Source organism: Mobula hypostoma, chromosome 1 (genome assembly GCF_963921235.1).
Source record: "Mobula hypostoma chromosome 1, sMobHyp1.1, whole genome shotgun sequence".
NCBI lineage: Eukaryota > Metazoa > Chordata > Chondrichthyes > Myliobatiformes > Myliobatidae > Mobula > Mobula hypostoma.
The window spans coordinates 217,275,019-217,396,914 of record NC_086097.1 but is presented as its reverse complement, the minus strand read 5'-3'; the positions used below and the strand labels follow the sequence as shown (position 1 = coordinate 217,396,914).

General features: G+C 40.7%; 1 protein-coding gene across 5 annotated transcripts; it reads left to right on the top strand.

Annotated features, from left to right (window-relative positions):
* Positions 1-359: 359 nt before the first annotated feature.
* mybl1 (v-myb avian myeloblastosis viral oncogene homolog-like 1) lies at positions 360-63,879 on the top strand. Of its 5 annotated transcripts, XM_063064455.1 has the most exons (17): positions 360-600; positions 9,047-9,152; positions 9,476-9,550; positions 12,774-12,866; positions 22,302-22,522; positions 26,173-26,359; positions 26,477-26,545; positions 27,147-27,251; positions 38,884-38,970; positions 39,055-39,126; positions 44,908-45,282; positions 48,051-48,193; positions 49,559-49,673; positions 51,193-51,309; positions 51,449-51,556; positions 53,376-53,525; positions 60,964-63,879. In XM_063064455.1, the coding sequence occupies exons 1-17, from the start codon at positions 581-583 to the stop codon at positions 61,087-61,089; spliced, it is 2,169 nt and encodes a 722-aa protein (XP_062920525.1). In that variant the 5' UTR covers positions 360-580; the 3' UTR covers positions 61,090-63,879. The 5 variants fall into 5 exon arrangements, with proteins under 5 accessions (XP_062920525.1, XP_062920516.1, XP_062920541.1 ...); XM_063064446.1 differs by having other exon boundaries at positions 9,479-9,550; positions 38,884-39,126; XM_063064471.1 differs by lacking the exon at positions 27,147-27,251.
* Positions 63,880-121,896: the final 58,017 nt, after the last annotated feature.

Sequence of the window (121,896 nt, the reverse complement as noted above, 5' to 3'; positions counted from 1 at the left end):
AAGGAATGAGCGGTCGACGTTGCGGTGGAAACCTTGCATTGAGAACGTATTCAATTTATTGAAAAACTTGCCCAAGCGCCGAGGACTATACGGGCAGCAGCCCACAAGATGGCACTGCTGCCGATCATTTCGCGCCCCGACAAATGAAAGTGTGCCAAGGCGCGAGTGGAACTACAATGACCAAGATGCACCGCGGCCGCAGCGCCGCTCGGTACCGCCTCCCGCCATTTACGCTCCAGTTCCTGCGAACACCCGCCCACCCGGCTGGTTTCAAGCCTATGAACGGCCGGGACGCGTGCGCACATTCAAATGCTGTTGGCGAATGTTTGAGAGGGAGGCTGGCGCGAGATTTGGCGGGACATAGAAACGGAGCCGGAGAGTGAGAGTGTCTACGGGGAGGGCTGGCGGAGACACGGCGCCCGGGAATATGTTGACTCCACTCTTGGCACTGAGTCAGCAAGCAGTGACCCTTGGCCAGCTGGTGTCCAGCGCCACAGCGAAGTGATTATTAAGCGCCGACTTCGCCGGAGACCCGGCGTGAGTGACTGTAGGTACCGGGGAGAAGTGCTCACTGACAGTGATGGCCAAGCGAGCTCGGAGGTGAGTGCGTAGCCGGCGGCTTCTCTGTGATCGGGGAGGAGTCCCTACTCCTACACCCACCGTCTCCTCTTCATTTTTATGCCAAAGGAGTTGCGCCTGCTGCCAGCTGTCTTCGGCAAGTTTTAGTGACGCTGCGACGTCTGCACAGTCAGGAAAAAAAACACAGGATTGTTTTTTGATTCTTATACCTGCTGTATTTTTTATTGCCAAAGGGGATTTTGCATTCAAAACAAATCGTTCAAGGACGCTAACCTTTGCCAGGAAAACCGCTGAAGTCAAAGGGCACTAGGTGTAACGCGCCAATTTGGTTAAATGTACTTCTGTAAACACTTTAATCTGTCACCCATATGTCCTTGTACATAAGAGTTTGCCACATCATGCATGACTGGGCGTGCTGTATTACATCGTTTTGAAACCGATCAGCGGACTCCGCCAAAGTAAAATCAGGGAGAGCTGCCATTCTTCAGGGTTAGTTGAAATTGTTTCAGTTTTTAGCTTTCTGGTATATAGTCGGGTTGAACGATCGGACGTTTGCGACAAAATTAGATTAGTGGATTGGAATGAGACCAAGAGCAACTAGATGGACCATTTCCCAAGAGAAATCTCGGTGCATCCCTCTTCAAATATATTTTTGAAGTTCGTTGTTTTAATAAACAACAGTTAAGTGGGATACAGTATTGTAAAATAAGTCGCAGAAATTCCATCTATTTTGATTCGCGGATGTTTGTTATCCCTCCTAAGTGATTAACTGTCCTCAGTCAAAGTTATTTATGTGAACAGTTTATACGAAATTCGCCCCAGCCCCTTCTCCATATATCCAAAGTACATAATCAATATCTGAATAGGTATGGAAACAATTGATTTTCAAAGAAATCCTTGCAAAGTTATCTTCCAAAAAGTTCATATTTTTTAACGATGAATAATCTTTTTGTTTTGTTACTAAGATGGCAATGTGATCACATGATTTTTGGTTTAAGGTTCGCTGAATTAAAATTATTTGTGCGTAATTGGCACCAAACTGTAAAGTGAGGAATCTTAAGAATTTGCCTTAAATCCACTGATTGTTTATTAAATTAAACATTAAATTATACAGTTTTTACAAGAAATAACTTTAGAACAAGGTGATCATAGTGTTGCTTAACCATAGTGATTAGGGTTTTGCTGGTTAGTTCAACAATCAAATGTTTGAAAGGAAGTAGTTGTTCTTGAACCTGATATTGGACTTAAGATACCTCCTGTCTGTTGGTAGTTCTGAAAAAAAAATGGCGTGGCATGGGGATCTTTGAAAGTCGGTACTTTCTTGAGGGAGCATCTTCTGTAGACACTGTCAGTGATAGTGAGTGATGTGCCTGTGATCACATTAGGCAGTGTCCACTATTCTGTAGCTTCTTACGTTTCTGTGCGTTCAAATTGCCATGCCGGATCATGATGCAACCTGTCGGTATACTTTGTATTTTTTTTCTCTCAGTGTTGCTTTTTATGTTTACTCTGATAATATCACTTATTTTAAAACCATGTATAGAATTAAATATTTGCACTTTGTGAGCAATAGTTCTGGAGGTTCATCTTGATGGTGTAAAATGTCCGAAAAGTTGGTGTGTGGCATAAATGTCAAGCACCTTTCAAGTACCAAATTGCGCTCTACTATTAAAATCAAAAGCCGGTGTAATAACATATGTTTTCAAACTAGTTTTAAAGCTCATTGCTAAAACAGCTTGCTGGATGAACAGGTTCTGTAAGTTAATTTGATCTATCAAAGCTTCGTATTAAAATTCTATTTTTTTGCACATTTTTTGAAAAGTGAATGTCTATGTATACTAATCAAATATATTCATAAATTATATTAAGTCAGATGGCTTGTGTTATATTTTGTAACTCCAAGACACAAAACCATTGAAAGAAAAACACGGACCTGGGGATAAATAGTGTAAGTCGTTTCTTTTGTGAGGTGCGCAGTTATGATGTGGTAATGACATATGAAATTCGTGTACTTTCACATATGAATTATATAAACAAGAACGAATATTTAATCAAACAATATTTACAATATTACTCATGTTACTGAAATGTTAAATACATACACTCCTCCTTGCTTAGCTTGATTTTGAAAAAGTTCCTGGTTATCCACACCAGTAACAATGATGTCATCCAGGTAACGCTGAGTAGGCAACCTTGGAGCACATGGTCCATAGCTTTCTGCCAGAGTGCAGGTACAGAGGCTACTCCAAAAATCAGCCGATTATAGTGGCTTTGTGAGTATTTATCATGGGAAATGCTTCCATCTCCATCTATAGGTAGGCCTCAGCTAGTTACACTTTGCTGTAGTGTTTTTATCTATATAGATTTACAAGGATATTCTCTTTCCTGGACAGAGGGTATTGATCTACTTTCAGTACTGTGTTGATGGTGCCCTTAAAATCATCACAGATCCTGACAGACCCATTTTTCTAGGTTCCTGGGACTACTGTTGTTGCCCATGGGCTCCACTCAGCCTTGGAAAAAGTTCTTTTAACATCCATGTGATCTAGCTCACTGGCTACCTTATTATAGATCATACAAGGAACTGGACAGGTTTTGTAAATCTTGAGTGTGGCATTTTCATTGAAAACTATTTTACCCTTAATATATTTGAGTTTTGCAATGTCATTTTTGAACATTGCTGTGGCATTACTTTTATTAAATTGACTTTCACTTAACTATTGCAGGAGATGTGGGATGGATCTTCAATCAAGTCGTAGTTGTCTCAGTTAATCATGACCCCACAATACTGGCCTTTTTGTTTAATCACATACAAGCCCAATGTGGCCTGTTAGTTGTTATATTTCACCGTTACATTGTCATTCCCACAAGAGTTATATTTTCTCCGGTATAAGTTCTTAGTTGGATATCTGCAGGCTTCTGTTCAGTATCTTTGAAATGTCATTAAAATTCATTTTGTGGAAGGACTGAAATTGCTGAGCCAGGGTCTAATTCCATTTTAATTAATTTGCTGTTCTCTTCTCGTGTAAGCCGAATTGCTTGTCTATTGTTAGTTTTCGCATTGTAAATCTCTTACTCAGTACTGTGTCACTCCTACCATTATCAAAATTTTCATCAACAGCATGCAGATTGTTGCTCTTTTTGAAACTGCAACTTGGCTTTTTAGATTTTTCTCTTCCGTATGCAATCCAATTTTTTTTTTCTAACCAGTATGCTCTTTGTATGTGCCCTACTTCGTTGCATTTTCTGCAAGTTTTGACTTTAAACCTGCATTGATCTGGTGTATGTGAGCCCCCACTACAATGGCAACACAGTTTGTTCTGCCAGGCCAGTTTCTGTTTGGATGTTGCAATTTTGTTCACTTTCATTGCTGAATGCAACTCAATTTCGTCTCTGCTGGTTCCATTGATACAGCAATTTCAACTGTTCTTTTAAATGTGAGTTGAGCTTCAGTTAGGAGCCATTTTTGAATGTTTTCTTGTAAGATTCCACCAACTTAGAACTACCTAGGCTTTACCCATAGCCCTCTGTTCTTCTAAGCTCCATGTAGCCATCCAGGAGTCTCTTAGAAGACCCTTTCGTTTCCGCTTCCACCACTCCTCCGGCAGTCCATTCCACGCACTCACCACTCTCTGCGTTTTTTAAAAAAACTTACCGCTGACATCTCCTCTGTGCCTACTTCCAAGCACCTTAAAACTATGCCCTCTCATGCTAACCATTTCAGCCCTAGGGAAAAGTCTCTGACTATCCACACAATCAATGCCTGTCATCATCTTGTACACCTTTGTCAAGTCACCTCTCATCCTCCATCGTTCCAAGGAGAAAAGGCCGAGTTCACTCAACCTATTTTCATAAGGCATGCTCCCCAATCCAGGCAACATCCTTGTAAATCTGTAAAGCTTTCCGTAGCTTCTTTCGATCATAAGCAGTAGATCTCCTCCCTCACCTCCCCACTTCCCACCCCCATACCAGGGTGCGGTACATCTGTAGAATTTTTCAAGTGTTTTAAGTGACAAACCAAAGCTCAAACTCCTAATGAAGTATAACCGCTGTTTTGCCTTCTTATTGATATATTGGGACCAGGTTAGGTCCTTGGAGATCTTGACACCCAGGAACTTGAAATTGCTTACTCTCTCCACTTCTGATACCTCTATGCGGATTTATTTGTGATCCCTAGGCTTGCCCTTCCTGAAGTCCACAAACAGCTCTTTGGTCTTACTGAAGTCGAGTGCAAGGTTCTTGCTGTGACATCAGTTAGCTAGCTGGCAAATTTATAGATGGCATTTGAGCTATATCTAGCCACACAATCATCGGTATAGAGAGAGTGGAGCAGTGGGCTAAGCACACATCCCTGAGGTGCGTCAGTGTTGATCGTCAATGAGGAGGAGATATTATTACCAATTTGCACAGATTGTGATTTTCCGGTTAGGATGAAGAAGCTCCAATTGAAGAAGGAGATACAGGGGCCCAGGTTCTGTAGCTTATTGATCAGGATTGTAGAAATGGTGCTGAACGCTGAACTGTAGTCAATGAATAGCATCCTGACATGGCTGTTTGTATTGTCCAGGTGATCTAGAGCTGTGTGAAGAGCAATTGAAATTCTGTTTACCACAGACCTATTGTTATGATAGGCAAGTTGTTGTTATAGTGGTTAAGATGGCATATGGGATACTTGTCTTTAATAGCCAGGGAACAGAATGTAAAAGAAAAGTTTTACATGGTGATAGTTTATGAAACATTAGTTGGATTACTGCCAGGGCACAGTGCATAGTTCTGGTTATCACATTATAAGAAAGATGGATGTGATTGCAGTGGAGGTTCACCAGGGTGTTTCCTGGTGTGGAGCATTCAGGTATGAGATGGAACTGGATAGGCTTCTTTTTCCTTAGAGTTGATGGGGCTGACAGAGGCCTCTCTTACTGTTCCTTCTCTGTGTTCTCTGCTGCTCTCCGACTCTTCAACCATGTGCTCATCTGGTCCTGCCACGATGTACTCCTTCCCCTCCCTTCATTCTGGCTTCTTCCCCCTTCCTTTCCAGTCCTGATAAAGGAACCCAGTCTGAAACATTGACTGTTTCTTCCTCTCCATTGATACACTCTAACCTGCAGAGTTCCTCCAGCATTTTGTGTGTGTTATTCTATATAACTAAAGTGACCAGGTTTGATGTCAGGTAAAGGTGACTTAAAGAAGTTTGGCAGTAGGGGGTGGGGGGATTTTTCAACCAGAAGGTTGTGAAATATGGAAAGTTAATCACTGATGTATGAAGAACATATGCTGTAATTGTTATTTGGAAGAAATGCAGTTGTGTTTTAAATCACTTTGTTCCACTTTCCTTTGCCCATTTTCACTATTCCATTTTCCACAGGCTGTGGAAGATGAAGAAGTGAATTGATGAGAGAAATGGGGAAAGTTCAGTAAATGATTATAGAGGGATGGCTACTGTCATGGGCAGTGTGCAGTTGGAACCAGGTTATGATTATTTATAGTATGATTACATCTGTCCATCGGTGATAATTAAGTAGGAAATTGTCAGGATTCGCTGATTTGCTTTTCAAGCGATCTATAATCTGTTTAAGGTTGTTACAGATTGGGAATAGACTTCTTTTGGTTCATTGGATTGTGACTGTATTGAACTCATTAAAGGAAGTTTGTTTTTATTTGTAATATGAATTCAAATATCTTCAGTATTTCTGGGTGTGTCTCTTGAGTGCTGTGGATCAACTTATTTCCTTAACCTCTTTTTAGATTTCAATGATACTAGGATAATAATCATGAGGGTGCTTTATGTGCTCTGCTCTTATATAAATTATCAGTGTATTTGACTTAAACCTCTCAGTCATAAATCTAGGGAATATATAAACTAAGAGCTGTCTGGTAGTCTTTCAGTTTCAACCTCTTTGCCCATCTACATCTCTTAAATTTTACAAAGATGCATTTTTTTGTGTATGATGGCTGAGATATTCTTATAAATAATCATGAGGATTGGAAACTGAATTTGTCAATATTGTTATCGGAATCATTTTAGTTGCTATAATCGGAGGAGTTCTCATTCCTAATGTTTTCAACCTTTGTATCTGTTGTCAATTTATTCCCCCTTGATTATTCCCTTTTGATGTTTTAATTTTGTTTCATTTTAATTTACTTTTGGTTTTAAATCACTCATAGACTGCTGTACTTAATTGGGGGTCTTGAGTGTATTAAATAGAACAATCTGTTTAGCAGATGAGAGAACATTTGCATCTGTCAACAGGATTAGTGTCCTGCCTGAGCAGCAAAGCAAGAGGAATTTTAAAATTGAAAAGGTGAGTTGTGCTTATAAAAATTAAAACAGTAGGTCCCTGACTACTTTAATCAGGAAGTCAACAGGGCTCCTATTAAAGTCAGCTTGACTGCTAAGAGCAGAGCTTCAGTATGGAAAGTGACCTCTTTGGAAGGATCATCTGCAACTCAGTTTCAATTAACTTGATACTAATGAGAAATTTATGGACCATTGGACATTGTTGTTGCTTCTTGCAGACTTTCTGATAACCTGAGTTGCAGGTATTGAACGTTATTTTAGTCTCCTGGAGAGCTTCTTAAAAATTTAGAAATACTGAGCTTTAATAGGCCATTCCAATAGTGGAATCCTGCACAGTGCGGTGAGCCCTGCCCACAGCAACACTGATTAACTACAGTACTAAATGTACTATGTGCAAAGTGGAAGAACTGCAGATCATTCTGCAATCTCAGAACTAATGGATCAGATCAAACCTATGCAATGCCTCTTCAAGCCATTTAAGAACTGATACGTAATGTACCAAAGAGCCTCTCAATACAATTACCCATGGTCATACGAATGATGGTGCAAGCTGTACAGGCTAAATGGCTTGCCCTTCTCCTACTTTCTGTGCAACTGTATCTTCATTGATGGGAAGGTTCAGTGAATGTCAAATGTAGTGAATCTTCAATCATACATGAAGCAGAAGATTATCCAGGCCCACTCCTGAAATTACAACAAAACCTAATAACTACTTGTCCACAACACTAAATCCAAATTAGCTTGAAAATGCATTAAAAAAAAATGCAACTTAATAATTGTACTCATTTCTTTTCTCCCTTTACTATGCTTCCATCACTGAAGGTGATGGCAAATTTCATCATCGGGACTACCTTTGCTCTGAGGCACCTCAAGATATAGTTCACATTTTCTAGGATAGTTTTAGGAGATGATATGATGTGGGAATAGGTTGGAAGGGAGGCTTTTTTCCCCCATATGTTTATTGTAAACCCATTTCTCTTGTATGTTTCATTTAATAAATCACTGGCTCGGAGCTTAGCATGGACAGTCCTCAGCTTGACATATGGTTGGGTTGGCCTTAGTTTTAGACAGGAAGTGGAAGCTGTACAGTTTCCAATTTGCCCTGCTGAGGTGCTCTCATCCATTGGAAATCTTGTTGGCTGTGAGGTGCAATATTGATCTTTAATAATAACTGCTTAAGTTAATGAGAAAAGACTGGGCATTTCAATGATGTAGTTCACTAGGAATGATTGAAAAGATACGATCCAGAAGTTGCTCATTTGAGAAAGATTATATAGGAATGAATTGTACTATAGCATATGCTAGTTTGGCCTAAAATGGTGAAGAAACTTTGTTTTTACATGCCTCTCATAATTCCATCACTTTTTCTACTCAGCTTTCAGTGATCTAAATTAAGCATTATAGTTAACAGGAAAGTAAGGTTGAAGTACATGTTCTCCCCATGTTTAAAATGCTCATGATTACGTATGTGCATTTGGGGGACTGGCAGGATGAGTTTTCTGATTGCCACTGGGTTGCAGGCATCCTCTGCCATGTGGAAGCTCAGTTCTGGCACAAGGTTGAGACCACAGTACAGTACAAGTTTTATTTTCGTATAGCATGTATGAAACAGTTCAATCGTTTATTCCATTCAGAATACAGGCATTAATATGGATAATAGTTGGGTTGGCCACATTTCTGGCTTTGGAACTGTTTGGATTACAAATAGTTCTCGGGAACAGAACCTTGTCATAACCTGGGGAGGAACTCTACATAATAAGATTAGCTGGTAGTTTGAATTACGAGTAGATTATATGCGTTACTTGTTTTGTTGGGTTTTTTTTCTGTTTGAATTTTGCATGCCTAAAGGGTTAACCTCATATTGGCAATTTTCTTGTGGATTAATTAAAGCACAATGGTATTGCTGACTTGAAATATTTGTAAATGGATGACAATTTCTATTTATACTTGGTTTGTAATTGGACTTCGACAAAAAAATACTGAGCTTGCTCTGTATAAGGACATCTTCAAAATTCTTTTTTTTTTCCTGATGTACTTTCACTTCAAATGTTCTGAGGAGAGGAGGCAAAACTAAGTAAAATGGGTTTCTATTCAACACTTTTATCGTAAATTGTGCTAATTGATTTCAAGGTATAAAATAATATATCAACATCTGTCTTTTGGAAACAGTGAAGATGATGATGATGAACATCTGTTCCAAGATCGTGATTATGTCATCCCTCAACAGAAAGGTACAAAGAAGCTCTGTAAGAAAGTTAAATGGATACCTGATGAGGTAAATCTGTATATCCTAATAGAATGTGTGCATGGCTTTTTGATTTGTAACTTGTAAATTTAGTACTACATATTAAGCTCATATTATTCATTTATCATCAACTCACTACAGGAATTAATTTTATTATGAATCTAATTTGACTGCAGTGTTAAACTGTTGAAAGACTAAAGGTGTAACCTGGTTCCTGTTTGAATTATAATGTTTATCCCATTTTACAGATGCTTTTGCTGGATTTTTAAACAAATCTTGATTGCGCTAGTTTCTACCATAATCACTGTAGCTTTCATCTACTAATTGGAATTTTATTTTTACCTTGTGTTAAGCAGGATGAGAAGTTAAAGAAGTTGGTAGAAGAACATGGAACAGAAGATTGGAATTTCATTGCTAGTCATTTTCATGTAAGTGATTTTCCTCTGGAGTTGTGAGGCACCAGCTCGACTATTTATATTACTATGCAGCTGATGTGTGTTTTGTGAACTGATGTAAAAGATTAGGGATCTGGTTAAGTATTTCATGGGTGAAGGTATTTGGGGATTGGTGAGGGATAAGAAATTTTAATCAGAAGGAGGATCTGGGGCAATGTTTATTGGAATAAAAAGATATCTTTGCTTGCAATGCTTGGCATTTTAGAGTTTGGTTTTATTAAGGCTGCTGCACCTATGACCTCCTGAACAAACAAATTTTGCATCTGGAAGGCAAAAATAGATACAGTGCCTTGAAAAAGTATTCAGCCCCACAAATATTTTCATATTTTCACTGTCTCAGTTTCTGAATGTAAAGTATATTGAAGTAGGAATTTTTGAGTTAATCGACAAAAACACTGCATCATGGTCAAAACAAAAAACAAATTCCAAAATCCAAAAAAAACCAAAATTGTGAGGTTGAAAACGAATTTTGTAATTCCTTTATAATTACTATGCAAACTTTCCTTGGGCACAATATATTATTACCTTATTAACTCACCCAATTTGTTGATGTAGAAAATTGGAGGATTACATGTTTTCAATGAATACATAAGAGTAAATGCCCCCTCTCTCTGTTCAACAGTATGATAGATTTCCAACAGACCAAACCAAAATGAAGACAAAAGATAGAAATTATAATAGAGAAGCACAAATCTGGGGAAAGGTATAGGACTATCTCAAGGGCGATGAGCATATCTTGGAGCTCAGTGCAGTCCATTGTGAAAAGGTGGGGAAAAAATATGAAGCCACATTCACACTGCCTAGGTCAGGCCATCCCTCTAATCTTAGTTGCTGGAGAAGATTGGCATTTGTAAGGGAGGCTACTGTGATGCCAACAACAGAAGTCAGTGGTTGCAACTGGAGATAAAGTTCATGGCTTTCTCAGGCAGGGGTTCACATACTTTTTTATGCCATGAACCACTACCATTAAGCAAGGGGTCCATAGACCCCAGGTTAAGGACCCCTTCTTTAAGGCTTTGTACTAAAAGGGTTTTTATGGAGGAATGGCAAGGAAGAAGCCCTAGCCAAAAGAAAAGAAAGACATTGCAAAGTGTTGCTTAGAAGATACTGTAAAGATGTAGAAGGTCTTGTGGTCAGAAGAGACAAAAGCGAACTTTTTGGCCTCAACACTAAGTGGCATAAATCTAATACTGTGCATCAGCCAGGTTACACCAGAGCTACTGTAAAGTATGGTGGAGGTAGCAGCATGCTATGGGGATGCTTTTCAGCAGCACGACCTAGAAATCTGGTCAAGATTGATGGGAAGATGAATGCTGCTAAATATCAAGTGAAGTTTATTGTCATTTAACTGTATACATGTGTACCAGTAAACGAGACGGCTCTCCAGACCAGGGTGTAAAGCACAGTAGTACACACAGCATTTGTAATACAATAACTTGGGAAAGTAAGAATTAAAAACTGCAAATGAATTAGATAATAGATAAACAAAGTAAAGTGCATAAATTAAAATTTGTCAAGCACAGTACAAGTTATCCGGTGATACTTTGAATGTGGTGCAGCAGGGAGCTCAGAAGCCTAATGGTCTCAGGGAAGAAGCTGTTTCCTATTCTGACTGTTCTTGTGTTTATGCCACAGAGTCTCCTGCCTGATGGTAGAATGTTAAAGAGGATGCTGGATGGATGGATGGGTGGGATCCTTGATAATGCTAAGGGCCCTGTGCATGCAGCGCTTCTGATAAATGTTCCCAATGGATGACCCTATAATTCTCTTGGCTGTTTTTAGGGACTTTCAGTTCAATTTCTGCTGCTCCCATTCCAGATGGAGATGCGGCTTGTCAGGATGCTCTCAATGGTGCTCCTGTAAAATTCAGTTAATTTGTGGGGGTTGATACCTAACTTGCCTCAATCTCCTCAGGAAGTGGAGGTGCTGCTGGGCCGCCTTATTCAAGGAGATCAGGTGAGGCTTGTCTGTGATCTGAACTGCCAGGAACTTGGTGCACTTAACTTTTCTACAGAGGACCCATATATGTGCAGAGGGAGATAGTTCTTCTGCACCTTCCTAAAGTCCACAATCATTTCCTTGGTCTTCTCCCCTTTCAGACTTGCATTGTTGTTTTCACACCAGGCCACCAGCTGCTCCACTTTCTCTCTGTACTCGGACGTATCATCGTTGTTGATCAGGCCAACCACTGTTGTGTCATCTGCAAGTATGATTTGAGCTGAATCCTGTGACACAGTCACGTGTCAGCATTGTGCGCAGCAGCGGCTGAACACACAGCCCTGGAGAATGTCTGTCCTCAGCATAATAGGAGAGATCCTGAATAAAAACTTACTAGCCTCTGCCAGAAAGCTTAAACTGAGGAGGAAACTCATATTTCAGCAGGGCACCAACCCAAAGCACACTGCCAGAGCAACTGTTGAGTGACTTCAAATCAAGTCACTTGATGTCCTCAAGTGGCTCAGCCAGAGTCCAGACCTTAACCCGAATGAACATCTCTGGCAAGACCTCGTGATTGCTGTTCACCATCGCTTCCAACTAACTTGGTACAGCTTAAATAATTTTGGAATGGGCAAATCTTGCTCCAACACGTTGTGCAAAGCTAATGGAGAGGTATCCAAAAAGACTACTGGCTGTAATAGCTGGTTCAACTAAGTAATGAGCAAAAGGGGATGAATACTTTTGAACTGCTGACATTTCAGTTTTTTAATTTTTACTTTTTCTTGCTTTACAATTTTGCCCTATTTTGTGTGTGTGTGTGTGTGTGGGGGGGGGGGTGAGTGCAGCATGTAATCCACAAGTAAAAACTTCAGTTAAATTGAGTTTAGTAACGCTCAGTAATACTCACTTATGTGAATAAAGGGTTGGGTGCTGAATAATTTTACAAATCACTGTATTAGCCATACAGGCAGTGTAACATCTACATCATTGGTTGGAATGACAGTGTTTGTTGCTTGCATTTATCCAGAATGGTGGTACACCTGGCTGGAAGTTATTGTGTGCATCTCTTAAGGGCATACGTCCTGCTTTAGCCCTTATATTTTCCAATTCAGGTGGTAACTAAACGGAAGATCCTCTTTTGTGCTATTAAATCCTTTGATTCTTTATTGAACTTATTTACAGATATAATCCTGAAAACTTGATTTGATTAATGAAACTACCTTTACCTATCTAATCAAGAATTTGTAAAATATTATAGAACCGAACAGATGTGCAATGTCAGCATCGATGGCAGAAAGTTTTGAATCCAGAATTAATAAAAGGACCATGGACCAAAGAAGAAGATCAAAAGGTAAGAAGAATTTAAACCTGAATTATCAGTCAACAATCAGGATGATAATGTGGTAAACTGGATCAGCAAATTTGTGGATTACACCAAAACTGAGGGTGTAGTGGACAATGATGAAGACTATCAAAGCTTGCAGTGGCATATGGACCAGCTAGAAAAATGGATTGAAAAATGGCAAATGGAATTTAATAGAACATAGAACATAGAATAGAACAGCACAGTACAGGCCCTTTGGCCTACATTGTTGAGCCGACCCTCAAACCCTGCCTCCCATATAAGCCCCCACCTTAGATTCCTCCATATACCTGTCTAGTAGTCTCTTAAACTTCACTAGTGTATCTGCCTCCACCACTGACTCAGGCAGTGTATTCCACGCACCAACCACTCTGAGTAAAAAACCTTCCTCTAATATCCCTCTTGAACTTCCCAACCCTTACCTTAAAGCCATGTCCTCTTGTATTGAGCAGTGGTGCCCTGGGGAAGAGGTGCTGGCTATCCACTCTATCCCTCTTATTATCTTGTACACCTCTATCATGTCTCCTCTCATCCTCCTCCTCTCCAAAGAGTAAAGCCCTAGCTCCCTTAATCTCTGATCATAATGCATACTTTCTAAACCAAGCAGCATCCTGGTAAATCTCCTCTGTACCCTTTCCAATGCTTCCACATCCTTCCTATAATGAGGTGACCAGAACTGGACACAATACTCCAAGTGTGGCCTAACCAGAGTTTTATAGAGCTGCATCATTACACCGCGACTCTTAAACTCTATCCCTCGACTTATGAAAGCTAACACCCCATAAGCTTTCTTAACTACCCTATCCACCTGTGAGGCAACTTTCAGGGATCTGTGGACATGTACCCCGAGATCCCTCTGCTCCTTCACACTACCAAGTATCCTGCCATTTACTTTGTACTCTGCCTTGGAGTTTGTCCTTCTAAAGTGTACCACCTCACACTTCTCTGGGTTGAACTCCATCTGCCACTTCTCAGCCCACTTCTGCATCCTATCAATGTCTCTCTGCAATCTTTGACAATCCTCTACACTATCTACAACACGACCAACCTTTGTGTCATCTGCAAACTTGCCAACCCACCCTTCTACCCCCACATCCAGGTTGTTAATAAAAATCACGAAAAGTAGAGGTCCCAGAACAAATCCTTGTGGGACACCACTAGTCACAATCCTCCAATCTGAATGTACACCCTCCACCACCACCCTCTGCCTTCTGCAGGCAAGCCAATTCTGAATCCACCTGGCCAAACTTCCCTGGATCCCATGCCTTCTAACTTTCTGAATAAGCCTACCGTGTGGAACCTTGTCAAATGCCTTACTAAAATCCATATAGATCACATCCACTGCACTACCCTCATCTATATGCCTGGTCACCTCCTCAAAGAACTCTATCAGGCTTGTAGACAGAGTGAGGTGTTGTACTTTGGGAGGACCAGCCAGGGTAGATCTTGGGTGGTAAGTGGCAGGGCACTGAGGATTGCAGTAGAACAGAGGAATTTAGAAATACAGATCCATACTTTGAAAGTGGTGTCACTGTTTTTGGAACGTTGGCCTTCGCAAGTCAATGTATTGAGTTCAGGAGCTGGGATGTTATGTTGAAATTGCATAACAAGTTGGTGATGCATAATTTGGAGTATTATAACAATTTTGGTCATCAATTTACAAGGATGTCACCGGGACTTGAGGACCTGAGTTATAAAGTTGAATAGCTTAGGACTCTCTTCCCTAGAACATAGAAGATTGAGGGGAGATTTGATAGAGGTATACAAAATTATGAGGGGTATAGATATGGTAAATGCAAGCAAATTTTTTTCACTGACATTGGGTGAGTCTACAACTAGAGGTCATGAAGGGTGAAAGGTGAAATATTTAAGGGGAACATAAGGAACTTCTTCACTCTGAGGGTGGAGGGACTGTAGAATGACCTGCCAGTGCAAATGGTGGTGCAGGGTCAATTTCAACAGTTAAGAGAAATTTGGGTAGGTATATGGATGGGTATGGAAAGTGCAGGTGGATGGGTCTAGGCAAATTAATGGTTTGGCACAGACTAGATAGGCCGAAGGGCCTATTTCTATGATGTAGTGTTCTATGACTCTATGAAACTACCATAGGTATATCATAGTTTATCAGACCAGTCAATTTGTTTCAATCTCAAATCTTTTGTACATATTTTGCCATAAGACATAGAGGCAGAATTAGGCCATTCAGCACATCACATCTGCTCTGCCATTCAATCATGGTTGATTTGTTTTCCCTCTCATCTCCGTCGTCCTGTCTCCTCCGTGTAACCTTTGATGCCCATACTAATCAAACTAATCAAGAATCTATCAACCTTTACTTTAAATGTATCCAGTGACCTGCCCTCTGCTGCTGTCTGTGGTAACGAATTCCACAGATTCATCACCTTTTGGCTATATAAATTCTCTCTCATCTCTGTAAGAGGACGTTATTCCATTCTGAGGGTGTACCCTCTGGTCCTAAACAGTCTTGCTATTGGAAACGCCCTCTCCATGTCTGCTTTTCAATATTTGATTGGTAGCAGTGAGATGCTTCCTCATTCTTCTAAATTCCAGTGAGTACACACTCCATGTTCCACATACATTAACCCTTTCATTCCAAGGATCAAACTCATGAACCTCTTCTGTACCATCTCCAACACTTCCTTTCTTAGATATGGGCACAAAACTGCTCTCAATACTCCATATGCAGCCTGGCCAATGCCTTATAAAGCTTCAGCATTACATTCTCGTTTTTATATTTTAGTCCTGAAATGAATGCTAACAATGCATTTGCCTTCCTTATTACAGACTTGATATGCAAATGAACCCTTAGGGAATTGTGCACTAGGACTCCCAATTCCCTTTGCATCTCCAATTTCTGAATTCCCCTCCATGTACAAAATTATCTATGTCTTTTTCCTTCTACCAAAGTGCATAACCATACAATTCCCTGCACTGTATTTAATCTGTTCTTCCTTTCACCATTCTCCTAATCTTTCCATGTCCTTCTACAGATACTGCTGCTTCCTGAGCATTACCTGCCCCTCCACCTGTCTTTGTATCATCTGCAAGCTTGGCCACAAGCCATCAATTTTGTCATCTAGATCATTAATGTATAATGTGAAAAGCAGCAAACTCAATACCGAACAACAGGAATTCTGCAGATGCTGGAAATTCAAGCAACACACATCAAAGTTGCTGGTGAACGCAGCAGGCCAAGCAGCATCTATAGGAAGAGGCGCAGTCGACGTTTCAGGCCGAGATCCTGACGAAGGGTCTCGGCCTGAAACGTCGACTGCGCCTCTTCCTATAGATGCTGCTTGGCCTGAAACTCAATACCGACCCCTGTGGAACACCATTGCTATTGGCAGCCAGCCAGAAAAGGCTCCATTTATTCCCACTCTGCTTTCTGCCTATCAGCCAATCTTGTGTCCATGCTAGTATCTTTGCTGTAATACCATGGGCTCTTGTTTAGCAGTAGGTTTTGTACAACATCCACTGACACTCTTCTTGTCTATCCTGCCTGTTACTTACTCAAAGAATTTCAACATGCTTGTAAGGCAAGATTTCATCTTAAGGAAGCCATGCTGACTTTGGCCTATTTTATCATGTGCCAAAGTGGTCTATAATTTCTTGTCTTTTGCCTCCTTCTGTGTAAAAGTGGACCCATGCCTATCTTTTTAAAAACGATGTCTCTTCTTTCCGGAAGAAGTTTTAAATATGTGAAGAAAAATATACACTTAATATATTAATACTGTAGAGATCTTTCAATAATGTATCCCTGATTTCCGTATTTTTGACTAGACATACAGGTCGACACCATGTTATTTTTTATGTAAAGTTTCTAAGGGTAAATGTTACAATTTTTCATTATTATTGCAAGCTATCACTATAAAAGATAGAGGTTATTCCTTCCCTGGGAAAGAATATGCAAGCCATTTGTTCTTTTGTGCAGCTAAATTTATAGCTACATAGAGCTGTAGCTCTATCCTGTATATCATGATTGCACTGGGAAAGCAGGGCTCATTAGTGCAATGTTGTTCTCTTTGGAGTGTGACCTAGCAATTGGAAGTGGTAGAACCTACTTGGGTTTGGATAGGAAGTGTATTGTAACACAGTTAAGTTTGAAACCGGTCTGAGTGCTTTGCTGGTAAGTCTTGGCAATTTATCCCTGTAGGAAGATTTTTTTTGTAATATTGCTGTATGTACTTTGTTTCTGTTCAATATTTTGTGTTTTGTCCTTGTCCAGATTAATAGCATGTTTGAGAATGTTATGTTTATAGAAATGATTGGATATGGGGGAAAAAGAATAATCACTTGCATTCCTGTTGAGTTTAGATTGTTTTTTTTAATCTAATTATACATAATTGGATACGTGGCTCTGGATTCTGTCTGTAATAATAGGGTTGAAAGAAACTAATCGATGTTCATCTTTGTTACATTGTTGCAGATCAGGTATTTTCAGGATTGTGTGCATGTGTATTTCATTGTGGAGTTTCTGAAGCTGCTGCTTCTGTCTCTGCTATTTTGTATCCTACACTTCCACATTTCAGGGAAAAGAAATAAACCAAAGAGAATATCAAATACTGACAAAGCAGATTTACTGTGAAATACTCTGAAAATATCATGCACAGTTATGAGCTGTGAGTGAATTCTTAATGGTTTTCTAAGTTACAATCACTGTAAACTGCCTGGCCATAAACAAGCTTTTCTTGGTGGTCTACAAATTCTGTAGGATAAATGTTCCAAGATATAGTATTTTATTTTCTCTCTCAATTTAAGCTTCCATCTTAATTGTGTGTATTTTCAAATGTTGATTTAATAGTATGAAATGTTTTTGTATTATAATAGCTGTTAATGAAAAATTTTCAATGTGATTGGCAGCTCAGTCAGCATGTTGACATTAGTATTGTTGAATAGCAGAGGTCTTCTTAATTAATATCTGCAGTAACTTTGTTAGAAAAAAGATTCCAAAATCTTTTTGATTCAATTTTCTTCAAGGTCAGTGATGAGTCTTGTCTGTTTGCTGTCAATAGTAAAATTCAGACTGGTTAAATTGAGCTGGATTCAGCTTGCTGTCTGCAGTGGCTGTTTGCTTGTACTGACCTGGTCTGTATCTAGAGCAGGGGTCCCCAACCTTTTCTGCACCGCGGACCGGCCGACTTGGTGGGGGGGGGGGGTTAATCACGACCAGAATATAGGTGATAAGTCAACTATAAGTCACTTACAAGTGGCTAATAGTCATAGTCATGCTTTATTGATCCCGGGGGAAATTGGAAATATAGTCAATTTTGTTTTTAAAAAGGTTTATCTAACGAATTTAATATTAAACACACAGCGCATATTTTCCTCGCGTGAATATAGTGATAAGTCAATAGCATCATAACATTTTAAGTAATGTTTGGATATTAAACACACAGCGCATATTTTCCTCGTATGAACATATAAAATCATTGCAACACACCAATATCGCTGAATCAGTGGGAGCCCTGGGCTTGTTTTCCTGCAACAAGACAGACCCATCGAGGGGTGATGGGAGACAGCGATACTCGAAGGAGGTTCCTTATGTCCGGTCTATTCCGCAATTTAGTTTTTGTTGCATTCATGACAGAAAACCCCACTTCACAGAGATATGATGTTGGAAATGGAGGCAACGTTTTCAGTGCTTTTGTGGCTATCTCAGGATATTCAGCCTTGACTTTGATCCAGAATGCCGGCAGAGATCTTATGTCAAACATACTTTTCAGCCCACCGTCATTAGCAAACTCGAGGAATTGATCTTCTTCCCATGCTGACATGGATGATTCACTAGGGACATTCACAAATGGGTCACAGACCCATTCCTTTGCACGTCTTGGGTCATTTGCGGTTGGAAAGTAATGCTCGAATTCTGTCGACAGCGAAGATAGGTGATCGCGCACCAGCTGTGAGAAAGATGGTGCAGCCTCAGTCTCTCCCAAAATCCCAGCTAATGTTGGGAATATGTCAAATATGCCCCTGTCCACTCGCCGTCCCCACAGTTCCAGTTTGGCTTTGAGAGCAGACACTTTATCTGCCAACTTGAAGACAGGTGTCATTCTCCCCTGAGGTGACAAATTGAGTTCATTGAGCAAGTTGAAGATGTCACACAGATAAGCGAGTTTTGCTATCCACTCCTCGTCACTGAAGTGTGCTGCCAGTAGTGACTTTTTTCCTGAAAGAAATCTCTGTAGCTGCTCTCTTAACTCAAAAACCCTGGTTAGGGCTCTCCCCCTAGATAGCCACCTGACTTCAGTGTGTTTGAGAAGGCGTTTGTGCTCTGCATCCATTTCCTCGCAAAGATGCTCAAACAGACATGAGTTAAGGGGTTTTGCTTTGGTGTGATTGATAAATTCAACAACGTCACTCAATATGCTGTTAAGATCAGGTGATATTTTTTGGCTAGCCAGCATTTTCCTGTGTATGACACAGTGTGTAGGCTGGCATTCAGGAGCAACCTCTTTGACTTGGGTAGTGAAACCAGACAGCCGACCAGTCAAAGCTGCAGCCCAGTCTGTGCATATTCCAGCACAGAATGACCAGTCCAGTTTGCCTGACATGTAGTCATTCAAAGACTTGAGTAGTTCTGCCCCAGTTATGTTAGTTGGCAGCGGCAGTGCACACAACGTATCCTCGTGCATGTCGTCTTGAGATATATCGCACATAGTGTTGCCTTGTTGTCGACATCGGTAGACTCGCCGACCTGGATAGCATACCACGGTGACTCGTTAAGCCATTCCAACAGCTGTGCTTCGATGTCCTCCGTTGTATCATTGATTCTCCTTGAAACTGTGGTAGCTGAAAGAGAAACCTGTGCCATCTTGTTAGTTGCAGCTTCTCCCAACAGTTCACGGCACATGTCTTTGGCAGCAGACAGAATCAATTCTTCACCAACAGTGAAAGGCTTCTTGGCCTTACCAATACGGCTAGCCACTAAGTACGATGCTCTCAGGGCAGCAGCATTTGTGGAGGTGGTGACTCTTGTCATGTGTGACGCCAAGCAGAGGTACCGGACGGATGATGCTAATGAGAGAGATAAGAAAGACAATGGAGAAACATTCAAAATGCTAATAAGAGAGAAGAGAGGGATTAACGGGAAAGAAACACAATTCAGATATTGACAGACCGGTTGCTTTGAACCTGAACTGTTTGAAGTTTGATGGACAGGTGATACCCCAGCAGGGGGATAAAAGGAGCAGGTTTGCTAAGGCACGAGACACACCACGAGACCCTGGAAAGAGCAGTGTGCCCCCACAAGTGGGTGAGAGTTTGGAGGACTGGTTCGCAGGAACCGACCAGAGGCTCACAGGGTGTAAAGGTACGATCGGTGGAACCTGGGGTGTGTGTTCGCCCTTGCCTGGGTGCCGGGTTCTGCCCGAAACCAACTGCGAAGACATCAAAAGGTCTGCCTGAAACCAAATTGCATATCTATCTCTCTCTCTCTCTCTCTCTGTCTCTCTGTCTTCCTCCTCCCCCCCCCAACGGTACGACAACAGCGATTACCGCGAACTGCACTAAACTGAACTGAACTCTGCTTCACTTAAGACTGATCATTTTACCCCTAGACTGCGATAGAGCTTGGTTGATTCCTATTACCCTAGTTCTGTGCATATGTGTGTATTATCATTGCCAACCTGTTACATTTATATCCTTACGATTAGTGTACTGTATTACTTATTTTTTAATAAAACTTTATTAGTTCCTAGTAATCCAGACTCCAACGAGCGTTCCATTTCTGCTGGTTTGGCAACCCAGTTACAGGGTGCGTAACACTCTCAGCACTTGCTTCTGTCCCGCTTGCTCACATTTTTTCCGCTCAAAAAACTCGACGGGTTTGTCTTTAAGTGCAGGGTGCTTGGACTCAAGGTGCCAAAGCAGTTTTGAGGCCTTCATTGCCTCATTAGACAGCTTGTCTCCACATATCACACACGGGCTTGGAGCGTGTGAGTCACCGTTTGCAATAAAGCCAAATTTTATGTATAACTTGTCGTAGTTTCTGTTGAAGGAAGCTTTTTTTTTTGCAGTCTTGACCTCAGCTGTCTCTGCGTTATCATCACCATTAGGCCTTTTATGTCCCCTACCACCTCTTCCAAAGAAACTCTCAAGCGACATTTGTTTTTTTACTCATTGAGTAGTTGTAGGTTAATGACCGACTGATGACCTCGCGTGCGTTCAAGTTCAACAGTGGGCGTGACAGGGAATGAGGAAAGGTGCAGCTGACTCATATCGTTTCATATTGCCAAATCATATCGTTTCCTCGCGGCCCGGTAGCACGTGCTTTGTGGCCCGGTGGTTGGGGACCACTGTTCTAGAGGACAGGCTGGTGACTTCTGCCCAGAGGCAAGATGTGGGTTGTGACCAGGCCTCTGATGGCATACCATTGAGACCTAGAACCAAAATACCATAACTGGAGCTAAGGGGTGAAGACTTAATTTCATTTTAAAATATCCCTAGAAGCTAGAAACACTTTAAGCAAAATTATGAATTTTTTTTTTAAATAATTAAGTAATCAAACTGCTTGAAAAATTGAGAATAGAGTTAATGAAGCAAATTAAAACATTTAAAGTAACCAGAAATAGTAAGAATATTCTTCATTAAAACGATGGACTGAAATAACCTTTACCAATCTTTCACGGGACAGCTGCATTGGATCCCCCAGAATAATGCCTTGAGAATCTTGGCATGTCCAATCTTCATGGCAAGGCCTGCTCTAGTCTGCACCTATCTAGCTCAGCTGAAAGTTGGCAATTCCCTTAAGTTCTGATGTATACATCAGCAGTTAGCATTCAATATGATCTATGTGGCAATGCTGATCCAGATGTGTATGTTTTAAGGATAAATTTAAGCTTTTGAGAAACTATTTGCATGGAATTTCCATTTAAAATTTTGAAATAACACAGAATTTAACTTGTCTTGTTTTGTGAACTGGAGAGGAAATCACATAGAAACATACGAGTAATTCATGTTAATTGATCATTTGACTAAGTAAATGAGAAGCTAGACCATATAGATAAGGTATTCTCTCATTCCCATGAGACGACTAGTTTTAGCTGCATTGGTAGATATTTGAATTGAGGATAGGTTTCTGAAAGTAAATTTTTCATAATTTACTCACCTAAGCTTATAAGAAAAGAATATGTATTTGTGTAAGAGGATACCAACATTTATAGGCTGTACCTCGGGAGAATTAATGCATTAAGGATGGAAGAAATTTGAGGATGATGAAAAAGAAAATATTCCATATATCACAAAATCTAAGTGAAAATTTACATAAGATCTCCTGTTTGGGATTATCAGATAATTTTTCTTTTGCTAATCAGGCTAATTTTATTTCAAACAGTACAATGTATGGAATTGGATACTTGTGGTATAATATTTCAACTTTACTTTTGTTCTGCCTTATCACAGGTAATTGAATTAGTGCAGAAATATGGTCCAAAAAGATGGTCACTAATTGCTAAATACCTAAAAGGCAGGATTGGAAAACAGTGTCGGGAAAGGTGGCACAATCATTTAAATCCTGAAGTCAAGAAGTCTTCTTGGACAGAAGAAGAAGATAAAATAATATATGAGGCACATAAGCGTCTTGGAAATCGTTGGGCAGAGATAGCAAAATTGCTTCCTGGAAGGTATGTTAAGCGACATATTGCAAAGTAAACAACAGGAATTCTGCAGATGCTGGAAATTCAAGCAACACACATCAAAGTTGCTGGTGAACGCAGCAGGCCAGGCAGCATCTCTAGAAAGAGGTACAGTCGACGTTTCAGGCCGAGACCCTTCGTCTTGCTGACATTGAGTAAGAGCTTGTTGTGGCACCATTCAGCCAGGTTTTCAATCTTCCTCCTACATGCTGATCTGTCACCACCTTTGATCCAGCCCTATTCTAACCAATATAAGGGAAGCTGATGTTCCATCCACCCCACTCAGCAATATCAAATCTCCAGGTTCTCCAATCAATCTTTATAACTGTAGTCCGTTACCCCAGGAGCTATTCTTGTAAGTCTTTTCTTGATCCTCTCTCGTGTGCATGTTCTTTCTGCAAAATGGCAATCAGAATTTACACCACACTCAGTTGAGGCCAGGCCAGTATTTTATAATATTTATAGAACGTAGAATAGTACAGCACAGTACAGGCCCTTCGGCCCACAATGTTGTGCCGACCCTCAAAGCCTGCCTCCCATATAACCCCCCCCCTTAAATTCCTCCATATACCTGTCTAGTAGTCTCCTAAATTTCACTAGTGTATCTGCCTCCACCACTGACTCAGGCAGTGCATTCCACGCACCAACCACTCTGAGTAAAAAAACTTCCTCTAATATCCCCCTTGAACTTCCCACCCCTTACCTTAAAGCCATGTCCTCTTGTATTGAGCAGTGGTGCCCTGGGGAAGAGGTGCAGGCTATCTGCTCTATCTATTCCTCTTAATATCTTGTACACCGCTATCATGTCTCCTCTCATCCTCCTTCTCTCCAAAGAGTAAAGCTCCAGCTCCCTTAATCTCTGATCATAATGCATACTCTCGAAACCAGGCAGCATCCTGGTAAGTCTCCTCTGTACCCTTTCCAATGCTTCCACATCCTTCCTATAGTGAGGTGATCAGAACTGGACACAATATTCCAAGTGTGGCCTAACCAGAGTTTTACAGAGCTGCATCATTACCTCGCGACTGTTGAACTCTGTCCCTCAACTTATGAAGGCTAACACTCCATAAGCTTTATTAACTACCTTATCTACCTGTGAGGCAACTTTCAGGGATCTGTGGACATGTACCCCCAGATTCCTCTGCTCCTCCACACTACCAAGTATCCTGCCATTTCCTGCGTCCGGTGCTCCCGATGTGGCCTTTTATATATTGGCGAGACCCGACGCAGACTGGGAGATCGTTTCGCTGAATACCTACGCTCTGTCCGCCAGAGAAAGCAGGATCTCCCAGTGAACGCACATTTTAATTCCACATCCCATTCCCATTCTGACATGTCTATCCACGATCTCCTCTACTGTAAAGATGAAACCACACTCAGGTTGGAGGAACAACACCTTATATTCCGTCTGGGTAGCCTCCAACCTGATGGCATGAACATCGACTTCTCTGACTTCCGCTAAGGCCCCACCTCCCCCTCGTACCCTATCTGTTACTCATTTTTATGCACACATTCTTTCTCTCACTCTCCTTTTTGTCCCTCTGAATATACCCGTTGCCCAACCTCTGGGTCCCCCCCGCCCCTTGTCTTTCTTCCCGGACCTCCTGTCCCAAGATCCTCTCGTATCCCCTTTTGCCTATCACCTGTCCAGCTCTTGGCTCTATCCCTCCCCCTCCTGTCTTCTCCTATCATTTTGGGTCTCCCCCTCCCCCTCCAACTTTCAAACCCCTTACTCACTCTTCCTTCAGTTAGTCCTGATGAAGGGTCTCGGCCTGAAACATCGACTGCACCTCTTCCTACAGATGCTGCTTGGCCTGCTGCGTTCACCAGCAACTTTGATGTGTGTATCCTGCCATTTACTTTGTTCTCTGCCTTGGAGTTTGTCCTTTCAAAGTGTACCACCTCACACTTCTCTGGGTTGAACCCATCTGCCACTTCTTAGCCCACTTCTGCATCATTTCAATGTCTCTCTCTGTAATCTTCGACAATCCTCTACACTATCCACAACACCACCAACCTTTGTGTCGTCTGCAAACTTGCCAACCCACCCTTCTACCCCCACATCCAGGTTGTTAATAAATTTGAGCATAATTTCCCTGCTTTTATTAAGAATGGCACAGAAAATAAAGTTCAAAATTATATATGCTTTAATTACTGCTTTCTCATCCTGCCATCTTGCATCCAGTGATACTGGCACCCATATTCTTCAGATTTTTCTGCTCCTCTTCTTTATTAGAACAGTATCCTTTATTTTATATTGTTTCCTCATTCTTATCAAAATGAGAAACCTTACATTTCTTTTTATTAACCTTTTATCTGCAATGCATTTTCCACCAACCTCTCATCATCCTGCTGCAGCCTATCAATAACTTCCTTGAAGTTCAAAATATGGCCAAGTGTTGTCATCTGAAACTTTAGAAATAGTATTTTGCACCTCCAAGTTTAGGTCAATAATATGGATCAATGAAAAAACATAGCCAGCATAATTCCCTTAAGGAACATCATTGTTTATTTTCTTCCACTCCAAAAAAAAACTGTTCACTGTAATTCCACACAAATTGCTAGGGGAACTCAGCAGGCCAGGCAGCACCCATGGAAAAGAGTAAGCAGTTGACGTTTCAGGCTGAGACCCTTCATCAGGATTGGTTCTCTTGCTCACTGTAATTATCTAGTTTCTGTTACTTAGCTATTTTCATGTTAATTCGATCAATGTTCCTTTTATGTCTTGCTTTTCAGTTTAATAAGTCTATTTTGTAATACTTTATCAAAAATCTCCTAGAAGTCTATGTATGTCACGTGTTCTGAGTTGATCCATTTTTCTCTAGGTAACTATTAATACTTATAAAAGTTTTCCCACTACTGAGCTTAAGCTGACTGGCTTATCCTTGTGACCTTGTTCATAAAAGGGAGTAATATTTGCTGCTTTCCAGTCCTGTAACTCCAGCCTTTATCCAAGGAGCAAGTTTATGTGCAATGTTCTTCATTTTCTCCTGTACCTCACTCAAATTCCTAGGATACACCCCACCTGGTCTGACTGACTTGCCTACTTTTTCAACTAACTTTTCTAATGCCTCCATGCTATCACTTTTTAACCTCCCTCATTTCTTGGCTATCTCTTCCTTCATCATTATTTTGAAGCACCTTGCTGAAGACAGATGGAAAGTACTTATTTAGTGCCCTGATCATTCCCATTTTTATCCTTTAATAGGCACCACTCATCCTTTTATTGTTTATATTCTTATAGCATAGAGCTCTTAGTTCTACAGTAATATTGGAAATCTGTTATAGATTCTAATTATACCTATAGTACACTTGTGTTGCTAACTTTATTAGATTTCACCCCTACTATTGCAATCTTCACCATCCTTTAAATGTTAGGGTAATATGAATATGGATAGAAAAAAAAAATGTTTTAACGGAACAGTTTGAATTAAATTCTATCAATACCTATGTTTAAATGGATGTATTTTAAGCTGTTGTTCATAATAAAACAATTTGATATGAATACTAGAAATTGTTCTATGAAAAGCAATGTTCTTATCCAAGTATCTAGTATTTTGTCTGCTTCTGTGAATAATAATGTACAGAGCTTTAAGTTTATTTTTAATGCAAATATCTCTCAAATTAAATTTGTATAGAACAGATAATTCAATCAAGAACCACTGGAATTCCACAATGAAAAGGAAGGTTGAGCAAGAAGGATATCTTCAAGAGGCATCCAAGTGTGATCTGCTTCCAAGTATGCAGCAGCAGAAAGTACCACCTCGGACTCCTCTAAACCCAGTGCAGTTCCAGAATCAGCTTTTCATTCCTGTGTCTACTCAAGTAAAATATGCACTTTTTCTTGAGTAATTCATGTGCAGCAGCTTTATTGATGCTGAGTTTTGAATAGACGTTTTAATAATTATGAAATAAAATTGAGTTATCTTATTTTTTTTAAAGGGCCTGAGACATACATACTTGGCTTCAGAAGCACCTTGCATAGATAATTCCACAACAGGATTAACACAAGTAAGAACAATATTTTCTTTTGAATTAATTTACTACTTGTCAGTAAACATACAGTACTAGCCAGACATTTTTAATATCTTGCCAGGTTTCGGATGAGATACTATTGAAAGGTTTCTGGCATTTTTATGTGATGTTACTCTGCTTTACCTATTTTCTGCTTGGGTTATCCATGATACAACATATGTCTGAATCCAGATACAGGCATTATTTTGAAAATAATTGTGACAACTTCTCATTCAACTTTATTTCAAATTATATTCCATCAATATACAGAACATCCAGCCTCTTAGATTTGTGATCCACTTCAAAGCTTTTGCTCCTTTACATTGCAGTTTAGCACTTAATCTGTTTTTAAAAATACAGTAAAAGCAGAAAAACATTTTACTGGCCCATTCATTTGATGCTTTCACTTCATGATTCATTAATCCTGTTAAAGGATTATATTTTTTCACAATGCCAAATTTTAAAAGTTTGTAGCATTGATAACCTTGTAAGTTTATGCACTTGAATGAAAGAGTGAACAACATATCTTCATCTCTTTGTCTGTCACTCCATTTTTGTTCTTTCTCTCTTTTTTTCTCTTGTTACATGTTCATTTCAGCAACCACATATTGATGATGATCCTGATAAAGAGAAAAGAATAAAGGAACTTGAACTACTCTTAATGTCAGCAGAGAATGAAGTCAGAAGGAAACGAGTAGGAGCTGTAAGGATTCTGTGCACTCACCCTTTAGAATTGCTTAGCCTTTTCATCTTGGACTTGTTCTTTTATCCATGCTTTTTTCTTATTTTAGCTTTAGTTGTGTTTCCACTAACCTAGATAATTAAATTTTATTGCAAATTAATATCATTTGAGCAATGGCAGTTTTGTTTTGATGCAGTTAAAGCTATTTGTTTTAATAGGATTGTCCTTTGGAATTTTTGATTTGTGTTTATTTTTGAGCTGCTTTGATTGGATACCTTAATGTGTTTTACAAGTTTAATTGCTTATTTCAGCTGAAGAAAGTGTACATATTTTAAAAGTCAATTATATATTTTAATCACATGGTGCTTTTATGCATTGCTAAAAACAAATTTCTTCGGGGTGGGCTGGGGGCTATGCCCAAGTTGAGCACACTACAGATTTTGAGGATAAGGAAATTTGTCCTGAGCCTCTAAATTTAATCTGGGTCAAAGAATTGGATGGGACCAAGGCAGGGGTGGTTACTGTTGCAGCTGTGATGTAAGAAATAATTCAAAATGTGTGATCCAAATTCTGACATGTGACCAAAATGAGAAAAAGATAATTTTGCACTTTGATCATAAAATCAGAGACCATCTATTTACATGTACAGTGTCGTTAGGCAACCAAACATTTTGGGAACAGTTAATTAACTGTTGATGGAGGTTTTGCACAGAATAAATCACAACAGAATGTAACTTCAACTGACTACTGAAATAGCAAATTTAGTCAGCTTGGGAAAATTTTGCTTACTATTTTGTGCTCTTAATCCTTGTGGAGGTTTCTGGGAGCTTTCAGTAGTGAATATTTGATTTTTTTTCTCCGTAGTGTTTAGCTCCGATGAAAAGCTTGAGTTATCATGCTTGTCTAATCTGATTTGAATACTTTTACTGAGAAGGATTGGGGGTTTTGCAATGATGTCATTTATCTGGATTTTCAGAATGAATTTAATAAAATGTCTACGTTAAAGGTTTATAGAAGTTGAAGCCCACAGAATAAGGGTCGCTGAGTTTAAAAAAATCAGGATGGGACCAGAAAATTTGAAGTCTTGATAAATACAGTATTTTTACCAAACTGGTGATGGACAATATGCAGTATTATCTGAGAGTTGGTATTTTTAACCTATTTATCTATCTTGTCTATTTTTATCTTTTTATTTCTGGAGCTGCTTTTGTCAGTCTTTTAATCAGGTAGAAGTTATCGCATACTTAAGACTAAATAGATATTTGGAGAATTAAGTATTATGGTGAAAGAGCAGGTGGGTGGCACTGAGTCCACAGGCAGATCAGCCATTATCTTATTTAATGGTAGAGCAGGCTTGACAGCCAGATGGCCACCTCTTGCTCCGAATTCTTGTTTTCTCACAGCCAATAGTACGGTATTCGGAATTCTTTGCATAGTCTATCTGGACTATCCCATGTTTTGACTTTGTCTTTTTCGTGTGTGTGTGTATATAAGACATAGGAGCAGAATTTGGCCGTTTGGCCCATCAAGTCTGCTGTACCATTTCTGATTTATTATCCCTCTCAACCCCATCTTCGTGCCTTCTCAACATAACCTTTAATACCCTGACTAACCAAGAACCTATCAACCTCTGCTTAAAATGTACTCCATTTGGCCTCCACAGCTGTTCTTGGCAATAAACTCTACAGGTTCGCCATCCTCTGGCTAAATGAGTGTTCCTGTATTTGAGACTGTGCTCTTTGGTCCTAGATTTCTAGGCCTTTAAACATTCAATAGGTTTCAATGAGATGAGTCTACATGAGGATTGGAGTTCCATATGCTTTATTAATCGCTTTCTCAGCTAACTCAAGCACTGTAGAAGATTTGTGTATATTTCCATCTTAGTTTCTTTCATTCTGCAGCTATTTTAAAATTGTACCATTTAGTCTATATTACTTTGTTCTCTGCAAAAATATGCCACTTGCACTTCAGTGCATTAAACATCCTTGGTGCATGTTTGCTAATTCCACCAGCCAATGTAATTGAAGTCTTTCTTCTACCATTCTTTTCACTGGTTATTTCTAAGCTTTGTCATCTGTAAGTTTGGAAACTGTTTACAGCAAGCATGTCTGTAGTCCTTAATATATATAGTAATAAATTAAACTTGCTTAAAGCACAAAGCTGACTTATGTTTTTAGCACTGAGGAGAATAGGAGCAGACTTTGTACATTGGAGGAATGAACAGATATAAATTCTCATACATTGAAGTGAGAAGTGACAAGAAGAACAAAAGAAGCTAATAGGGACTAAATGTTACAACTGTAACTTGGCTGCAAAGTGGAAAGATTGAGATGTAAACAATCAGTGGCCACTTTACCAGGCTCCTTTACAGGAGGTATCTAATAAAGTGGCTACTGAGTACATTTGGATAGAGCATTTGGTAAAATATGGTAACCAGATTTGGAAGCAATATTCCAGTTGTAGCTCAAAACTGTTTCTATAAAAGATTCAAAATGCTTTGATGGTCTTTAATTGAAATTCAAGACCATCAAAGCATTTTGAATCTTTTATAGAAACAGTTTTGAGCTACAACTGGAATATTGCTTCCAGATCTGGTTACCATATTTTAGAAAGGCTATGAAGAGAAGCTAGGATAATTCCAGGAATGAGAGATTTCAGTTATAAGGATACTTGGAGAAGCTGGTTTTGTTCTCTTTTGACAGGTGGATTGAAAAAGTGTGTTCAGGATTGTGACCTGCTAAATAGGATAAACTACTTCCCTTCAGTAGAGGGACGAGATTCAAATTAGTAAAAATTTCAGGGGTGACATTTGGGTGGAAAACTAGTGTGTCTCCAGTTAAGATATAGGAAGAAGACCGCAGATGCTGGGATTGGGTAAAGAGACAAACTGCTGAAGGAATTCAGTGGGGGGGGGGTGATGGCACACAGGGCCTTTTTGGGTTAAGGCTCTACATCGGGACGTTGGAGAGGACAGATAGGCATTATGAAGAAGAGGGGGGTAGTGGTAAAATAGGGACCCATATGTTATGGGAGGGGTGAAGGATGATAGACTGATGCCAGATGAGGAAGGTGTGGAGGGGGAAGTAGAGGCAAGTGAGTTGTACGTGGAAGCAGATGTTTTTTCTAAAAACATAAAGAAGGCAAGTTGAGGCTGCACAAAGTATTTTCTTAAGTTTTGCTTGCCCTGTGGTGGAAACATCTCTCCATGTCCGCTTGTTACAGGCCTTGCAGTTTCTGGTAGGTGTCATTGAAATCCCCCTTCATCCTTCTGAACTCCACCAGGTCCAGGCTCAGAGGCATCAAGTGCTCCTGATGTTAAGCCTTTCATTCCTGGGATTATTCTTGTGAACTTGGCTTATTTTGTGCATTGAATCTTAATGGAGCAAACAAAAGTCTAATTTCTTTTCTTTTTCACCTAATGTAACTTCATAAGTTTATTCCCTCTCAATTGCTTATCCAGTAGTTTTTTTTTGAAGGCACTGACCACCTTCTAGCAGAGAATTCCAAATCATAACTTCCGTAATGTTATTTAAAAGAAAACCTATAATCCTCCTTTATCTTTTGTTTAACCTATGTTTAACAAAAGAGCTAGGAATCCATGGAGGGTGAAGCATTAGTTGAATTCTCACCTCGCATCTTCTGTTCACAGATGCTGCTGGATCAGGTGATTATTTCCAGCATTGTTCAATGCTTAATTCAGATTTACAGCATTGGTTTTTGGATAATTTTCTACAGTAACTCAATCCTTGAACGGTATTCTACCACTCTCCACTGTAAAAATAAAACTTACCTGGGACTTTGGTTATTTTAGACTGACAGATTTTCCAGGTTATTGAATATTATTTTATTCATTCTCCAAAACACTTTTAATGTGTGTTTGGAGAAGATGTTATAAGGCAACATTTTGGGGAAGCTAATAAATTTAAGGAAAACAGGGGAGATAAAACTATGTAGATTTCAAGGGAAGACTGAACCAGATAGGTTTAAAAGAAGCACAGGAGCTGGGGGCCCAATAAGTTTCCAAGGAGTGCAGGAATTGGTGCTCCAGTGAGTATTCAGGGAGCATGGGAACTAGTGCTCCAATACGTAGTTGGGGAACACAGAAACAGAAAAGGTTTCTGCATTCCAATGTGTGTCAGGGAGTGTGGGAATTGGAGACCCTACAAAGAGAAATTAGTCTGGTGACCCAGGATCTGAAACAGCAGAATTTCCTAATGGTTATCAGAGTTTTACCGCAGAAAGAAGAGATGTCTCCTGCCTATCTTTTGTAAGCCATTCTTGATCATAAATAACAAAGAAATGAGAAGGAGAAAAAGAGTGCTCTTTTGCTTATAAGTGCAATTAAAATTGCATTAACTTGTATTTAAGTGCATCACATCCCTAATTTTGAGTTTTTAGAAAAACGAAATTAAAGGACTGGAGGGAAAGTGTAGGGAAGTTATGAAGGAGTATCAGGTTGTGTGCAATGATGACTCTGATTCTTTGCCTCCTTTTGGAATCACCGGTGTCTCTTGGTTATGCAGCTAAAACAACTTCATATGCTATCATTTGAATATAATAACAAAATGCAGAGCAAGTCAGGTGATGCATGTTTCAAACATTCATAGGAGTTAAGAAGACATAGCATTTGTGCTACTAAATGTACCCCAAGTGAGACTAAGGAAATCACTAGGAATTTGGTGCTGCTTAAAAATTTATTTTGTTGTACGGCTCAACTTTGTCAAACACTTGTGGTAATTATTGATCCCATATATTTGGTAGCAGCATCCAGGCATACTGTTATGTTGAGACTCACACACATAATATTGTTTGCTCAGAAGTGAAATGCTTAGCATTACACAAAATAGTTTACAGAAAGTCAGACTGGAGAAATTAATACTTTATAATCAATATATTTGAAGACTAGAATTATAGTAGTGAAGTACATAAATAAACAAATTAGGAACAAGTGTAGGCTACTTAGCCTCTTCAAGCTTGTGATGTCATTTATGAGGTAATGGCTGATATTAAGGTGACCTCAACTCCTCTCTACACACAGTAATCTTTCACCCTGTTGCTTTTCAATTATCTGTCTATCTCTGCTTTAAAAATAGTCATTGACTCTGCCTCCAAATAAGACCATAAGATATAGGAGCAGAATTAGGTCATTTGGCACATCGAGCCCGCTCTGCCATTTCACCATGGCTGATCCAATTTTCTTCTCAGCCCCAATCTTTTCCCTTCTCACCATATCACTTCATGCCCTGACCAAACAAGAATCTATCAACCTCTCCCTTAAATGTACATAAAGACTTTGCCTCCACAGCTACCTGTGCAACAAATTCCACACATTCATCACTCTGGCGAAAGGAATTCCTCCATCTCTGTTCTAAAAGGACACCCCTCTACACTGAGGCTGTGTCCTCTGGTCTTAGACTCTCCCACCATAGGAAATATCCACTCCTCATCTACTTTATCAAGGCCTTTCACCATTCAATTTGTTTCAATGAGGTCACCCTTGGAATTCTAGTGAATACAGGCCTGGTGTCATCAAATGCTTTTCATGTGACAAGCCATTCAATTCTGGAATCATTTTTATGAACCTCCTTTGAACCCTCTCCAGTTTCAACACATTCTTTCTAAGGTAAAACTGCTCATAATACTCTGAGTGAGGACTCATCAGTGCTTTATAAAGTCTCAACATTACATCCTTGCTTTTAAATTCTCGTCCTCTTGAAATGAATGCTAACATTGCATTTGCCTTCCTCACCACAGACTCAACCTGCAAATTAACCTTCAGGATATCCTGCACGAGGACTCGCAAGTCCCTTTGTGCCTCTCTTTCATTTGCTCAACCAAGGTGCATGACCAGACACTTCTCGACACTGTATTCCACCTGCCAATTCTTTGCCCATTCTTCTAATCTGTCTAAGTCCTTCTGTAGCCTCTCTACTTCCTCAAAAATACCTGCCCCTCCACCTATCTTCGTATCATCTGCAAACTTTGCAGCAAAGCCATCAATTCCATCATCGAAATTAAATGACATGTAACATGAAAAGTATTGGTCCCAACACAGAACCCTGTGGAACGCCATTATTCACTGGCAGCCGACCAGGAAAGGCTCCCTTTATTCTCACTCTTTGCCTCCTGCCAATCAGCTACTGCTTCATCCATGCTAGAATCTTTCCTTTAATACCATGGGATTGTAACTTAAGGAACCTCATGTGTGGCAACTTGTTAAAGGGCTTCTGAAAATCCAAGTACACAAATTCAGCTGTTTCTCCTTTCTCTATCCTGCTTATTATTTCTTCAAAGAACTCCAAAAGATTTGTCAGGCAAGATTTTCCCTTGAGGAAACCATGCTGTCTACAGCCTATTTTATCATGTGCTTCCAAGTACCCTGAGACCTCATCCTTAATAATCGACTCCAACTCAATCACTGAGGTCAGACTAACTGGCCTATAGTTTCCTTTCTTCTGCTTCTCTCCCTTCTTGAAGAGTGGAGTGATATTTTTAATTTTCTAGTTTTCCAGACATTCCAGAATCTAGTGATTCTTGAAAGATTATTTCTAATGCCTCCGTATTCTCTTCAGCCACCTCTTTCAGAACCCTGGAGTGTACACCATCTGGTTCACATGAATTGTCTACCTTCAGACCTTAGTTTCCCAAGAACCTTCTCTAGTAATGTTAACTTTACACACTTCATGACCCCTGACACCTAGAACTTTCACCATACTGCTATTGTCTTCCACAGTGAAGAGTGATGCAAAATATGTCTGCCATTTCGTTATCCCCCATTCCTACCTTTTCAGCATTGTTTTCTGATGGTCTGATATCAACTCGTGCCTCTCTTTTTTACATTTTAAGTATCTGAAGAAACTTTTGGTATCCTCTTTACCATTATTGGGTAGCTTACTTTTGTAGCCCATCTTTACCTTCTTAATAATGTTTTTAGTTGCCTTCTGTTGGTTTCTAAAAGCTTCCCAATCCTCTAACTTGTCACTAATTCTTGCTCTATTATATGCTCTCTTTGTCTTTTATGTTGGCTCTGACTTCTCTTGTTAGCCACGGTTCTGTCAGCTTTCCTTTAGAGTATTTCTTCCTCTTTGATATGTATATAATCCTGTGTCTTCCAAATTGCTTCCAGAAATTCCAGCCATTGCTGCTCTGCTGTCATCCCTGCCAGCGTTCTTTTCTATTCAATTTTGGCCAGCTCCTCCCTCATGCCTCTATAATTCTCTTTACTGCACTGTAATGCTGATATATCTGACTTTAGCTTATCCTTCTCAAATTTCAAGGTGAATTTGATCATATTATGATCACTTTCCCCTAAGGGTTCTTTTCCCTTAAGCTCTCTAATTAATTCTGGTTCACTGCACAACAACACCCAATCTAGAATAGCTGATCTCCTAGTCGGCTCAAGCACAAGCTGATCTAAAAGGCCATCTGGAAGGCTGTCTAGAAATTCATCCTGGAACCCAGCACCAACTTCATTTTCCCAATTTAGCTGCATATTGAAATCCCCCATGACTAATATAACATTGCCCTTTTAGCATGCATTTTCTTTCTCTCATTGTAATTTATAGATCACATTCTTACTTCTGTTTGTGGGTCCATGTACAACTTGCATCAGCGTCTCTTTACCCTTGCAGTTCCTTACCTCTATCCACAGTGATTCAACACTTTCCAACCCTATGTCACCTCTTTCTAATAATTTGATTTCATTTTTTACCAACAGAGTAACACTGCCTCCTCTGCCTTCCTGCCTGTCCTTTCGATACAATGTGAATCCTTGGACATTGAGCTCCCAGCTATAATCTTATTTCAACCATGATTCAGTGATGCATACAACATCATACCTGCCAATCTGCAACTGTGCTACAAGTTCATTTATCTTATTCAGCATATAGTGCACATTCAAATATAATACCTTCAGTCCTGTATTCGCCCTTTTTAATTTTGTCTGCTTTTTATGTTGCAACTCATCCTGTTTGCTGCAATTTTGCCCTATCAACAGCCTCTTTTCACTACACATTGCCTCTGTAAACCGGCTGCCTCATCTTCAGCACTATCCTATGTCTTTCCTACAATATTTCTTGCATTGAAATATACCCAGCTCAGGACATTAGTCACACCATGCTCAACCTTTTGGTTCCTAACTTTGTCTGAGGTTTTACCAACATCTGCCTCCACAACCTCTCCACTAACTGTTCTGGCATTCTGGCTCCCAACCCCCTGCAACTGTAGTTTAGTTAAACCCCACCATGCAGCATTAGCAAACCTTCCCGTTAGAATATTAGTCCTCCCCAGTGCAGGTGCAAACCGTCCCTTCTGTACAGGTCTTACCTTCCCTGGAAGAGAGCCCGATGATGCAGAAATCTTGTGCCCTTCCTCCTACACCAACTCCTTAGCCAAGTATTAAACTGTATAATCTTCCTAGTTCCATATGCCTTTGTGAAAGAGAATTTCAAAGACTGAGGGAAATTTTGCTTCATTTCTGTCTTAAATGGGTGACCCTTTTTTTTTTTAAACCATTATCCCTGCTTAGTCATAGAGCACTGCAGCACAGCAACAAACCATTTGGCTCTTTTATGTGCCGAACTATTATTTTGCCAAGTCCTTTCCACCTGGATCATAGCCCTTCGTAACCTCCTGTTCACGTACTTATCTCTTAAATGTTGAAATCAAACCCGCATCCACCACTTTTGCTGGCAGCTTGTTCCACACTCTCATCACCCTCTGAATGAAGAAGTTCCCTCTCATGTTCCCCTCAACATTCACACTTAACCCATGACTGCTAGTTCTAGTCTCAGCCAACGTCAGTGGAAAATGCCTGCTTACTCTATCTATGCTTTTAATAATTTTGTATATTTCTATCAAATCTCTTCTCATTCTCTAAGCTCCAGGGAATAAAGTTCTAACCCTTTTTTCAACCTTTCCTTATAACTCCCATTCCGGGTAACATCATTGTAAATTTTGTCTGTCCTCTTTCAATGTTATTCCTGCCTTTCCTGTATGTTGGTGACCAGAACCGCACACAGTATTCTAAATTAGGCCTCACCAACATCTTGTACAACTTCAACAAGCATCACAACTGCTGTACTCAGTACTTTGATCGATGAAAGCCAATGTGCCAAAAGTTCTGTTTGCCACCCTGTCTACCTGTGACATCACTTTCAAGGAACTATGGATCTGCATTCCCAGATCCTTCTGTTCTACTGCACTACCCTTCACTGTGTAAGTCCTATCGTGGACTGTCCTCCCAAAGTGCAACACCTCACACTTAAATTCCATCCTGCCATTTTTCAGCCCACTTTCCCGGCTGGTCCTGTCCCTGCTGCAAGCTTTCATCGTCTTCCTTGCTGTCCATTACATCCCCACATTGATTGTCCACTCCACATTTTCCCTTTCATGGCCCACAGGATCTTTTCTGTCTCAATGATCCCTTCTTGTATATTCTTTGGAACTCCTGTGGATTCAACCTTTCCTCATGTCTACCCACTTCTGAATTGTTTTCAATGCCTTAAGTTGGCCAATACTGTACACAGTACTGCATATCTGATCTTTAAATGCTTTATATAGCAAGTATAGCTTTCTCCATCTTTAGTTTCTCATTCCCTCTATGGTTAATAATAACATTTATGTTAGTTTTCCTACTTCCTGTGTCAGCATACTTTTTACCTTTTGCACATCATGCCACAAAGCACTTGGATCCTTGTTGCATCCTGGGACTGTGCAGTCTCTCACCACTTAGATAATCTTTATTATTTTACTGCCAAATTGTTAATTTCACATTTTTACCAAATATATTCCCTTGGTCATTTCTTTGTCCATTCACTTAATCTTATCTCTTTCTTGCTTTATGGCCTCTTCACAACTTTCTTTCCAACCTGCCACTCCTACCACTAAATTTCCTACCTGCCTTTGTATACTGTTAACTTAAATTACAAGTTCTTGGAGCTGTACATGTTGTAGAATGGCCATAACAGTAGCATTCAAAAGTATAAAAGCCTCAATTTTTTCAGTAATGAAACTTAAGTTATAAATATTGAGTATTTAAGTTATTAATTGCTCTATTGAGTTAGACAGGCAATACTGTTTAATGAACACACAAGAAAGTTGCTGGTGAACGCAGCAGGCCAAGCAGCATCTCTAGGAAGAGGTACAGTCGACGTTTCGTGCCGAGACCCTTCGTCAAGACTAACTGAAAGAAGAGCTAGTAAGAGATTTGAAAGTGGGAGGGGGAGGGGTGATCTGAAATGATAGTAGAAGACAGGAAGTGGGGGGATGGAGCCAAGAGCTGGACAGTTGATTGGCAAAAGGGGTATGAGAGGATCATGGGACAGGAGGCCTAGGGGGAAAGAAAAGGGGAGGAGGGGAACCCAGAGGATGGGCAAGGCGTATAGTGAGAGGGACAGAAGGAGAAAAAGGAGAGAGAGAAAAAGAATGTGTGTGTATATAGATAAATAATGGATGGGGTACAAGGGGGAGGTGGGGCATTAGCAGGAATTAGAGAAGTCAATGTTCATGCCATCAGGTTGGAGGCTACCCAGACAGAATATAAGGTGTTGTTCCTCCAACCTGAGTGTGGCTTCATCTTTACAGTAGAGGAGGCCGTGGATAGACACATCAGAATGGGACTGGGGCGTGGAATTACAATGTGTGGCCACTGGGAGATCCTGCTTTCTCTGGCGGACAGAGCGTAGGTATTCAGCGAAACGATCTCCCAGTCTGCGTCAGGTCTCGCCAATATATAGAAGGCTACATTGGGAGCACCGGACGCAGTATACCACCTCAGATGACTCACAGGTGAAGTGTCGCCTCACCTGGAAGGACTCAAACTTCCACTAACGAACATTGACTTCTCAAACTTCCGCCTATGCCTCACCTCCCCCTCGTACCCCATCCGTTATTTATTTATATACACATTCTTTTTCTCCCTCTGTCCCTCTCACTATACCCCTTGCCCATCTTCTGGGTTCCCCCTTCCCCACCTCCCCCTTTTCCTTCTCTCTGGGCCTCCTGTCCCATGATCCTCTCATATCTCTTTTGCCAATCAACTGTCCAGCTCTTGGCTCCATCCCTCCCCCTCCTGCCTTCTATCATTTTGGATCTCCCCTCCCCCTCCCACTTTCAAATCTCTTACTATCTCTTCTTTCAGTTAGGGTCTCAGCCCAAAACGTTGACTGTACCTCTTCCCAGAGATGCTGCCTGGCCTGCTGCATTCACCAGCAACTTTTTTGTGGGTTGCTTGAAATTCCAGCATCTGCAGATTTCCTGGTGTTTACTGTTTAATGAAAATAGTTTATGACAACAATTGTTCAGAAATTAAAACATTTGGTTTCAACTGTGGCATTCAGCCTCATTTGCAGGAAATTTATTTGCAGTGTCACTGAATATTAGAACCAAAAAATTATAGATTTTAAATATAAATCTAGGTGTAAATCTAGGATTTATAGAAAGTCTAAAGGATCTAGACTTTAAATATAAATTTAGGATTTGTATTGTTCAATACTTTTTAATCAATTGTGGACTTTGATACCTAGTCTTTTAAATTTCTTTGTAATAGAATGCATTGGATCATTTCTTCAACCAACACTAGAAAAAAATTATAACTTTTATTGCCGTCATATTTATTTTGGATTAAGTCTCTTTTTTTGTACACTGTTTTTAGTCTCAAGACACTGCTGACTTCATCTGGTCAAGAAGTCTTTTTGGTGATGAAAGTTTATCCAGTACCTTGAGTAGCTTGGAAGATAAGGCAAGTGAAATTTGTACGAAGGAGTCTCTTCAGGGAGCAAGCACACCAGTACACCAGACTTGTCTCAACTGTTTCCTTTCACAGGAGGAGAGTTCAGTCCTTGGCACATTGCAGTCGATTCCTGATTTTAGTAAGACATTTGAGCTCATTGAAACTGTAAGTTTCTCATTTGCTATCATTAAGTGTGGTAATCTAATACCTAGTTGGTTAACGTGTAACTGAATATAGCACTCGGCAATAGTATGCAGATTAATGATGTTTTATACAGTCAGTGGCCACTTTATTAGGTACACCTCATTAATCCAAATATCTAATCAACCAATCATTTTGCAGCAACTGAGTGCGTAAAAGCACGCAGACATAGACAAAGGGTTCAGTTGTTATTCAGACCAAATGTTAAAATGGAGAAGAAATGTGATATAAGTGACTTTGACCATGAAATGATTGTTGGTGCTAGGTGGATGGCTTGAGTATCTCAAAACTGCTGATCTCCTGGGATTTTCACTCACAGCAATCTCTAGAATTTACAGAGAATAGTGTGAAAAACAAAAAAAAAATCAAGTGAAGGACAGTTCTGTGAGCAAAAATGTCTTGTTAATGATAGAGATTAGGAGAGCATGGCCAGACTGGTTCATGCTGACAGAAAGGTGACAGTAACTCAAGTGACCACATGTTGAAGTGGATGGGCTACAGCAGTGGAAAACCACACAGTCTTCCATTCCTGCATCTAATAAAGTGGCCATTGTGTATGTTGTGTGCTTAAAAATAGCACGTGTATTATTTGTATGTACTGTAGCAAAAATTTAATTTAAAATGTTTTTTTTTGTTTTGAGGTAGGTTTTTTTTTTTGCTTTTATTACCCTTGAATTTTGAAACCTAATTTCCATAATATGCCCTTAACACCAGAGATGTGGTTTTAGTCTTGACATTGAGAGCGATCCGTATGGAGTTAGTATATTCTCCCTGAGACCATGTGGTTTTCCAATGGGTTTTTTGATATTTTTTCCCTCATCTCAAAGGGATGCAGGCTGGTGGTTTAACTGCCCACTTTAAATTGCTCCTTGGGAATGAAGACTCTGGAGGAGTTGATACGAATATAAGGAGAATAAAAGGCAGGGGATTCGTGTAGAATTAGTGTAAATGAATGGCTGTTGGTCAATATCAACTCAGTGGGCTGGAAAGCTTGTTTTTATGCTGTGGGTCTCTGTGACTCAATGAGGCAATAATTGGGTTAAATTAAAAATGGTGCCCTAAACCCAGTTCAAAGTGCAAAGCAAATTTATTATCAAAGTACATGTATGAGACCAAAGACATGGGAGCAGAATTAGGCCATTTGGCCCATTGAATCGACTCCTTCATTCAATCATGGCTGATCCTTTTTTTCCCTCCTCAGCCTTATTCCCCGGCTTCTCCCCATATCCTTTGATGCCATGTCCCATCAAGAACCTGTCAAGCTCTGCCTTAAATATACCCAATGACCTGGCCTCCACAGCTGCCTATAGTAATAAATTTCACAAATTCACCACCCTCTGGCTAAAGAAATTTCTCCACTTCTGTTTTAAATTCTCGGCTCTCTTTCCTGAGGCTGTGCCCTCTTATCCTAGACGCCTCCTTTATGGGAAACATCCTTTCCACATCTACTGTCTAGGCCTTTCAACATTCAAAAGGTTTCAAAGAGATCCCACCCCCATACTTCTAAATTCCACAGACCCAGGACCATCAAACATTCCTGTATGGTGACCCTTTCAATTCCAGGATCATCCTTGTCAACCTCCTCTGAACCCTCCCCAATGCCAGTACATCTTTTCTTAGATGAGGAGCCCAAAACTGTTCACAATATTTAAAGGGAGGCCTCATCAGTGCCTTATAAATCCTCAGCATCACATTCCACGCCCTCACCACCCTCTGCGATTATATAAAAAAAAACTTGCCCCTGACATCTCCTCTGTACCTACTTCCAAGCACCGTAAACCTGTGCCGTCTCGTGTTAGCCATTTCAGCCCTGGGAAAAAGCCTCTTGACTATCCACACAATCAATGCCTCTCATTATCTTGTACACCTAATTTTGCTATTTGCTGTGCCCAATCTCCTGCAAATAGGGAGAATGTTTTTAACTATCACCTGGGCAAGGGTTTTCTTCATTCAACATTTATTAACTGCTGTGCATGACAACTAGAAGGAGCAGCAAGTATAGCCAAAGAGGTATTATTAAGGCAGTAGCAACTACCTTTGAGTGAAGAACGGAAGTGTGATGATGACTATAATCATGGCCTCAACAAACAAATACTACCTGATCTTGAATGACGAGCGACTGAACCTTTTTGACCAACCTCCCATGCAGGGCCTTGTCAGGTGTCTTGCTCAAGTGCATGTAGACAATATTCACTGCCTTGCATTCATCAACTTTCCTGGTAACTTCCTTGAAAAACTTTATAAGATTGGTTAGCGTCAATCTACCACGCACAAAGCCATGCTGACTATCCCTAATCAGTCCTTGTCAATCCAAATACTCATATATCTGGTCCCTTGGAATATCTTCCAATAACTTTCTCCCTACTGATGTCAGGCTCACCAGCCTATAATTTCCTTATTTATTCTTAGAGTTTTCTTAAACAGCAGAACACCATCAGCTATCCTCCAGTTGTCTGGTACCTCACCTGTTACTAAGAATAATTTAAATATCTCTGCTAGGGCCCCTGCAATTTCTGCACTTGCCCTCCATAGGGTCTGAGGGAACACCTTATCAGGCCCAGAAAATTTATCCACACCAGCACAGCAAACGCCATCTCCTCTGTTTAGAGTCCATAAAGTTGATGCTGCTTTGCCTCACTTCTATAGAATCTATGTCCTTCTCCCGAGTAAATACAGATGCAAAAAATCCATTTAAGATCTCACCCATCTCTTTTGGCTCCATGTATAGAGTACCATTCTGATCTTCCAGAGGATCAATTTATTCCCTGCAATCCTTTTGACTTTAACATAGCTGTAGAATCCCTTGGGGTTCTCCTTCACTTTACCTGCCAGAGCAACCTTGTGCCTTATTTTAGCCCTCCTGATTTCTTTCTTAAGTGTTCTCAGCTTCAGCAGCTTCTCTGGAAAAGAGTACCGTCGATGTTTCTGGCCAAGAAAAAGTGCGGAGGAGTAGATTTAAAAGGTGGGGGGGAGGGGAGAGAGAAACACAAGATGATAAGTGAAACCTGAAGGGGGAGGGTTGAAGTAAAGAACCTGGAATTTGATAGGTGAAAGAGACAGAAGGCTGTTGAAGAAAGAAAAGGGAGGAGCACCAGAGGGAGTCGATGAGGTGAGAGAGGGAAAAGGGGATGGGAAATGGTGGAGGAGAGTGAGGTGTGGGAGGCATTACTGGAAGTTTGAGACATCAGTGTTCACGCCATCAGGTTGGATGCTACCGAAACGGAATATAAGGTGTTGTTTCTCCAACCTAAGTGTGGCCTCATCATGACAGTGGAGGAAGCCATGGATAGACGTATTGGAATGGGAACGAGAAGTGGAATTAAAATGAGTGGCCACTGGGAGTTCCCACTTTTTCTGGCGGAATGAGTGTAGGTGCTCGGCAAAGTGGTCTCCCAATCTATGTCAGGTTCACTGATATACAGGAGGCCATACCAGGAGCACCAGATACAATATGACCCCAACAGACTCAGCTAAGTGCCGCCTCACCTGGAAGTACCGTTTATGGCCCTGAATGGTAGTGAGGGAGGAGGAGTAGGGGCAGGTGTAGCTTGCAAGGATAAATGGCAGGAGGGAGGTCAGTGGGGAAGGACGAATTGACAAGGGAGTCGCGTAGGGATCGATCCCTGCAGAAAGTGGAGGGGTGAGAAAGATGTTTGGTGGTGGGATCCCATTGGAGATGGCGGACGTAATCTTGTTTGTGATTCTCTTTTGTTCCTGCCTACAGCTGTTATGCACCTTTTTGTTTTCTTAACCAGGGCCTTAATATCTGTTGAAAACCAAGGTTCCCTAAACCTATTTTCCTTGTCTTTTATTTTGACAGGCACATACAAGCTTTGTACTCTTAGAATTTCACTTTTGAAGGCCTCTCTTTTACCAAATACACATTTGCAAAAAAAAAAAATAGCCTGTTCCAATCCATATTTGCCAGATCCTTCCTGATACCATCAAAACCGGCATTTCTCCAATTTAGAATCTCATCCGAGGACCAGACCTATCTTTTTCCATATTTACTTTGGAAGCTATTGGCATTATGATCACTGGATGCAAAGTGTTCCCCTACACAAACTTCTGTCACCTGCCCTGTCTCATTCTTTAATAGCAGATCAAGTATTATGCACTCTCTTGTTGGAATTTCTATGTACTGATTAAGGAAACTTTCCTGAACACATTTGGCAAACTCTATCCCATCTAGTTCTTTTATAGTATGGGAGACCCAGTCAATATGTGGAAAGTTAAAATCACCTTCTATAACAATCTTGTCTTTCTTGTAATATTTTTCTCTACAAATTTGTTGCTGTAAAGCCCATGGACCGTTGGGTGGTCTTTAAAATAGCCCCATTAACGTGGTCATACCTTTCTTATTCCTCAGTTCCATCCATAAAACCTCGCTAGACAAATTCTCCAGACTGAATACTACTGTGACATTTTCCCTGACTAGTGACGCCAATCCGCCCTCCCCCCACTCCAACAAATCCTTCTTGACCTGTCACGTCCAAAACAATGGAACCCCAGAATACTGAGCTGCCAGTCCTGCCCCTCCTGCAACCAAGTCTCACTAAAGGCTACAGTATATAATTCTATGTGTTGATCCATGCCCTGAACTCATCTGCCTTTCCTACTTCTACAGTGAAATATGCACAGTTCAGACCATTAGTTGCACCATGTTCAACCTTTTGATTCCTGACTTTGAAGTTTTAACATCTGTCTCCACAACCTCTCCATTATCTGTTCTGGCAGTGTGATTCCTATCCCCTGCAACTCTAGTTTAAACCCTAATGAAATGGAATAAAAATTACCTTGACGATAGGAAATAAAGGGTGATGGATACTTCGACTGGATACCTGTGACTAATGGTGTGCCCCAGGGTTGAACCTCATTCATTATTTATGTAAATGATTTGGATATGAAAATATATGGCATGATTAGCATGTTTTGTTTAGATCTTGTTGATAGTGAAGCAGGTTACAACGAATTACAAACAGTTTTAACCAGTTAGGGAGATGGACTGAGGAATAGGCAGGGTATTGATGAGTATTGTGAAACAGGGATAAGTAACACAAAAAATTCTGGAGGAATTCTGCAGGTCTGGAGGCATCTATGGAAATGAATAGATAGTCAACATTTCGGGCTGAGATCCTTCTTCAAGACTGAGGAGAAAGGGGAAGATGCCAGAATAAAAAGGTTGGGGAGGGGAAGGAGGCTAGCTGGAAAGAGAAAGATGAAGCCAGATGGGTGTGAAAGGTCAGGGGTTGGCAAAAGAGGAGTCTGATGGGAGAGGAGGGTGGACCATAGGAGAAAGGGAAGGAAACTGAGCATACAGAAATATTTTAACTGCAGATACATTATTCTTAAAAGAACTAGTGCTTTCTACTTGCATTTCCTTTATTGTGTTATTGTATGAATATTACCTTCCTAGCTTTGAATTTAGGCTTTCTGGTTTTATCAGAGGAGATAGGTTTTATCTCTTCAACATGTAGAACAAAACCACTGGAACCATAACAATAGAATATGATGACAGGCACATACAAGTTTTGTACACTCATCCATCTAGTTGTATTCAAACTGCAACAGCCTTTTTGTTTTCATTTCTCATCTGAAGTAGATTTTTAGAATGCAAGATTCAAGATTCATTTCATTTAAGTTTTTTTTATGATCTCAATATTGGCTCCAAATGTAACTTAAAATTGTGCACTCTGCTTTTAGGTTTTGTGGTTTGAGTTTAAATTAATTTCATTTGTTTTCTAGGATTCTGTAGTTTGGAATGAACTAACTAACTTCGACCTTTCTGAAGTTGACGAAAAAACACCTCCTAAACAGACTCCTGTTAAATTTGAACGTTTGCAGCACAAAGGTGGAATAGGTTATCGCTTTGATGGCCATGCCATTTCAGATCTGAGCAGAACTACCTGCAGTAATAGCAGTGGGCATGGTGAGCTCATTCCTATAACATCTCCTGTTGTTGCTAAGTTCAGCACACCGCCAACCATTTTAAGAAGGAAAAGAAGATTGCGTCTTGGTCCATCTCCATCCAGTGACTGCAACAGTCTTTCTTTCATGGATAACAGCACTACAAGTCCAAAAAGTACTCCAGTTAAAGTACTGCCATTTTCACCTTCCCAGGTAGAACTTGCAGAACCTTTGAAATATGTGTTTTATATTAATTCAGTCTTCATTATCTGTTGATTTGCTACCTGTGATTCCTCATATTTGAGTGGTTGGCCCCATGCCCACCATTTCCTTTTTGAAACGTGTTTACAGTAAATATTTATGATCTAGAATCCCTGAACTTATTCTAAAGTTCTGAAAATCTGCCAATGTGACAATTATCGCTAACAATAGCCCAACACATTATTAATTAACTTCTGTTAGATATCACATAGCAGTATAATATTTTTTTTAATGAACCGGCAAGTGTTGGAAACGGGCCAGGTATGTTTAAAATGAGCATGGGAAGAAGCATCATTGAGTATCAGGACCTCTGAACAATGGAATAGCAGATTACCTGAGTTTTACTGCTTGTGTATGTACATGATGAGTGACCTATCATTCTGTACAAATATGGTGATGAATTTCCAGAGTACATGTCAAGTGGCTGCCTAATGTGCACTGTACCTAAGGAAAGCAGTTTGTGTTTATACAGCTGCACCTTATAATCTCAAAACCTATCACAACTTGTACATTTCAGTCTCTTCAATGAAAGTGATTTGTTAGCTTGTGTGCTTTTATGTCTATGTTTTAATGTGTTTATTGATAAGTGTTAATACTTTTAGAACATTGAGCATTTTTATCTTTATTTGGGGAGTAGACTTGGTACAAGGGAGAGGGACTTGTTTTTTGTTATTTGCAGGAGTCCATGCCTCGATCTCAAGGTGGATAAAGAGGACTTGTTTAACACTTTTGTAGTTTAGGAAAAATGTGAAAAGTTGACGAGTCTACTTTAAAACTGCTAAGACTATTTCTAAGATCTATAAAACCATTAGCCAGTTATGTATAACCAACTTCCCACATGTACTTACGAGTACACCAATGATGTTTAGATTCATTTAAAATAAAATGGGGTCCGAGTTGTGAGGGCAGGAGTTCAAGAATGAGATACAGTAGGTATGGCTTATAAAGATTAAACATACTTAATGATCCAAGAAATAGCAGCACTCATATGCCATGCTTTGCCTTTTAATAAGATCACCTCTGATTGAGCCATTGCTTTTAATTCCATCTTTCTGCCTAATTCCCATAATTATTGATTCCTTTATGATTCAAAAATTACTGATCTGTCTTTTACAGCCTTGAATATACACTCAGCGGCCACTTTATTCGGTACACCTGAACTCCTGCTCATTAATGCAAATATATAATCAGTCAATCATTTGGCAACAACTCAATGCATCAAAGCATGCAGACATAGTCAAGAGGTTCAGTTGTTCAGACCAAACATCAGAATGGGGAAGAAATGTAATCTTTATCAAGAAAAGTCACTTTGGCTGTGGAATGATTCTTGGTGCCAGATGGGATGGTTTGAGTATCTTAGAAACTGCTGATTTTCTGGGATTTTCACACATAATGAGCTCCATAGGTTACAGAGAATGGTGCAATAAACAAAAAACATCAAATGTTTTTGATGTTTGTTCTGTGGGCAAAAATGCTTTGTTAATGATAGAGGTCAAAGGAGAATGGCCAGATTGGTTCAGGGTGACAGTAGCTCAAATAACCATGTGTTATAACAGTGAGCAGAAGAGCATTTTTGAATGCACAACACGTCAAACCTTGATGTGGATGGGCTGCGGTACAGAAGACCACAAACATACGCTCAGTGGCCACTTTATTAGGTACAAGAGATAAAGTGGCCACTGAGTGTACGTTTTTAACAACTTTATCCACATCTTTCTGACTTAGAGAATTCTGGATTCGTAATACTTTGAGAGGTTGTGCTGCTTGTCCTGTCTTAACGAAAAGTACTTTTTTATCTTTATATTTGGATGAGGGGTGGAGGAGTCACCCAGTTCTTTATTCCTCCACCAAGTGAATCATCCTCATGGCATCTAACCTATGAAGCCCACTCAGAATCTTGTATTTATCATCCAGATGTGTAGAAGGCCATTCAGCCATCAATCCTCTTCCTCTGAGTTTCTCAGTAAACTATTTTACTCACAAACCTGTTAACAACCTCTTGAATTTTTTCCTCTGCTACCCACTAGAAGCAATTTACAATAGCCAATTAACTCACAGGCACAACCTAGCAATGTGAAAGGAAACTGGAGTACCTGGGATAACCTATACACTCAGAGGGGGAAATGTAAACTTCATACTGGTATTGTTGAAGCTGGGTTAAATTCAGGTTGCTTGAAGTTGTGAAGTAGCAGCACTGCCTACTATGTTACAATGCCATTCCTGTTCTTATAAATTCTTAGGGATCATGAGCCCAGTGTACTCAGGACTTCCTTGGTTGGGGAATATTTTCAATGAAGGAATTTGATTGTAGTCTTTAATACTACAAGAAGGAGATAAGTGAAGTGACCTTAACTGGGGGAAAAAAATAAAGTAATACAGAAAAAGTAAATAAAGTTCCTGAACATTTCAAACTACATTTCTCAGAATGTGTAGGGATGAAAGATAGATAGAAAACAAAATAGACTGGCGTTTTGCCAATAAACTTTGCAATAGGAGCTGTTGTGGTAAAATTAATTTATATGATCTTTTATCTTTTTCGGATGTTGGTTGAATGTTTGTGTACTATTAGCATTATATCTTATTTACAGTAGCTTCATTTTTCTTATTGGTTACTATTAGCTTGTTGAAGTATTTTATAATAAACATAATCATCTGTACATTCTGAAAGATTACTACAATTTAACTATTCTTCATTCATATTCTATTTCCCCTGCACCCAGTTTTTTAATATCTGTTCTGGTAACGATCACCTGAACATTGATAATGCAGCACTTACTTCGACTCCAGTCTGTGGGCAGAAAGTTCTAGTTACAACTCCACTGCGAAAAGACCAAACACCTAGAGTTCAAAAAGAAAACGTAGGGTGAGTAGTTTTATTATTCCTCTAACACACTATTGAATCATTTTACATTTTCTTATGTTTTTAATCTTTGGCAAGTGGATCCAAATTCAGATCATGACAAACTTAATGGTAAATGTAACAATTCTCTCTTTCTTGTTTCTGGCACCTTACATCCTACTTTTGGCTGCAGAGTGAGAAAACTAGCGTTCCCTTCTGAATTATCATGTGATTTGATTTGAGATCACAAATGCTTATGTACATCCTTAAAACTGACTGCCTTGTATCTCTGTGTACTCCCTCAATAAATAAATTGTCAGTTTGTTTGTGGTTACTCACAGGCTTTCTGCCATATTTAAATGTTGATATGGTGCCCCATTCTCCTATGTCCACTTTTCACTATATCAGTAACAATAAGGAATGCTATGTCATTTTTGTGGTCTACATGGAGCAGTCTATAACTTGGTTTCTCCCTGTTGCCTTCCTTAAAGAAAAGAACAACATTGGCTATTCTTCAATTTTCTGGAACCTCATCAAAAGATTCGATCAAAGATCTTTGTCAAGGCCCCAGTAATCATTTGCCTACTTCATTATCCTGAGATAGATTAAAATACCTTGACAGAATGTTTAAGTCTTTACAACCAGGATGAGGTACCAGATAATTGGAGGACAGCTAATAAGGAAGGGCAACAGGGTTCTGGGTAATCACAGGTCAATTAATCTAACGCCAGTGGTAAGGGTGTGATGATAAAAAATTTGAGGGATGGGTTTAATATTTACATGGAAAGGTTGGGGTTGATCAAAGATTATCAACATAGCATTGTAAGGTACCGATTTAACTTGAATTTTGTGAAGAGATAACAGATGTATTAATAAGGGCAATGCAGCTGATATAATCTACACAAAGTGAGTATTGGTCATGGATTGGTCCAGAAGATTAGAACGGGTGGGATCCCAGGCAAGTTGGCAAATTTGTTTCAAAATTGGCTGGTAATGCAATGGATTGTGATAGAGCATTGTTTCTGGTGAGATCAGTTGAGCTCTGAATCAATATATTTAGGGTATTTTGATCTTGGCTGATTTTACTAGGCTAGGTTGAATCAACACATTCATTACTAGCAAATATTCTAATGTATTTGTGGTTCCCAAACTTGTCAACAAATGAGGTATCCAAAGATTCATTGAAATTACGTTCAGCTGCATATATCTATCTTTAAATATTTCCCTTTTGAATAGTTGGCGACCCAAGAGCAGCTCACTCTCAATTTCATTGGCTCAATGAATAATTTCCATTTATATATTGCAATTTGGTCCTTTCATTAGAAACTGTTCATTTTGTTTTTCATTTCTTTTGCTGTATTTTCATAAAATAACATCTGTATTTTGTAGTTTCAGGACCCCCACAATAAGACGAACGGTTTTAGACAGCACTCCGAGGACACCTACCCCTTTCAAGAATGCACTTGCTGCCCAAGAAAAGAAATATGGGCCTCTTAGAATGGTGGTAAGAGTAGTATTGTAGTAATATGTTATGATTTAGTTCTGATTAGCATATATCTGCTTATCTTAGTTTTTTGCATGATCCATATATTGTTCTGTTCTGCTATTTTGATGCCCCCTTTAAAAGTTGGTTTAGTGTTCACTGGAATGTGCAGTGATACTGTCCAGCAACAAAAAGAAACTTAACAGTAGCAGCCAAGCAATCCTGCTGAGTTGTGGTACTTAAATCTACTGGAGTTTGCCTTGAGCGGAAAAATTAAATTTTAAAAGGCGGTCTGCAGCAAATAAGCTTTTTGTTATTTGCTTTCTGATTTATTTATCATTCTTTCAGGCGTTATCATTGTTACACATGGTATATTAGTTTTGTGTTGATAATTTAACAATCTCAGGTATTTAAAATATTTTGCCTTTTGATTTGTATTTTTGCAGCTACTACTGATAAAATAGTTAAAATTTGAAAGACTCCTAATTATGAAGCAAAAGCAAAATACTCAGATGTTGGAAATCTGAAATGCAAATGAGTATTGCAATTGTGAAGAGAGAAAACACTTTAATATTTGCAATCAATGATCTTTCATCGGGAATTCAGAAGTTAAAGATAAATTAAGTTTTAAGATGCAGGGAATGTTAGGGTGGGAGGAAAAGAAGGGTGTCCGGAGTAGAAGGCTGGAGAGATTCAACAATAAAAGATTTGACAGTACAAGTTAAGATTGCTGGAAATGTGAAATGATACTGTATTATGTACACATTTCAAACTGCTGCCTCACAGCTCCAACGACTCGGATTCAATCCTCATCTCCAGTGCAGTCTGTGTGGAATTTTTATATTCTCACTGTCACTGTCTGGGTTTCAGTGCTCCACTTTCCTCCCACATCCCAGCCAGGTAATGTGTCATAGTAAAACAAAAAGATTGCCCCAGTTGTTTAGGTGAGTGGTAGAATCTGGGGAGGGCTAACTTAATGGGAATGAGGGGAGAATAAGATTAAGTGCTGGTAGTCGGTGCAGATTCATAGAGCCAAAGAGCCCCATATGCTGTATCTCTTGACTGAAGGAAACTACTGATTATCTAAAATTGTGAAGGTAGATCAAATGGGTGCTTTGTCAGTAGACAGAAAGTTACTTGTCAAATTTATGTGAGATTGGTTGGTGTCAAAGTGAGGTGGAAAATTTTAAATGGCAGATAGCTGGAAACTCGGTTGGGGGTGCGGGGGGCTTGGTTCCAGACTGAACAAAAGTCTCTTTAAAGTCAGGTTGAATTTATTGTCAAATTATGCTTAAAAGTTTTTATCTCTAATATTTCCCAACTTTGATAAATAATTGCTGACCTGAAACAACTGTTTCTTTCTTGATAAAAGGTACTTAACTGAAGGTTTACTTGCACTAATTTGTAAAGAAACCATTGAATTTTAACATCTAGAGGACATTTTACAAATGTGATTCGATACTAATATTAAAATATGACCAGCTTAAAACAATACCATGTGTTTAAGTAAAACTAAGGAATTACTCCATTGACTACCTAGCCTCAATCACTTGCACATTTAGAAGAGGATATTCGTGAGGTCTTGAAGAAGGAGACTGGGGCTGACATATTACTTGGAGAAGGAATGGATCCATTTTTCAAAGTCTGTGAACAAGAGGTAGTATTATAGCTTCTCACTTCTGCCTTGATGATCTGTAAACAAAATAAAAACTGATTTCTAATTTTCATCTTTACTCCTTTACTTTACTTTCCTCTGCTTTGGACTCCCCCCCCCCCCCCCCAAAAAAAAATCACAGCATACGACTCCTCTCAAGAAAGTACGAAAATCTCTTGCTTTAGATACTTGGAACAAGGATGACTTTGGTACGCAAAGGTTCACACAGACCTTTGTTTCAGATGTAGAGGTGAGTGTGTCATTTCTAGAAACTTGGCAATGTAGGAAAGTTAATTATAAATATCAGAGTGATCTAGTATTAGTACCTACTTCACTAGAAGATGTAACTTGTCATTCATTTTCATTATTCAACAAGATAGTTTTTGACTCTAGATTCCAAAAGGCTGATGAATAGTTTCTTTAGAATCTGAGTTCCGTTTAGTTGTATTAGCATTAACCTTCATACTATGTGCCACTGTGGGATATATGTATGAACCAATGAGAATGGATATTAACAATGTTCCGATTAAATTTTGTTATTGGAATATATGTTGCATTTAAAATGATTTATTTCTAGTAATCTATTTTCTAGTCTTGCTCTCAAGTGCTCATCCAGCTACAATTTGCTGTTTCTATTCTTGAGCTGAGCTACCAGTAGATGAACCTCTTGCATGAATGATGGTTTCAGTGGTAAATGATGGTTTCAGTGGTTATGGCCATGGAAGTGAAAAGTCTTAAGGAACTTAAAATAATGTTACATATGGAAGCTGTTGATTTGGGTTTGGAGACCATTGTGTGGATTGAGAGTAGTCTGCTCGGTCCCCTGACCCTGCTCTGCCTTTTACTAAAATGGTGACTGATACAGGTGTAGCCTCATCTTTTCCTGCCCATCTCCGATCCAATTTGAATCACTTGCTTTTTCAGAAGCTGTCTTAAAAATATTCAGAGGCGAAGTGTCACCTCAGCTGGAAGGACTGTCTGGGGGCGTGAATGGTGGTAAGGGAGGAAGTGTAAGGGCATGTGTAGCACTTGTTCCGCTTACAAGGATAAGTGCCAGGAGAGAGATCAGTGGCAGGCGACACTTCACCTGTGAGTCGGTTGGGGTGATATACTGCGTCTGGTGCTCCCGGTGCAGCCTTCTATATATTGACGAGACCCGACGCAGACTGGGAGATTGTTTTGCTGAACACCTACACTCTGTCCACCAGAGAAAGCAGGATCTCCCAGTGGCCACACATTTTAATTCCACATCCCATTCCCATTCTGATATGTCTATCCACGGCCTCCTCTACTGTCAAGATGAAGCCACAGTCAGGTTGGAGGAACAACACCTTATATTCCGTCTAGATAGCCTTCAACCTGACGGTATGAACATTGACTTCCCTAACTTCCGCTAATGCCCCACCTCCCCCTTGTACCCCATCCGTTATTTATTTATATACACACATTCTTTCTCTCTCTCTCTCTCTCTCTCCTTTTTTCCCCTTTGTCCCCCTGACTATACCCCTTGCCCATCCTCCGGGTTTTTCTCCCCCCTCCCCCTTTTCCTTCTCCCTGGGCCTCCTGTCCCATGATCCTCTCATATCCCTTTTGCCAATCACCTGTCCAGCTCTTGGCTCCATCCCTCCCCTTCCTGTCTTCTCCTATCATTTTGGATCTCCCCCTCCCCCTCCCACTTTCAAATCTCTTACTAGCTCTTCTTTCAGTTAGTCCTGACAAAGGGTCTCGGCCGGAAACGTCGACTGTACCTCTTCCTAGAGATGCTGCCTGGCCTGCTGCGTTCACCAGCAACTTTGATGTGTATTGCTTGAATTTCCAGCATCTGCAGAATTCCTCATGTTTGCGTTAGTTTGGTCAAAATTGTGTTCTGAAGAAAAGTTTTTTTTTAAGATGCTTGTTTTCCACAAGGAGGTAAAGTGAGTGGGCTAGGAATAGGCTTGTTTACTGGTAGCCACCTTAAGTAATTTGTTAAAACTTAGAACCTTGCATGCTCCTCATTTGGAAGTACAGTAAATGTGGAAATCAGAAAAATAATTGACTTGGAAAAACAAATTACCTCTCCTTTACAGTCTGAAAACCAGTTGAACACTTCATTACTGAAAACACTTTTACCAGAAAAATCAGACATCACCACAAGTACTTGGAGCAGAAATGTTATCTTGTCTGAAATAAAGCAGCAAAATACTTCAAAAACTGTCCGATTTGAGATACCTTTGCAGGTAAGCTTGTGGCGTTGTTTATAATGTGCATTCATTAATTTTAAAAATGCTACTTCATTTAACATCTTTCACAAAGCAATCAAAACCAAAAATCTTTTGATTTGGGAAATTTTAGTTTTAGTCAAAAGAATTTAGTCTTTAGTCTTGTAATTCCCTTGAAAATTTTGTTTATAATTGGTACCTATAACCTTGTATGAAAGGGCAAATCAGAAATACAATAGGGCCTTTTAAGAGAGTCCTGGATACATGGTACAGAGTACATGGAGCTTAGAAAAATAGAGGGCTATGGGTAACCCGAGATAATTTCTAAAGTAAGTGCATGTTCGGCACAGCATTGTGGGCCGAAGAGTCTGTATTGTGCTGTAGGTTTTCTATGTATCTACATAACTTGTTTGGTAGCAAACCCTTCTGGAGAATCTACAAATATAATTTGTACTACTTGGGCTGCTTTCAGGAACTTGAGCAATGTCTAGTTAGATCTGAAAATATAAAAAATATTGCTCAGCTGGGACAAACAATGTTTTCTTAAAGTTCCCGGACCTGAGGAAAGCTGCATCAACATTAATACTGATAAAATCTAAGAGGGTAGGACAAACAGCGTGAGGAAAGGTGCCAACATTTAATTCAAAGGATAAATTCAACTGGAAGCTATTTATTTTCTTTCATGCAAATTTTGAAGCCTTGAAGTTATGTTCACAAGCTATTTGATACAACCCACTAATAACATAGTAATAATACTAGTTGTATTAGTTGCCTTCAATCAAAAATGCAAATATTTCCCTATTAGTGACTGAATGGAGGGCAAGAAGAGATTCATTTTGGATTGAATAGGGCCATTCCCCATGTCCAGAATCAGATTTAATATCACTGACATATAGAATATGAAATGTGTTCTTTTGTGGCAGCAGTATAGTGAAAAGACATAAAATTATTTTAAGTTACAAAAATAGTGTTGAAAGAGTAACGAGGTAGTGTTAATGGAATATCCAGAAATCTGATGGCAAAGGCGAAGAGCAGCACACACAAAATGCTGGAGGAACTCAGCAGGCCAGGCAGCATCTTGGAAAAGAGTATAGTCAACATTTTGGGCCAAAATGTTGTTATTGCATCACCATTCAACCAGTTGATCTATCTCACTCCTGTATGCCTCTTCACTGCATTCTGAGATTCTACCATAATAATGGTGTCTTTGGCAAATTTATTAAAGGTGTTTGAGCTGTACTTCGCTGTACAATCATGAGTGCAGAGAGAGCAGATCAGTTGGCTAAGCACACATCCTTGAGCTGTGCCTTTGTCGGTGAGATGTTACCAATCTGCACTGACTGTGGTCTCATGTTTGAAGTAATCTTCAGTTGAGTCATCTTGGGAAGTTTTTTTTGAAGTGATCCTGAACTTGGCACCTGCTGAGCTTCCATCAGCCAAGCAGATTTTGCCTTAAAAATGCTGGCTAGGTTTGTAGCCAAACTCTAAGTGAATTTCTAGTGTTTCTGTTTATAAAGAAAATCAAACAAGAAATTGATCTTTTGTTGGCTCTCTGTCTGTCCCTGTGAGTATTGATCACTGAAAGTGTTCACCTCCTTGCGTATATTCACTTTCAATGAAAATGAAAGGCTAAATCCACCATACCCATGATTTGTAGTTCACTTGAATAAAAATTTTCTGAGGAAAGGATGTATCATATGGCGAATACTCAGGTATAACTGTCATGCAAGTGCTGTATTTGTGGGACCTGCTTCTTTCTATATTAACAAGGTGATTGCCTTATTAGTGATATGACCCATTCTGCTAAATTAGAGAAATAGGGTCACCTTTAAACTGCTATGTATTAATGTACTAAACCAGATACAAGACCAAGTTCTGGACTGCCTGTGAATAATATAATGAATCACTTTTTTGTTTAAATGATCAGGATCTTGATATGAGACAGAAAATTGTTAGTTTAATCTTGCAAGTCAAATAACATTGGTATACTTGATCTTTGCTGTAAATTTCTAAGGTGATTTTTGAAAATTGATTATAAATTATCACTGCACTTTTGTTTTATTAGCCTCCCAGAAATATCGGGAACTTTACAGTTTCACTGTGTGACAGCAATCATGGAGTTACTCCCTCCGATGTAGATAAAACAAAACAAATACCCAAAGGAGTTACAAAAGTTGCATAGGATAGCAATTGTTAAATATCAAACATATTAAATGTTGTTGCAGCTTCTATGGAAGAAAATTTGTAAATTTTCCACTAGATTGCGAGTACAAGTCATACCAATGTTTCATAATGTATGGGACAGAATGAACTCTAGATCTATGTATCTTTTTTTTTAAATCTAAGGTACTTCAAGTATAAATAATGGATTAGAAAATAAAACAGAATTTCAAGTTTGACTGTGGAAGCAACAAATTTGTGCTGATAATTAATTGGAAACATTAACAGTAGGTCAGGTCAAAGCCACAGTACTTTGGAGTAGCTCTAATCAATAGAAACAGTGCATTGGAAATAACTGCACTCACATTCTGGAAATTGGAAGCTGAGGTGAAAGGTAGAACAAGAAATTTGAAGATCTGGCCTATGATGAATGATGTGATCATATTTAATTAGAACAAATCTCTAACAGCTGGACTCTAGCTCTAATGAAGAAGTTCATACCATTATAAAAATGCACAGCTCAGAAGAGGGCCATTCAATTATGTCCATGCTGGCCAAAAAGATGTTTTATCTGTAGGTGCCATATATCTATTTTCTATCTGTCTGTATTGTATTTTGTGCTGTGTGTTTATTATGGGCAATTTGTCACCTGGGTTGGGCCATGGCCGAAGCAACTGAGTATAGTCATGTATACTCTTTGTCCTAGTTAACCAGTTTAGTTGAGAAGGCTTGAGTCGGGCGAGTTTTGTTTTGTTGACTGCTAATGGGAACACATTTTTTGTTAATAAGCTTATTTTGCTAATTTAGTTCCATTAGATTTTTATCGCTATAAGATCGTTCATCTTTGGTTTCGTAATAAAGAATCAAACTTTTTTCGACTTGGAACTCAGTTATTTTGGGAGCATGTGTCAACTCCCGTACTCAGTCTCTCAGCACTTTGGTTTGTTTTTAAGTAACTGCTACATTATCCTTGGTATCCTTTTAATAAGTCTCTTCAGCACCTTTTGCCTTTCTGTCCTCCTGAATACCTGCCTGGAAATGAGTACCATATTCCAGCTGAGATTTAATCACTATTTCATCTAGCTTTTGTGAACATACATTTGTGAAACCAAAGATTCCATTTACTGTTTCTCTGTTCTTCTCAGCATCCTGCTATCTTCAGACTTCTGTACATAAATTGCAGTCTATACCCATTTGACAGTCATTTTTCTTTGCCTTGTCCTTTCTAACAAAAAGAATTTCCTTATATTTATGGGCATTTGCTATGGATGCAAGTGTCATAAGAGGTTTCTCCTGATGCCTTCACTGTTATACCCCCTTATCACTTCAGAATTAGGTTCATTAACACTGACCCATATCGTGAAATGTGTAATTTTGTGGCAGCAGTAGAATGCAGGACATAAAAATTCCTGTAAGTTACAAAAATAAATAAATTGTGTGAAAAAGAGGAATCGCTAGGTAGTGTTCATAGATCATTCATAAATATGATGGCAGACCCTGGAGAGACTTGTTCTGGAGCTGCTCCGGCCTATGGTCAGGCCACACTTAGATCCCCTCCAGTTCGCCTACCAGCCCTGACTAGGAGTTGAGGATGCCATCGTCTACCTGCTGAACCGTGTCTACGCCCACCTGGACAAGCCAGCGAACACTGTGAGGGTCATGTTTTTTGACTTCTCCAGTGCGTTCAACACCATCCGCCCTGCTCTGCTGGGAGAGAAGCTGACAGTGATGCAGGTGGGTGCTTCCCTGGTATCATGGATTCTTGATTACCTGACTGGCAGATCACAGTACGTGTGCTTGCAACACTGTGTGTCCGACAGAGTGATCAGCAGCACTGGGGCTCCACAGGGGACTGTCTTGTCTCCCTTTCTCTTCACCATTTACACCTCGGACTTCAACTACTGCACAGAGTCTTGTCATCTTCAGAAGTTTTCGGATGACTCTGCCATAGTTAGATGCATCAGCAAGGGAGATGAGGCTGAGTACAAGGCTACGGTAGGAAACTTTGTCGCATGGTGTGAGCAGAATTATCTGCAGTTTAATGTGAAAAAGACTAAGGAGCTGATGGTAGACCTGAGGAGTGCTAAGGTACCGGTGAACCCTGTTTCCATCCAGGGGGTCAGTGTGGACATGGTGGAGGATTACAAATACTTGGGGATACAAATTGATAATAGACTGGACTGGTCAAAGAGCACTGAAGCTGTCTACAAGAAGGGTCAGAGCCGTCTCTATTTCCTGAGGAGACTGAGGTCCTTTAACATCTGCCGGACGATGCTGAGGATGTTCTACGAGTCTGTGGTGGCCAGTGCTATCATGTTTGCTGTTGTGTGCTGGGGCAGCAGGCTGAGGGTAGCAGACACCAACAGAATCAACAAACTCATTCGTAAGGCCAGTGATGTTGTGGGGATGGAACTGGACTCTCTCACGGTGGTGTCTGAAAAGAGGATGCTGTCTAAGTTGCATGCCATCTTGGTCAATGTCTTCCATCCACTACATAACGTACTGGGTGGGCACAGGAGCACATTCGGCCAGAGACTCATTCCACCGAGATGCAGCACAGAGCGTCATAGGAAGTCATTCCTGCCTGTGGTCGTCAAACTTTACAACTCCTCCCTTGGAGGGTCAGACACCCTGAGCCAATAGGCTAGTCCTGGACTTATTTCATAATTTACTGGCATAATTTACATAATACTATTTAACTATTTATGGTTCTATTGCTATTTATTATTTATGGTGCAACTGTAATTATGAGAGAAAACTGGCAGGGAACATAAATACTGACTGTAAAAGCTTTTATAGATATGTAAAAAGGAAAAGACTGGTAAAGGCAAATGTAGGTCCCCTACAGACAGAAACAGGTGAATTGATTATGGGGAGCAAAGACATGGCAGACCAATTGAATAATTACTTTGGTTCTGTCTTCACTAAGGAGGACATAAATAATCTTCCAGAAATAGTAGGGGGACTGAGGGTCCAGTGAGACAGAGGAACTGAGCGAAATACATGTTAGTAGGGAAGTGGTGTTGGGTAAATTGAAGGAATTAAAGGCAGATAAATCCCCAGGGCCAGATGGTCTGCATCCCAGAGTGCTTAAGGAAGTAGCCCAAGAAATAGTGGATGCATTAGTGATAATTTTTCAAAACTCGTTAGATTCTGGACTAGTTCCTGAGGATTGGAGGGTGGCTAATGTAACCCCACTTTTTAAAAAAGGAGGGAGAGAGAAACCGGGGAATTATAGACCGGTTAGCCTAACGTCGGTGGTGGGGAAACTGCTGGAGTCAGTTATCAAAGATGTGATAACAGCACAGTTGGAAAGCGGTGAAATCATCGGACAAAGTCAGCATGGATTTGTGAAAGGAAAATCATGTCTGACGAATCTCATAGAATTTTTTGAGGATGTAACTAGTAGAGTGGATAGGGGAGAACCAGTGGATGTGGTATATTTGGATTTTCAAAAGGCTTTTGACAAGGTCCCACACAGGAGATTAGTGTGCAAACTTAAAGCACACGGTATTGGGGGTAAGGTATTGATGTGGATAGAGAATTGGTTAGCAGACAGGAAGCAAAGAGTGGGAATAAACGGGACCTTTTCAGAATGGCAGGCAGTGACTAGTGGGGTACCGCAAGGCTCAGTGCTGGGACCCCAGTTGTTTACAATATATATTAATGACCTGGATGAGGGAATTAAATGCAGCATCTCCAAGTTTGCGGATGACACGAAGCTGGGCGGCAGTGTTAGCTGTGAGGAGGATGCTAAGAAGATGCAGGGTGACTTGGATAGGTTGGGTGAGTGGGCAAATTCATGGCAGATGCAATTTAATGTGGATAAATGTGAAGTTATCCACTTTGGTGGCAAAAATAGGAAAACAGATTATTATCTGAATGGTGGCCGATTAGGAAAAGGGAAGGTGCAACGAGACCTGGGTGTCATTATACACCAGTCATTGAAAGTGGGCATGCAGGTACAGCAGGCGGTGAAAAAGGCGAATGGTATGTTGGCATTTATAGCGAGAGGATTCGAGTACAGGAGCAGGGAGGTACTACTGCAGTTGTACAAGGCCTTGGTGAGACCACACCTGGAGTATTGTGTGCAGTTTTGGTCCCCTAATGTGAGGAAAGACATCCTTGCCATAGAGGGAGTACAAAGAAGGTTCACCAGATTGATTCCTGGGATGGCAGGACTTTCATATGAAGAAAGACTGGATGAACTGGGCTTGTACTCGTTGGAATTTAGAAGATTGAGGGGGGATCTGATTGAAACGTATAAAATCCTAAGGGGATTGGACAGGCTAGATGCAGGAAGATTGTTCCCGATGTTGGGGAAGTCCAGAACAAGAGGTCACAGTTTGAGGATAAAGGGGAAGCCTTTTAGGACCGAGATTAGGAAAAAATTCTTCACACAGAGAGTGGTGAATCTGTGGAATTCTCTGCCACAGGAAACAGTTGAGGCCAGTTCATTGGCTATATTTAAGAGGGAGTTAGATATGGCCCTTGTGGCTATGGGGATCAGGGGGTATGGTGGGAAGGCTGGTGCAGGGTTCTGAGTTGGATGATCAGCCATGATCATAATAAATGGCAGTGCAGGCTCGAAGGGCCGAATGGCCTACTCCTGCACCTATTTTCTATGTTTCTATGTTTTCTATGTAATGAAAACCAATTTCCCCCGGGATCAATAAAGTATGACTATGACTATGACTATGACCAAGAGGGAAAGAAGCAGTCCCTGAAATGTTGCATTTGGGTCTTCAGGCTCCTGTAACCCCTCCATGATGCTAGTAATGAGAAGAAAACTTATCCTGGATGGAAAGGATCCTTAATGATGCTGCCACCTTCTTGAGCACTGTTTTTTGATGATGTCATTGATGGTGGGGAGAATTGTGCCCATGATGGAGCTGACTGAATTTACAACCCTTTGCAGCCTCTTGCACTCACAACATTCTGTTCTTGGTAATTTCGTGCCCCATCTTAATTCATTGTATTTTCTTGAATCCATGCAAACCTATATTCTTTCTCATTTTCTTATGATATAGGACACCATTTAGCCCGTGTTGGCTCTCATAGTAAGCTGATCAATCCCATTCCCCCACTTGCATATTGTAACCTTCTCTGTCATGTACCCAGCGATACCATCCTGATTCTCCTACAGCAGGGTAATTTACAGTAATCAAATTCAGTATGTTTTAAAATTATAGATACTGTCAGGAAGCTTTGGATTGCTTTTCAAGACCCTGTAGGTCACTGATGTCATTTTATAGAAGTTTTCTATAACTTGTTTTCTGTTTTGTATTATACACAGATGACCAGTGAATGGGAAGCAGTTGCTTGTGGAAAGACGGAGGATCAGCTAATAATGACTGAACAAGCTCGGAGGTATCTTAATGCCTATAATGGCAGCAGCACTAGCAGGGCACTGATCCTGTAGCTGGCCATTGCTTAAGGAGCCAATAAATATACACTAAAACTGAGAGCTGATGATTTATGTCATAAGCTTAGCTCCTGATCTACCTAGATGTGATTTTTCTGGAGGGTTGAATCTCTTTAATATTCTGATACGTAATAGACAAACTTAACCAAAACTAAAAGCTGCTTTTGCTAAGTGTAATATGTGCTAATAAGATAGCTTTTATTTAAAATATATGAAACACATGGATGGAGAGGCAGAAACAAGTACTGTCTGAGTTGCACTCTTTTGTCTTTGATATGCTGTAAAAAGAACAGACTAAATGCTTTTGATGGATATTATGGGTAATTGTCACATAGTTGTATTTTTAACCCAGTCCATAATTGTTAACTAAACACTGACACATTAGGATTGGCTGCTTGGAATCAAGCTTGAAAATTTAAAGCAGCTAATATCAGATATGTGACAATTGACAAAACCAAGATAACTTCATACTGTATGGTATGCTTTATTGTGAACATATGTCAATATGATCAAATAAGTGTGTTAAGCACAAAGCTGTGTTTTTATAATGTAAGTAAGAAGATGAAGTTTTTTTATTCCACAATATTGAAATACCAGTATTTAACACAAATCTCTGAAATGTGAGATGGTGTTTTGAATGTATTGTAGAAGCAGGGAAAAGTTGTAAATTGAGAGGAAAGGGTACATTTTCTTTAAATTATTTTCAGCTCTAATGCTTAATAGTATTTATGTGTGAATATCGAGAGCCTAGAAGCCGCTGTTAATTCCTGTTGATCAGAAGTGATGATAGTTATGTCACACATTCCGAAATATGCATATCTTTTTAAATATTTAGATACTTTATCAGAAAACCTTAACTTATAACCTTTAAGTCTACTAGCAATTGGGAGCAGGAGTGTGTGTTCATTTTCAGTCATCTCCATATTCTATGATTTACAAGCAGAAGGGAGAAACATTTCCTAATCTCCTTTTGTACAGAATAGCACCCCTGTTTTGAACTGCTTCTTTCCTTATCACTATATTTTCTGAAAGAAAATAGGTGAAGAAACTGAATGAGAACTGCACACTCACTTATAACCTAAGCTATCTACCGTAACCTAAGCTATCTGTAAATACAGACGAATTAATCCATTTCCTCTTCCAAATCTAGTTAATCTCACAAACCTATAATACTTTGCACTTAAATGTCTAACCAGTAATGGATATGCATGTGTTTGCTTTAAGTTATAAATTGATTAAATAATATGTTAGTCCTGTAGTCCTCATTTTAAAGCAAGTTATCACATGCAAATCCATTATTAGTCAGTTGCACCTTAAGATCACAAATCACAATTATTATTTTTTCATGTATTTCCAAATGTATTCTGTAAACAAATGTTCTATTCAACATGGTAAGCATTAACATCACAGTTACAATCCATTTTTGTGAAAAGTGATAGTTTTGGAAGTGGGTAAAAATCAAGGAAATGTCTGTCATTTTTATTTTTAATGACATTACATCTGACTGATATCATTTTCATAGCATTATGACATCGGTCATTCTGGTTACTTTTATAAGTAGTGTGGGGAGCAAACTTTTGCAGCAACTTTGGAGCAGTAGGAAAATTACGTACATTGTGATACAACTTTAAGCTGATTGAGTTTATGCGACCTATTAGCAGTTTAATTTGATTTTGGTTATTTCATGCAAACTTGAGTAGACAAATCTATTTAGTATCTGGGGTTAAGTTCTCAACAAATTTGTTCCTATTACCTTGTCTTGTTATTTATGTTTCAAGCTATAACATCTATCTTTATACACTAAAACTTCCTCAAGTCAACTTACACCAAATCGGAGGGGAATAAACATTGCCCTATGGTCTTTTTTTTAATATAAATCAATTTGTTTACTTTCTAGATATGTTGTTTACTTTGTAAAAGTATCTCAAGTTGAAATTAAATTGTGTGAGTCTCAGAATGTGGAAGAATTATTTCCCTGATTTAAAATGATCCATTGTTTCATGCACAGGCAAAACATTGGGTTAAAGTTGCCTGAACTTAGATATTTGCACTAAATATGTGTTTACTTTTCCTTCTCCCCCTTAGAAAGATTTTAATTAGATGGATCTACAGAACATGGAGTGTATGTGGAGATGTAGCACTGATGTATTTAGGGGGAAAAAGCAAAATAGTACATGATTATTAAATAGCAATAAAATTTAGACACTCTTTCCTCTCCTGAATTGTACTGCTATGCACAATAGCAGGATATGCTTGCTGCTATTGAGAGATGGAAAAGGGAGCATCTGATGCACTGTGTATAGAATGTACATAGTTTGTATGATGGAAACAGTGATTCTGTAACATTTAACAACTATTCTATGTGTGAAGGTTCTATCTTGCATGCTGTGTTCACTAAGCACATATTAATTGGACACTTTTTGAAAAGTTGTGTTTTTGTTTTCATTTTGTCTTTTTTTTAAGGTGGTTTTGTTTCTGCAGGATTGAAGTTTTGAATGTCATGCATGCAGCAGTTATTTGTATCTGGCATCTGCTCTGATTACATAATCTCTGGATCTGTGCAACAGCATTATTGATTTATATCATTTTTACATAATTCACAGATGCTGTATAAATAGTGAAGGATTGTTTAGTTGTACCAATATACTGCCATATGGGTTAAGATTTCCTGCTGTAATCTGTCAAGTGTGTGTTTTGGTATACTGGTGCATGTTCTTTGCCATGATCACAAAATGGTACACCAACTGCCTATGTAGAGCATATGTATGTTGTGTCAAAATAAATTGCTATGTGCTAACCTGTAGTTGTGTAATGTTTTCAAAAGATTTTCCAAATTCTGATTATTTAAAAACAAAGGGGTATGAAAGGAAATAGCTGAAATGAGAACCTAAATATTGGTCATTTAGTACCTATGACACTGTACTAATTCATTGTATTGGTGAATGATACATTTTTTCTCCACTTGTCATACAATATGAATTCCAATAGTGATGGAATTGTCTCAACCCTGTCAGGTGGTTTCAGTAAAATTATCCCGTAGAGGTTCTGGCAATTCGTTCATACTAGGCACAAGATCTAGAATACATTTTAATGTTTGAAATTAACTTCTAGGTCCAATAGTTTTTGGTTCATTTTGTGGCCTGTGCAATTTGGTATGTAGTAAGAACACAACTGATCTTTGCACTCCTGGTCTGGGGAGCAATGAGCTAATTCACTTTTCATAAACCCCTAATGTCCATCCCAGGAGATGTTTTCATACAGGTCATTGAGCAAGGCCAAGTGGACACAGGAGTCACGTAGAGAGTGAGCCCTGTGGAGTGGGGTGTGGGGGTGATAGGTGTGTTTCGTAGTAGGATCCCGTTGAAGATGGTGGAAATGAAGGGGAATCGTGTGGCGGATGCTGAGGCTTGTGGGGAGGTAGGTCAGCATGAGGGGAACTCCATCACTGGTGGAGGAAGAGAATTGCAGTTCTCTGAAGGAGGGCATTTCAAAGGTACATTTAATGTCAGAGAAATGTATACAACATACATCCTGAAATACTTTTTCTTCACAACCATCCATGAAAATAGAGGAGTGCCCCCAAAGAATGAATGACAGTTAAATGTTAGAACCCCAAAGTACCCCCCTAGCTCTTCTCCTTCATGTGCGTAAGCGGCAGCAAGCAACGATTCTCTCTCCCCCCCCCCCCACTGGCAAAAAAAAACACCTGCCACTGAGCACTCGAGGATGAGCAAGGCAACAACAAAGACACAGACGTGCAGTAGTCCAAAGACTACATTGTTCACCCAGCATTTGACATACCACAGTCAGTCAGTCAGTCAGTCAGTCAGTCTCTCTCTCTCTCTCTCTCTCTCTCCCTCTCTCCCTCCCTCCCCATAATAAGGGAGAAACAGATGTCTCCGTTTCACAACAAGAGGGGAGGCATAATAAGCAACTCACTGGTTTACGATGTTAAAAGTCCGTTGCATCGCTTTTTCCGAGCTCTGTGCCCAAAGATCTCAGATCTCTGGGCACACAGCCTTGGATCCTCAGATATTCTGGAATGGAAAACCTCTTCTTGAGAACAGGTGTGGAAACTAGGGAACTGAGAAAAGGAATAGCATTTTTGCAAATGACAGGTGGGAAGAGGTAGGGGGTCAGGAGGTTTATAAAATATATCAGTACACAGTCTGTCTCAGAGACAAAGGGAAAGATTGAGAAAGGGGAGTGAAGTGTCAAAAATTCTGTCATCTAGATCATTAACATGCATATAATGTGCAAAGTTGTGTACATAACCTAATAATCACTGACAGCCAACTAGTAAATACTTAATTCCTCGCTCTTTGCCTTCTGCCAGTCAGCCAATCTTCTGTCCATGCCAATATCTTTCCCGTCCTGTAATTCGCAGAATCTTGTCTTGTTTAGCAGCCTTGTGTACAGCTCCTTGTCGAAGGCCTGCAGAAAATCAAAATAAACAACACCCACTGACTCTCCTTTATAAATCCTACTTTTATTTTCCTCAAAGATTTATTAGGCATGATTTCACCCTCAGGAAACCATGTTGACTAGCCTATTTATCATGTCTTCAAGTACAGCTGAGTGTTGACCTGAGATGTTGGGCATTCAGTTTGTAAAGAACAAACGGGGTGGGGATATGATACCACCTATCAGCTACTTACAATTACCTCTATGACTCTTTAACAACCCTCATATAATTGTTATAGTTTTAAACAACTCAGTTTGTAACCCACCATGGATCAGAACTGAAAAAGCCTCTCAGAAGTGTGGTGAAATATCTTCTTGACAACACAGCAAATCTAGTTGCCTGGATTTACTACTGCGTGATATACAATGACCTGAATGAGAACCTTCATAGACATAGGGATATGAAGATATTCTGGATGTTTTTGGTACCACCATGCTAAGGGTGAAGATTTTTAAATCCAGCTGTTTGTCATGGAATACAAGAGAAATGGTTAAATTGAGTTTTGTGCTTGTTAGCTTTGGACTTGGTGAAACTTAAAGGTTACATAAAGTAGGACAAGGGAAGTCAGCCAACAGTGGAATAGTGAAGTCTAGGAGTAACAAAGACAAGGATGAGTGTTTGAGTTGTAAATGTGATAATGTACAGATGGAATTGGGTATTTGTGGAGGAGGAGATTGGTGATGGTTCTGATTATGTTGGTCTGAACTTAACTTGGGGTCAAATAAGACATTAAAGCTCCAAAGAGTCTTATTCAGCCTTACTTAGGTTTGAGAGAGAGGTGTAGTTAATGGTAGGGTGGCCAAGCATTGGGGTTTGTGACAATTGAGAGATGATGTTCATTCTGCAAAAGAAGAGTTTGACCATGTAGATCTCAAAACAAAAAACAAATAAAAGTGATTATTACCCATGAGTATACTGTATGGACAATTATAGTAGGTGTTTAAAAAAAAAACTGGAGACGTAGCATCAATGAAATATTCCACATTTACCAGCAGTTTAAGCTAAGTTCTTGGCCAGGTCAACATCTCCAAAATTGTGTCTCCAATCAACCAGCTTTATTCAGTGGTCTACGTTATCTATATACATGACACCAAAAAACCCAAACCAATAAAAGAACATAGAAATATGTTGCAAAGGAAAAGCATTTCAGGATGTATATTGTATACATTTCTCTGACATTAAATATACCTTTTAAAATATATGATTCGTTATTTATCTAAAAACCTACATAATATCTGAAAAAAAAGCCCTGTCCTGGCCTGATAGGCTATTAATTTCTAAACAAATGTGAAAATGATCAGTTATTTAAAATATTACCCTGACAGGTTAATTAAATTAAGTTATGCGTAAAGTATTGAAGAAGTGCATTCAAGTTTATGGAACTAACAGTGTCACCAGGTCTATCCTGATCACATACTTGTATTCATAAGCTAAGACATTAAAAGAAGAGGCTGAATGTTTCAAAACTAGTTGGCCCTTCCTTCGGTATGTCAATTGTGTCCTTTTGAATGAGATCACGAAGGTCATTTGCAAATGTTGAAGGTAGCAAATATACCATAAAGTGATGCATCTGTGACCTATAGTTCAAACAATCTGCTACATTGAGCTGCTAAAAAGAAATTTTGCAGATGCTGCAAATCCAAGCAACACACACAAAATGCTGGAGGAACTCAGCAGGCCAGGCAGCATCTATGGAGAAGAGTACATTTAAGGGTCCTGCCAAAGGGTTTCGGCCCAAAACGTCGACTGTACTCTTTTCCATAGATTTTGCTGGCCTGTTGAGTTCCTCCAGCATTTTGTGTGTGTTATATTAGGCTGTTGTTTGTCCTTGTGCCCAGCACTATGTTGTGAGTTAAATCTATTCAACATTAATTTCAAAAATATTTATATTTTTGTAGAAATTATTAGTTCACTTCACCTCAATGAAATGTGTTTGGTGTTCCAAAAAACAAACATCTGAGCTGATTTACCTCCAGAGAAAAACTAAATGGATGGTATTGTTTGCAAAGTACCCTATTTTCCCTTATTGGTTCTGTGTTACATTCTCTCTGTAGAAAACAAACAGGCAGCTGCTTTCCAGAATTCTACCCATAGAGCTTGATAGTTGTAGAATAATTAGGATATGTGATAGATATTTTTCAATTTTAATGTATTTCTCAATAATTGAGTGAAAATAATTATTGATAGAGATTGATCAGATGATATGAATAGGTGGAAACCTACACATGGGTTTCATGAGGAGGATTGAGCAATCCTCCCACATTTCCCATCTTATTGTTTGCACATTGCAATGGAGACACAACATAAAGATTTTTATTCCCTTGGATGTAAGAAATAAAATAAATACAAATACAATTCTTATAGAGAATTCATGTTTTTATATGGGTAACAATGTTATTTTCAGAATGTCAAAATGATACAAAATTATCAAAAATCTTTGACGGCAGACCAGCTGCATTTTCAAATTTGCCACTGATATTTTTCCCTTACTGAAAGAATGATGTTTTATTTTACAAAGAGAAAATCACTGATAATTTTACAGTTTAATTTTCCAAAATGTCATTGTTTGGGGTCCTGATAAATTTGTGTCCATGATTACTTCACCCATAGAAGTGCACCCAGTTGCAGCTCCTGGCTGACTATGTGAAGGAACTGGAGCTGGAATTGGACTTACTTAGGATTGTCTGGGATGCCAAGAGCATCGTAGACAAGAATTTTAATGAGATGGTCACACATAGGGTATAGTTGAGGACCATAGCTGAGGTAAGGGGAAGAGACAATGTAGATTCCTTTTCGGTATGCCTATGAGCAACGAGCATGTCCCTTTGGAAACAGCTGGGTGGGATGACCTATCAGGGTACAGCAGCAGTGGCCAGTCAGTGGTGCTGTGGCAGGCTTTGAGGCTCAGCAGAATTAGGTAAATTCAAGCAGAGTTATAATGATAGCACACTCAGTAGTTGGAAGGACAGACAGGAAATTCTGTGGCCACTAGAGTGACTCCAGGGTGGTGTTTTGCTTCCTGGTTGCTAGGGTTGAGGATGTCTCAGAGTGGCTGCAGAAAATTCTCAAGAGGGAGAGTGAACATCTGGAGGTCATGGTGTACAGTACATTGGCACCAATGACAGGTAGAAGTGGGGAAGAGGTCCTGCTCAGTGAATATCAGGAATTAAGAAAGGGCCTGAAAAGCAGAACTCAAAAGTAGTGTGGTGCAGGGGGCAATGTTTCAGGTTCTTGGATCACTGGACAGGGGTTACATTTAGAAGAGGGACAGGTTGCACCTTAACTAAAGAGGAATCAATATCCTGGCCAGAAAGTTTGCCATTGCTAGTCAGGAGGGTTTAAGCTAGTCTGGTAGGGGTTGGGAACCAGAGAATCAGGTTAGAAAGTACTGGAATTCGGAGGAAGGTAGATATCATGACCAGTAAGAAAGGGCAGGAGCAAGATATTAGACATAATGGAGTGGACAGGTTGAAGAGTCTATTTTGATGCTAGGGGTATTATGGCTAAGGACAATGAACAGAGTGTGGATCAGTACATGGAACTATGATGCTTTAGCCATCACAGCAACTTGGTTGAAAGAGGGACAGAAATGGATGCCTAATGTTTCAGGATTCCAATGTCTTGGAAAAGATAGATGAAGTAAGGGTGGGGAGGAATTGTGTTATTAATCAGGGACAGATGCACTCAGAGGGGACAATGGAAGGCTCAACCACTGAATCTATATGGATAGAACTCAGAAGTAAGAAAGATGCAATCACTCAATATCCTGGCCAGAAGGTTTGTTAGAGTAATCCCATTACTTTGATGGGATTAAACTACATACTGGGACATTGAAGAACAGATTAGCAGGTGTATTAGGGAAAGGTGTAAAAACATAGAAACATAGAAAATAGGTGCAGGAGTAGGCCATTCGGCCCTTCGAGCCTGCACCGCCATTCAGTGTGGTCATGGCTGATCATCCAACTCAGAACCCTGCACCAGCCTTCCCTCCATACCCCCTGATCCCTTTAGCCACAAGGGCCATATCTAACTCCCTCTTAAATATAGCCAATGAACTGGCCTCAACTGTTTCCTGTGGCAGAGAATTCCACAGATTCACCACTCTCTGTGTGAAGAAGTTTTTCCTAATCTCGGTCCTAAAAGGCTTCCCCTCTATCCTCAAACTGTGGCCCCTCGTTCTGGACTTCCCCAACATCGGGAACAATCTTCCTGCATCTAGCCTGTCCAATCCCTTTAGGATCTTATACGTTTCAATCAGATCCCCCCTCAATCTTCTAAATTCCAACGAGTACAAGCCCAGTTCATCCAGTCTTTCTTCATATGAAAGTCCTGCCATCCCAGGAATCAATCTGGTGAACCTTCTTTGTACTCCCTCTATGGCAAGGATGTCTTTCCTCAGATTAGGGGACCAAAACTGCACACAATACTCCAGGTGTGGTCTTACCAAGGCCTTGTACAACTGCAGTAGTACCTCCCTGCTCCTGTACTCGAATCCTCTCGCAATAAATGCCAGCATACCATTCGCCTTTTTCACCGCCTGCTGTACCTGCATGCCCACTTTCAATGACTGGTGTACAATGACACCCGGGTCTCGTTGCACCTCCCCTTTTCCTAATCGGCCACCATTCAGATAATAATCTGTTTTCCTATTTTTGCCACCAAAGTGGATAACTTCACATTTATCCACATTAAATTGCATCTGCCATGAATTTGCCCACTCACCCAACCTATCCAAGTCACCCTGCATCCTCCTCACAGCTAACACTGCCACCCAGCTTCGTGTCATCCGCAAACTTGGAGATGCTGCATTTAATTCCCTCATCCAAGTCATTAATATATATTGTAAACAACTGGGGTCCCAGCACTGAGCCTTGCGGTACCCCACTAGTCACCGCCTGCCATTCTGAAAAGGTCCCGTTTATTCCCACTCTTTGCTTCTTGTCTGCTAACCAATTCTCCACCCACACCAATACCTTACCCCCAATACCGTGTGCTTTAAGTTTGCACACTAATCTCCTGTGTGGGACCTTGTCAAAAGCCTTTTGAAAATCCAAGTGTTATTGTTGTGGGTATCTTCAATTTCCTGAATATAGACGGAGACCTCCTTAGTGCAAAAGGTTTAGATGGAGCAGATGTCGGGTACATCCAGAAACATTTCTTAAATATGTAGATAGTCCAACAGTCCAAGAGGAGAGACATACTGGACCTGCCTGTGGGCAATGAGCCTGGCCAGGTGAGAGAACTTCTAGTGGGAGAACAGTCAGGAAACAATAATCACAACTCCTTAAGTTTTAAAATAGCTATAGATAAGGATAAGTATGGAGTTTGCAGGAGAATATTAAATGGAGCAGGTCAAATTACAGGAGTATTAGGCTGGAACTGGGAAAGAGTTGATTGGGAACAGCTGTTTTTGAGCAAGTACACATCTGAAATGTGGATGGTATTTAAAGACCAACTGCATAGAGTAGAGGACAAATATGTCTGAGTAAAATGTATGGCAAGGTAAAGGAAACCTCAGATGTCAAAATAGGTGGTGAATTTAGTCAAGAAGAAAAAGCAATTATATGTAAAGTTTAGAAAGCTAAAATCAGAACAGAGCACTTGAGGATTATAAAGGAGAGCCAGGAGAGGCCATGCAGAATCCTTGGCAGGTAGGATTAATGAGAATCCTAAGGCATTCTATACGTACAACAAGATCAAGAGGACCAGATTATGTACACCCCAGGGGTCCAAAAGAGGTGGCTGAAGAGATTGTGGAGGCATTAGTAATTATTTTTCAAGAAACATTAGATTCTGGAATGGTTCCGGAAGATTGGAAAATTGCAAATGTCACTCCACTCTTCAAGAGGGGAGAGAGACAGAAGAAAGGAAATTGTAGGCCTGTTAGTATGACTTGGAAAGATGTTGGAGTTAATTGATAAGGATGAGGTCTCAGGGTACTTGGAACACACAGTAAAATAGATCACAATCAACATGGTTTCCTCAAGGGAAAATCTTGCCTGACAAATCTGTTGGAATTATTTCAATAAATTGCAAGCAGGGAAAGGAGAATCAGTTGATGTTGTGTACTTGGATTTTCAGAAGGCCTTTGACAAGGTACCAGACATGAGTCTGCTTAGCTAACTACGAGCCCATATTAATACAGGAAAGAGACTAGCTTGGATAAAGCAGTGGCTGATTGGGAGGAGGCAAAGTGTGGGAATAAAGGGACCTTCCTTGACTAGTGGTGTTCCACAGGGGTCTGTGTTGGGACCAATTCTTTTTGCATTAAATGTCAGTGCTTTGGATGATAGAATTGATGGTTTTGTTGCAAAGTTTGCAGACGATATGAAGATAGGAAGAGGGACAGGTAGTTTTGAGTAAGTAGAGAGGCTGCAGAAGGACTTAGATTATGAAAAATAGGGAAAGAAATAACATGGAATACAGTATTTGGAAGTGTATGGTCATGTACTTTGGTAAAAGAAATGAAGGGTTGAATATTTTGTAAATGGAGAGGAAATACAAAAAACTGAGGCACAAATGGACTTGGGAGTCCTTGTGCAGGATTCCTTAAAGGTTAATTTGCAGGTTAAATCTGTGGTGAGGAAGGCAAATGTGATGTTAGCATTCATTTCAAGAAGGCTAGAATTTAAAAGCAAGGATGTAATGTTCAATGGGTACATTCGATACATTTAATGTCAGAGAAATGTATGCAATATACATCCTGAAATAATTTTTCTTCGCAATCATCCACAAAAACCGAGGAGTGCCCCAAAGAATGGATGATAGTTAGACGTTAAAACCTCTAAGCCCTCCTCAGCTCCCCCTCCCATGCACATGCAGCAGCAAAGCAACGACCCCCTCCCTCCCCACCAGCAAAAAAGCATCAGCACCCTCCACCGAGCACTCACGTGTGCAGAAATGCTTCAATAAAGGCAGACTTGCAGTACCCCAAAGACTGCTCGTTCACCTGGCAATTTGACATTACCACAGGCTCTCTCTTCCTAATAAGGGAAAAAGAGATGTCCCCGTTTCACTGCGAGAGAGGAAACATAACAAACAACTTGCTGATTTAAGATATTAATATTCTGTTGTGTCGTTTTTTCAAGCTCCGGAAAGACTCTGGTCTCTGAGCCAGTAGCTAGCCAGCTGCTCCCGATGTTCCATGTTCTCCTGCGATGCCTCAGTCAGGGGCACTGGCCTTGAATCAGCCCGTCTCCAGAGCCACGAATATCCGGCACCCTGAAGGTGCGCTAGTCTTCCAGGCAGCGTCCTTGGGATATCAAAAAGCGGCTGGTCATGAGGCCCTGAGAGTGGGACTATTCCTGCAAAGAACCAAAGCGAGAGTGTAACTCCAGGTCAGGGTCTTCAAAAGAACCTTGAAAAGGAAAGAAAAGAGATATCAAAATAGAAATAGTGCTGTTTCTGAAGATGCAAGCAAAGGTGTCGCCATTTAGCGCCATCTTGACTTTGCTCCCCCCCCCCCCCGATATGTTGAGGCTTTATAAAGCACTGGTGAAGCTTAACTTGGAATATTGTGAGCAGTTTTGGGGCCCTTATCGTAGAAAGAATGTGCTGAAACTGAAGAGGGTTCAAAGAAGGTTCACAAAAATGATTCCAGGATTGAATGGCTTGTCATATGAAGAGTGTTTGATAGCTCTGGACCTGTAGAATTTTGAAGAATGAGGGGTGTCCTAATTGAAACCTATCAAATGGTGAAAGAGCTTGATAGAGTGGATGTGGAGAGGATGGTTCCTATAGCGGGAGAGTCTAAGACCAGAGGACACAACCTCAGAATAGAGAGGCATTCTTTTAGAACTGAGGTGAGGAAGAATTCCTTTAGTCAGAAAGTGTTAATTCTGTGGAAGCCAAGTCTTGATGTATATTTAGAACAGAGATTGATAGATTATTGATTGGTCAGTGCATGAAGGGTGATGGGTGGAAGGCAAGAGATTGGTCCGAGAGGAAACTTGGATCAGCCATGATGAACTGGCGGAGCAGACTTGATGGGCCAAATGGCCTAATTCTGCTCTTCTATGGTCTAGGGAGTGCATAGGAACACTCAAGGTTAAAGGAATGAACATACTTGATGCACAGATGAGGTGAGGCTCTACATGAGTAATTTGCATCAGTGTTTACCAAGGAGAAGGATATGGAGGATAAGGAGATCATGCTAATAGGCTACAGCATTTTGAGATAAAGAAGGAGGTTGTGTTGGGTCCCTTAAAGAAGATTAAAGTGGATAACCCCTAGGGCAGGACTGTACATATCCAGGTTACTGAGCGAGGCAAGAGATGAGATTGCTGGGGCCTTGACCAAGATTCCCGTGTTCTCTAATCACAGACATGGTTCCCAGAGGACTGGTGAGTAGCTGACATTGTTTCATTACTGAAGAAAAGAAATAGAGATAATATTGGAAACTGTTGACTGGTGAGTCTCACATCAGTAAAGGGGAGTTACCAGAGAGGATTCTTAGTGATCAGATTTATGATCATTTGGAAAACTATGGCCTAATTAAAGACACTCAGCATGGCTTTGTGCGGAGCAAGCCAGGTCTTACTAACTCAATTGAATTTTTCAAGGAGGTGGCAAAACATGATTGATAAATGTAAAGTCATGAATGTCATTCCATAGATTTTAGTAGTATGTGTGACAAGGTCCCTCATGGGAGGCTCATCCTGAAGATTAAGATGCATGGGATTCATGGTGAATTGGCATTTTAGATTCAGATTTGGCTTGCCCATAGAAGATAGAGGGTAGTGGTCAATTGGACCTATTCTAGCTGGAAGTCTGTGACTAGTGGTATTCCACAGGGACCTGTAATGGAATATCAGCTGTTTGTGATACCTCAGAATCAAGTTTATTATCGTTGACTTAGATAATGTGAATTTTTTTGTTTTGTGGCAACAGTACAGTGCTGACATAGAACTACTATTAATTACAGAGTAAATGAATCAGAAATGGGCACCATGGTGGCGTAGCATTGAGCGCGATGCTATTATAGCTCAGGACGTTGCAGTTCAGAGTTCAGTCCTGGTGTCTTCTGTTTGTACTTAGAGGCATGAGCGGGTTTTCTCCAGGTGCTCCAGTTTCCACCCACAGTCCAAAGGTGTACCGGTTAGTAGCTTAATTGGTCATCGTAAATTGTCCTGGTATTAGGCTAGGGTTAAATCGGAGTAGCTGGGCTGCTCGACTCAAAGGGTTGGAAGGGCAGTATCTCTAAATAAATAAATAAACAAACAGATAAATAGATAAATAACCTGGATGAAAATGTAGATGGGTGGGTTAATGCATTTACAGAAAATTTGAAGATTGGTGGTGGTGTGGATTGTGAAGAAGACTGCCAAAGAACCACACCAGGATGTAGATAAGTTGCAGGAAGGAGGTTAGCTAGAAGGTGAGATGTGAAGTCAGGTAGTTCAGAAAAATAAAAGGCTGGAGAAGAAGAAATATGACAGGAAAAGAGAGTGGACCATAAAAGAAAGGGAATGAGGAGGGGACCCAGGAAGAGGCAATAGGCAGATGAGAAAAGTTTAGTAGCCAGAGTGAGGAATAGAAGAGTGGAGGGGGAGGGAATTTTTTAACCTAAAGGAGAAATTGATGTTCATGCCATCGGGTTGGAGGCTACCCAGACAGAATATAAGGTGTTGTTCCTTCACCTTGCACGAGGAGGACATGGACCGATATGTCAGAATGGGAGTGGGAATGGGAATTAAAATGTTTGACCGCTGGGAAGTTCTGCTTTTGGTGGATGAAATGGAGGTGCTCGATGAAGTGGTCCCCCAGTTTTACGATGGGTCTCACCAGTATGGAGGATGCCACATTGGGAGCACCGGACACAATAGACAACCTCAGCAGATTCACAGGTAAAGTGTTGCTTCACCTGAAAGGAGGTGAGGGAGAGGTGAATGGGCAGGTGTAGCACCTTGGCTGCTTGCAGGGGTAAGTACTGGGAGGGAGATGAGTGGGGAGGGACAAATGAACAAGGGACTCGCAGAGGGAGAAATCCCTGTGGAAAGCGGAGGAGGGAGGTAAAGATATGTTTGACGATAGGAGCCCTTTGGAGGTGGTTGAAGAGAATGATATGTTAGATGCAGAGGCTCATGGGGTGGTAGGTAAGGACAAGAGGAACTCTGTCACTGTTAGGGCGGTGGAAAAATGGTGTGAGTGCGGATGTTCGGGAAATGCAGGAGATGCAGGTGAGAGCAGCATTAGTGGTGGAGGAAGGGAAGCCCTGTTCCTGGAAACAGACGTGGCTGTGATGAAGGAACTGTGAAAAGGGAATAGCATTTTTACAGGAGACGGTGGGCAGAGGTATAGTCAATTAACTGTGGGAAGCTGTAGGTTTATAAAAAATGTCAGTCGACAGTTTGACGCCAGAGATGGGGACAGGAAAGGGGAAGGAAGTGTCAAAAATGGACCAAGTGAATTTAAGGGCAGAGTGGAAGTTTGAGGCAAAGTTGGTGAAATTGACAAACTCAGCATAGGTGTATGAAGCAGTTGTCAATTTAGCAGAGGAAGACATTACCAGGGAAAGTTTGGAACATGGACTGTTCTATGTAGCCAATGAAAAGGAAGGCATAGTTAGGGCCCCTGTGATTGACCGTGGCTACCCCTCGAGTCTGGAAAAAGTGGCAAGAGCCATAGGAAAAATTGTTGAAGGTGAGGGCCAGTTCTGCCAGGTGGAAGAGGGTGGTGGAGGAAGGGTACTGCTTGGTTCCTTATTGAGAAAGAAGCAGAGAGTTTTAAGGCCTTGTTGATGGGGAATGGAAGTGTATAGGGACTGGACATCCATGGTGAAAATAAGGGAGTCGGGGGGGGGCAGCAAATTGAAAGTTACTGAGGAGATTGAGAGCATGAGAAATGTCGCAGTTGTAGGTGGGAAGGGACTGTACCAAGGGAGATAGAATGGATTCGAGGTATGAGGACATGAGTTCAGTGGAGCAGGAGCAGGCAGAAACAATGGGTCAACATGGACAGTCAGGTTTCTGAACCTTGGGTGGGAGGTAGAAGTGAGCCATGCAGGGTAAGAGAGCTATGAGTTTGGTGGAAGTAGATGGAGGTTCTCCAGAGTTGGTGAAGTCAGTGATAGTGTTGGAGGTAGCTTTCTGATGGTCCGGAGTGGGATCCTCTTCAAGGGGTAGGTATGAGGAGGCTGAGGTGCCTGGTCAAACCTGCCCAAGTGGGAAATGTTGCACATTGGTTGATCAAATGTAAAGGGACAGTACAGTGTTGATATGCAGAAGGGTCTTGAGCTTCAAGTCCTTAGCTCCCTCAGAATGGCCACACCAGTTAACTGGGTAATAAAGAAGGCATATAGTATGCTTGCTTTTATGAGTTGGGAAGTTATACTGCAACTTTGTAACACGCTGGTTGGACCAAATCTGGAGAATTGCATTCAATTCTGGTCATCTCCTTATAGAAAGGATGAAGTGAATGCAAGAGAAGTTTACCAGGATGCTTCCTCGATTAAAGGACATGTTCTTTACGGAGAGGTTGGACAAAATGGAGTTTTTTTTTCCCTGTAGGATTGAAGACTGGGAGAGATCCAATAGAGGCTTATAAGATTATGATAGGCATAGACCATCAGGATCATGCCCAAAATGTCAACTGTCTATTCTCCTCCATAGGTACTACCTGACTTGCTGAGTTCCTCCAGCATTTTATGTGAAAAACATTCAGGGGGATCATAGGTAGGTACACGAATGTTCAGGAAATGGAAGGATATAGACATTGTGTGGCAGGAGGGATTAGTTTAGTTGGGCATTTGATTTCTAATTTAATTGGTTTGCACAACATTGTGGGAAGAAGAGCCTGTTTCTGTGTGCTGTACAGTCTTGTGTTCTCTTCTATTTACAGAAAGATTTGGGTGGCAGTTAGCATAACGCAATTACAGCACTAATAACCCAGGTTCAATTCCACTGCTGTCTGTTAGGAGTTTGTACGTTCTCCCCATGACCTTGCGGGTTTCCTCTGCATACTCTGATTTCCTCCCACATTCCAACGACGTAAGGGTTAGTAGGTTAATTGGTCACATGCTTGTTATTGGGCAGCACAGGCTCAATGACTGGAAGGGCTTTTTACCACGCTGTATTTCCAAACAAGTAAAGTTAATATCAGGTAATGAGCTAAGAGTAGGTTAAATTATAATTTTATTGGATTAATGATGATATTTGAGACGTTAACTAAGAAGGAAAATCAAAGTAATAAGTACCAGAATCAGAATCAGGTTTAATGTCACTGGCATATGTAAACGAAAATTATCTTAAAATTCATTATGTGTTCTCTTCTGGTTCAGCTCAGGGTGTTCGCATACACATTCGCAAAGAAAGTAGGCGCCACACATGTTCAAGGCCACAAGAAAACACTTTAGAACTAGCGCAAATGCTAGTTCTAAAAGGAAAATCAAATCTCTGTAACAGCAAGCAGAGCAGTACAGTAATCAACATAATACTTATCACCCTCTGAATAAGCTGATCTGTGGATGCCGACAGACTTGCATGCAGCCTCTCTCCCCCGCTCTCTCTCCAAGTCTAACTCTGGCTCATATACTATCTTCCTAGCACTTCACCAACTGTGAACTAGCCTAAGACAAAACTCTCTTCCCCTTTGTACCAAGAAGGTGCTCCTTCAAAACCCCTCACACTAGTACTTTTCCATGCATTTGGTACCTGCACCTGCACAATGACCTCGCCTTACCCAGAAAAACATGTTTTTCACCATTTTCCACTATCAAGGCTGTAGACTTGTACTCCCTTAACTTTATCTAAACATTGCTGCGGACTTGTTCTCTTGCACTTTCTAAAACAATTCCTCTCCAAGCTAACAGCACTTTGTCTTCCAGATTTCCAATTTATTTTAGCATATACCAAGGAGGAATCACATTTAATTCTTTCCTTATGGCATATGTCGTGAAATATGTTGTTCTGCTGTATATTGCAATACCTTATTTTTAAAAATCATAGATTACAATAAGATATATATACACAGTGGATTGCGGTTAATTTGCAATCACTGAATTGGAGCAGCTGCCTATTTGGGACAACTCTTAAAGAACAAAAATAAATTGAGAAAATAGCTGGGATTCCCTGAACAACAGGAATTCTGCAGATGCTGGAAATTCAAGCAAAACACATCAAAGTTGCTGGTGAACGCAGCAGGCCAGGCAGCATCTCTAGGAAGAGGTACAGTCGACGTTTCAGGCCGAGTCCTGACGAAGCGTGGAAGTAAGGATCTAGATGTTGAAGAGGGTTTCAGTCAATGATTTTCCATTCTAAATGGACAAGTTGTGTGCATCAGTGGATCAATGTTAAAAAAACAAGTCGGAAGAGCTAGCTAAGAAGTTGGGTCACAAAGATTTTAAAGCAATAGATGGTTGGTTAACTTGATGGAAATGTAGGCACCACATTAAATTCAAGAGAGCACAGGAAGAGAAAGGTAGTGCTGATGCTGTGTGCAGAAACATGGAAATCTACAAAACTCCCTGACTTGCTTCAAAACTTTTGTACAGATGGTTGCGTTTGCTACAAACACGCAACCCTATCAGGTTCAAAGAAAGTGATGGATCACATAACTGTTGTGCGGTGCAAATATGTGAGGAACTGATAAAAATAAATTGATGGTTCTTGGGAAACGTGTTAAACTACGAGGCTTTAAGGGGCTAAGAATGAATAGTTTGCTAGTTGATCACGATGCTAATAAGAATGTGTGGATGGCTTCTGAAATTTTTAAGAAATGGCTGATGAGTTGGGATATATAGCTACAGCAGAAATCAAGCAGAATTCTTCTGCTTGCTGACAATTGTGCTGCACACCCTAATGTAGAATGTTTGAGAAACATCCAGCTGGAATTTCTGCCTGCCAATACAACATCCTTGGTGCAACTAATGGATATGGGAAACCTAAAATAATTAAAGGCGTTTTCTCGCAGAAAGTTGGTGATCCACATTCTCAAAGCAATATAAGAAAATCCACTGACATCTTCTTCAATAGACAAAGAAGTGAGTGCAAGGGTTAACCTTTTACTGGCAGTACAGTTTGTCAGTGATAGTTGGCGAGAAATAAACGGCAAGACAATTCAGAAACAAGAAAAACCTGCAGAATCTAGAAATACATACAAAATGCTGGACGGACTCAGCAGCATCTATGGAAAAGAGTAAACAGTTGATGTTTCAGGCTGAGACACTTCATCAGAATTGTTTTGCTCACCATGGTTTCAAACTTTCAGGCTTAGAGAAACAACTGGGAGTGAAAATGAAACAATTTCACTACTTCAACAAGTTAGGAACTATGCAGACTGAAGTTACTGACAATCATCTTGAATGTTGCAATGAAAATGATGATTTGGGCAATGCAAGCATTGTATCAAAGCACTAAGGTGAGGAATATGAAGACGAGGAAAGTGATGAGGATGACCTGAACCTGAACTAGTGACTACACAGGATGCCAGGAAATTTATTGTTGGATTATGACATTACTTCATGTGGGAAGGAAATGAAGAAAGCCCATTATTCACACTAGGTGTCTGCACTGATTTTGTTCTTTTACAGTCATTTAAAAGAACACGCCACCATACACTAGATGAATTCCTCAAGTTGTAGCTATTATGAACTAATACACAGTTTTATAATACTGTAATAATCTTGGTAGTGTTCCAATTTGTTCTAAATTTCATTTAAATACATAATTTGTTACTCAGTGTAATGCCCTGGGAAAGATTTCCATGCTATACTGTGAGGTATTTTTATTTTAGCAGTTTGCTGCAAAATCAGTGTGCCCTGCTGGTAAGGGTGTTTTGACTTCATTTAAAGACAAGGAGCCACGTTGTCCAACTTAGGAATGTTGTGTCAGCCAGTCAGGTTTATCATGGTACATGATGCAACTTTCTGCCCAGTGGGATCTGAGGGAAGATTCCAGACAGCTGGGTGGGATCAGATTTCTGAAGGATATTAGTCTGGTTTGGGGTCTTTTGGTGAAAGTTGCAGAGCAGGGAACAAGGGAAGAATGCCATTCAAAGGAGAGACATTGTTGTAAGAAGTGCTTTGTGCAGGTGAATGGCTCCACGGAGGAAGTGCCAATACTCCTGAGTCAGCCAGTTCATTCAAGATGGTCTTTGAGGGAAGTTCGAATTGTGGCTGGTGTCTTGCACACACAACATGGGTTCAATACGTGAGTAAAGCAATACATCCGATTACTCCAGAAATGAGCTCCAACGTTTATGTGCACATTCGGCTGGTTGAACTGTAATGAGCCCGTTTCTTTCTCTGTAACTGTTAAAGTTGAAAATTTGGTAAATATACATTCTTTGTAATTTTGTGCTGGAGTGCAATCTCATTTTCTGGTGAACAATAATCATGCATAAGGCAGTATTTACACAGCATTTGCTACAATCAGTGTTCCTCAATTGGAATAGCCCAACTCCTGTTTGGTGGAACCCCAAGTCATACTGACCCTAGATGTATATTGCACATGAAAGGTGGCCTTCTCACTGCTGTATCAGTGCAGTTGTTAGCAGGGTTGCTAACAAGCCAAGTTTGTAAACAAGTCCCAGTAAGAGGGTTGCATCAATTAAATAGTAGGTTGTCTTTAGCTAATTGGGCAAAAATGTACTAATGTGTCCCAATGTGTCTCAATTAACTGGAATCCTAATAATACAAAAAGAGAGCACAAGAAGAAAAAAATAATGAGGCCGTGTACAGTGTGTCCACTGTTCGTTCAGAAATCGGAAGGCAAAGGGGAAGAACCTGTTCCTAAAACATTGAGTGTGTGTCTTCATGCTCCTGTACCTCCTCCTTGATGGTAGCAATGAGAAGAGGGCATGACCCGAGTGATGGGGGAGGGGGTTGATCCTTAATGACTGATGGCAGATATGAACACCCAGGCACAGATCTGTGATTCTGTGCATAGTAATTTCTTGATCTCCGTCATACTGATTTCTCCATAACCTCTCAGACGTCTCCCATATGTGCTTGATTAATCAGAGCAGCAACTTTCCAGCACAAGGTAGACCTTTATGGCCTCATGTGGGGAAATATATTGTGGCAACGGGCAGTGCTGCAGCTTCTGAGATACACAAACCACCCCATCTGGTCCAGAGGGAAGAGAAACAGATGGAAAGCCATTTAGAACAGAGACGAGGAGCAATTTCTTTAGCTAGACTCCATTATTAGGGGGTACTTGGAGGCATGTGATAAAGTAGGCCAAAGTCAACATGGTTTCCTTAAGGTAAAATCTTGCCTGACAAATCTTTTGGAATTCTTTGATGAAATAACAGGCAGGATTGACAAAAGAGAGTCAGTGAATGTTGTTTACTTAGATTTTCAGAAGGCCTTTGACAAGGTGCTACTCATGAGGCTTCTAAATAAGATAAGAGCTTCTGGTATTACAGGAAGTATACCAGAATGGATAGAAGATTGGCAGACTAGCAGGATGTACAAAGTTGGAAAAAAAGGAGGACCATTCTGGTTGGCTGCCAGTGACAAGTGGTTTTCCACAGGGTTCAGTATTTGGACTGCTTCTTTTCACATTATATGTCAATGATTTGGATGATGGAATTGGTGGTTTTGTGGCCAAGTTTGCAGACAATATGAAGATAAGTGGAAGGGCAGATAATGTTGAGGAGGCAGGGTGTCTGCAGAAGGACCTAGACAGATTGGGAGAATGGGCAAGGAAGTGGCAGATGGAATATAGTGTAGGGACATGACTGATCATGTATTTTAGTAGATGGAATAAAGGCATGACTATTTTCTATATGGGAACAAACTTCAAAAATCAGAGGTGCAAAGGGATTTGGGAGCCCCTGCGCAGGATTCCCTGAATGTTAACTTGCAACTTGAGTCAGAGGTAAGAAAGGCAAATGCAATGTAAGCATTCATTTCGAGAGGACAAGAATATAAGAGCTGAGGCTTTATGAGGTATTGGTCAGACTGCATTTGGAGTATTGTGAGCAGCTTTGGGCCTTTTATCTAAGAAAAGATGTGCTGGCATTGGAGGCGGTCCAGAGGAGGTTCGCAAGAATGATTCTGGGGATGAAAAGATTAACATCTGGGCCTGTACTCGCTGGAGTTCAGAAGAATGTGAGGGTATCTCATGGAAACCTATTGAATATGAAAGATATAGTGGATGTGGAGAGGATATTTCCTACAGTGGGTGAGTCTAGGACGAGAGAGCAGAACCTCAGAACAAATGGATTTCTATTTAGAACAAAAATGAGGAGGAATTTCTTTAGTCTGAGGGTGGTGAATCTGTGGAATTCTTTGCCATGGACAGCTGTAGAGGCCAAGTTGTTGAGTATATTTAAAGCAGAGATTGATAGGTTCTTAATTAGTCAGGTCGTCAAAGATTACAGGGAGAAGGCTGGAGAATGGGGTTGAAAGAAATAATAAATCAGCCAAAATAGAATGGGAGAACAGATGCGATGGGCCAAATGGCCTAATTTTGTTCCTATGTTTTATGGTCTTACATGATTAGCTGATTAGGGATTTGCATTAACAAGAAGGACTAACTTATAAAATGGCCACCAAGTGTATGTTGGTAGGTTAATTTGCTGCTGTAAATTACCCAGTGCAAGTGGGTTCAGGAGAATCAGAGTAGTTATTAGGCATGTGAGAGGGAATAGGTTACAGGGAAGCAAGCAAGTGATGGGAATGCTGTCAGAGCCGGCATTGAATCAATGAGTTGTATGGTCCCCTTCTATGCTATAAGGAAACAAAAAATACAGGTTGAGTACCCCTTATCCAAAAGTCCAACATCTGAAAAGCTCTGAAATCTGAAATATTTTTGAGCCTTGATGTGACTTCACAAATGGAAAATTCCACAAGGCACTGGAATTGTTCCCAGGTCTCTGCGCACTACAGACCATTTTGAACAAGCGTCCTCACGTATGTAATGAATAGAAGTTACTGAAAACTCGAAGATCTTGAGCGTGTATTGAGAGAATGGATTCATTAGCATCGGAGTGAACATATGCTGCTTAATGGTATGCTGATCATGAAACAAACAAAGATCTATCATGACGAACTGAAAGTTAAAGGTAACGTGAATATTCAGCAGGCTGGTTGCTGAAATTTAAGAAAAGGCACAGCATTACGTTTTTAAATACTTGTGGTGATAAAGCAACTGTTGATCACGAAGCAGCAGAGAAATTCATTGATGTGTTTGTCAAGATTGTTGCTGACACCAGAATAAGTCTACAATGCTGATTGTTTTTATACCTTATACAAAACAAAACAAAACGTCAAATACAAATACAGTGTACCGTAACCTTTTAATCAAAAGACAGCATTGTAGGTGGAGACTGAAAACTTGTCGTTGCTGTTGTTGTTCGACAGCTGATTCAGGTATTCTCCCGATGCTGCTGAGCTGCTTCTGTTACCGTGCACGCATTAAATTTTATTTATTTATTGAGAGACAGCACAGTGTAGTCCTTTCAAGCTGTTTGAGCCAGCCACCCAGCAACCCCCGATCTAATCCTAGCCTAATCACAGGACAATTTACAGTGACCAATTAACTTACCAACCGATACATCTTTGGACAGTGGGAGGAAACCAGAGTACCCGGAGGAAACCCACACGGTCATGGGGTGAAAGTACAAACTCCTTACAGGCAGCGGTGGGAATTATATTAATGGTATGTAATAATTTTTACTGTTAAATATCATTTGTGTGATGAACAAGTGTAAGACAAAGACTGCTTACCAGTAGCACATAAATTCAGTCAGAAATGATGGCGATCCCAAGCTATCTCATTATATATTTCAAATTCCGAAAAAATCTAAAATCTGAAACACTTTTGGCCCCAAGCAGTTTGGGTAAGGGGTGCTCAACCTGTATTAATTTATCAGTTTGGGTTGAACAGCTGGAAAAATTGGATATGCAGATAGGTGCTTAAAATCAGAAAAACAAATTGCAAAAAAGTTAATAATGGTACAAACATTTGTAAGAGCTACGTTCTTCAAAAGTCAGCGCACAGGCCGGAGTTGAGTCATAGCATCATAACTCAATGTTGCTTCGGAACAAACCGCGATGGTGATGAACTGTTGTAACTATGAATAGAAGATTGTTCTGGAAACATAATTTATAAAGTACATTTAGGCATGGGGAGCAGTGAAAGTGGTTGGCTTGAGAGGAAGTTAGGTCACATCAGAAAAATGCATCTTCTCTGTGATATTAATGAACCAGACAGCTTGCTTCAGGCCAGGAAATGACCAAATGCACTGGCAGCAAGTGAGTTAAACAATAGGCTTTTATTGTTGACCCACTTGCAGGCAAACTGTTGTGCAGGTAAAATCATGAAATAAAGTTTGCTATGTTACTTGGGTATATGAATAAAGGGACTAGAGGACAAAGTGTCAGTCGAGCAGGAGTATAAATTCTTAGCTTGAGTATCTACAAATTAATGAAATCAATACTAAGGGCCAGAACAGCATGTGGTAGGGCAGTTCTATAAATGGGTTTTGCTCGAATGCCTCCTGTTTCTGGTACACCACTAGCTTTTGTGTATGTCAGACACCAGATGGGAATCAATTACCAAGGTGACAAGAGGGACACTCGTAAAAGTCTGCTCCTATCTTTTATTTGGCGGGAAAGCAAAAATTCCTGATTAATTTTTTGAACGAGTATACTGTTCCCTCTTAGCTTTAGGCAGTTCATTCATTTCAGCTGCAGTAAACTCTGGGTGAAGTCAGAGAAACGAGACAAAATAGGATTCATCTTTTGGGAAAGCTTTTTGAATCAGGGCTTAGGTAGTGGTTAGGGTGACTTCATCCAAGTTTGTGGTTTGTTGCTATGTAAATATGAATGTCTGAAAGGCAGGTTGAGTTTGAAGTGACTTCACCACTGAACTGAAATTGTTTTCTAAGCATATTTAAAATAAGTTCATCAATTGGATGAACAATAGCTAAACTCCCTAACATATTAAAACCTTATTCTCTGTAACTGGGTTTTGTCAATAAGTTAAGGAATTGCATTTACAATTAAAACCAGACTGGTATGATTTGACTGATAAGTTTGTTATTTAATTTTCATACTGTATTATCACTGCGTCAATTTTGACACAATTTAGAAAGTAGAAAGACTTAATATTGTAGCAGGAAATAATTCCTGCATTTCCACAACAAAATGCAAATATAAATGCCAATCAACGCACATCGAAGTTGCTGGTGAACGCAGCAGGCCAGGCAGCATCTCTAGGAAGAGGTACAGTCGACGTTTCAGGCCGAGACCCTTCGTCAGGACTAACTGAAACGTTTCATGCCAATGGAGTGTTTATGGACATACTGATGCCACAACACGTTCTTTGATATGAAATTCTTGTCATGAGCTCATTTTTAAATATCATCTTGATGAAAAATATCTTCTTTCTGTATCTTTTCACACAAATGTAAATTTTACTATTTTCATGCAAGCCACCCATCTTTCCACTTCTGTTAGCGCAAGACTGACCTTAAATGCACTGTCGTTTCTATCTCATTGCTTCATTCCTAACTTCTTCCATGCTATTCCCTCATGGCCTTTTGCTTCCTTTCCATTTCCCTGCTGAATTCTTTAATATCAATCTCTGTCATTTACAGAGCCCCCACAAATTTCTTTGGTAGAGGGTTTTGAAGATTCTTTACTAATCCCTTATTTTGAGACTGACTCTATTTAGTTCAGCCAAGTGCAACATTATCCCAGCATCTACTTTGTCAACCCTTTTCAGAATCAACCACCACAATCCAACTTGCTATCATCCATTTTTGTTTTCCTTTCTTCTTTAAGCAATTCCTCTTTGTAACATTGTCTGCAAGAGTTTCAGATTTTAAAATGGCCGATTTCAAAATGTTGATCTCTTCAGCTACTGCTCAGTCCTGCTGAAGTTTCATGATTACTTTGCGCGATTCAACCTCATAGATTTACTGTCTGGTTCCCTCCGGTTGTTTCTCTCCAATTTAGCACAGGGCCTCCCCTGCCAAAGTCAGCAACAATATTACGTGTGACCTCAGCTATGAAGCTCTGCTTCTCTTCAGTGTTTGATACAGTCAATTTTCCATCCTTCTACGCCACTTACTGTATGCTTTGTGTTCCATCTGTGTGGCCTCTGGCCAAGCTGCATTCTCATCTCTGTCTCTAATGGCTGTTCCTTCATGCTTGCATACACTTGTTGGATATTACAAGGATTCTAACCTTTCTCATCTGAATTCATATGATATCACAAAAGGGAAGCCAGGGCAGGTTAAAACATGACCTTATGAACATCCAAAAGCATTTCACACACAAAGAAATGCTGTGATGTAATTGTTGTAATGTAGATGAATTCATGCAAACAGTTTCTGTTGTAGCTATGTTGAAAATGCAATCTCTAATTATCAGCCGATATATAGTAAGTGGTGCTGCTGCTGGAGCTGTAATACATGGGTCTTTTTCTTACTGAAAGAGGGTAACCAGCAGAGTACCAGAGGGATTAGTTCTTAGCTGGCAGTTGATCACTACTTACATTAATGACCTGGAGGAAGGAACAGGATGTAAGGTTTCTAAATTTGCCGATGATTTGAAAATAGTTGCAAGGGTGTGTTGTAATAAGGACACTGTGGTTCTGCAGGTTGAGTGAGGAGGCAAAAGACTGACAAATGAGGTCATGCAATTTGGTAAGAGAAATCCAAAATGGAGAAAGATTGCAAGTGAGGGAAGTACAGAGGGATCAAGGTATACTAGTGCATGAATCACAGAAAGCCAGTTGGCAGGTCTAACAAGTAATTAAGAAGGCAAATGGCATGTTGGGCTTCATTGAAACAACGTTGGAGTTTACAAATCAGAAGCTTTTGTTCAATTGTATAAAGTGCTGCAATACTGTGTACTGGGTTGGTCCCCTACCTTAAAAAGAATACCAACAGTGGAAGCAGAATAAAGATGTTCTAAATAATTCCTGGGATGGGGGCTTGTCTTACAAAGAGAGACTAAATAGTCCTCTAGTCCTGATGAAGGGTCTTGGCCTGAAAAGTCAACTCTTTATTCCTCTCCATAGATGCTGCCTGACCTGCTGAGTTCATGTTCTTTGCACCTGTAGAATCTCTGTGTCCCAGTTTAGGTCTGTAATCTTTGGGGCTTGGAAGAATTATTGAAACATAAAAGATCCAAAGGTGGCTTGACAGGATAGGTGATCAGATGGTTCCACTAGTGGGAGAGTCTCGAACAAGGGACATAACTACCAGATAAGGGGCTGGTCATTTAAAGCTGAAGTTTTAAATGTCTGGAATTCACTACTCTGATGGATGGTGGAAGTTGGATCATTAGAAGTATTTAAAGTTAAACTGGACAAATTGTTGACAGATCAATGAACAAGAGTATATGGAGAAGTAGCACAGAAGAGGAGTTGAGGCCTGCATTGATCAGCCATAGTCATAGTAAATGGCAGAGCAGGCTTGGACTCCTCAAAGTCAACTGTATTGTCGTTAACCAGATGAAGGGTCTCGGCCCAATACGTCGACTGTACTCTTTTCCATAGATGCTGCCTGACCTGCAGAGTTCCTCCTGTATTTTGTGTATGTTGCTTGGATTTCCAGCTTCTGCAGATTTTCTCTTGTTTGTGGTGTCCAATGTTATGCCTTTGTAATTGCATCAATATAATCAATGTAATTGCCCAGGATAGATCTTCAGAGATGTTGATTCGCAGTAACTTGAAACTGCTCATCTTTTCCACAGCTGATCCCTTGATGAGGACTCTTGTGTGTTCCCTCAACTTCCCCTTCTTGCAGTCCACAATCAGTTCCTCGGTCTTACTGATGTTGATTGCAAGGCTGCTGTTGTGACTCCACTAGCTGATCTATCTTACTCCTGTACGCCTTCTTGTCACTATCTGAAATTCTTCTAACAATAGTTGTGTCATCAGCAAATCTATAGATGGTGTTTGAGCTGTGCCTAGCCACACAGTCGTGGGTGTAGAGAGAGTAGAGCAGTGGGCTAAGCACATATCCTTGAGGTGCACCAGTGCTGATTGTGAGCAAGGAGATGTTATTTCTGATCTGCACTGACTGTGGTTTCCCTATGAGCCCGTCAAGGATCCAGTTGCAAAGGGAGGTACAGAGGCCCAGGTGTAGGAGCCTGTTAGAACTGAGGGTGACATAGTGTTGAACGCTGAGCTTCAATCAATAACCAGCAGCCTGATGTAGGTATTAGTATTGTCCAGCTGATCCAAGGCCAAGTGGAGAGCCAATAAGATTGCATCTTCTGTAGACCTATTGTGGCGATAGGCAAGTTGCTGTGGGTCCAGGTCCTTGCTTAGGCAAGAATTGATTCTGGCCATGACCAACCTCTCAAAGCGTTTCATCACAGTAGATGTGAGTGCCGCTGGGTGATAGTCATTAAGCTTGCTCACCCTGCTCTTCTTGGGCACCATTATGATCATTGATTGTTTGAAGCAGGTGGGAATCTCTGACTGCAGCAGTGAGAGATTGAAGATGTCCTTGAACACTCACGCCAGCTAGTTGGCACAGAGCCCTCCAAGATACACCATCAGGGCCTAACAGTTTGTGAGGGTTCACCCTCAGGAATGATGTTCTGATGTTGGCCTCTCAGACAGAGATTTCAAAGACTTATTTGGGTGTAGTTTTATTCTCCCTTGCAAAGTGCGCTTAAAAGGTGCTGAGCTAACCTGGGAGTTCATCACAGCCATTCATAATGTTAAGTTTCTCCCTATAGGAAATAACGACCTGCAAACCCTGCCAGAGCTGCCGTGCAGCCAATTCCATCTCTAACTTCAAATGAATTTGTTTCTTTGCTCTTCAAATGGCTTTCTGTAGGTCGTAACTGGAATTCTTGTATCGTTCCGGATAATGGGTCTTGAATGCCACAGATCTAGTCCTCATGGGACTACGAATAGCTTGGTTTATCTATAGCTTTTGGTTTGGGTACAGTCAGTTTGTTCTCAAAGGCACACACTCACCCACAAAGGTCTTGATGAAGTCTGTGCTGTACTCATTCAGATTTGAAGATGAGTCCCTGAATCTTGTCCAGTCTACTGACTCAAAGCAGTCCTGTAAGCGCTCCTCTGCCTTCCTTGACCCTCTTCTTGGTCCTCACCACTGCTGTTGCAGTCTCTGCCTGTACACTAGGAGTTGAAGTACAGCCAGATGACCGGACTTTCCAAGGTGTGGGTGTGGGATGGCTTGGTACGCGTTCCTGATGGTGATTTAACAGCGGCCAAGTGTGTTGGCTCCTTGGGTTACCTCAGGTGATATGTTGGTGATAGTTACTCAGAGATTTCTTCAAGCTGGCCTGGCTGGAATACCCTGCAATGATAGGGAAAGCATCATGGAGCACAGTTTCCCGCCTGCTGATCACATTGCTCAGATCCTCCAGTGCCTTCCTGACGTCGGCCTGAGGTGGAATATACACCGCCACCAGGATGATGGCAAAAAAATCCCTCGCCAGGTAAAATGAATGACATTTAAACACTAGATATTCTAGATCAGGCGAGCTTGGCTGAGACTGACTGTCATGTCTGTGCACCATAGTGAGTTAATCATGAAGCATACTCCCCCTTCTCTACCTTTAAAAGACTCAACTAATGGTGAGTGGTGAAGCCATGAGGCTACAGTACTGCCTCCAAAATGTGGGGGGGGGGGCGGTTAGCCATGTTTCCATGAAGTAAAGTACACAGGAGTCCCTGATTTCCTTCTGGTACTACAGCCTTGCTCTGAGGTCTTCAGTTTTGTTTTCTAGAGACTGAACGTTCGCCAGCAGGATAGTAGTAGGAGTGGGGGTCTCAGGGCTCTGTATTTCAAGTGTACATGCAGACAGGCGCCTTCCTCGTTTCTGTTTTCTGAAAGGGGAACTGCACTTGTGATCTGAGTCTGCTGTCCAGGGTCCGCTGATTTTGAGGATCGATAGGTTTTTTAAAAACATCTTTAAACAATGTTGCTTACTGAAGTACCCATGGTTGTAACTGTGGACTTGAGCTGTAGTCATCCTGAACAGGAATATCTGATGATTCCTGTCGGAGCTGCGCGCAAAGAGTCGCCACTTAAGGGTGCCATCATGAGTTTTTGAGTAGTGCTGCTGGGGAGTGCGGAGGGGTGGGTTAGTCAGTGGAGGTGTTGATCAGCCTCACTATTTGGGGAAGTAACTGATTTTGAGTTTGGTGGTCTTGGTGTAGATGTTACATAGTCTCCTCCCTGATAGGAGTGAGACACACAGTCCGTGAGCAGGGTAGGTGAGATCCTTCTTGGTGTTACTGGCCCTCTTTTGGCAGCTTTCTGTATGTATGTCCTTAATGGTGGGTAGGCTGGTGTCGGTGATGTACTGGGCAGTTTTGACTACCTGTTGTAGAGCCTTCCTGTACAGCTTCTGTATCATGCAGTGGTGCAGTTTGTTAGGATCCTTTCTACTCCGCATCCGTGAGCATGGATGTGTCTCGTCCAGCTCTCTTCAGCTTCCTCAGAAACTAGAGGCATTGGTGAGCTTTATGATTGTGTAGGATATATTTTGGAAGGTTAGCATAAGAGACACAACATTCTCAAGAAGGAGATAAATTATGCAAAACGATACAAGAACGAACACAATCAGAACAAAGGCCCATTGTCGTGGTTATAGTAGTTATAGTGTTGCCATACTGAGGCAGTGATTAGGGTTGTACAGGTTGGTTTGCGAAATGAATGGTTGAAAGCTAGTATCTGTTCTTGACCCTGGTGGTGTGGGACATCAGGGTTCTCTGCCTGCTGCCTGATGGTAATTGCAAGAAGAGGGTGAGGATCTTTGCTGATAGGTGCTGCCTTCTTGAGGCGGTACCTGTTATAGAGATAATTTTGATGGTTCAAAGTTCAAATTTCAAAGTAAATTTATTATTGAAGTACATATATGCCATCATGTATATATGTACATGTATATGAGATTAATTTTTGCACACATTCACAGCAGAAAAAAGCAATACAATAGAATCAATGAAAAATTACGCACCAACAAATACTGACAAACAACCAATGTGCAAAAGAAAACAAACAGAGTAAATTAAAACAAAACAAGTAAGTAAGTAAATAAATAATACTGAGAACATGAGTTGTTGGGTCCTCGAAAGTGAGTCCGTAGGTTGTGGGATCACCTCAGTGTCAAGGTGAGTGAAGTTATCAATGCTAGTTCAGGAGCCTGATGGTTGAGCTGCTCCTGAATCTGGTGGTGTGGGACCTAAAGCTCCTGTACCTTCTTGCTGTTGGTGGCAGTGAGAAGAGAGCATGGCCTGGGTGGAGGGGTAAGAATGCGCCTATGATGCACTGGGCTGAGTCCACTGCTGTCTGCGGCTTCTTACTGTGCATTTGAATTGCTCTACTAGACCATGAAGCAGTCAGGACACTTTCAACAGTACATCTGGAGAAGTTTGTCGCAGTGCTTGGAGACATGCCGAACATCCACAATCTACTAAGAAAATGAAAACATTGGAAGGCCTTCCGTGTAATTGCGTGTATGTTCTGGGCCAAGGACTGCTCGTACAATATGTTGTCCAGGATCTTAAAACTGATCACCCTCTCATTACTGTTCCATTGGTGCACGTTTGCTCCACTTACTTTCTCGACAACCATTGTTTCTATTTTCCTGCTCCTGTGTTTTTGAAGTGCTTTTGTGCTAAATGACTGGGAATGCTACGGGAGGTTGGGACTGTTCTTTGTTAAGAAAAGTAACTGTGAGCAATCATCTTAAATGGTTCTGATTGTTTACTCAATCACATGCAAAGCAGGGTGCAATAAATCTAAAACACGTCAGTTGCATATCTTGGAACAGACTATCAGACTAGCTTTGTTCCGCACATAGCTATTGTAGCTTTTGAATGATGATTGCTATTCCCAAATTACAGTCTTGTTCTCAAATAACCATGCCTGGTGGTAGGGCTGCTCTCAGTCTCTGGGGGTAGGATTAGATTGGCAGCTTCTTTCACCGGCACAGGGCTTGCTTGTTTGACAGCCCTTTCCCAATTCAATGCTTGCCCTGAATTTATCAAGGTGGAATTAACCTCTATTCTCACTGGTATGAAAGCCCTGAATATAAACTTAACATAAATTGGTTGCAATTTTTGACCATATGGAGAATTAGTAAAATTTATACCTGAGAAAGATCGCAGTAAAGTATTTGTAATCGAATGGAATCTGTTGTTCTACTTGTTTTGAGAGTTAAAGGGCAAAAGTTTAGGAGTAACATGAGGAGGAACTTCTTTATTCAGAGAGTGGTGGCTGTGTGGAACGAGCTTCCAGCAGAAGTGGTGGAGGCAGGTTCGATGTTGTCATTTAAAGTTAAATTGGATAGATATATGGACAGGAAAGGAATGGAGGGTTATGGACCGAGTGCAGGTCGGTGAGACTAAGTGAGGGTAGGAGTTCGGCACAGACTAGAAGGGCTGAGGTGGCCTGTTTCTGTGCTGTAATTGTTATATGGTTTGTTATATGGTTTTGGAGACACAAAAGATTGCAGATACAGGAATCTGGATCAACACACAAAAGGCTGCAGGAACTCAGCAGTCAGGGTGCACCTCAGGAGAGAAATGGGCAGTCCCTTCATCTGGACTGGTTCATAGATGATATTTGTGTTAATTCTAATTAACTAAACACAGAGCAGGGTTTCTATTTAGCTAATGAGTAATTGCATATTTCTTGAAACTTCGAGTATAAATCCACATTTTAAAAATGTATTCAGTTAGGGTTTTGAGGGTACCGGTAACAAGTACAGCATTTATTAATAATAATAACATTTATAGAGCACGTCATACAAGCAACATTGTTCAAATTGTTTAAAATGGAATAAAGTGCAAACATGAAAATAAAAGACAAAAAGATGTTACTTAAAAGCAAATTTAAACAAATAAATTTTGAGCTGACATTTAAAAGTGTCAACTGAGTCTGCATCCATTATAGCTTTAGGTATTGAGCTCCATTGCTTAGGAGCGTAATTTAAAAAAAGCTGAACTGCCGAATACCTTTTGAGGGAGATTGGTTAAATTTAAGAGAAAATGGTGAATGAAAACCTGAGAGTTCCAGAACAAAAGCGAGTCTGTATGTACTCTGATCCCAGACCATTTAAAAACATGTAAGAGAATTTTAAAATTAATTCTAGAAGATACAGGAAGACAATGCAGAGTAGTTAGTATGGAGTGATAAGTTTGTTCATCCTGGTTTAGGTTAGACTCTACCAGCAGTGTTCTGAATGAGTTGAAGTTCATCAATAGATTGTTTTGGAAGGCCTGTAAAAACTGCATTGCACTAATCCAGTCTATTCAAAATAAAGGTGTGAATTAGATTTTCAGCATCATTACATGACAGAAATGCCCATTTCTTTCTGCCTTTGGAAGGTCATGTTGAGCAGCCTGTTTGAACTCTTGCAGTCTTGGTAAAAATGTTTTCGGGGATAAGAGTGAAAGAAATGTGTAAGAGCATTTAATGGCTCTTGGGATGTAGTTATCCCAATTTAAAGTATGAGAGGGAATCTATCAAATATTGAAAGATTTAGATAGGGAAGACATGGAGAAGATGCTTCTGATAATGGGAGAGTATAGGACTAGAGGGAACAGCCTCAGAATAGACGGATGTCCATTTGCAACAGAGATTATGAGGAATTTCTTTAGCCAAAGGGTGGTTAATCTGTGGAATTCATTACCACGGATGTCTGTGGAGGCCAAGTCATTGGGTTTATTTAAAGCAGAAGTTGATAGTGTCAGGAAATGTAGAGGAGGCCTAACCCAAACGCAGGGCAGCAGAAATAATTTAGCAATGAGTGATCATTTTAATAATAAACTACAAAATAACAAGAAAGAATGGACGCTTAACTGAATAATGCAACAAGGTAACTGAAGGCTAGGATCAATTGGTTGAGGCTGGCTGGTTTGGTAGTCATAGTCATAGTCATGGTCATACTTTATTGATCCCGGGGGAAATTGGTTTTCGTTACAGTTGCACCATAAATAATAAATTAATAAAACCATAAATAGTTAAATAGTAATATGTAATTGATGGGTGAACAAGGACTGTGGATGAGAGCACGGTTTAAATAGGCTGCAGGTGATGATATGGAAATGAGTGGCAGGTGACTCCTGTTACCTAGGTAGAGACTGGGAGGTGCCTGACAGGACCCCCTCCTCTCCTATGGCAGGCACCCAATGGCCCAAGATGATCCAGATAGGTCCGATGGAATTCATCGATGATTAATATTCCAACATGAAACCAGATGGCACCCAAGACCTCTCCTCTAGGCAGTACCTTCCCAGTCGATCAGGTACTGTACACCCCATCCACGATGGAAGTCAATCCATCAACTGGCGAACCATGTACACTGGATCACCTTCCACCATTCTAGGTTCCGGAGGTGGAGGTGCAAATTCAGGTGTGTTCAGCGGTCCATGGACAATGGTCTTGAGGCAGGACATGTTGAAGGTAGGTGTGATCCAGAGGGACAGTGACAGCTGGAGATGGTAAGTGACTGGATTGATATGATGGGTGACCTTGAAGGGAAAGATGAATCAGAGCAGTAGCTTGTGGGAGATTGTGTGCAGAGGCACATTTGGGTGGACAGCCAGACATGACCTCCAGGCTGGAGGAGTCTGGCTGGGTCCTGCCCACAGCTGGCCTGGCAGCAGTAAGCACTATCGGCAGCTATGATAGCCTTCAAAGTTTAAAGTACGGTATGTAAATTATCAAGTGTGTGTGTGTGTGTGTGTGTGTGTGTGTGTGTGTGTGTGTGTGTGAGAGACCATATACAACCCTGAGATTCATTTTTTGCCGACATAATAAATCCAATAACCATAATAGAATCAATGAAAGACTGCACCAACAGGGCAGACAGCCAGGCAATGAAGAGTGATGCAGACAAACTGCAACAATAATAATAATAATAACGAATAAATAAGCAATTAATATTGAGAACATGAGATAAAGAGTCCTTCAAAGTGAGTCCATAGGTTATGGGAACAGTTCAGTGATGGGGCGAGTGAAGTTGAGTGAAATTATCCCCTCTGGTTCAAGGGCTATAACTGTTCCTGAACTTGAGTCCTGAGGCTCCTGAACCTCCTGATGGCAGCAGTGAGAAAAGAACATGTCCTGGGTGTTGGGAGCCCTGATGGTGGGTGCTGCGTTAGCTGTGATGGACTGGGCCGTATCCATGACTTTTTGTGGGATTTTTCGTTCAAGGACACTGGTGTTTTCACACCCGGCACTGATGCAGCTTGCCAATATACTCTCCACCACACAGTTTGTCAAAGTTTTAGACGTCATGATGACTCTTTGCAAACTTCTAAGGAAGTAGTCTTCGTAATTGCACGTACATGCCTTCCATATCCTCTTCCAAACATTCTGGCAGTGGTGGACCAAGGCCCTGGTAGACAGGATCTCCGTTGTTGGCTCGTCGGTTCGGAACGATGAGAACTGGCAGCCATGAAGCACTTTAAAGAGTGACAGACCCATGGCAGAGGAGGTGTGTGAATTGTGGGACAGTTCAACCCAAAGCAGATAGTTCTTCCATGTGGAAGGGTTAGAGGCAGGGAAGCATCACAGTATCTTTTCCACTCACTGACTGGTTCTTTCTGATTGACTGTTCGTCTGCAGATGATATCCATAGGACAAGCTGAGTGGGGTGCAGAGAAGACTCGCCAGAAGTGGATGACAAATTGTGGGGCCCAGTCCGATACAGTGTCCTGAGAAGAATTCTGGGGCCTGGTCCAACACAGTGTCCATGTTGGAGAGCCAGGTCCACTGTCTCAGAGGCTGATGGAAGTTTGGGGAGGCCAGAGAAGTGGACCACCTTGGAGAACTGGTCCACTACTGTCATAGTCACATCGGAAGGTGGCAAACCTGTGATGAAATCCATGGCAATGTGGGACCACAGGCAATGAGGGACTGGTAAACCACAGGAACCCAACCCAGACAGCAGCTGGTTGGAGAAGTTGGACTGAGCACATTGAGGGAAGGCAGTGACAAGCTGACGTACATTTGCAGTCATGGTGGGCCTCCAGAACCAGTGTTACAGAAAATCCAGGGTGCGTCATGAGCTTGGATGGCCGGGAGGGGTGAGGAATGTGCCCATGGGAGAGCCTCAGAGCACACGGCTGCTGGCACATACATGCAGTTGTCAGGTGTATCAGCCAGAGCATGCTTGTGCTGTCGGGCCGGGCAGATCTGGTTCCCAAGATCTCAGATGATCAGGGCGAAGATCTGGGACGATGGAAAGAAGGGCTGATGGTTGGTCTCCATTACAGCTGGGTTGAACTGTCATGACAGAGTGTCCACCTTGGTTTTCTTGGAGCCTGGTCGATAGGAGGTGAGGAAGTTGAATTACTTGAAGAAGAGGGCCTAGCGACTCTGACATGGTTTGAACCGGCAGTCTTCTAAATGGATATGAGGTTCTGGTGGTCAGTTCAGATCAGGAAGTGCTCGGTGTTCCCATCAGCCAATGTCTCCATTCCGCCCAGGTGAAATTAATGGTGAGTAACTCCCTGTTATCAATTCTATAACGGCACTGTGTAGAGTTCAACTTGCTTGAGGAGAAGGCACAAGGGTGTGTCTTTCCATCTGGTCCTTGAAGATGGCCCCGGCACACTTGTTAGATGTGTCCACCTCTACCACAAGAGGTTCGGAGAGGTTTGGCTGGCAGAGAATGGGAGCAGTGGTGAAACATTTCTGAAGCTCCTTGAATGTGTGGGCCATGGCAGCAGACCAGGTTATCCACGAGGTAGGTGAGAGGTGTTGCGATTTGGCTGTAGTTCCTGATGAAATGGTGGCAGAAGTTGGAGAAGCCCAAAAAGTGTTGTAACTGCTTGAGGGAGTGTGGTTGGCACCATTCACAGGCCAGTGATTATGCTTTGGGGTGAAAGGACATATCCCAGTAAGGAAATGACTGGGATGTGGAACTGGCATTTCTCTAACTTACAGTACATTTTGATTTTGAGGAGATGCTGAAGGACTGAATGGATGTGATAGATGTGTTCTTGGAAGTCCTTGGAGAAGATGAGGATGTCACCAAGGTAAACAAACACAGACCTGTGTAACTTACCTTGGAGGATCTTGTGAATGAAGGCTTGGAAAACAGCAGGACTGTTGGAAAGTCTGGAAGGTATCATCAAATGTTTGTAGTGGCCAATGAGTGTTAGGAACCTGTTTTCCACTCATTCCCAATTGGCATATATGGACCAGGTTGAATACACTCCATAGATATAGTTTGGTGACGATCTGGGTCTCGCAAAATGTGCATTTCATCAACGGTTCTTAACAGTGATTTTGTTGAGTCCATGGTATTCAATGCAGGGAAGGGGTACCTGTCCTGAATGTTGTGTAACATCTTGAGATTTCTAGGAGCTGTGGGCATCCAGGCAGTAGAGAGTCCTCCGTTGCACTTCGGGTCTGTGCTTCTTAGACAGTAGAAATGTTCTGGGTTTTCAGAACACTTACCATAAGATATCTCCCACTAATCTACTCTTGCTGACATGCTAGTTATGTGCTAGATCTAGTTAATTTTCTGGTCAGCTGTGACCCTATGGATTACCAGTGGTGGGACATGCATTTGAGAGGGAATAACCACCATTTTACAAAATACTCTTTGGCACCAAGTAAGAACAAAGTATCTGAGAAAACCTGAATAGCCAGCGTTCTCCCAAAAAATCTATATACTCAGCACATACTGTGGTTATTTTTGGAATCCAGTTTGTTGACAATGCACTATTCAACAAAAAGAAGCAGATTTGCTAAAGATGGTAGGTGGGAGTGGTGGGAACATTTTTGCTTCATGTTTGGCTGAATGCTTTCTCATCGTTTATGTACTTCAGTTTATTAATGAATACTAATGATAGCATAAAACTATCGCTCACATTACTACCATGGTACCACACCTTGACCAAAGAATTTACTCAGTCTGTAAGCAATGCATTTCAAGTCTGCTGAGGGAATGTGGAGAGGAAGCAAGAAGGTTAGAGCTCAAGGAAGGAAATCTATATTCTCTTCTTAGTTACTGAGCTTGAATTGTTAAGTATTAAAATTTCCTGCCAAAGACTTTAAGAAATATTTTATGGGATATATGCATCCTTAATAAAGTGGGATTGTGAGATTGTAATTGGAGAAGTGAAGCTGTGTATTCACTGTTTAAATTCATATGGAAATATGTACCACAACATTGATTGAACTGCTTTGGAATAGATCAGAGGATACATCCAGGACTTTTGTTTTTGTCCCTTCTAAGCTCAATCATTGGCCTTCTTAGGTCAATGCACAGACTACCATTTACAAATAAGTTCCATCACTTTAACATTGTTTCAGGTATTACTCATCTATATATTTTCTGATTTACTTGCTTCTTTGTTCTTATTCTAAAGACTTTTATGTCCCTGTTCTCACTATGACATTCTGTAACTCAATGACTTCTTCCGTGATCAAAGCTCATTGTTTGTGTCTTCATGTGAATGCTTCTCCACTCACCCTAAATGGAGGCAGAACCTGAAAGGTTTGCACCTTAAACACTGAATTATTATGTAGAAGGTGGAGACAATTATTAAAGTGCGTGTTGCATGTGTGTGTGTGCGTGTATGTCCGTGTGTGTGTCCATGTGTGTGTTTTGAATGGCTGATAAAGTTTTGACTCAAATTTTCACTTAATCCTTGGCCACTTCTCTTTAAGTTATCAGGGGATGCTTTTGTAGAAAATTATTCAAATAGTTATTAATGTTCACTAAAATAAAAACTGAAAATACTGGAAAAACTCGAGGTCAGTCCTTGAGTGATCCTGGGTGTCACGTCCCTTTACGTCCCTCTACAATCTTCTTCTGTCTGCTTCCCAGTTCTGAAGGATCTTGAACCTGAAACACTAGCTCTGTTTCTCTTCCCACAGGTGTATCCATTCCCAGCATTTCCTGTTAGTATTTTAGATTTCCAAAATCTGCATTTAAAAAAAAATCACTTATTATTGTTCAGATTGGATTTATAATATTTGTTCTTAAAAACTCCCTTAAGTTCACTTTCGTCATCTGATGGCAGGAGAATGGAGTTGAGAGGGATAATAATTCAGCCCTGATGGAATGGCGGAACAGACATAATGTGCCATATGGCCTAATTTTGTTCCTATATGTTATGGTCTTACCTATGGAAAGGTATAAAAATGGACTGGGACATTCCTCCAAGTTTTAAGCTTACTCCATCTTGTGTTCAGTTTGAAGCAAATGCATTCTTAATTGTTTTCTACTGGCCAAGATGCATGAACTGCATATATACAATCCAGTATTTTTAATTTAATATAATAAGGATGGCTGCAGTGAATATGACATTTAATAATAAGTTATTATGCCCAAGCATAATTAAATGGTGTCTAATTTCTCTAGCAACATCTACTGTATCACTAAAGTTCATTAGCATGAGCACCTGTTCACTTTATTTCAGTCCTCTGAAATAAGATTGTGTAAAACATTAATACAGAATCTCTTGATTATCATTGATGCCCAAATAATATCACTTCATAGGCTCTGAACAATAGTTCAGAAATTATTGATGAGCTTGATTAAGTACAAAAAAATCATATATATAACTTCAAGCAACACACATCAAAGTTGCTGGTGAACGCAGCAGGCCAGGCAGCATCTGTAGGAAGAGGTGCAGTCGACGTTTCAGGCCGAGACCCTTCGTCAGGACTTCGTCAGGTTAGTTTGATGCAACTTTGATGTGTGTTGCTTGAATTTCCAGCATCTGCAGAATTCCTGTTGTTTGCATATATATAACTCCATTCACTTTAATTTATTCTTTTCTCCAAAGATGCTGCTTGATCTACCGGATATTTTTAGTATTCCCCTTTATTTCACATTTCCAGCAAATGCTGTATTTCTGCCTCTTATGGTTCTAGCAATTCCTTTATTTTTTAACCTCCCACCACTCTCATTCATCTTTAAACTTAGTAGCACCAAGAGCAATGTGTCACATAGATAACTATGGTCTCCATCCTGTCATACATTTTCTCCCTCTGTTCCTCTCCGTCTCTGAAAAGTATAACCCATTTGTTTTCTCATTTAGCCGGCTTTGAAGTGTCATTGACCTGAAAGGTTAGCTGTTCTGAAATCTCAGGGACAGTGTCTCTGAAGGAATGGAGCCAGTGCCCAAGGCCTGAAGTGCACAAGAGCAGTCTCTGTTTTGTATTGACTGGAGAAATAGGGTGTGAAGAGGAACCCAAGGATCCTCCTGCCAACGAATAAAAATATTCTGTTTTTGCCAATCCAAGAGAATTTTATAAGGAATTTGTTGAAGACCATAAGACATAGGAGCAGAATTAGGCCATCTGGCCCATTGAGTCTGCTCTGCCATTCAATCATGGCTGATCCTTTTTTATTTCTCCTCCTCCACCCCAGTTCCTGACCTTCTCCCGGTAATCTTTGATGCCATGTCCAATCAACCTATCAATCTCTGCCTTAAATACACCCAATGATCTGGCATCCACAGCTGCATGTGGCAACAGATTCCACAAATTCACCACCTTTTGGCTAAAGAAATTTCTCTGCATCTCTGGTTTGAAAGGGCACCCCTCTATCCTGAGGCTGTGTCCTCTTGTCTTAGACTCTCCCACCATGGAAAACATTCTTTCACATCTACTGTCTAAACTTCCAACATTCGAAAGGTTTCAGTGAGATCCCCCCTCATCCTTCTGAATTCCAGTGAGTACAGGCCCAGGGCCATCAAACATTCCTCATATGATAACCCTTTCATTCCTGGAATCATCCTCATGAACCTCTTCTGGACCCTCTCCAATGCCAGTACATCTTTTCTAAGATGAGGGGCCCAAAACTGTTCACAATACTCAAGGTGAGACCTCACCAGTACCTTATAAAGCTTCAGCATCACATCCTTGCTCTTGTATTCTAGACCTCTTGAAATGAATGCTAACATGGCATTTGCCTTCCTCACCACTGACTCAACCTGCAAGTTAACCTTTAGGGTGTTCTGCACAAGGACTCCCAGGTCTCATTGCATCTCAGATTTTTGGATTTTCTCCCTGTTTAGAAAATAGTCTGCACATTTATTTCTACTACCAAAGAGCATGACCATCCATTTTCCAACATTGTATTTCATTTGCCACTTCCTTGCCCATTCTCCTAATCGGTCTAAGTCCTTCTGCAAACTACCTGTTTCCTCAACGCTACCTGCCCCTCCACCAATCTTCGAATCATCTGCAAACCTGGCAAAAAAGCCATCATCTAAATCAATTATATACAGCATAAAAAGAAGTGGTCCCAAAACCGACCCCTGCGGAACACCACTAGTCACTGGCAGCCAACCAGAAAAGGGTCCCTTTATCTCCACTCGCTGCCTCCTACCAATCAGCCAATGTTCTAACCATGTTAGTAACTTTCCTGTAATACCATGGGCTCTTAACTTGGTAAGCAGCCTCATGTGTGGCACCTTGTCAAAGGCCTTCTGAAAGTCCAAATATACAACATCCACTGCATTCCCTTTACCTATCCTACTTGTAATCATCTCAAAGTATTCCAACAGATTCGTCAGGCAGGATTTTTCCTGAAGGAAACCATGCTGACTTTGTACTATCTTGTCCTGTGTCACCAGCTACTCCATCACCTCATTCTTAACAATTGACTCTAAAATCTTCCCAACCATTGAGGTGAGGCTAACTGGTCTATAATTTCCTTTCTGCTGCCTTCCTCCTTTCTTAAAGAGTGGAGTGACATTTGCAATTTTCCAGTCCTCTGGTACCATGCCAGAGTCCGATGATTTTTGAAAGTTAATTTCTAATGCCACCACAATCTCTAATGCTATCTCTTTCAGAACCCTAGGGTCAATTCATCTGGTCCGGGTGACTTATGTACCTTTAGGTCTTTCAGCATTTTGAGCACCTTCTCTCTTGTAATAGTAATTGCACCACTTCTCTTCCTTCACACACTACAACATCAGGCATACTGCCAGTGTCTTCCACAGTAAAGGCTGATGGAAAATACTCAATTAATTCATCAGCCATCTCCTTGTCCCCCATTATTATTTTTTTCTGCCTCATTTTCTAGTGGTCTTATATCCGCTCTCATTCCTCTTTTATTTTTAACATACTTGAAAAAACTTTTACTTTGATGCTTTGATATTATTTGCTAGCTTGCTTTCATATTTCATCTTTTCTCTTCTAATGATTTTTTAGTTGCTCTCTGTAGGTTTTCAAAAACTTCCTAATCCTCTGTCTTCCCACTAAGTTTTGCTTTGTTGTATGCCCTTTCTTTTGCTTTTACAATAGCTTTGACTTCCCTTGTCAGTCGTGGTTGTACTATTTTATCATTTGAGTATTTCTTCATTTTTGGAATACATAGGTCCTGCACCCTCCTCATTTTTCCCAGAAACACACGCCATTGCTGCTCCGCTGACATCCCTGCCAGCAGCTCCTTCCAACTTACTTTGGCCAACTCCTCTCTCAGACCACTGTAATTCCCCTTACTCCACTGAAATACGGCTACATCAGACTTCACTTTCTCCCTATCGAATTTCAAGTTGAACTCATATTGTGATCACTGGTTCCTAAGGGGTCTTTTACCTTAAGCTCCCGAATTGCCTCTGGTTCATTACATAACACCCAATCCGGTATAGTTGATCCCCTAGTAAGCTCAACGAAATACTGCTCTGAAAAGCTATCTCTTAGGTGTTCAACAAACTTACTCTCTTGAGATCCACTACCAACCTGATTTTTCCAATTGACCTGCATGTTAAAGTCTCCAATGATTACCATAATATTGCCCTGAAGTGATAATTAAGCTGAGAGCTTACTACCATTTGATTTTTAACAAGGTGCTGTTCCTCAAGCTTGCACTGAGTTTAGTTAGGCTAAATATAGACACATCGAGTAGGTCTTGAAAGGGGTGGGATGTTGTTATTTCTAGTTGTTTTTGTTGGATGGGAAAAGCAATACACACTCCAACCATTTGGCATTTCCTATGGCATTAAGGAAGAATAGTTTACAATCCCGGCACCATTCTGGAGGAATTCTACCCTCTTTGATGATGATTTTGCAGGTGTGTTGACCTTGGCAAAATCTGCACATCTCAAACATTGTTCCTTCTCTTCTTTTAGCCTCATTTCAATTCTTCATTCATACCCCACCATTAATATTCAAAGCAAACAGGAAATATTTAAAATGCAAATTATTTTTATTTTGTATTTCAAAGTGACCCCAACATTGTGATCTCAATGAAAGCAAGGACAACTTTCTTAAACTTAAAAAAAAAATCTTTAACATTTTTAATATCAAATTGATGATCAATTGAATTCTGGGATGTTACAGCTTATCTTGACAGTTCATCTTAATTCTTGACTCAAACTAAAATGATGTGATATTCTTTTGGTTATTCCTGCTAAACCCCAGTCTGGCTCAAATGCCTTGTTAGTCATCCCAGAACACAGAGCCTTCTTGTTGCCTATTTTGGCAATTCTTCTCAAAATGCTGGGAAGTGTGTGTGACTTACTTCCTGTGAGGGAGTCACTGGCGGCTGAATGAAGAGTCAATGCTGGATGCATTCTGATGCATCCTGCTCTTCCTCTGCTCCTTGAAAATAAAAAGCTTATCAAATTTGTATTTGGGAAATGCCTCCTTAATCACCTGGAGTAGCTGGTGAAGAGCGAAATAGGTGTGGAAAAGCTGATTTAAGGTACCTGTATCTGCCAATAGTAAATCCGATGTGAGTGAGTTTAGTGCAAGGCTCAGAAAAGAAGAAATCAATGGGAGCTCTTTAGTGGCTGGAGACTAGCCTAACATCAAGCATGGTGGCTGTGGCTGACAGAATAAACCTGAGCGAGAAATAGTCTGTGGTTCGAGGTGGATGGCTAGATTCCCTCTGAACATAGTGTCCAGAAACTGAACTAGACCAGTCATGTTAATGCTGTGGGATTTGCAAATAAAACAAAGTGGGGCGTTTTATAGTTAATGAAACCCGTAACACATTTTATTGAACTCCAAAACCTGAACAGAAAAGTGTGCTGAAAAATCTTTACGTAACCACGTCATCACGTCAGACCAGCCTCTTAAAGCAAAACCCCAACTCAATGTCAGTGACTGAATTATGTACACTTCTCCCAATTACATTACCCTACACAGCACCCCCTCTGGCCCCCCGCACAGAATTCACTAAAACTGACATTGTGAGCCTGTCTGGAGCTCGGACAACCAGCTTGGCTCAGCTCCTGTGTTCCATAGGTGGAGGAACTGCAGGTACCTCTGGCTTGCCCAGAGGTGCGTTAACACGCTCATGGTTATGTCGTGATGCCAGGGCATGGCGGTGGAATACTCCAAATCCTGGTGGGTCAGTTTAAGGCAACCTACTGAAATATATTCAAGCTTACCCCTCTTATCTGTCATAAAAACCTTTTCTCCCCATTCCAAAATGCGGAAGAGGCCACTGTAAGGGGGCCTAAGGGGATGTTGGTGTGCGTCATGGTGGACAAAAACAAATGAGGCAGAATTAGGTCAACAGGAACCTGACTGTGCTGTACACCATGCTGGGAGGTAGGAATAGGTGAAAAGGAATTGAGTTTACTGAGGAGGTTAGAATGCTGTTGGTCACGGCGACAGGAATGAGATCACCCAGTATTCATAATGGCTGCCAGCATACCAACTCAGCCACAGATGACTGCAGGGCCTCCTTTGGAGAGGTTCTGAGCTCCAGCAAGACCCATGAGAAACGATCATGCTCATTGGTCAGGGCAGCCTTGAAGGGGCGGTGAAACCACTTGCATAGGCCATTGGACTATGGGTGATGTATCCTAACACCGAGGTGCTGGGCCATCGCAGCCCAGAGGTCTGAGATGAACTGGGGACTGTGATCTGAGGAACTATCAGATGGGATGTCAAACCGAGCAACCCAGCTGCTGATGAACGCCCGAGCCATGCCTGTGGCCATTGTCGACGCTAAAGGGATGACCTCTGGCCACCAGGTGGTACGGTCCACTGTGGTAAGAAGGTGCGTGAAACCATGGGTTGGGAGAGGAGTACCAACAAGGTCTACATTGACATAAGCAAACTGTCGCTCAGGGACCTCGAAAAGTGCCAATGGTGCCCGAACTTGACAGCTAACTTTTGCCTGCTGGCACTCCACACAAGGTGCAGTCCAATCATGTCGTCCTTTCTGTTGAAGGCTTGCTGACTGGGCTTATTGAGGTTGAGAACGGAGGAGGAATGATGTACTACTGCCTGGCTGAGTGTAGATGATCAGCTATTTTAGCAAACTCCCTATAGGGCATTGTGCATGGGTGCATTGGTGAGGGCTATGCGAACTTGATTAGGCATTTGCTGTAGGAAGAGTTCTTTTTAAAAAAAAGGATGGTGTTTTCCAAAGAAAGCCAGCATGTGGTCCATTAGCTCTGAGGCTTAGCAACACCGAGACTGGATGAGGAGAGCAACGGTTTGGCATGTTCCAACTCTGATAGTCCAAAAGTCTGTAAAAGGTGAGTCTTCAGCAATCAGTATTTATCGTGTTCAGACAGACCCACCAGTCTCCCAGCCCTGGAGTTGCTGAGCGACACTACCACGTTGTAGAATTTGGTGTCGTTGGTGGTGATTTCTCACAGAGCGAACTAGGCCTCAGCTTGTACAAAGCAAGCGACAGCATTTTGCTCTCAAAACTCACACTGTTTTAAAGTGACTGTGTTGGCCGACATGTTCAATAATTCTGGAATGTCCTAGAGCATTGAGGTCACCAGTGTAGGTTTTTGCAAATAAAACAAAGTGAGGTGTTTTATGTTTAACGAAACCCGTAACACATTTTATTGAACTCCAAAAACCTAAGCAAAAATTGCGCTAAAAATCCTTGCGTAATAATGTCATCACATCAGCCCAGCCTCCTCGAGCAAAACCCCAACTCAATGTTGGTGGTGATGAATTATGTACATTTCCCCAATTTACATTACCTAACAATGCTATGACAAGGGCAGATACAGTTCAGGTGCACATGACATAATAGCTCAGCTCATAATCCTCAAAACCTTTCCACTCTCTAAAAATAGAACTCAGTGGAATCTCTGGGGAGCCGAGCTGCAACAACACCCATGAAGCTCCTAATCATCCAGGTCAAGTAATTTTCCTAATTTGTTCTTCCACCCCACATCACCCCCCCTCAGGGCCCAGTGTCCACCCCATCCATTGGCCGCAGTATCCTTGGATCTACCATCTAAACCATTGTAAACATCCTAAAACAACTTTAGGTTAATGGCAAGTGTATATTAATTTATTACATCTCAGCTGAGACAGAATAAAGACACAGGTTCCTGCTTCAGGTCACTATCCATCAAGCTTTGTTCTTTGCATGACAGTCTACATACTGAATAAGGCTAGGACTGGTTATCTCCTTGCAAATAAATAACCTGCTTCATCCTCAGTATGGATTCATAAGCAATAGTTAGTTGAATGAAATAAACGGGAACGGACGGTGAAGGGGTGGAGTGGAAAAAGAAAATTGGAAAGAAAAAATATTCCATTTAAGGACATTAATATTCAATTGACATATATTTATATGCAGAATTATGCAATATGTTTATAACACACCTGCATCTGAAATTTAATTAACCTTAAAACTACAAAATATAACACTAAAGTTGAGTACAACAGTATTTCCAATCTAATGACTCCTTTTTCTAAAAATTGCATGATTTTGTCTAATTCAAAATTGAATTACTAATTTGACAAAATGTAAATCAAATAATATTTGAGTGCTCCCTGATAAAAATGGGTCTTCAATATTCTTTACTTCTACAAATGAGGTTTGAGAATCACTGCGTCCAGCAGATTTCAGAATCATCTGACCTGTGATCCTAATTATCACAGCTTTGTATTTTCATAATTATCATAGGAAGCAGACATTCACAACAGACTTTCCAAACAGCAAAGAATTTTTTTTTAATTTCCAGAGTGTTTTACTCAGAGGACTGGTACAAGACTTCTAATGGATGTGTCTTATGCTGCCTAAATCTAGTTCAGTTCTCCAAAGGCGTTGCACGTTCTAATGCTGAAGAAACTCAACAGTATTCAGGAGAAAGTATCTCACTTTACTTACAACTCAGCCACTGATTAAAATATTCGTTCTCTTCTCTGATTGTGGACAATGGCTGCTGCAAGTGATATCTACACAATTCACTGCAGCTACTTGCTGAGGTAATTCTATTGGCACCTCTCAAATCTGTGACTCATAATATTAAGGGATACAAAGGCATTCAGTACATAGAATACCAGAATATTCGTTCTTTTCTTCCAGGAGAGTGGCCTTGTAACTGGGTCTAAATTCACAAAATCTGAACCCAACAGTGCTCTGAGTATACTTTCACCAGAGGACTTCAACTGTTCTAGAAGATGGTTCACCACCAGTTTCTCAAGAGCAGTTAGAGATGGGCAATAAGTGCCGACTATGTTTATAACACTCACATCCTGTCAACGGTTGAAAAGGATGTCATTATTTATGTTTACTTTTCCAGCAGATTTTATCAATAGAGAGCACAAATTCAAAAAATGGTTCCAATATTTAACTAAACAACTGCATCAACTACAGTATGCAACTTATTTTCCCAACTAACGAGTCAGATTGTTGTAGTAAAGTTTTCTGAGATAAACCCGTGGAGAATGACAAGGTTCTTTCCCATATACAGAATCAGAATGGCTTGTAGACCCCTCAGCAGCTTGTGTGCTAATCTTTGAGATACAACCCCAAAGACACATGCCAAACTCATTGGTCAAGGAAAGACATGAATATGTTTGTTATCACAAACAAGAGAAAATCTGCAGATAACAGGAATTCTGCAGATGCTGGAAATTCAAGCAACACACACAAAATGCTAGAGGAACTCAGCAGGCCAGGCAGCATCGGTAGAAAAAAGTATAGTCGACGTTTCAGGACGAATATGTTTGTTGTTCCTTTTTTCTTCGACTTTTCAATTAATCTTTTTCTTCTCTGCTTGAGAGAGGCGATGTGGGAGGATACCTTATATAGATGTTGTTAACAAAATGTTTTGTTTATTGTTTGAATTGTTATTTCTTAAATGGTTTGAGGGTGCCTTGTAACATTTTTTTTAAGTCCCTGTGAGTCGTTAGGCACTGACTGAACTCTGAGAAGTTGTTTGAAGAGGTGCACTGTCCAGTGCAACTCGTGTTTTGTAAGCATGTTTTTTGATTTTGGCGATGTTGGCTTCCAAATGGACACCAAGATCCATGTAGTAATCTCGTTAAGGCAGTATGGTCATACTACTCCAATCTCCTTCAATGTTTCTGGCACAAAATCTAGGTTTCACAGTTGCAAATCTGAGAACGGATCTCAAGATTACGGTTGTTGAAAACATGATATATTAGCTATTCATCAGCAGAACATCCAGACCTCACTTTCGCACCAAAGCTCTGCGTGAATAGATGGTTCCTGGGAAAGAAAATGCCTAGACAAAATAAAAGTACTCCAAGACAAGCATCAGTCTTGATGCATCGTAGTGAAGTGGGCTGACCAAGGGTTAGTTCATGTATACCTTTCTTTGCAGTATTACTGCTGTATGCATCTGAAAAAAGTTTTCTGCTGGTCTGCATGTCTTTCTTTGCACAATGACACAGTTATCAACGTTCTCAATTTTAATTACCGATGTCATCTTGATTTTGGACTTGCCATGAAGAGATCGACAACTTGCCATCCATTTGGCACTCATAGGTAAAACCTGGAGGGAGAGATCACTGAAGAGGAATGAGATGACTCTCGGGGAACAAATGGGAAAATGAGTTGGGTGAGTATTCATCTACACTTGATTCCAATGCAGATGGAGAAAGGGTCTGTCTCTGAGCCATTGGACCATGCTGATCAACCTATTTATTTATTTGTTTGTTTGGCAACACAGTGCAGGGTTAACCCTTCTGGCCCTTTAAGTCACACCATCCCAGCACCCCCGACAAATCCAATTAACCCTAACCTAATAACGGGACAGTTTACAATGACCAATTAACCTACCTGGTATGTCTTTGGACTGTGGGAGGAAACTGGATGACCCAGAGAAAACCTACACATTCCACGGGTTGGATGTACAGAGACTCCTTACAAAATGGCACCGGAGCTGAACTCTGAACTCCGGAATCCTCAAACTGTAATAGTGTTGTGCTAACTGCTACACCACCATGGATTATGCAGGTGGTCCACAATATGGATGAACAGAAGTTAAATATAAGCAGTATTTACCACAGGATTCATGATTAATAGTGTCAAAGGGTTTTAGAGACTTCAGGGAAAGTGACAACAGCTCCTGATGGTGCTCTGAATATCTTTCTTGGGTCCTTTTGGCCACAATGTTCACATCAGAAGTCATGCCCACTAGTCCAAAGCCACCCTATGACTCCTGTGGGATATTATCACAAAATGCAGGACGTCAGTGCAAGCGAGTTCAGGAAAGGAGTTTCCCACTGGACTATGCTGACTGTTTTGGCATTCCTCCAATCTGTCGGAATTCCTTCATAATTTAGTTGTACATAATTCCATTTCTTAACTATGAGTCTGTGGACCATACTAAACAAAGTCTTTCTTCCAGTTTGGAAAACATTTGTTGGAATTTCAGGACTAAAAATCTTGTGGTTTTCCATCACCTTGGTGACATATGAAAACTCACTGAGGCAGTGGGGTGTGATTGGGTACTGTGGAATGGACTCACTGGTGCTGTCAATGATACTTTGTGTTGGGATTTGATGTATCTGGTGTCTTTGAGGAGGATGGTACCTTACTGGGATCCCCAGGGGATTTGACCACGAGAATATTGGCCATAAATGGCTTTTGTTGCACAGGTCTGTAAACTGTTGCGTTTCCTCTACCTTTTCATTCCACATAGTCATTCTTGAATTCTCTGATCTTCTGTGCATGCACCTTGATTTGTGAATAGAATCAGTAATAGTCAAGGTCATAGTCATACTTGATTCAGGAAGGTCTTCCCATTCACAAAAGGCTTTTCTCTTTTACTGAAATTAACTTCTTGGTCTGGGCATCATTTTCATCAAATCAGTATGGATGATGTTTGACAGACAGACAGACAGACATACTTTATTGATCCCGAGGGAAATTGAGTTTCGTTACAGTTGCACCAACCAAAAATAGAGCATAAGTATAGCAATACAAAAACCACAAACATTCAAACAACAATATGCAAACTATGCCAGATGGAAATAAGTCCAGGACCAGCCTATTGGCTCAGGGTGTCTGACCCTCCATGGGAGGAGCTGCAAAGTTCAATGGCCATGGGCAGGAACAACCTCCCATGATGCCCAGTGTTGTATCTCGATGGAATACGGCCAGAGTCCAACAGCAAAACATTCAGTATCCAGGCTACAAACACATTCCTCGATCGTAATATGCCCAGGATTGCACCATCCGTTGTAACCAGAACAGCAACCCCCCAACTCCTTTACACTTACCGCTCTCAGTGCACTTTCGGTCAGCCCGAACGGTCTGAAAGCCCTCCATGAAAAAGTTTTGGTCAGGTATGTCCTCGTGCAGCCACGTTTCAGTAAAACACATAACACTGCACTCCCGAAATGTTCTCTGACTCCTGGCTAGCGCCGTCAACTCGTCCATTTTATTACCCACCAAACTCCTCTTCTCCATAAGTTTCTGTTGTCTCGACCCGGTCGTCCTCTTTCCTCGCTCTTTCTTCATCACTGATGATGAAGACTAAGGATTCTGTGCCTGCTTTATGGTTTTCATAGTCTTTTAGTTGTCCTCAATGTTGGAGTGTTCATTATTAATAGGGAGGACCAATATCCTTCACCATGCTTGTCTCCATGTATTTCCTGGGATATTGGATCATTACAGTATTATAACTCCTATGGACTCTGTTGATTGACATGTGCTGCATTAGACCCGGAAAAAGGTGACGAACCTTGCAGGCAAAGCAATCGTCAGCAATTTTCTGTTCTCCTCATTACCCTGCTGATGTGAATGTCCTTCAGCCCCCACCTCCTCCTTACAATAAAGTGGTCTAGGAAGTGTTGGTGCTTTGAATGTGAGTATTTCCATGTGGTCTAGTGTTTGTCATGCTGTCCATAAATTGTGTTGGCAATTTGAAGGTAATATTGGCTGGGGAGAACCAGGCTTCTGGAATTAATTATAGAGGTACATAAAATCATGAGGGGCATAGATAGGGGTGAAGTCAAGCAGTCTATCTCCCCGGGTTGGGGAATCAAGAACTAGTGGATATAGGTTTAACATGACAGGGGACAGACTTAAAAGGAATCTGAGAGGCAACGTTTTCATCAGAGAGTGATTTGTATATGGATTGAGCTGTCAGAGGAAGTGGTTAAGGCAGCTACAATAAAAACATTTAAAAACATTTGGATAAGTACATAGATAGAAAAGGTTAGAGGGACATGGGTCAAACATGGGTAACTTAGAAGGGCATTTGGTCGGCACGGATGAGCTTTCTGTATGACTGTGATCTTTACTACTCTCTCTTTAGCAACACTGCTATCCAGAGGTCTTTACTCTTGCATTACAGTCTCTAAGAAGGATGTTTTTGTCTTCCTTGGAGATGGGAATGAGAACATTATCAAGACTGCCATAAAATTGCTCATTTTCTTCTGCTTCAGTGTGAAGAGTTGGAGCATGGGCAGTGGTAAAAGATGCAGATTGCCAATGAATTTACTTTATTTATTGAGATACAGCATGGAACAGACCCTTCTGGTCCTTTGAACCCAGCAACCTCCCACTTAATCCTAGCCTAATCAAGAGACAATTTACGATGACCAATTAACCTACCAACTGCTATGTCTTTTGACAGTGGGAGGAAACCCACTTGGACATGGGGTGAATGTACAAACTCCTTTCAGGCAGCGGTGGGAATTGAACCTAGGTCGATGGTATGCTACAGCTGCTTGAATTTAAGAGTTATGAAGTATCTATTAAATCCAGTTGATAGTTAAAATCTGATGATGAGTTTGTTCCTGGTGACTAAACTAGTTTTCTTTTCTAGTAAAATGAGTAACCATTGCTTCCTTTCATCAATTGTGTCTCATCAGTACACTTTTCTTAGCATATTGATATTATGCAAGTTCTGGCACAGTTATTGCTGTCCTTCATATGGGCCAATCACCACTAACATGATCCATTGGAGATGGAATATTCCAGGTTGCAAAGTTAAATATAATAAAATACTTTTCAATGATAAATGCAAAGGCTGTCCTTGCAGGTAGCTAACACTATATCCTCTTTTAGAAATATATTTCCAGCTAGCAATTATGGACTAATGTTGAAACTACAGAACCTTTCAAAGTCTGGATTAAGGTTTACATCTTCCCTCTCCTTTGTGGAAGGATAAAGAAAATAAGGGGAGAAATATAAAGGAAAGTTTTTCTTAAAATTTAAAGGTTGTCTTGCTTTGAAAAAAATCAGCACACAAATAGTTAAATAAATAATCTTAGTTTAAAAATGTAGCTTTGTAACATTGTCCTAGTTTCATCACAAACATTTGGCTGTTCAATAAAAGCTGGTACTTTGCCTTATGTCTAAACACAAAGAAGCAGACATGTGTTTTGGAAAGAAATTGTTAAATGAGGGTTCGTTGTACAAAAAGGATAATTGCGGTTGACACTGCCATGTAATAAACAGATGACCTTTGACTTGTGCCACCTGCCGTTCTGCTGATGTCTGACAGAAAGCCGTCATCGGGCAACAGTCCTGCTTAGCTTAGTGACAGCTGGTTTCAAAAGCAGCTCAGCTTCAATGGGTTGCAGGCGTAGAAAGCACATACCCTTTAGTAAAACTATTGCCATCTGGAGCTGGCTCGACAATCACCTCTGGTCTGAGGGAAGCTTGGAAATCAGCAACTCCAGAGAATTAGAAAATCAAGCTGTGTCAGAAATCTTAAAACACATGTCTGGTCCATTTTTGAATTTAGGTTGTAGGGAAATGAAGATTTTTAGCTGATTCACTCACTTTTCATAAAAAATGTTTTTTTTTAAATAAATGGTTTCTTTTGTATCTATGAAGTGAGTTGCATCTTATCTTATTACAGGCTTGCATTGGCAATACTTCACTGCCTTAGTTACAGGATGCACCTCCCTTGTAAATTTCTTGAAGGAGAAGAAAGTAGAGGAAATATTTTGCTTGGAAGTCATACTTTGAAAATTATTAATGGTGCTTTAAGCACTTCACGTTTCCTTTGAGTGCAGCATAGTTTTGTTTTAGCTTCCTCTTTCCATAGCATGATCTGACTTACAGTGTAATGCAGTGATTACAGTACAGAGCATCTACTAAACAATGATCTGGTAATAAGAAATAGAATTCATTGTGATCTCTATGGCCAAGTGCTACTACTGTATTTAATGTCAGTCAGTCGGTTTTAGATGAGCTTTGGTGATTGAAGTTGCATAATATTTTGATGTTTAGCATTTTATAATAAAGAAATTAGAACAAATAATGAGGGCTAATTTTATAAGTTGTTCCAGATCTTATATTTTGCTGGGATAAGGTTTTGGATTGGGAAAGCAGCTGAAGAGGCACAGAGCCCATTTTGCAGCACTTTTAATGCTTTGATGATTAAACTGGATTATTATAAGTTTGGGAATAGAGTCATAGTGTTGCATAGGGCGACTGAGGAGAACGCAAGTGCAGGACACCGGCATGTCGACTGAGTTAGGGATGCTGGCGTAGACGTGGACGTAGAACAGCAAACCGGAGGAATCTTGACAAGGAGACAGGATCTACAGGGACTATCTTGAAACTAGAGCGGAACTTGGAACTAAACTTAGAACCAACAGTTCTAAGCTGACGAGAGAACGAAGTATCACACAAGAATAGACCAACGAACTGGCGACCTGTGTAGTGACGCCATTGTACTTATTTCACGGTCTCTGATGTAATTAAGTAAACTAGCAGCAATTGGAAATCTAATGGCTGTAATTAGGGCATAATCAGGGAGAAAGGAGCATTAAAGGGGAACAACCAAACGGAACCATGACACATAGAGCACAGAAACAGGCCCTTCAGCCCATCAAGTCCATGCCACACTATTAATATGCCTAGTCCCATTGATCTGCACCTGGACCATAGCCCTCATTACTCCTCTCATTCATGTACCTACCCTAATTTCTCTTAAACATTGAAATCGAGCCTGAATCCACCTCTTCCACTGGCAGCTCATTCCACACTGTCATTACCCTCTAATAGAATAAGTTTCCCACTATTTTCCCTTTATACATTTCTCCTTTCACCCTTAACCCATGACCTCTAGTTGTAGTCTCATCCAACCTCAGTGGAAAAAACCTGATTGCATTTACCCCATCTATACCCCTCATAATTTGTATACCTCTATTAAACCTTCTTTCAATTGTCTACATTCCAAGGAATAAAATCCTAACCTATTTAACCTTCCTCTATAACTCAGGTCCTCAAATCCCAGAAACATTCTTGTAAATTTTTTCTGAACTCCTTCAATCTTTTATACATCTTTCCTGTAGGTAGGTGAAAAAAAAAACAGCACACAATACTCCAAATTTGGCCTCACCATCGTCTTAAACAACTTCAACATAACATCCCAACTCCTGTACTGAATACTATGATGTATGAAGGCCAATAAACCAAACGTTTTCTTTAGTTTCATATCCACCTCTGATGCCATTTTCAAGGAATATTGGATCTTATTCTTAGATCCATGAATTCTACAGCCCCACTCGGTGCCTTACCGGCGCGAAAAAAATGATATTTTACAAGAAGTTTCTTGGGAACCACCCTCCCCATATATACCTGGTTATCCTCAAAAAAACCCTAAAATGAGGGCCAAAGTATACCTTTCTCATGTCACTATGTAGGTCCTACCATGGTTTATCCTCCTAAAGTGCAACAGCTTGTCTGAATTAAATTCCATCTGCCATTTTCCAGCCCATTTTTCCAACTAGTCCAGATCCTGCTGCAAGCTTTGATAGTCTTCGTCACCAGCTGCTACACTCCCAGTCTTGGAGTCATCCACAAATTTGTTGATCCAGTTTACCATATTATCATCCAGATCATTGATACAGATGACAAACAATAATGGAGTCAGCATTAATCCCTGTGGCACTCCACTAGTCACAGGCCTCCGGTCAGAAAGGCAACAATATGCTACCACTCTGGCTTCCCCCATGAAGCCAATGTCTAATCCAATTTCCTATCTGATCTTGAATGCCGAGCGACTGAACCTTCTTGGCCAACCACTCATGCAGGTCCTTGTCAAAGGCCTTGCTGAAGTCCATGTAGCCAACATCCACTGCCTTGCTTTGATCAACTTTCTTGGTAACATCTTGAAAAACTCTATATGATTGATTAGACAAGACCTACAACACAAAAAAAACCTCTTTGACTATACCTAATCAGTCCCTGCCTACCCTGATTTATGAGACTTTATAAAGCACTGGTGAGGCTTCGCTTGGTGTATTGTGAGCAGGTTTGGGCCCTTTATTTTAGAAAGGATAAGGGTTCAAAGGGGTTCACGAAAATGATTCCAGGATTGAACGGCTTTTCACATTGTAGAGTGTTTGATGGCTCTGGACCTGTATTCGCTGGAATTCAGAAGAATGAGGGTTGGCCTCATTGAAACCTATCGAATGGTGAAAGGCCTTGATTGAGTGGATGTGCAGAGGATGTTCCCTGTGGTGGAAGAGCCCAAGGCCAGAGGACACAGCCTCTGTGAGACATCATTTTAGAGGGGCATCCTTTCCGAATGGAGATGAGGAGGAATCTCTTTAGCCAGAGAGTAGTGACTCTGTGGAATTCTTTGTGGAGACCAAGTCTTTATGTATATTTAAGGCAGGGGTTACTAGATTCTTGATTGGTCGGGGCATGAAGGGATACGGGAGAAGGCAGGAGTTTGGGGCTGAGAGGGAAATTGGATCAGCCATGGCGAAATGGCACAACAGACTCAATGGGCCAAATGGCCTAATTCTGTTCCTATATCTATGGTCAAATACTTACGTAGAGATACCTTAGTATGCCTTCCAATAACTTGCCCACTACTGATGTCAGGCTCACTGGCCCATAATTTCCTGGTTCATTCTTAAACAAATGAACAACATTAGCTATCCTCCAATCTTCTGGCACCTCACCCCTGGCTAAGGGTGTTTAAACATTTCTGCTAGGGGCCCCTGCAATTTCTACACTAGCCTCTCACGGGACCCGAGGGAATACCTTGTCAGGCCTGCAGATTTATCCACCCCAATTTGCCTCAAAACAGCAAATGCGTCCTCCTCTGCCTCACTTGTATCGACTCTGTGTCTGTCTCCCAAATAAATACAAATGCAAAAAAATCTGTTTGAGATCTCCCCCATCTCTTTCAGTTCCATGCAAAGATGACCAATCTGATCTTGCAGTGGACCAATTTTGTCCCTTGCTATCCTTTTGCTCTTAATAAATCTATAGAAGCCCTTGGGAATCTCCTTCGTTTTGTGTGCTAGAGCAACCTCATGCCTTCTTTTAGCCCTCCTGATTTCTTTCTTGTGTTCTCTTGCATTTCTTATACTCTTCAAGTACCTCACTTGTTCCTGCCTTCCTATATCTGCTATGCACCTCCTTCCTTTTCTTCAAGTCACTTTTTATTGTCATTTCCACCATAACTGCTGGTACAGAACATAGTAAAAATGAGACAACGTTTTCCAGGGCCATGGTGCTACATGAAACAATACAAAAACTACACTGAACTACATAAGAAAAAACACAAAACGGTGCCAAGCTGTATCGGCCCTAGTGCCCTTCCCTTGGACAATATCGGTGGTGTGGAGAGGGGAGACTTGCAGCATGGGCAACTGCCGGTCTTCCATACAACCTTGCCCAGGCCTACGCTCTGGAAACCTTCCAAGGTGCAAGTTCATGGTCTCATGGGACTAACAGATGCCTATTATTATTATGAGCTGTCGGTCCCAAACCTCTTGAAACAAAGTCTCACTAATGGCTACATTGTCATAATTCCACAACCTGTTTCATTCTCTAAGCTCATCAGCCTTCCCCACAATTTCACTCCTTGCATTGAAATATTCACAACTCAGAACAGTCGTCCCACCATGCACAATCATTTGATTCCTGTCTTTGTATGTAGGTTCACCAACATACTTCCTCACAACCACTTCATAGATGCTGCCTGGCCTGCTGAGTTCCTCCAGCATTCTCTGTGTGTTACTCCACTCTCTGTTCTGTTGTTCTGGTTCCCATCCCCCTGCAACACTAGCAGGCAGTTTAAAAAGTTTTGACATGGACTAGATGGGCTGAAGGGCCTGTTTCTAAGCTGTACTTTTCTATGACTCTAGTTTAAAAGCCCTGCAATAAGCTTGAACCTAAAACTTACTGACCTACAGCCTAGCCATCAGCCACAGCTTCCAAATGAGTGTTGAATGATCACATAGTATGCACAATATTAATCATATCAAACAATGCTTACTCTATTTGGATTGGATTTTAGACAAAATAATTCTCTTTGCCATCTTTAGTCTGTCATCTATGGATAGAATTTTGATAAAATCTATTCATTATTTATTTTACTTGCAACAAATTCTAATATTTCTGAGCCACACACAGGACGGGTTACACTTAAATCCTCGGGGGACCAATATCCTGGCAGGGAGATTAGCGGGGGCTACTGAGGAGACTTTAAACTAGAATGGTTGGGGGGTGGGAATCAAATTAAAGCGGCTAGGTGTGAGGAGGTTAGTTCACAACAGAGGGATGGGAACCAGTGCAGAGAGACAGAGGGGTGTAAAGTGTGCGTAGAAGCAAAAAGTACAAAGGGGAAAAGTAAAAGTGGCAGGCCGACAAATCCAGGGCAAGCATTAAAAAGGGCTAAGAGAGTTGTAAAAGAGTGCCTGAAGGCTTTATGTGTCAATGCAAGGAGCATTCGTAATAAGGTGGATGAATTGAAAGTGCAGATTGTTATTAATGATTATGATATAGTTGGGATCACAGAGACATGGCTCCAGGGTGACCAGGGATGGGAGCTCAACGTTCAGGGATATTCAATATTCAGGAGGGATAGACACGAAGGAAGGGGAGGTGGGGTGGCGTTGCTGGTTAAAAAAGAGATTAACGCAATAGAAAGGAAGGACATAAGCCGGGAAGATGTGGAATCGATATGGGTAGAGCTGCGTAACACTAAGGGGCAGAAGACGCTGGTGGGAGTTGTGTACAGGCCACCTAACAGTAGTAGTGAGGTCGGAGATGGTATTAAACAGGAAATTAGAAATGTGTGCAATAAAGGAACAGCAGTTATAATGGGTGACTTCAATCTACATGTAGACTGGGTGAACCAAATTGGTAAAGGTGCTGAGGAAGAGGATTTCTTGGAATGTATGCGGGATGGTTTTTTGAACCAACATGTCGAGGAACCGACTAGAGAGCAGGCTATTCTGGACTGGGTTTTGAGCAATGAGGAAGGGTTAATTAGCGATCTTGTCGTGAGAGGCCCCTTGGGTAAGAGTGACTATAATATGGTGGAATTCTTCATTAACATGGAGAGTGACGTAGTTAATTCAGAAACAAAGGTTCTGAACTTAAAGAGGGGTAACTTTGAAGGTATGAGACATGAATTAGCTAAGATAGACTGGCAAATGACACTTCAAGGATTGACGGTGGATATGCAATGGCAGGCATTTAAAGGTTGCATGGATGAACTACAACAATTGTTCATCCCAGTTTGGCAAAAGAATAAATCAAGGAAGGTAGTGCACCCGTGGCTGACAAGAGAAATTAGGGATAGTATCAATTCCAAAGAAGTAGCATACAAATTAGCCAGAGAAAGTGGCTCACCTGAGGACTGGGAGAAATTCAGAGTTCAGCAGAGGAGGACAAAGGGCTTAATTAGGAAGGGGAAAAAAGATTATGAGAGAAAACTGGCAGAGAACATAAAAACGGACTGTAAAAGCTTTTATAGATATGTAAAAAGGAAAAGACTGATAAAGACAAATGTAGGTCCCCTGCAAACAGAAACAGGTGAATTGATTATGGGGAGCAAGGACATGGCAGACCAATTGAATAATTACTTTGGTTCTGTCTTCACTAAGGAGGACATAAATAATCTTCCAGAAATAGTAAGGGACAGAGGGTCCAGTGAGATGGAGGAACTGAGCGAAATACATGTTAGTAGGGAAGTGGTGTTAGGTAAATTGAAGGGATTGAAGGCAGATAAATCCCCAGGGCCAGATGGTCTGCATCCCAGAGTGCTTAAGGAAGTGGCCCAAGAAATAGTGGATGCATTAGTGATAATTTTTCAAAACTCGTTAGATTCTGGACTAGTTCCTGAGGATTGGAGGGTGGCTAATGTAACCCCACTTTTTAAAAAAGGAGGGAGAGAGAAACCAGGGAATTATAGGCCGGTTAGCCTAACGTCGGTGGTGGGGAAACTGCTGGAGTCAGTTATCAAGGATGTGATAACAGCACATTTGGAAAGCGGTGAAATGATCGGACAAAGTCAGCATGGATTTGTGAAAGGAAAATCATGTCTGACGAATCTCATAGAATTTTTTGAGGATGTAACTAGTAGAGTGGATAGGGGAGAACCAGTGGATGTGGTATATTTGGATTTTCAAAAGGCTTTTGACAAGGTCCCACATAGGAGATTAGTGTGCAAACTTAAAGCACACGGTATTGGGGGTAAGGTATTGGTGTGGGTGGAGAATTGGTTAGCAGACAGGAAGCAAAGAGTGGGAATAAACGGGACCTTTTCAGAATGGCAGGCGGTGACTAGTGGGGTACCGCAAGGCTCAGTGCTAGGACCCCAGTTGTTTACAATATATATTAATGACTTGGATGAGGGAATTAAATGCAGCATCTCCAAGTTTGCGGATGACACGAAGCTGGGTGGCAGTGTTAGCAGTGAGGAGGATGCTAAGAGGATGCAGGGTGACTTGGATAGGTTGGGTGAGTGGGCAAACTCATGGCAGATGCAATTTAATGTGGATAAATGTGAAGTTATCCACTTTGGTGGCAAAAATAGGAAAACAGATTATTATCTGAATGGTGGCCGATTAGGAAAAGGGGAGGTGCATCGAGACCTGGGTGTCATTATACACCAGTCATTGAAAGTGGGCATGCAGGTACAGCAGGCGGTGAAAAAGGCGAACGGTATGCTGGCATTTATAGCGAGAGGATTCGAGTACAGGAGCAGGGAGGTACTACTGCAGTTGTACAAGGCCTTGGTGAGACCACACCTGGAGTATTGTGTGCAGTTTTGGTCCCCTAATCTGAGGAAAGACATCTTTGCCATAGAGGGAGTACAAAGAAGGTTCACCAGATTGATTCCTGGGATGGCAGGTCTTTCATATGAAGAAAGACTGGATGAACTGGGCTTGTACTCGTTGGAATTTAGAAGATTGAGGGGGGATCTGATTGAAACGTATAAGATCCTAAAGGGATTGGACAGGCTAGATGCAGGAAGATTGTTCCCGATGTTGGGGAGGTCTAGAACGAGGGGTCACAGTTTGAGGATAGAGGGGAAGCCTTTTAGGACCGAGGTTAGGAAAAACTTCTTCACACAGAGAGTGGTGAATCTGTGGAATTCTCTGCCACAGCAAACTGTTGAGGCCAGTTCATTAGCTATGTTTAAAAGGAAGTTAGATATGGCCCTTGTGGCTACAGGGGTCAGGGGGTATGGAGGGAAGGCTGGGTTCTGAGTTGGATGATCAGCCATGATCATAATAAATGGCGGTGCAGGCTCGAAGGGCCGAATGGCCTACTCCTGCACCTATTTTCTATGTTTCTATGTTTCTATTTCAGCAACTAATGTTAATAAATATAGGACACCAATTTATACATAGGTAAAAATGGCTAATAATGAATCTTCTTACAATATTATATACAGTGGATTCCTGTTAATTAGGACACATTTGGACCAATACATTTTGGCCCAATTAACTGGCTGTCCCAATTAGCTGAAGTTTCATGAAAATAGTTAAAAAGCTATAAAAAAACAAATTGAATAACAAATTATGTATTTAAATGAAGTACAAAACAAGTTAAAACACTATCAATAGGACTGCAGTATTATAAATCTGTGTTCCAAATATTTATATATTATTTCCCTATACTGTACTTAGCAACAGAGGAACTCATCCAGTATACGTGATGAATACGCGACGCAAAATCAGTGCAGACACCTAGCGCGGATAATGGACTGTCTTCATACAATGCTATCAATGATTGCATCTTCCAAATCTTCATTTTCTTTGTAACCTTCAAGATGATTGTCGATACTTTCAGTAGATTCTAACTTGTTGAAGTAGTGAAGTTGTTTCATTTTTATCTCCTGGCTGTTTCTGGCATTCTCAAGCCTGAATGCTTGAAAGCACAGTGAGCAAAGCGGTTCAGAATTATCTTGTTGTTTATTTCTTGTCAATTATCTGTGACAAATATCATTACTCTTTCAATCATCATTTTTTTGAAGTTTTAGATCTGATCAGAAAGTCTC

Coding starts and splice junctions, on each gene's coding strand:
- mybl1 (XM_063064439.1), top strand. CDS start 581: ATGGCCAAGCGAGCTCGGAG. Junction 22,523..26,172: donor GCAAAATTGCTTCCTGGAAG/GTATGTTAAGCG, acceptor AAATTTGTATAG/AACAGATAATTCAATCAAGA. Junction 45,283..48,050: donor TGCCATTTTCACCTTCCCAG/GTAGAACTTGCA, acceptor CCCTGCACCCAG/TTTTTTAATATCTGTTCTGG.